The sequence below is a fragment of the Molothrus aeneus genome, chromosome 2 (assembly GCF_037042795.1).
Source record: "Molothrus aeneus isolate 106 chromosome 2, BPBGC_Maene_1.0, whole genome shotgun sequence".
In the NCBI taxonomy this organism is placed as follows: Eukaryota; Metazoa; Chordata; class Aves; order Passeriformes; family Icteridae; genus Molothrus; species Molothrus aeneus.
The window spans coordinates 10,669,120-10,807,500 of record NC_089647.1 but is presented as its reverse complement, the minus strand read 5'-3'; the positions used below and the strand labels follow the sequence as shown (position 1 = coordinate 10,807,500).

At 40.7% G+C, this 138,381-nt stretch overlaps 1 protein-coding gene across 3 annotated transcripts; it reads left to right on the top strand.

Annotated features, from left to right (window-relative positions):
- The first annotated feature begins 18,624 nt into the window (after positions 1-18,624).
- On the top strand, positions 18,625-91,915 carry NRIP1 (nuclear receptor interacting protein 1). Of its 3 annotated transcripts, XM_066571928.1 has the most exons (4): positions 18,625-18,740; positions 25,502-25,586; positions 68,846-68,894; positions 83,116-91,915. In XM_066571928.1, exon 4 carries the CDS (start codon positions 83,477-83,479, stop codon positions 86,963-86,965), a length of 3,489 nt encoding a protein of 1,162 aa, XP_066428025.1. In that variant the 5' UTR covers positions 18,625-18,740; positions 25,502-25,586; positions 68,846-68,894; positions 83,116-83,476; the 3' UTR covers positions 86,966-91,915. The 3 variants fall into 3 exon arrangements, with proteins under 3 accessions (XP_066428025.1, XP_066428026.1, XP_066428027.1); XM_066571929.1 differs by lacking the exon at positions 68,846-68,894; XM_066571930.1 differs by lacking the exons at positions 18,625-18,740; positions 25,502-25,586 and having other exon boundaries at positions 68,731-68,894.
- Positions 91,916-138,381: the final 46,466 nt, after the last annotated feature.

The following is a 138,381-nucleotide window of genomic DNA, read 5'->3' as shown; positions in this document are numbered from 1 at the left end:
GCCCTGCTGCTGGCTGGTGTGCTCCTCCAAAGAGGGGCAAGTGTGCTCCTCACAGACCTCAAGGTGTGTGTGCCTGCACATGTCGCCCATTTTCCATAATGCTGCTGGAATGTTCACTAATTAGCTTTTGCTTGTTTACGTTAATTGAACTTATACACATAGGCTGTTTTGATATATTTATTTTTATTTCAAAACTCCGTGCTGTTTTTTATGCTGGATATATAGCATCACCACACATTTATTTTCTGTGCTGACAAGCAGACTTGTTTCCTTGTGAGGATATGAATTGTTTACTTTTCAGACAAAATATGAACATACTCGTTGGAATTATATTATAGCATGAACTGGTCTATTTGAGAGACCGGTAGGTACAAAACCAACCGGTGCTCAAATTTATTGCTACAGCTAAAATAGCATTTGCTGAAATATACATTAAGAACTCAGAGAATGCAAGAAGGACTTGAAAATGTGTCCACTTTTTTTATTCACATCCCATTTCAACAGCTCATTTTTAAGTAACAGTGAAATTATTTGGGCTTATTTGGTTTCAGAAGAAGTGGAGACAAGATAAAATAATTGGTTATCTTCAGTTAGGTGTTAAGATGTACTTTTTTCTTTGTCCAGGAAAGATCCTTAAATTAAAAATAAGCCGGTTGATTTTCTATGGATTTCATCTGAGCCACGAGCTTTAGGTCAATTGATTTGATTTCTTTTTCAAAATACCAAATCAATTTATGTGAGGGACAGAGCTTAAGTTTTTATTTCAGTCTCAAGTTTTCTATTTTTCTGAATGTGTTTTCTGGATGGGCTCCTGTAGTCTGGAGTATTGGTGATGCAGGGCTTGCTTACCTTGATTAGGACCAGTAGTCAGTCACTGCTTGGGCACAAAGTGAAATGAAGCCATTGAAGAGAGGGAAAAAAAACTTGGAACAACAGCTTATGAAATTGGCCACCCAGCTTCCTTTTAATATAATGGTGATGGCAAAAAGACTCTTAAATCTTACAATGCTTCACATCTCTGTGGAATTCAGCAGGTGCCTCTGGATGCAGTCATTACACCCAGCTTCTTTACAGTGGTGTTGATGTTTTCACAAAACTAAGCAGATATCAACCCCTGGAATACTAACTGCTTGGAAAGGGATAGATGGATTTAGTTGCTTTCCTTCCCTTTGAATGTCATAAATGTAGATTTCACACAAGGAGGATAAAACAGCGTTGCAATTTAAGCAGCTTGTCTCTAATAGTTGGATTTTACTTTTGTGTGTTTATGCCCCCTTTTTTTCCCCCTCTTTGCCATTGACTTTTTCAGTAAGGAGCTAATGTAAAGATGGTTTTGATAAACAAATCCTGTATATCTTAAGCAGCAGGTCAGTGAATCTTCCTTTGAGCAGCAAATCCATTCCAATACTCAGGATTTTAGCCAGGGCCACAGGGCAAAACTCTTACGTTGCACAAAAAAAAAAAAAAAAACCAAAAAAAAGCCAAGGGACTTTTAATGATCCAGCAGAGATGATAGGACCTTGGCATGTGAAAAACCCTGATGTAGTAAATCAAAGCAGGCTGTCTTGAGCATAGTAATATTTCTATGCTAATAAATTAGTGTCATAAGTGATTTGTCAATGAGATGTAGAATATGCTATGAGGGAAGTCAGACAATATTTTTCTTTCCCACAGAAAAATAGGGTGAGGTCATAGCAAAATCCTCAACATGATTTTTTTCTAAGAAATATGTGGGTGCTCTGACCCACTGCACGATATTTGCATATTTAAATTCTTAAGGTGCCTAAGATATCCTTGCATACCTAGGCAAGGTAGAGGAAGATGGGCTGAGAGAATTGGGGCCTCTGGAGAAGAGAGGAATCTGGGGAGACCTTTTAGGGGCCTTTTAGCATGGAAAGGTGACTTATAAGGAAGATGGGGACAGACCTTTTAGCAGGGCTTGTTGCGATAGGACAAGATGTAATGGTTTTAAACTGAAAGAGGGTAGATTGAAACTAGAGATAAGAGAGAAATTCTGTATGATGAGGGTGGTGAAACACTGATACAGATTGCCCAGAGAGGTGGTAGATGCCCCACTCCTGGAAGGTGATCAAGGTCAGATTGGTTGGAGCTCTGAGCAACCTGGTCTAGCTGAAGATGCACTGCAGGGGTGTGGACCAGATGATCTCCAACCCAAACCATTTTACTTTTCTTTTGATCTGATTTGTCACACCAAGCCCTGTTGTACACAACCTTCCTCCACTGCTGCTTCATGCATCCACAATTACAGGTAGAAATCTATTCTGACCACTTGTTACCCCTCTCTCCAGTGATAGTACAAAACCCCTTAGGTATAGCACAGGATTATCAGAACTCTAAGGAGCCATACGTTGTATCTTTGTTTTAATTCATTCCTGCTTTTAACAGATTTGGAAGTTGCATCTTAGAAAAAAATATAGAAATGTTAGGTGGATGTAATTCCTCTGGAACTTGCTGGATTGGCTGCAGCAGAGCTGTAAGCCTTCTATGGATCTACCTAAACAAGTGTGATACTGAGAAAATAATTTCTGCCTTTCTCAACATCCAGAGAGTTTAGGAGGGTAGAAGGCTGGTTTATTTGCCATGTTTTTCAGGTAAAATTTGCTGATCTGTGAGAAGATCTTCTTCTGGAGTAGTAAATCAGGGTCTCTGCAGTTTGGATCCATCAGCCAGAGCACATCAGCCAAGGCTCAGGAGCGGGTCCAAGGTGGAGCCTGGTGCATCCTCTCACACATCACAGTGTATATTTCAGAACCACCTCTGCACTGTGCCCTGTGGTTGCAGTTTCTCCTTGTGGGTTTCTGATTTCAGGTCGTGATTCCTGGGCAGATTCTTATTCCTATCTCTGGCTGCTGACCCTTGGTTTGACTTTCTGGTTCCTGGTTTTTGGCCATGAGTGTTTGCCTTGTTTCCAGTTCTGGACACAGGCCCTAACCTTTGGGCTGGATAGCCCCTGCTCCAGTCTGTAATCCTAGACAGCCACCAGGTCATCTGTAGTAGAGAGTACTATAATTTACTCAATAACAAATGAAATCTAGCAGATAAATTTGGGTGTTTTGTTGGGGTTTTTTTAAATTATGACAACTGTAGCTATTTATTTGTCAACTTGTACTAGTCTTTTGCTAGTCTTCTACTAGTATTTTGCTAGATTGTGAAATGTGAGCTTCTACTTTCCATGAGTTATCGTATTGTGCCTAATGGCCATCCTTTCTTAGGGAGAATATTGCCATGTCTGAGCCAGTGGAGGGGGTGAACAGAACTGTTAGCATGTATAAACATTTCAAATTGGTGGCCACAAGTTCAATAAATTACACTAGAAAAGGCAATAGTGTCAGAGCTTCCATTTCATTTCTATGGGGCATGTTATAAACATTATTGATGTACTGAATGCCTGTTCTGCTTTTTTTTGGTGGGAGTTCATAATGTCATTCTAGCACACATGACATAAGAGTGTAAACACACTCAAAATGTGGTCACTCAGACCCATAAGAATGTCGTGACTGAAACTTGATGAAAATATGAATTACAGAGTTCACAAAGTATGAAGATAAATTTCCAGGAAGAGGAATAATTGAAACTTATAATGTGTGTTAATGTTCGGGTGGAAGAAAGGTCAGGTTGCTTTGGCAGGAGAATAAATGGATAAGGAGTACAAAGCTGAGTGGTAAAATGAACTGAAGTTGATACTTAACCAGTTGCAAGTCATATGGTATAGACAATAATGTGAATCTGAGTGAAAAGAAAACTTTTATATATGCTAGACATGTTACATTGTTTATACACAAAATGGTGTAGCATAGGAATTTACATATATATATGTTTGTGTTCATCAGAAAAAAGAAGTCACAAGATCTGAGCAAATCTTATTTTATTTTGCCCATCAAAAATTCAGGGGTAAAACATTCCATGCTGATGCAATTGATTTGCTTTGTAATATTTTGATGGAATTAGGTATCTGAAATCAAAGTAATGAGTAATCCATCTGTCCTGTTTCTATGTCAAAATGTGTGACAGTTGCCAGTCTAGGAAAAATGGGCTATTTTGCTCTAGCTTAAAGGTAAGTTATATCATGTTCTGCTGTTCATGTCTGCTTCATAGAAATGTGAACCTTCCTTAATTTTAGAGTTTAAATCAAGACACATCAATATGGAAACACTTGGATTAATTTTTTTATTAAATTATAAAAACTGCCTTGCTAAACCCATCTCCTTCTGCCCTTTGACAAGAGGAACTGTCCTTTACTAAAGCAGTTTTCCTGTAGATGGATTTTTTTTACCCTGAAGCAGGCTAACTCAAATAAGGGGGGTAGCAAGATGTTCATGGGATTTAGCTAACAGTGAATTGAGACTTTTTTGCTTAGTAGAAGTGGATGGTAGAAGCAGCAAGTTTACGGCATTGTTTTGGTGTGTTTCTTCCAAATTGGCCCTGTGCCAATTTTGGGAGATCCTTTTGTTAAAGTATCAGCTCAGAAAATGAAATAAAAGAAGTACCTCCTTCAATTTGTTTTTCAGTTAAAATTTGTTAATATAAAAAGCTACAGCAGAGCAGCAGGGCATAGTATTTATCTAAACTAACTAAACTTTTTACTTGGTTAAAAGCTCTTTAATGGAACTGCTGGTGAACTTGTATGATATTCACCATGTATAATGATATAATTTTTTTTTTCCTTCAAATGAATTAAAAATGGCAAGTACTTCCAGTACTTCTTGGTAAGTACCAAGAAGTCACATCCCTTGGTACCACAGAAGTCCTTTCTTCATTAAAGGCAGGTAGTTTCCATTATTCATATTTGGTATCATTCAATTTAAAGTCCCACCATTACTTTAAAAGCAAGATATTAATGAGAGATGTTACTGGAGTGCTGTCTTTTAATTTGATATTGTTCGATCCAGCTGTTTTACAATTTCTAAGAATAAAGCTTCCATTACATATTAGAGAAGATTTTTATAGGTAAGAACATTTAATTCTTGTCTGGTTTCCCTTGATAGTCAATGGCTTTTCTTAAATCTTCACCATTTACTTCTAGGGTAATCCTTTTGCTTTGCTTGAAATAATTTCTCTGATTCCTTGATATCCATGCATTGCAATTAGTTATATATAGGTATTTTTCATACCCCTCCATCCACTTAGCTGATGAGTAGACAAGTAAAACATTCTTAGCACTTCTAATTTTACTTCATAAATCAATCATTGTAGCTCCAAAATCAGTTAAATTTTTTCTTAAACCATCATTCAATACAAAGAGTCCATTATGCGTGCCTGTGAATAATACAATCATTGTGTGGTTTAAATTCATAAACAATGTTACACAATTAACTTCATAAAATTGTTCACTTTGAAAATTGTGTAGCTACTATTTCTATAATAGTAGCTAAAAGACAACAGCACTAAGCCAGGCATTGTCACTTTGAATTGCCACTGGTAAAGCAGAGGCCTCTTAAATGTGCAATTATGACAGAAGGAAAGTGTATTCCTTGTTACAGATTCATTCCTTTAAGTTCTTTCTCAAAGGTTTTCACCTTGTTTAGTGCTGCTGTGCACTTATGGTGTAAGAGATGATTACTTCAGGCAATGGCTTTACTGATATAAAGAAATATTACTCAAGGATTTTTTAAACTGGATTTTTTACAAAGTATATTTTTCATTGTGTTTTATTCTCTATCAAGTTGTTAAAAAAATATTTTGCTCTTTTGCTTTTGGCAAACACTTTTTTTCTTGTGATGGCGTGAATAGCAGGATCTACAAGAAAAAGAGAACACAATCCAAAACCATAAGAAAACATATTTATATGTTGATAATTGTTTGTTCCAAGTTTGAAGATTAAACTGAGACCCAGATTCCATAGGCTAGACAGCAGTGAATGTATTTCTGTTGAATTACAGCAACTAGATAAGGTAGAGAAAGAGTTGAAATAGGCCTTTCACATCTGGGAAACTGAGGTGGGAAACGTGGTGAAGGAATCTGTGCAGCATTATAGAATTTGGCAGGAGAATCAGGAGTGTGAGCTCCTGCCTTCCCATTGAACCGATCCACAAGACTGTATTTATTCAATAATCTGCTTTTATGCTCTTATCTATTTAATCTTCCCCTCACACCAATTTTTACAAGTATGTCTCCACAGAGAGCTCCAGTGTAAGGGATGTTACTGCAGATGAGCCCTGAGGTTTTATAGTAACGCTGTACAATCATTACAGGGAGGTACCCGGTGTTAAAATGGTGCAAATCTCCATTGGAAGTGACTCATTCCAGCACGGGGAAGAGGCTTTGCCTTCTCTTCTTGCCGCCTGCCACGGCTCCCAGTCGGCAGCAGCCGCTCCTTACATAATGTCACATATGTCACATATGCCCCGCCAGATTGCCCGCTCCTGCCGGGGGCAGGGGAGGCTCTGCTGCTCTCACGGGGAGGAAAATCCTGCCTGAGTCCCGCTTGGGATTTTCCTGTGCGGTCCCGTTTGGGATTTTCCCATCGGGCTGCTGGGGATGGGAGCCTGGGGACCAGGCTCTGCGGCTCCGTGCTGCCAAGCACAGGGATGGGGATGCTGGCAGCATCGCCCAGCTCCCGGGCACTGCTGGGGGCTGCTGGCTCTGCTCCCCTTCTCCACACTGTTCTTCACCTCCCCCAGCTTGCCCCGTGCCTCTCCTGTCCATTTTTCCCTGTCGTTCCTCTCTGACTAACGGGAGAGTTATCGGGATATTCGCACACAAGGGCTGCATGGTCAAAATCAGTGTGTCTCACAGCCGTCCTTATCCTCTGCTGCATAAAAACAAACCTGGGGGAAGTTATCCCGTGGCCTAGAGCTGTGGTACAGAAATGCACTCAAGTGAAAGCCCAGGCATGGAATGAAAGGATTTGGTACCCTGCTCAAAGTAAAACATAGCCAGCAGCTCTTTGGCATGGGGTACCAGTCACTGCACATGTTATTTGTTTAAATTGAAGACTCCACCGCTGCTGAACTGCACTGTGTGTGAAACTCCAAATCTGCTATAGTTCCAGATTTGTAAAACATCATTATAGGGAATATAGCCCTATTAATTTTACAGTCTAATTTCTGATTAGATTTTACAGCACCTCTGACGAACTGCATAGATTTTACCCATTAAAAATGATGGCAATCCAGTTCTGTCATTTTAAGTAGAATTAAAGCCAGTATTGCCAAGTATGATAATATCTTATTAAAAAAAAATGAACCAACACACACACACACATATATATAAATCAAAATAACCCAGCAGAATGTTATTTCTCTATAGGAAAAGGGCCCTTGCCAAGAGAGTGGGACTGTTACCTGTTAGTGCAGTCAAGAGCCTGTGGGTCTGACAGCTGACATCAACAGAAATTCTCCATTCAGGCTGAGCAGGTTAAGTAATGTTCCTAGCACAGCTGTGTAATGTGTCTGTTGGTAATTAAAAGAGTCTGCTAGAGCTGGTTAAGGAAAAGCATAAAGTGAAGCATTTTCTATCAGAGAATAGTTTTGTAAAGAATTAAAATCCGTACAATGTGTATGCCTTGTATTAGGGGAAACTGTTTTTTTAAAGAGGAAAAAGAAAACCAACACTGAAACAGTCTGTTCTTGGCTTATTTTAGATGTAAACTTAAACAAACCCCCCTAAAACCAAAAATGGAAGTGTTGCAATATGAAAACGAAACTTCCCTTTTCTATAATGTCAGTTTGAAATTTGGGGAAGGGACTTTGATTTGACACATTGCCAGATTCTGAAACCAGACATAAAATGACATTCTCACTCGGGACCTGGCTCTCCATTTGCATTTGTAGATGCAAGGTACATTTTTTTAGCCCTGATTTGCTACACTAATCCTGTTGACTTCGCTTGAAAAGAATGGCACGTTTCCCACTAACTTTATTAGTGGCAGGATTGGGCCTTGATGCAATACCTCATGTCACAGCAGCAAAACTTGTTGCCAATAGTCTGTCTCAAGGGAGGAGATTTCCAGTAACTGCTCCCTGAGAACTATTCTAAAAATGCAGCTTTTTTTTCTGTCCAGCCATCGGGATAATGATATACTCCATCCCTGAAGAGAGGGGCATTGATGGCACCAGAGGTCCCTGCTGGCTTGTTCACTAAACAGAACTGGCAACTGACTCTGAAGATAAAAGTTCTTGACGTTTTTCCAAGCTGGTGGAATGGAGCTGAGTGACACTTAGAAATAAATAGAGGAGGGAATAGTATGATCTTGAATGACAGAGGAGCTTTAATGAAGGGTTTTCATGGGGGAAACGTGGGATGTACTGTTCCAGGCTTGAGTCTAGGGGATTTGTTGACAGTTGGATAATGTGCATGTTTGCTACCACTTGTATGAAATGTAGAGGGAAACAAGGGGAAAAGTTCCAAATGAATCTTTTATTCCCACTTAAACAGTTAAACCCAAATACAGTATATATCTCTTCCTTCCCAATAATTGACTTTACAAATTGCCAATTTCTTTGGAAATCTCTTAGAAGAACATTCTCTCTCCCGACAAGGAAAAGTACTTCATGCAAAACATTTGTCACTTGTCTGTTATCATAATTCATGATCTTATCCTTCATTCTCTTGCTTGTTTAAGCACACAGAAATAGTACTTTTAACCTGAGACTTCAAAGGTAAGAATATTGTGAAGAGGTCTCCATTCTTTTTCTTCTCATCTCTGATCTCAGCCTTTGAACATCAAAGTGGCTCAAAGTTTGGGGTAAGTTCTTAAGGATCCAGTTACTAGAAAGAAATCAATTGGTTTCCCGTGTTCACATTCACGATAGACCAGAACAAATATTAATATACAGGAATAGTTTAATTTAACAATTTACAGCAATTAAAACAAGTTGCTGCTTAATCTTTTGCTCAGTACAATGAAGCTCACTCATTCCATTGTATTGATATGAAAAATCCTCGACTTCTGTCAGTCAGAAGTTGCCAGAAAAAAAAATCATAACCTAGGAACTACAAAACAATTAAGAACGTAAAATAAATTCCCCAAACAAAGAATGCTGCCATTTTAATTACAGTATCACACTGTCATGTAAAAGGTTAACACTTAAAAAATGAGTCTTGTATCCTCCGTCTATTACCCCTAAGCAATTCTCATTTTCACATTAATTTTTGTAGGCTGCCATCTAAATTAAATACTTTTCAGCTCTGTCAGTTTATACATATTCTCATTACAGCAGACACTAGAGCCAAAATATTTTAATCTTCAGTGCAATCTGGGTAGGCCCATATTCTTAGCTATAAATTTAGGGGTTCTGCAACTGCTCTTTTCCTTTTAAATGGTGGCAGAAATTTTTGTGCAGAAATTCTTGCTCTTGTAAGGACTTCCTATAAGCAAGTAAGTTCTGCAGTCTGTTGTGAATTTACCTTTGTTGTCAGTGCTAGAGAGTTAAAAATCTTCTTACTCCCCACCACTGACTCTTGAAGTTCTGTGTTCTCAAGAAAGGTTATAATGACAGTATTCTGCTAAGTTTAACTTCTGGTCATTTAAAAGCCAAGTCCTGGGAACAAAACCCTTAGCATTTTCTTTTTCACAGGAAAGATCAAAATAAAATTAAACAGCTTAGACATTAAACACTTATTAAGCACTTCATGGCTACTGTCAGACATTTTTTTTTTTTTTGGTCTGAAGTCAGTGATAAAGCTTCTTTTACCTTAACCTGGTAGAATCAGCCCCCTGACAAATATCTCTTCTAATAAGTCAAAGTTCATGAAAACACTTGGTAGTATAAGAGCAGTAATAGCATAAATAGATTTTGTGGTGTATTAGTGACCACTGTGAGGGAACAGCAGGTATGAAACCTGCATTAGTTGGTACAATACTTGCTCTGGAAACAGCACTTGCTACACAAGATGAAATTTGATAATCGGCCTCCTTGGCGGATCAACAAGCTGAGCATTAAAATAATCTAGCCCAGGGAACATAAAAGCATGAGTGAGCAATAAGCAAAGCACATTTAGTTCAACTAATAATAAGAAGCCTTCATCTTTTGACTGCAACACTGAAAGAAGAGCTTGCAATCATAAAACCTACAGGGTTTTTAGCCAATGAACCTACATTGAATTTTAGAGCTGGGTTAGAAGTTCAAGTGGCTGTAGGTTGATGGCAAGAGCCAGCCATGAACAGCTCAGGGTTTTTCTCTGATTTTAACTGAAGAAAATTGATGCTTGTAGAGGCTTTTATGCTTACCAGCTCGTCAGTATGGTAATAGCATCATCTGAAATTACTGGTTTGGTTGACAATATCTGTGTCTTGTCAGCATAGAAATGAAATCCAGAATGATGCCAATGACCAACACTGCTCACAGGCAGCTTCAGATTGCTGAGTAAGAACAGAGCCAGAGTGGAACCCTACAGAGCACAATAAAAAATAAAATGCTCTGGGAGAAGGACACAAATTACCCTTGAAAATATAATATAGGTAAATGTTGGATAAATATGATTTAAGCCAATTTAGAACTGTGCCAAATAGGAAGATAAAGCTCCTCAGGCATTCAAGAAGAACATTAAGATCTAGCAAAATGAGAGTAGCTGGTGTATGAGAGCCTGCCTTTAGGAGAGGGTTACATCTCTGCTGTCCTGCTGAAAATTTTAAGTAGTGGAAACCCCACCCAAAATACAGAATCTGTTTCCATACTCAATGAAGTCAAAAGCAATTCCTTTATGTCCTTTGGTGATGCTGGTCTCTGGGGGTGTAAAATAACACAGAAATTCTTGGAGGGATTTTATGTTTCATGTTTTGTATCAACTTATAACAAACAGAATTATTGCATTATTAAAACACTTCTTGTTTTCTTTTGGATTTGAGCAACTGAATAATGCTGTTGCTGTTCTTTTTTCATTTAAGCTTAGAAGGGACAATAAAAAGACAATTAAACCTAATTATAGGATGACAGGTTCTGCAAATCATGAGGGTTTTTTTACGAATTTTTGAGAATTTAGGAAAAAAATCAGTAGGTTACTTTTTATTTTTTGGTATAGATTTTCTTTCTACCAGAAGCATCCTAGCAGGATCAGAAAATATCAGTGAAGATGGTCACTGATATTTCAACTTTCAGAGAAGAGATAGGGGAAAGAAAGAATGAAAATTCAGAAGAGAACAGCTGTGCAACCAAAGGAAAAGTATTCTTCTTTGGAGTGTCTGGGCCATACAATTTATTCCAAATTTTAATTTTTTTTTTTTAAAGGTGAGGGTTTTGGATATCAAGGTGGGAACTGGAAAAAAAGCTGATGAGTCATAGAAAACAAAATTACATGTCTTCATGTCATGATTGACACTGTGTTTTGCTCACAAATCCAAGTACAGCTTATTACTGGAATTGCAGTATATCTCTGATAATGGGAAGGAGAATTTCAGTAGAGAATAGTAAGAATCATGACACAGTAAATTGTTTATACCTTTTCTTTTCCTTTATATAAAGGAAAAAAATCCATTTGCCATTGAAGTAATAACTCTGGAAAGAACATGAAACTATTTGTTTCAAAAATCCAAGAATTTATCTGATTTGTTGTGTCATTTATTAACTTTCTTTAAGCATCCATATGAGCAACATTAATCAGACAACGTGAGTGGAAAATTACAAATAACTGGCACATAAACTGGCTTGGGAGAGGTGAATTAATGTTTATGGATTTAACCTGGCCAATTTAACTGCTTAATAATTATTTGTTAAATAATTGGGACTAGTGATCACCTTTTCAAGAGTTTAAATCTGCTTTAGACAAGCCACACAGACAACTCTTTTTTTTTTCAAACACGTTTTTTCAAGCAACTGTTTTTGTATGTTTCTGCTGGTGGAAAATGGGCCAGACCACTGAAATATTTAAGAGTTATTAGGGATGTGGAACATAACATATTTTAGGAGCTTCCTGTAAGAAGCAATGTGAGTCCTTACCCTTATATTAAGAAAATTAACAATAGTATGATGTGCTAAGATTTTCAGTATGGTTTACATTAAAGAAGGGATTTTAGGGGATGCAATAATTTTGAAAGGAGTTTTTCAGAAAAACATGGATCCATTTTCATTTTATATAAGATGACAGTATTCTGCTTAAATAAAATAACAAAACAAAAAGTGGGCACAGCAGGTTAGACAAAATTCAGCAGGTTAAATTTAAGGGTTTGTTTCCAAACCAAATAAACACGAAACAAAATTTTCAAACTATTAACAAAATGTAATTATTTTCTCTACTCAGGCTTTTATTTTTAAGTGGTTGTTTTGGCCACTGTAGTGCAGCAAAATGGATATTGTTCAAATTAAGAATGTAACCCAGATATTCTCTGTGCTAAGTCATCAAAACCCAAAATGAATTTTCTTCTCCACAGAAAATACTTCCACCTTGGTTTTTTTTTTTTAAATCATATATCAAGCAAGAAAAAAGAGATGCAATTATTCCAAAATTAGAATTACATCTATAGAAAGAGGGCATAGTATCTGCTGTTTATATATGGCAGTATCCTCATGTTCCCACTCCTTTTAAAGCAAGGGCAGTCTTGGCTAGGCAGCTCTCAAAAATATATGCAAAAAGTGGCAGGGTAAATTCCCCAGCTCTGCAAGGGGATGTAACTTATGTGAACAGAGCTGTTGCTTTGTGGTTTATGCTGACTTGAGTCACTCCTATGCCTCTGACAGTTTTATGTCAGATGTAAACTGCTGGTGTAATGATCAACAGCATGAAAGCTGGATTTGTTATATACCTAACATTTAGTGGAGCTAATGTCTCCTAATAAAACCTAGATATTTGTATGCTAATAAAAATATGCAAAGATATATAGTTGGATCAGTTGTAAAAGCACAGCTAATATGATTCTGATAAACTCTTCACGTAAAATACAGTCAAGCAGAAACTTATCTAACTTTATATGGCCCAGTGATTTAAGTTTTTTGATACACAATTTAAATGGATTTTCTCATTAGGCATCTGTATGTAAACAGAAACACTAATTAATCACTTGTGACTAAATTTGTGATGTTAGGTGGGTAAGCAACAATATTTTGAGAATATTTCATCCTCAGAACTGGAACCATGTTTTCAAAACAGTCTCCTTTAGGTACCTAGACAAAGAAGCCAGATTTTCTTCAAAATTTCTTAGTTGTACATAAACTAATATATGGGGAGGGAAATAGATTTAATAAAAATACATGAGATGTACAGTTTAGCTTAACACAGCAGTTTCCTGTACTTGAGTCAGAGCACCTAGTATCATTTGTACTAAAGAATATTATTGCAATTTTAATACGTAAATAAAGCGCTCATTTATCTTAAAATGTTTGTCCAGCACCTGTGTTATTTTGAAGGGCAAACACAGGACACTTAAGCTTTGCTTTTTTAGGTGCTTCCTAATGGTCCTCTCCAGAACTTTATTCATTTGCATTGTGGTATTGGCTGCCAGATCGTGTGTGTATAATCTGTACACACTGTTCATTTCATTTTAGAACATCCTGTTTCAACAACATGCCTTGTGTCATCATGAGATCCAGACAAAGGGTTACCCAGAGCTCATCTTAGCCAGCCAGAAAAATGGGGCTGTGAAACAAAATTGTTACTGAGAGTGACTTCTGGAAGCAGAGTGTGAGTGAGGGCATGATTCTTCAGTCCTCTCTCAATCTGTTACTGCTGACATGAGGAACTCATTTGTCAGAGAAAGGAGGCAAATACAAATTCTGGAGGGGAAATGAACGTTCTGAACAGTTCCAGCTACATGCCCATAACCTTCTGGAACATTATCTTTGCATAGGCATCGACCCACAGGTAGGAGCAGTGCTTATGCTCTCTCATACCTGCTCTACTGGTACTTTCTCAGGCCAGTTTTGGAACAGGGACTCCAGCATGGTTATTTTCTGGACTTGTTTTCACACTACCAGGAACTTGACTCATCAGAACAATGTTCTCAGAAATACAATCTTCATGTTTGTGCAAGTGGGATGAAACTGAAGGAAATTCAAGAGTACAGGATGCTCTCTTCTGGATAAAAAATCTTGGTATTTTATTCTGGTAAAATAATTAATGTAAGGTAGTCATATCAATTTAGCACCAGCCCCTTTGACTCTTCTGTAACAGGTGTAAAGCAGTGTTTATTTCCTACCACTAAATGCAAGACCTGAATTGTTAGTCCTTGTTTAGGGTCAAAAACCAGCACACCCCTACCCCAAAAACACATATGGGGAAGTAAACCTCACCCTAGCTCGTGCTTCAGAACAGATACAGTGTGCTGGGGGCATGGCCAAAACTCACCAGATGCTGCAAGCATATGATTCCTCCATGAGAGTTTATATGGTACAGCTGTCTTTAAATGTTTCTCTAATTGAAAAGACTCTAGCATCTGGTCCTTTGCTTATTACTCTTAGGATAAATAGTCACGGTCTGAAGTCTACTTTTAAATAATGCAGGGGAAAAAAAATTAATTTGAGCTGCTAAGGGTACATTCCTCTTAGATGACCTGCTTGGAAGTACTTGTAAAAATGGAAGTAGACTCTGTAATTAAAAAAAAAAAAATGAAAAAGGAAGTGGAAAACGGCTCCAGTCGGGAATGATAGATGTATGCATACAAATACTTTTATAATTTTAAATGCAGGTAGATGAAAAAGCAGTGGTGTGTAGTTTTTATAACTTTCAGCTGTAGAGCGTGTTACTCTTCCTTTTACACGTTATTGTGTAATTCAACCCCACCACCGACAGTTGCAGACCTGCTGCTGCCATGAGGAAAACAGGAGATGCCCTCTGGTACCCCCTGGACCAGTTCCTCCTCCGAGAACCCTTGTAGGGCTCCCACTGCTTTCAGGCACTCCCAGACAGTACTCCTGAAGAACAGCAGACTTTGCACCTCGCTACTTCAGATTTATGGATGAGCACCATTACATGATGATCATTAATTAAAGCAAACCTCCTTTGAAGTCCTTTATTGCATAAACAGGATTCGTAATGATTCCTTTTTTCTTTTTATTTTCTATTTTTTGGTGTATGTGTGTGCGTGCCTCCCTAAATTCTGTAACAAGTAGGTGATTTAATCCTCTGTGAAGGCACCTTTGAAATGGCGGCTAATCTGACATATTATGTGAATTGAACTAGGCTGAGTCAAGGACAGAATTTCATTATTTGTCTATGTAAGGCTGACAAACTATTTTAGAGGAAGATTTAGTCTGGAAATGCATTTCTGTAAAGCTAGCTAGCTTCTCAACCACATCCTAAGCCTCTCATATCATGATTGGATGCCATAAAGCAAGGCCTTAATTATTGTGATTGAAAAAGGTAGTTTCAGAGTGGTTAGCTTTTTGAGAGGCTGAGATAACCTCAAATAAAAATCAAAATTAAAGCAACTGTAGTTCTCCCAAGCTCTTCAAAGCACCTTATGTGATTTAAAAATAAGCTAGCATTAGCTTAAAAATGTTTGGGAATAATAAAATAGCGTTTGCATTTACTTTTTGATAATAATATGTGGTTTTTTACCATGTGGCACAGACCAATGTGTTTTGCTTCAGCAAATTAAAGACAAAGTTTGCTACTGAAGATGCATCTTGGCTTATCTTTTTTAAATGCAGTATTCTAATCGTCAAAATTATAAAAGAGAAGTTTTAGGTATATCAACTATTTATTTTTTAAATGGTCAGACAGATTAATTTTGTTCTTCAAGAATGTCAGAATCACAGTTATATTTTGGTTTTGATAGAAGTTTTCCTAGGTCAAAAATATACCTCTCTGTCTTATAAAGGAGGGGGTGCATTATGATATACTTTTATAAATATAAAAAAGAAATGGTTTGCTGATCTTACCAAAGTATGACACCAATAAGTGCTCTCCAGTAAGTGCTTGCAGTTCTGGGAGTGAGTTCTAATGTAAGCTCTATAAATACTTGGAAGCTTTTCCCTTCCAAGACTGATGCAAAGGTAGTTTATGCTTCCCTGTCACTATTGGCCTTCCATTTAACAGCATCTTATAGTGATGAATTCCCTTAAAAAAAAAAAATCAAACTAAGTGTCCTGTTTTGTGATGTCAATAGGAAAGTGAAGGTAGAGACACCACCCACAGATGGTAGATGGGTACAGCCAGGGATGCTCACCTTCTATGTTTGTGTTTAGGTTTGGTTGAAGAACGTTCAGGAAGGACCAAAAAATACACATCAGCACTTTCAAACTTCTTGAGAGGTGGATTTTACTGTGTGATAGATTTTTTCCTTTACTTGCACAGGATATTTATTTGAGTTTGAGTTCTCATAGTTAAGTAAACATGGACTAGTGGCACCATTCATTGTGATACAACTATTAAGTAGTGGAAATAACCTACTAAATCTTTATGTTTTATTATTTAATACAGTCTCAGTTGATTGTATCTTCCTGAAACTTGTGTCCTCAAGCAACTATATGTTACCTGACAACAATAATTTTAACAAATACTCCACACACACATTTTTTTTCTGTTGCTTGTCCAAGATTCCTCATTTTGTAGGTCTCTCATCTACGCAATACATTCCCTAAGGTTAAGAATGAAAGACGTCTCTACTACAGACACTCTTGATTGAAATAGCAGATAAATTGCTGCAGTAATGAGAAAATTTCCTTTTCCCTAGATAACTCAGCTGCTTAGCATTAAAAAAAATTTGAGATGAAGATTCTTTGTGAAATAAAAAAATTAAGGATAATTTCTTTACGATCAAAATTTGCTAATGAGCCTTATAATGGAAATGAAGAGCGAACCCATTCTTTTAATGGAAGTAGGATCAGGCTGTATTATGAGACTTATGCTCTCAAAAAAGAGACTTGTATAAACACTGTGACATGCAATGGCTTTAGAAAACGCTGCTGCACGTCTGGAAGAAAGTGGTTAAAAACACATGATGAAGTTAACCTAAATCTTTCATTGGCTTAAAAAAATAGGTCAAGTAATACATTACTAGCTCCACTCTAAGCCTGTACACAATCTGTACATTCCAAAGTGAAAGAGGTTTTGCTTAACATTCCTACATCTACTTTCATTCATGTTATCTCTCAGTTAAAATATTGAGCTTTTTATAAATGTAACTCCCTTTTGCTTTCTTTAAAGTCGACATTCCTTTAGTATTAGTCTCTTACTAAAAAGACGCTTGAACAGATCATTTATTTTACCTGAGTTTTAAAACTAAAAGGTTGGCATGTGTTAATGCAGTAATTACCATGCAGTTTATATGTGACTTGCAAACAAATTTGTTTCTCTTTCGTCAGTCTTTGACTTGTAGAAGTGAAGTATCATGGAGCACTCTGTAAAGGTTTGGCAGACAGTGTGCGACACGTCGAGACGTTTGTTAAACACGGGCACTCAGGAGGTGTGATGAAGGTCGCATGCACTTTTTAGCTTCGTTTATACAGGCAAGTTCAGCCTGTATCTCAGCGTACTCTCTTTGGTGGCAGCAAAGTCTAAAGAACAACTTGACATTCAGTGCAATTTCTGACAGCAGAGGTTTGGGGACGTCGCCTACCAAAACGTAGGGCTGACTCTTCTTGGGAAGCACTGCCCAACCCCGGGTTGTTTTTTTATTTATTTTATTTTTCCCCTCCCGAACTGTATTTATTTGCCACGTGGGCAGACAGCATGGCTTTGATCAGTCTGCCCCCGATCCTGGGAGCGCTTCCCCCGCCTGTCCTCCTTCCCCCGCGGCACAGGGAGCGCCGGGCGCCCTGGCAGAGCGGGCAGGGATGCTCCTCGCTCCCGGTGCCCTGGGAGGCTGGGGCAGGGGATGAGGAGCCGTGCCGGGAGCCGGCAGGGATGCTCCTCGCTCCCGGTGCCCTGGGAGGCTGGGGCAGGGGATGAGGAGCCGTGCCGGGAGCCGGCAGGGATGCTCCTCGCTCCCGGTGCCCTGGTAGGCTGGGGCAGGGGATGAGGAGCCGTGCCGGGAGCCGGCAGGGATGCTCCTCGCCCCCGGTGCCCTGGGAGGCTGGGGCCGGGGATAGGGAGCCGGCAGGGATGCTCCTCGCTCCCGGTGCCCTGGGAGGCTGGGGCAGCGGATGAGGAGCCGTGCCGGGAGCCGGCAGGGCCGCGGCCGGGAGCAGCCGCAGGTGCCGGGGCCGCTGCCCTCCCGTGCCGGGAGCATCCCGGCTTTTCCTCCAAAACAGCGGTACTAACGATAACAATAACAATAACAACAACAATAACAACAATAATAATAGCACTGAAGTTTCTAGCGCGTGTTTTTTTTCGGAGGAAAGGCTGAAAACATAAGCTCTAAACCGATAAGTACTAGTAACACTAGCAACGCCCACCCCCCTATTATTCCAAAGCAGCCAAAGGGGGAAAGAAAAAAGAAAATAAAAAACAACAACAAGAAAAAAAAAAGGTTATTTTTAAGCCGCTGCCGCTTTCATTAGATACGGGTCCTCCGGTGCTGTCGCTTGTAAGTTTGTTTCCCGGGGGCTCTGCGACTTCAGTGAGATTAATTGGAGAGGGCAGGAGGGGATGGGACGCGCGTACGTGCGGCGCGGCCGCCCTGCCCTGCCCTGCTCTCGCCGCGCCGGGCGGGGCGGGGGGCGCATCCCTGCTTCCCGCATCCCGCCCTGCCTCCTGCCGGGAGGGTACCAAAGGGTTAAGAAACTTGGCTGGAGAGATGAATGGCGCGGCGCGGGGAGGGGCCGGGCTGCGCCGCGGCGGGCGAGGTGGAAGGCGGAGAGGGAGGATCGCGGCTGCGGGTTAGGCTTTGAAAGTCAGCCTCGCAGGCATTGCAGCAGAGCCCCGAGCCGCGGAGAGCAGCGCAGCGGAGCTCGGCTCGCCCTGTATGTGCGCGGGGATGCGCGGGGCGGGGGGGACGCGCGGGCTCGGGGGTGGCGGGAGGGAGGCGGCGCGTCGTGCCCTGTCCAGCCCTGTCCTGTCCTCCAGCCGCGGGGATCCGTCCGTCCGTCCGTCCGCCCGCCTCGGCTCCGCCAGCCGCCGCTGCCCCGGAGCTCAGCGCCGGGACCGGCCGCGGCAGCGGGGCGGCGTGCGCGGCGGCTGCGGCCGGAGCGGCTCCGGGGGGCTCGGCCAGCCCGCCCGGGAGGAGCCGCGGCGGCTGCGGGGTGAGTGAGGCGCTGTTCCGCCGGGGAAATGGCCGAGCGGGGCGGGCCGGGCCGGGGCCGCGCTGCCGGGCGGCGGCACCGGGGAACAATGCCGGGGTGAGCCCGGCGGCCGCCCCGCGGCACCCCCGGCGCGGGCGGAAAGTTTGCCCGGTCGCGGTGGGTTTGGGGGAGCCGGCGGAACGGAAAAGTTACTACTCCATCCCCCCGGGACCCGCCAGTGCTTCGCCAAGCGCACGGCCGGGCCCCCCTTTGGCGGGGACCCCGCGCCGCCCCTCCCGGTGCGAGCGATGCCCGGGGCCGGGCGCTCCCCGGGTGCGCAGCGGCTGCGGCGGCGCGGCCTCGCTCCCGGGGCTGCGGGCAAGGCCACGCCGCCCCCGCCGCCTCCTGCCGGCCTGGCGCTGCCCGCCCGCCGCCACCTGCGGGCCCGCAGCCAGCCCGGGGCTGCCGCCGCCGGCCCCGCTCGGCCGCGGCTCAGGCTCGGCTCCCTGCGCCCCCCAAAGATGCCTTCTCATCGCTCCGGGCTCCTTAGGGACGTCGCTGTTTCCCTTCTAGACTAAAGGTTACTTTTCCAGACGTGGTGTGGGTTTTTTTTTTTGGTGGTTTTTTTTTTTTTTTTGTGTGTCCCTGAAGCCCTCTAAAGGTGAATTTTAAAATTTTTTCTTTCTCCCACTTCCACCCTTCGTTTTTCCCTACAGAACGTGTTGTTTGAGGCTCTTTCGAAGTGTCAGTGGGTGATTAAGTTGGGAGGTAGTGAAACATAAGGAAACGTAGTATAGGCAAAACGGGGGCAGCGTTGTAGCGAGCAGACAGCCTTGTGTCTGTGCTGCACCTTTGTGTATCCTGGTGATTTACTTCTTCTGTCTTGTGTATCCTGGCGATTTACTGGGCTTTTAATTTAAAGAAGGATTCCGATAAAATGCTTGACACATGTTGAAGGTGTTGGAAAAAACAGGGATTCCTGGCTTCGGGATTATGTTGTTGTTAAGAAGGCTGAAGTGGAAGTTGTCCTCTTTTGCCTCAGCTCTCTGGAATCTGGAGACTATATTATTCCTCGTTTTATTTTGAGGGGACCTGCTGCAGTGTCAGACAGCTCACAGGCTGATTAGAATTTAACTGAGTCATGGCACTATAAATGTTCAGAGATACCGTAAAGCTTTATTTAACAAAGAGTGCGAATCCAATCTGCGAAGAGCTGTGGGGAGGAAGCAGTCACTTGTGGAAAGGGGGATGTGTATTCCTGAGCGAGCAGGGAACATTTTCTTTAATACACAAATGCGATTTACTGCTTCCAGGGCTGACTGAACACATGAGAGAGTGACACATTTAGATGCCAGATGACAAAAGCTCTCTGAGCTGAGGATATCTTGTGGTTGGGATCAGATTTAATGGCATCTGAGTAATTCTGCTCTATGGGCATGAGTAGCTAACATCTTGGAAGGCAGAAGTTCTCATCGAGAACAGTGTTCAGGCAGCTTTGGGGTTTTTGCTGTCTGAAGCAGCTGTGTTCCCAAACTTGTGGTGGGGAAGTTTTGACTTGTTGTTCTGTCAGTGGTCTCCTGAGATGGAGTTGACATGAACTCCAAAGCAAGACAGCGAGTTAGTCATGAGTGAAATGCGTATGTAAGGGTGTTTGTGTTCTGTGAGTGCCATGGAGGAGGTAGGGAGTAGTGACTGCTTGTTTTGGGCAGGGGTGAAATCTGACCTGCTGCTAGACTGGCCTGTGCTTCTGGGTTATCTACTGAGCAGGAGCTATCAATGGCTTCCAGGTTTTGTAGGCCATGCGTGCACAGAACACAGCATGCAGTCAAATGCCAAACCATGCTGGATTGAGGTTTTTGGGGTTTTTTCCCTTTTAGTCTTTTGGCAGAAAATTGCTGATGAAAACATGCTCTTCTTCTCTGCTTCCCATGCTTGTTTCTTTTTCTGAAGTGAAAGATGTGCTAACCAAAATTTATTATAGTCATAAAAACTATGTTGATAAAGAAGCAAAAGTAAATAATGTTTTTATATTGTAAACTTAAAAGGGTGATCTAATCACTGGCTGTATCACCTGCAGTGTTTGGGGTAAATTTGTCCTGTAAAAGGCATCAAGAAAAACTTCAAGTGATTCAGTTAATTCAAACATGAATTAACTTTATGATGCTCCTATTTGCCTGTGGTTTTGCTTATTGCAGGATTTGCTTAAAAGAATTGACAGAGTCTTGGTTGCTTAAAGCTTATTTTGTCCCTTCAGAGTGAACTTTATTTTTCAGGCTTTGAGCATTGGCAAAAAGTTTAGTGCCAGCTTTATTATCATAAGCAGTGAAAGCACTGTTAACTTTACCAGGGACAGTGCAGGCCATGGCTACAATAAAAGATAAACCCTGTTTTGCACTGTGCCAAGCACATGTATAAACTTGCCCAAGGCAAAGCCAGGGAGTTGCATTTCCCCCAGTCAGCTGTCCTGCTCCAGAGCTGTGCTTGACACCTCCTTGCAGAGCTGTCAGAGAAGACATGAAGACCATAAGATCTTTGAATTATTATTTTAGAATAGCTCTTCAGAGCTTGCCTGTACCTTGAACCCCAAAAGTCTTGTTGGTTGTGTTTCTTTTTCCTGTATGTCAATGTACAGGGAGTGGAGGGGATCCAGAAGAGAGCCTGGGGAAGTGAGGGGATCCCAGCTGGGTGCCTGGTTTGGGGGCACAAGCCCCTTTTCCATGGGGGGCTTTGGTGGCCACCCTCCCATGCATGGTGCCTGCAGGCAGGGCAGGGCTCATCTCCCACCTGCTGAGTGATGGGTTGGGTGAGGAGTAGGAGGCAAGGTTAATAGGATAGCTATCCAATGGATTAAAAAGCTTAAATACCCTTTTGGGACAAGAAGTGCAAAGTTTGAAGTATAAATCATTGCTGCTCAGGAGGGCAGGCAATGACAAACAAGCAGAAAGGTAGGTAGGTAGGTAGGGAGTGAAGCCTGAGCAAGAGGAGAAGGTGTGAAAGAATATGCATAAATGTAGAAAAAAGATACAAAGCATAAATTTGACAGTCTGTCTAAACAGCCTTGAACTAAAGACAAAAAGGTTAATGGTAACAGCATTTGTGGTTTTCCCTTTCTTCCTGCCAACAGGCCAAAACGATAAGAACAGTAACTCTGAGCTGTGCTGGCCTGCCTGCAGCAAACAGGGGGAGAGCTGGGGGGAAGTGTTTAGCAGGGTTGTGGCATTGCTTTTCTACATTTTGGTGTTAGGGATTCACTAGTTGCATTGGAAAAGACTGAATTAGAGAGCAGCATACAAGGGTTGGCACTCAGTAACTCTGGGTGAACATCTGGGATCATGTGAAAACTCATGTGTTTCCCAGTGGGAAGACATTCCTTGGGAAAAGTGGGCAGAGAGACTCTTTTGGTAAAGAGAAATGCTTGCTCTTTAGGGTTTCTGGATTATTTATTTCAAATACTTGGAAATGCTCACAGACCTATTTAGCACTTGAAAGAATTAATTTGGTAATTTATTTGGCTGTCTGTTGCAGGTCACTTGGCTTGATGGTTGAAGAAGGAGAATAGAAACTAAAACTCATGTAAATAAATATTCATGTGTAGAAAGGGGAAGAAGCAGTTGCTAGACGCCTTAGCTTGGGTCAAACCCCTCCTGGCATAGTCTTCTCATACTTAAATTGTTATTGGAGCTCATTGCTCTTGTTTAATTGCCTGTCTTGAGTGAAATTTTGTTTTCATACCACTTATTTCCAAATTGCCTTCAGCAGAGGAAAACCAATGTTGCTTGTAGACAAAATCAGATTAAAAGCAGAAGCTACAGATCTTCTGTTTTAGTCACTGGTTTCTAAGACTGTGAGTTTAATGTAGGAGAGAAACTGAGTGTTGGGAAAGACTTCTGAGAGGATGATCCTCCTCCTCTCAAGAAAGGAAGTTGTGAGGGAGTCCTTGCAGAGAGATCAGGTGCTAGATGTAAAATGTGTTCCAGTCTTGGATGAAACTCTTTGAAAACAAATGAGGGAGTATTTAATTTGCCCCAAAAAATAGTCCATGAAGTTCTGTGTTGAAATGTATTCAAGCAAGTAAATCTTGCTTACAGATCTTACATCTTGCTCACAGATGAGCCATATTTTTGTTCTCATTGGTCCTAGAGCTGGTATTGTTGTTCTGAAGTTTTTCCATAGCAGGCTTTTAAGATTCATATCTACCTGCTTTCTGCTTCTTCTCTGTGCCCCATCCCACTGTTAAAAGAGAGAGAGGGAAGCTGAACTGGAAAGGCCTTTTCAGTGATGTGAAAAGCAGGGCTTGCCTCAAATGTAAAAAGAAATGATGGTTCTTGCCCCAGGAGATGGCCTTGGTGGTAGTGTTTGTGTTATCATCTATCCTGCATTTGGTAGTCCATGAAACAACACAAATCAACATTCCAAAAACTATAAGGTGTGTCAAGTGAGTGGTTCACATGCGGAGAGTTTGGGAATAAAATGTTACTCTAGAAAAGTTCTGTTTTTCCTCCTCGATTTTTAAAACATACTGAATGAATATGGAAATTTTCCCAGAAATAACAAATTCTGTTGTTGTCTTTTCACTGAACTCTCATAAACCCTTTGTAGTCACTTGGAATAATATAGAAAAGACTGCCGAATGCTGACCTAAAGGAAATCCCATCTATACACTGAACCTTGATGGCAATACTGTGTGGAGTGCATTTTTGTGTCTTATTCTGTGTTTTTCCCTACTACATAGCAATCTCTTTTCTCTGGAAGTAAGAATGACTAAGTTCAAAGCATTTTGTCTACATCTATAGTATAGTGCAGTAATACTGCAGTTTTCTATTAACTATTTTAATCTATTTTTCTCAAATTCAGGTGGCTTTTTTTTTTAATAGCACTTTCTTCTGCTCTTTGGCACCTCTTATCCTGTTTTTCATTGTCTACAAAAGATTCCACATCCAGCTTATTCACCCTTTCAGTAAAATAGAGTTGAGAAGGCTTTGAACTGTGTTTGTTAGCACCTTTGTCACTGTACCTGTCATTTCTCTGTTAATTTCTACTGTGACGGTAGATCTTTTTCCCTCGCTTACTAACTACAAATTTTGAGCAATGTGCCCCTTCTGTGGTGCAACTTACCTTTTCATTTTGTTATGTATGTGGAAGAAGGATTTAAAATAGTGTCTGCATGTAGTATTCCAGGCTATTTATTTTTCAGCCTAATTGGCTCTATTGTTGGGCATCTTTTGTTGGGTCTTGGTGCTGGCAGTAGTCCAGCATGCTGCTGTTATTTCATGTCCCTGCAAGCTTTGAATAGGTGTTTTTTTGGATGATGACCCATTGATCAACACCTGTATCTCTTTTTCTAGTTAGCAAGCACATTGCAGTGGTCAGAGTTAGATGTTTTCTCTAATCTGGCTCGGACTCAAGTGGTTTTGTGGAGGGGGAAATGCTCAGATGTGCCCCCAGCACACACACTTCCCACTCTTCCCCTCTATCCTACCCACCTGGACCCACCTGCAGGGTCCTCCATGCTAGAAAAATTCTGTGTTTAAAAAGCTTTTGTATGCATTTTTTTTTTGTGGGAACAGAGGCTAAAGATGTTGAAATAAGGAAAGGAACTCTCCCATTGCCAAGCAGAAGGAGGGAGGGGAAAGTTCAGCTTAGTGGTGGAGAAAGTGTCTTCTTAATTCTTTAAAATGTATTTTATTGTATCTAAAGTTGACTCTATGCACAATAAGCTTAATAAGCTTGCTGCTTTGATGGTAAACAAAAAAAAGACCTTTAATAGTGAGGCTTGTCACAACAACAAGGCTGAAATAGTAGAAATAAGAATGATCTGGGCTAGCTCTAAGTTTGCAACCTTTAGCAAAATTTCACTTAAGAATAATGGACAAGTGCTGAGAAGAACTTTTAAGGTTGGGATTGTAATGGATAACATTCTCTAACTAAAACAAAATAGGGTTATATACTGTTCTTAAATTTCTCAAAGCAAATATTACAATTTCTGCTGTTTTGTTTCTTTGAACTAATTTTGTTGTATTTAGCTCCCCTGTTATACTATACTCTTGTCTTTTCCTTATGTATATGTAAATTAAAAGAGGCTCTTTAAAACCTGATTTTGATGTTCATGGGTGCAAGTTTGAAGTGTTAAGCAGTAACCACTTACATAGGAAGGAGGGCTTTCATGTCACAGCTGTTTTTTGAATGAAAGGAAGGAAAAGAGGATTCTGGCTTAGAGTTGAATGTGGATTTTGTTCTTGCAGAATAATGTCCCTTAGTACAAGTCTAGACACCATGAGTTGTTTCTCCTAGTTTTACTCATGGTTCTGTCTGGAAGATTTTGATTTCTGAAATTTGGAACTACGTTTTTCTTCTGATATGAAAATGTTATTTGCTGTTTGTACTGAACAAAATTAAAGCATTGCTCTCTGTTAGACCAACAGTAAGAAAGTAAATCAAGGCATATTAGGTAGGAAAGAATGATTTGCAGAATTTCATAGGGGTATTTCTGCTGTTCTTTTCAGATCAAGCATGAAATTTTTGAGGAAGGCAATTGCTGCATCCTTGGACTCCTGAAGGAAGAGCTTTCCTAATGGAACCACATTCAAGGTAAATGATTTGTTTGGGTTGTTTACCTTGTCTCTTTGGTTTGGGGTTTGTTCTTTGTCTTGCCAAAGCTGTCAGACAGCTGTGTGCCTTGTATAAGCCTTTTAGGATTATAATATGTTTTGAAGTGATAAATGTTCAAGTTAATCCCTTTCTTGTACTGTAAGAGTTGGGTTTCTTTTTAATATTTGTGCTGATTATGGAAAAATAAGTATTTTTGTAACATCTGAACTTTTTGTGTGGAATTTGCTGTAAAATTCTGAAGATTGAGCCCACCTGTTTGGGAGGTAGCTAAATAGTGAAGAACTTGATTTACATGTAATTTCAGAGTGAAAGAGAAGATTAAATAACACTTACTGTGTTACCATCTCTCTTATTTTTTAAATAAAACAGATCCAAATTGAGCTTGTGTGGCAAGGGACCGTCAAAGTAAAATCATTATTAGATATTACATTACAATGGCTTGTAGACATTTAGCATCGCTGTCATTTTGTTCAGATCTGCTCCCTTGGTTCCCATTTCCTAAATCCTATTTTTCTTTGATACCAGGGAATAATTCCCCAAGTGTTGTCCAGTGATTGCTTATGTATATGCACTTTGGTTTGTGAGTCATTTTATTCACTTGAGTAGCCCCACTGTCCTCGGTGGGCCTACATGCGTGCCTAAGAACTTGAGAATGCTGATGAGCATAAAGAATACAATTTGGGCATGTAATGGTTGACAAGCAGTTGTTGTTTTGTTTCTTGTCTCTCTTAGGACTCATTTGCATTGCCTCCAGTGGCAACTTTTGTGAGCATTAGTAGGGAAGGTCTAGAAGCTGGAGGCAGTCACACCAAATCCCAGCCTGCAGAGCTTTCTCATATCCATTGTAATGACACAGATTGCAGATGCAAGGATGTATTTTTCTCTTATTTTAAATAAATCCATGCATTGCTTGACTTTACTCAAATACAACATTGGTCTGTGTAGTGCTGTTTGAGCATCTCCAACACTATAGAATATAGCCAAGTGAAATAACTAGAAAATAGATGCACTTCTTAAATTGTAGGGATTTGGATTTAACCAGAATCAGTGCTTTGGGAATAACCAAGAATTGCAATTAGAAATCCATTTTTTTCCCCGCAATGTTTTTTCTATTTGACTTTTCAAAAAAAGAAGTTGAATGTTGCTGTAGTGCATCTTATAGTTGTCTGAGCAATTGTATTTACAGAAAAGTTAATGGTATTACTTGCTGGTCTCAGAATTAGTAAGACAGGCACTTTGGAATTAAAACATAATTAATTAATTAGCAATTTAAAACTGGAGAATTGTTGTGATCAGCAGCAGATGGTCTCTTATACAGCTTTAATAGAACTTAGTAGACAGTGGCTTTTGTGGCAACAAGCCTTTTGAAATCTTTCACATTTTCAAAGTAATTCAGAGCTTTGGTTCAAGATTGTTTCCTCTTTGTAAAAGGAGTTCTATTTAGTCAGAGTTGCAGAAGCATAAACTCTAAAGAAGGATGTTGCACCGAGTGTTCAACTTGTCAGTAAGGTGGTTAAACTAAAGATTTGAGAACATGTTTGTCAGTGTACACATGGCTGGTAATCTCCACACAGTTTGCATTCTGTTTTCTGTTTCTAACCTATATTATAAAGCAGTTAGGGGCAGTCATTGTTGTTTTTTTTGGAGTGGGGAATAGGTTTATTAGTTATGAGCATTAATTGTGGAAGACCTCTGTTGGTATACCAAGCTTGCTTGCATACATAAATAGCTTTGTTGTGGAGTCCAGTAGTGCCTTGATCAGAGGTTTGTTATTGTCACTGGGATTAGAGTTCTTGTTTAAGTCAGACTTCTGGACCCTTAGGGTAGACTTTCTCCAAAAGAGTACTGCTTTAAAAGCATATCTGCTGGTCTTGTTGATGCTGTGTAACCTTTGTGAATTAAGAGATAGTGGAGCAGAAGGCGCTCCATGCTTTAGTTGAGCTTGCATAAAAGGAAACCTGTGGAGCTAGAATGAATAAATTGTCTTTGTTTAAGTCTGTGCCAGTCTGAGAAACTTCAAAGGCTGCAACTCACCTGGAGATGCATATGAGAATTACATACTAATAGTAAGTGTAAGTATCTTGTCAAAGGAACAAGATGGTGACTCAGTGTGAGGAGGGTTGGCAGAGGCAGCCTTTAATTGAGGAGAATTTGGTCACTGTAAACCAATTATGTCTTATTTTTAATAATGGGTTTCAGAGAATAGCAAATGAGTGCAGTATGATCTTGGCTGATAGCATGTGCTTTTCTTGTTGGATAAAAACCCAAAAGCCTGAGGATATGAAGTTGCTTGCAGAAGTTTCACTTTTTTTTTCTCTCACCCTCCTCTGAAGAGGAAAAAGTAGGCTGTTCCAGTGGAAGAAACTCCACTTTTTTTGTTGTGAAACTGATCAGCGTTTGAACATATTTTGTCTTTGGGGACTAATACAGGGGTTGGTAACTTGCAAGGTAGAGAAGCATCCCTCACTCTTTCTGTAGCTTGGCATTTAATATTAAAAGCAAACTTTTAGGTTTAACATATTTGAACTTGTACTAGATAGGGTTAATAGGCTAGAACAAAAGGTCAAAGCATGAGGCATTAGGCTTAATTAAGGGAGAGCAAGAGTGGCGGGAGTCTGTGACAGTTAAATGGGTTTCCCACAGACTAATGTCTGTTACAGTGCAACCATGCCTCAACTTAAGTGGGTTATTTTGTGCAAAGGGCAGCCTCGATTAGCAGTTTGACATGCCAGACGTTTCTGGCCAATCCCATCTGTTTTGGAGGTTAAAAAGCATACCTTTATGAGCTGATAGATTGATTTGTGTGCCCGTCTGGTAAAGATTAGGAGTCCAAGGCCGATGCTGTAAATGCCAGTTATAGAATATTGTACTTTCTTAGCCGCTCTTTGTTTGAACTGTGGTGCAATGGGGCCAGCAGCTCCAGAAGTGACCGCATGCACAGCAGGGTGAGAGCTGGGAACCAGAAACACTCAGGGAGCAGCGTTTCCTCCTTGCTCAGGATTGTTTTGAATGGGAGCCTGTAGGCTTTGGGCGTTCTGCAGTGCTTTCCTTGGAAGGGGAATCTGGCTTAGCACATTCACACGGAAGGCTCACACCTTTTCCTTGCTGCTGTCCAGAGCTCACCTGTCTCAGCACGAGCACTTCTGCAGTTCCAAGCACAGTTGGCTGCAGGACAGTTTTGGTACTTGAAAGGTTCCAGCATTTGTCTGAACTCATTATGCTGCCTGTGTCCTTCCTGCTCTACTGTTGAACTGGGACGATACATGCGTATTCTGTTGTTTTTCCTTTGTAGCTCTTACTTTCAGGATAGTTTTTCTGATTGTGTCATGAGGTTGCCTTAGAAGTCTAAAATAAAATAGGTAGCACAATAAGTCTTGCCTGTGTTTCTCGTCATCTTTATGACTTTGTAAAGTCAAAGCTACATTACTATTAATATAAGACTATTAATAAATCGTTGATGCAATAAAACTGTTTTTGATAATGTTCAAGGTTCATACACAGTTGAAGGTGATTATCCTATTTTAAAATCAAGTAGAGGTCAGACTGTATTGTAAGATAACTGACTGTGGCCCAAATGGTATGTGATGGCTTCAAGTCAAATGACAGTCCTCCTCACTTTAAATATATACGTGGTTTAGAAATAAATTGTTAACTTATATTGCATTTTATGTAAGGTGCTGATTAACTTCAGTTGCATTTTGTGAAAAGCAGGGAGATACATGCATTGACCTAAAAGTCATGCTTAAAGCTCTCATTTTTAAGGCACTGTTTAAGGATTCCCTGTTCTGTCTCTTTTCCATTCAAGCAGTGACACTTGTAGCTAAATATAACTGAGACGTATTAGAGACAAATTAGCATTTGGCACCCTGCATTTAGCATTTCTATGTTAATTTTTAGAAGTAGTCACCTGTCTGAAGTTTCTTGGTTTTCTCCTTGCAAATGTGATTATCTTTCCCTTCTTCATTTAAAGGAAAATTAAATTGGATGATAGCAATGATATGCTATTCATACTGTAAAGATTCCGTGTACCTGAGCTATATTTTTTCTGTGGCAGCTGTGACCTGTTCCTAAAGAGATTTCCTAATTTGCCAGTAACTTGTCTTCACTTTAGGAAGCTCTGTAAGAGCCACCCTAGTTTTTCTTTTTTTCTTGTGAATGTCTCTTCTTTTTACTTCTGTTTGAAATGCCTAGAAATATTTACAGTGTCCTTTAGGATGAACAAGGCAACATCATTATCTTGCAGTTTATTTAGTAACATGGAGCTGAAATGGGCATATGCAGCATCATGTTCTCTATGGAATAATATCTATTTAAATGATTTGGATCTAATACATATTTACATGAAAAAACGTCTTGCCCTTCTCTGTGGGGAGAGAAGGTGAACAAGCATAAATTTTATAATACTCATTGCTTCTCTTGCACTAAATCATACTTAAATTGCAGAAGGTTGCTGGCTTGAGAGTTGTATAAAAAGTGCTTTGCTAGTAAAGTAGGGTGCAGGGAGATTTATCTAATTTAACACTAAGAAAATGTTGTCGGCTGCAGTGTATCAATATTGGACTGCCTAAATCCAAAAGCTGTACTTTAGATTTTTGTATATGTATATTTGTAATAATTTCATGGTTATAATAGACAAAATGTAATCCTGAAATGATCCTTCAGTGCAGTGTGCATGTGTGCTCCACTCTGGCTAATTTGAGTGCTATTGATCATATCTGAGCCCTTGTCTAATATCTTAGGAATGGATGGACTGTGTCTACTTTTCTGCTGTTTCTACTTTATGAAGTTTCTTGTAGCAGTCATTGTTAAAAAAGTTTTTTCTAATTGCTGTTTGAGTATTATTGCCATTTCTCACTCTAAGTGTACCATGGATGAAGCAATGAAAGTGTTCGTGTAGCATTCTAAAAGTTGCAAACTTGTCAGTTTAGCATTCCCAAGTATAAAGGCACTATACCAAATATTCAGTAGTTCTCAGTGATATGGATCTATTTTTTAAAAGTATATTTTATATTGTGGCTTTCATTTAGAATATTATAAAACATTTGCATAAGGTGTTCCTACAGCTGGATTGGCCATTAGGCATTAAAAACAATTCTGAAGTGTCCATTGCTTTCAATTTTGAATAGTCTTCAAAAAAAAAAAAGGAGGGATGGACTTTGTCTTTGGTGTTTTAGAGGATTTGCTTTTTTGATCTAATTGATGAAAAGTGAGTACTTGGTTGGTATCCCTGACCCTTTGCAAACTGGGTTAGAAAGATGCTGCATAATCCTTGTGAACTGGCCGACTATGGATTTCTCCTTATTTTAGATTTCCATACTCTTTGACCTTGCAGTTGTTGACTTTGGTCTGGAACAATTTCAAAGTCATGTAAATGAATGTAATTAAGGTATTGCTTATCATCCCGGAGAGTTCACAATGATGCTTATTGGCTAGAAAGGTTTGTTTACTTAATATGGAAGGTTAATAGAAGGTTAAATTTTACTGTGTAAAATGGCTTCATAATGTTTTTATTTAGCAGCTGAAGAAAATAGTGTTTGAAAAGGCAAATAATAGTTTTATTTGACCTCCATGTGTTTCCTGGAGCTTGCATTATTGGGAAGATTTATCTTCATTGCATAGTCTTATTACAGTTTTCCTTTCTCCTTGTTTTACAAAGGGAACCTCTCAGAACTATTTGGAGGTCTTTGTGTACAAAAGGAGCCATTAAGGAAGGAAGTGCAAAAATGTTTGACAATAATTGCTATAAGTAGTCCATCCACTTCCACTCTGTCTTTTGTTCCCCCTCCCTGTTTTTACCAGAATGAGTTTCAGGCTTTGTTCTTTGGTGCTTCTTTTGTCTTTATTCCCACTGCTGCAGAAATACAGTGAGAAAGCAGCATGAAACAGCAGGGAGGAACATCAAGATGCTGGTTTCTGCCTTAATTTCTCAGGCAATAGAAAGAACTGGGCCTAGGCCTCTATTTTCTTGCCAGTAGCCTTCAACTTTGTTTGACTGTAGTTGTTTTGCTTATCATTTATGGAAAAAATTGCTTGCCTGAGTGGGTTTTTTTTTTGTTTTTTTTTTTTCTCCTCCACTCAGGAGTTTTTGTAGTTGGCAAAGAGATGAGTATGTGACAAGTGTCATATAAAGAGGACAAAAAGATCCCCAAAAAACTTTTCCCCACACTTTTTTGTCTCATGATGTTTTCCTAGCATTGTAGCTTCTGGGGAAGCAGACATCCCTGCTGGGTTGGGGGATCCAAGCAAGGGTGTTCTGCCAGTCCTACCCTGGACTGAGTTTGGTGGGGAAGAAGAAAACTATGTGAAACATGGACAAAACTGTCTGATCAGATTTCTGGATCCATTTGGGCAATAAGGACCACTGGCTGTGTTTACCTTATTTTGCAGAGTACTTGGTTTTTGTAATTTCTTTCATCTAACAGGAGAAGCATGTGGGCTCCTCACTGTTGAGGTAACGAACTTTCTTCTGGTTACTTGAATTTTATGTGCTAAAGTAATTTTGCAAATGAGAATATCCTTCAGATGCTCATTAATTCAATAGGTAGTCTTATTTGACTATTTCTAGATTGTGGAGATACTCTGTAACTCAAACCCAAGTGCACCCCTTGCCCTCCCATTTTTGCAAAATCTGAAGGTTTCAGGTTCTATTCTCTTCTTCCTAAGTGTAAAGATAGGACAGTAGCTTGTTTTCTCTTGAATTAATATTAACAACAATAAATTGAAATTATCTAAAGGTGCTTTCAGAAGGTGGATAGCAAAATTTCTTTGGATGAGATGTGAGAAAGATAAGAAGCTGAAGTTCAAAACCAGAATATAATGATCCAAAAGGCATGGGGGCGTTTGGGAGGTGGAACACCAGAGATAAGTGTGAAATCCTTCAGTTTCGAAATTGAGAGTGGTGCTGTTGAGTGCTCCAGGTCCAAAATGTCACCAAATTTCAAGATCATATATTAAAGTCCTAGAACTCCCAGAATAATAGATCTCTAGAGGTGCATGGCTATGGGGAGGAAAGGCAAAACCAGCAGAAAAATCCCCGTAATCCGTTACTTTGGATCCTGTTCATGAAAAATAAGGGAAGAATCCATGCGTCTTTGCTATTCACTTGAGCTTAGCTAACATACTAAAAGCAAAGCTCTCCAATCTGGTAAACAGTGGCTATGTAAGAGTGCAGAATTTCTTGAAGAAAAATTTCCTCTTGCCTCTGGAACCCCAAAGGATTTTTTCAGCAATCCACCCTGGTCCTCTGACTTACAGATGTTTAAGTCTCTGCTGCTTTAAATTTTATCCTGCTGCAAAATAAATGCAAAAAGACCATTTAATAAACTGTGCTGATAGTATTTTGTAACCTCTTTGCACTCCCTCACATGGGTTTAACTGTTGAGATGAAAAGATAACAAGGTTGTGCAGAATCACATTTGCTGTTTACTGAACTCTGGCTCGTCTGTAGATTACAATATCAAACGTCAAAGTTTGAGCGTGTCTCATGGATACAGCTCTTGAGCACAGCTGTCTGGAGTGCTTGCTCACAAACCTTTTTTTTTAAAGCTTGTTTGTCATATGCCCAAGGCTATCCGAGCGTGCATATGACCCAACTGGTTTTTGAGCTGAAATGCATAAAAGGTCACTTTGCTGAACTTTATCTTCTGGACCTCAAGTTTTTTTACCATTATTGATACTCTACTGTGAATTTCCTAAATGGAAAAAAGGATCTGTTCAGTGTGCCCTTCAGGCTTTCCAGGCAATTTCACTTTTGCCTTACCCTGCTCTGCTTTTGTTTTCAGAGTATTCTAACACTTGATAGAGGAAGGGAACAGTATTTGGACACTATTTTTGGGGTAATGCTGAGTATTTTGGGGTGCAATGCTGTATTCCTGTAGCTCTGTCCTGTCCAGGCAAATAAATGTCAGCTGTATTCTGTCTCTGAAAAACTGAACTTGAGCATTAAGGCAAGTCTTAAAATATCCTCTTTGTGCTGATGATCACACTACTTCTGTGTCTTCTACCTTATGACTTTGTTGTTACTTTTTGAGGAAAAATTGTGCATGCTTCACAAGATACCAGGAGCACAAAAACAATCAAATTTCCTCTGTTCTGGCCTTCTGGGGATATCATAGGCCACTGCTGCTCTGCTTCTTAAGTAGCTTTGGAGCCTCTGATACCAGTTACTCTTTTGGATAATGGATTGTGTGAATTTAACATATAAGCATGCTCGCCTCCTTTTCCTGTCCTCTGTAAAGGTCACTGTACAGGAGGGAAAGTTGAGTCATGGGCTATAAACACTTGGAGGTCTGCTATCTGATCTAATTTTTGTTGGCTTATTGCTTGGTGCTGTGGCAGGTGGACTTTGTCAGGTTTATCCATGGTGGTGCTGCTGACCCTGGTGACCTGCTCCATTCCTGTGCAGGAGGTCCCTTCCCTGCAGGGAAATGGCACAAATCAGGGTGTGTCATCTCCTCACTCACTTCTGGACCTTGCTGAGCAAGGAGAGTTGCTTGGAGGTGCAGCTGTCCCATGTGTGGTTTTTCTTAATTTTATTTTTTAATCTAAAAACTTGCCCACATCATCAAACTTGCCTATCATCTTCAGGGTTCAGAAAACTCTTAACAGGATGTTCTGCATTGTAGAAATAGCAGTGGTTGTTTAAATAATTCAGGAAAATAACTTAAGATACTGCAATATTTCTGAATATTGCAGATGTCATGTAGATAGGAGAAAGACTGTGAAAGGGCATATAAAACAGGTATAGTAGAGCTGGTGATATTTGGAACAGCCAATACTTCTTAAGAGTGAGTGAGAGGGAAGTAATGGATGGGAACCAGTTTTAGAGTTCCTGAACCACTCCATTTGTCTGGGATGAAGCACCTACTATGATCAGCTTTTTAGGTGTTTTCAATTTAGGGGTTGTGTTTTGTTGGTTGGTTTTCAATCCCAGTTTAGATGCTGAAGTTAAGATATCACTCAAATGACCTCATACATTCTTGTTTGGAAGAATTAGGGCAAAAAGCCACTTAATGGCATAATTGAACTTGTAGTGATGCAATTTACTTTTAGAAATTTTAAGGGGAAGCACGTATTGATAGAAGTTTGGGAAGGGCTTTGTGTTTATTTTGTATGCTTTTGAGTCTTTCTGGTAAGTGAGAGCCCTTTTCTTTCTGGGTAAAATAGGCCTTGCTTGGATGGATTAAATGTGAAATTTTTAAGTATCATTTGTGGAAAAATTGTTTGGAAGCTACTTACGATTTTGAGAGTTCAAATAATGCAACACTCTTCAGTTGTAATACATAAAAATGAGATGGAGAAACAAACACATGCTTACCTTTCAGCCTGCATAAACAGTCTTGCTAATTAAGATAAGGGCAAATACCCTTCCTAGTTTCCCTTTTGATTTAATCATTAGACTATATTAAAAATGTGTAAACATAATTCATAAACTCACTTTCCTGAGTTCTGACTCCCTGTACATGTACTGGTGTGTTCCTATATTTGTTGTTTACAAGTGAGTCTCTTAAGATACGTAGAAATAGCTGGTAATTACCAAAGTGAGATCACAGAAGAGAAGAAGGTGCAATATCTGTGCTTTTATTAACTCTCCTTGGCTACCTCGTGTGTGCTCTTTAGTCTTTGCAGATTGCTCGTGTGTAATGTGGAGAACGCGCTTTTGTCTGGAAATGCAGAAGTTTATTTGGGGAGTTCAGAGGCCGTGCTGTGGCTGGGAGACTTGTCTGGATTTGACCTGCACTGGGTATTTTGATATGCTGTGGTCTGTGGGCACAGCTTCCTCTCAGTTTACAAGTGCTGTTTACCACTCCTTGGGACTACACACGTGAATAACAGAAGTCTGAACTAATGTCAGATTAAATGTTAGTCCAAAGAAATTCCTCATTGAGCATCTTATGAAAAGTAGCTGGTTAAATCCCTCTCCCCCTACCCACTCCTTTTAATCACCATTACATTGTTGTTTTTTTTTTTCCTCTGGCTGTTTTTAAGTGGAATGGGAAGAGCTGGCTTAGTCTAAAGCAACTCCCTACTCCTTAAATAGTTCACGCTGACATCAGTGGTTGTCTGAAATCTGTTTCCTTTCAAAAGATTTGTGATGTATACAGACTTTCAGGTACAAGACCCTTCTAAATAAAAGCATATAAACAGGCTTGGGTTAAAATTGTCACACTGGTGAGCTAACATAGCTAAAGCTGTAGAATTCTATCTGGTGAAGAAAAGTGCCAGAAGGTTTAGTTATGTATTTATCCTGTGAAGTCTATGGTGGGTTTATTTTCTTAGAGAGATACTGTGAAGCCTAGGTCTGGGCTGGTTACTTTATGGATGAAGGCAGGTATGCTTATTTATGCTCTTTTCCTTGAAAGTTGGGGAACAGCTGTTTTTTCCCTTCTTTTTAAGCCTTGCAGCATTTAATGAGATGGCTTTAAGTCATCATCTACTGTGACAGAAAGTGCATGTAATAGCATGCCTGCTGTAGGAAGTTATGGCTCTTGCCCTGTAAGTGCTGTGCCCTGTTCCTCTCTACAGGCTCTCTATCCTTGTGTTGTTTTTTTCTGCTTTTAGTGGGAAAGGGTGGGATGAAAACCTGTGGCAGGCTGACTTCCATGTCCTTGCAGTCTTCAGTAGTGGAACAGACTCAACAGGGATATCTGGGCAGAGAGAGGGTGAGAAGTGTCCAGACTCAAGTTTAAAAATTAATCTAGGAAGGACATTCTAAAAATAGGTTAGAGCATGTGAACATATAGCTGTGAGAGAGGGAATGTAAAATATTTTGGTCCTAAAAGAGGCTTTTTAAAGGGATATAGCTGTTTGCATCTCTTTCAACATGCCAAATTTCATGTTTCTGGTACTTAAAAATATTTATTTTGTTTTTAAGGGAAACCTGTCCTGGTTTGCTTTCAGTGCTCTCTGCTCTCTCTCTTTGACACTGAGTGTGAGAGAACATCAGGCCTGAATGGAACACACCTAAATTTAGGGGAAATAGCCCTACTGCCTGCACAAAGTGAGCTCTTTTTTAGAGGTAAAGGTTGAGCTTGTGACCAGTTCACAGTTTCTAACACTTGTTTTAATTGTTCCATTTAATAGCTACATTGCAGTAAATGTGCCTTTTCCAAGGAGGAGTCACTCCCTTAACCCCATACCAGGTACTGATTTCAGGGGGAGCTTACATGAAAATTGGTGAAACTGTAGGGTCTTCTGTGAGTTGGTGGTTTGGTTCTTGTTCTTTCCTTTTGCTGGGAGGACCTAGGGAACAAGTGATTCCACCCCCAATTCTGGCTGTGGTTTTCATTTCCTGTGCTAATGAGTGTTTTGTAACACAGGAGCGCAGAAATGCTGGCTGGAAACAGCACTCAGTTGTGTTTTGGAGCAGAAAACCATATGCACCCACTAAAACAGGGTAAGAATGGGACTGTTAAAATTTGACAGGCTAAAATGTGTGGGGTATTAAGTTGGCCAGAGCATCCAGAAGGGAAGTCTGTAGCAAGAGAGCCATCCCAGGGTCCCACAGGCTTATGCCAGCATTACTTCAGTTTAGCACTGACAAACACCTGGTGTTCGTTGCATGGAGACATTGTTTAACAATAGAATACTTTACATTACTTAATATAACTTAATATTATAACTTAATAATAACTTAGTATTCTATTTAACAGTAGAATATTTAACAATATTTAACAATAAAACTGGAGCAAGATGCTTGCATAGGACTAGCAGGAAGGGCAACATCTTTGTGGCAGTGCATTGTATGAGATTAGCCTGTGGAGCAAACAGGACAAAACTAAGGCCAGGTATGACAACAGGTAACCTTCTCACCAGACAGTCTTATTTAGAAAAAAATAGAGCAAATAGCCCTTATTTTGGTTTTTATGTGTATGTCTCTTCTTGCTAGGCTTGGAGATTAGAAGGCACCTGTGCTTTAGTCTGAGAAATTAAAGTACCTCTCTTACTTGAGCTCATCATGTGGAGGCAGAAGCTCTGCTACCTGTGTGAATGAATGGTGCAGTCAGAATTCAGTGTTACCAGTAGCACTGGTCTAGCACTCAATAAAGAATTTTCATTTTATACCACTGTCAAATAATAAGAGATTTTGCTGGCATTGCACATGTGAGGAAAGCTTGGGCATATTCACTTAATTCAAGAGAATAGCAAGAGTGACTCCTTACAGATAAAAACAAAGTACTCAGATTGATACTAATCTCAGTTTCAGTCCTGCCACTTGACTGGTACAGGCAGGGCTGTGGTATTGCCCTCATGGGAGCAGTTTTAGAGACAAGCAGTTATTTGTCATATTAAAAGCATAAATGTTTGTGCCATCTTCATTTCCTGAGCCCACTGCAGGATGAGAAAATAGAGTGGTGTTACTGATCAGAGTTGGAGAGCTGGAGGATGTCTAAGGAAAGCTTTACATGAGAGCACAAATGGAAGTAAAGGAAAGGAGGAGACTGGAAGTGATGATTTTTTTTACACATTTTATTGCTGCCTCCTTGCAGGTAATCAAGAACAGCAGCAAGAGTTGGGTTAAGTAAAAGTTAATAAATTAAATGAGTAACATATGTTAGGTGATTCTCTGAACCAAAAGGTGACTGTTGCTTCTGAGAGATTGTGTCAGAGTTTGAAGCTTTTTGAGCCCTCTTTATTTGTCTTCATTTTCCAGTTTCTTTACTTTTTCAAGTTTCTTTACTTCTCCAAAGTAAAGAAAACACAAGTAGAGAATGTTTCTGAATCAGGTTTATGAGATACTCTGCTCCAGTTTTGCTAAAGGAAATTTTATGAAAACACAAGCCCTGACTCATCAGTTTTACATTCTTTCATTGTAAAATAGAACTCTGCCATGGCTAATAAGTGACTATTCTAGCCTAGTATTGCATGAAAAGGCAGATATTGCTATAGTAACTTCTGAATGCGTCTGGTAATAGAAACTAATTCAAACAAACAAAACCAACTCACAAAAACATACAAAAAAGAATTTATGAAGACCACTCATTTCCATCTTTAATCTGTGCAGCTGATTAGCTGTCAGCATTAGGAATTTCTGTAGGCAACCCCTGGTGTTCAAGAGCTTTGCTCTGAAGACTGCAGGGGACCTATCACAAAGTATTGACGCCCTTCTGTGAATGAAGGAGTAGAAAAACCATGCTTGGATATTTCCAAATCAGAAAAACCTTTTGCAAAGTCTTAATAGGCTATCAACATTTTGATGAGTAAAAGTATGAGTACAAAGTCACGGAATGTCTTGGTTCGGAAGGGATCCATAGAGCTCGTTGAGAGCGAGTCCCTGTGCTTGCAGGACTACCTAACAGTAAACCACATGATGAAGAGTGTTATCCAGAGGCTCCTTGAACTCTGGCAGCCTTGGTGCTGTGACCCCTTCCTTCCCTGGGGAGCCTGTTCCAGTGACTGACTGTCCTCTCAGTGAACAACCTTTTCCTCATGTCCAAATGGGCATGGGAAAGATCTCTCTAGTCCATAATTGCTGGGAAGGTCACCAGACTTTCTCCCAGTAACACAAGCAGACTGTGGTGCTTCCTGTTGGCATACATGGAGGAATGCTATGCACTTCTTCCTTCCTACAAGTGCTTTTAGGGTTAATTTTGATGGTCGTAATATTTGACCATTTTATGCCCTACCTGCATCTGTTCTGTAAAGTAGAAAAACCACCCCAACTTGTTAAGTAAATGTGTTTTAGATTGTATGCTTTATGTTTGGGTTGTGTTGTTGTTATTGATTTGATTTTGATTATTTATTTTTAAGTCGCAGTGGCTAGGTTTTTAGAAAATTATCCTTGACATAGCTTTGTACTTGGCCCCAGACTGTTATTTGTAAAATTTTGGACAAAGTGCTAGTTATTTTTACTGGCTAAAGAGCTTGTATGTGGGGGAAAGAAAGCCTTTTTATGTTGTCATTGGACTAAATAAGCTGTCAGTGGTCCATGGTACTGCACCTGCTGTAACTGTTGAATAGTTCCATTGACTGATAAGTTCCTTTTCTCAAATATTGTTCCTGCTTTGAGGAGCTATTTTGACACCTGTATTTTTAAACTTTTGAATAAAATAATACAAATACTGTTGAACTTGCTGTAGACTTTAGGTTTTCCAGCTGTGTTTGGGTCTATATGAGGTTATCAGGTCGTGTGCTAAATATTAGCTCAGAGTCTGCTGCCTGAGTATTGTATTACAGTACTGTAAAGAAGTTTTATAACAAGACAAATGGGCACTTAACCCATATTGGCTTTGCAGAGAACTTCAAAAACTACAGTCAGACTCTAATCACATACAGTTATCTATAATAAAATTATTATTTCTGGCACTTGGACATCTAAAATGCATTAAGATTCAGCAGTTCTTAAATGCAAAAGAAAATATTGATTACAATTTGGAAGCCTGCTATGAGTTATGGAGCACAGCTATATATTTTCATCTTTTGCTCTTTAAAAATTAATTTGCTCCTTTTATGCCCATTGTATAAAAGGCTGTGTGTTCAAGGTGTGTGGATAAGTAAGATGAGCCCATAGTTGTTCTCTGTTTCAGCTATATTAATTGTAAGGGTTCATGGAGTTGTTTCTTCTTGTCATGAACTCATTATGTACATGAAAATGGTCTTCATCTACTGTAAGACATTTTCAGAAATACTTGGAAGAATATGTGGAAGGATATACCCTTCACATGGTAGCAGTTGCTCCAGGATCTGACCTCCTTGGCACTGGATTTTCTGGGTAACTGAGTCACCTGGTCCTGTGTTCTGGTCAAGCAAAAGATGGCTTGCTTTTCCAGGTAATCTTTCTTTTCCAGCTGAACATGGCACATGCTTTACCTTCAGAGTGTGTAGAGATAAAAGAAGCAGCAAACAGAGATAAAGCAGTAAAGGCAGGTGCTACTATAGTTTACCAGCCTCTGGAGCATTTCACCTGTCCTTTTATCTAAGTGTTTTGTAACTTGCTGGTTTTCTGAGGTAGGCACAGCCAGCAGGCCCCCATGAGGACACAGAGGATGCACTCAGAGGTGGCGTGTCCCAGGGGGCTGTCTGTGACAATGTGACCCCTGTGTGAGGCAGGGAATCCCCGCTCCTTGGTCAGCGCTCCCCTGCTCCGGCCAGGGAGGAGCAGCAAGAACACGTTCAGGCAGTTCTTCAACAGCTGCCTGCCTTCCTTTTGGCTTCTGGGTACAATTCAAGGCTTTGGCCTCGGGTACTTTTAAGCCTGATGTGACTTGAGCTCCAGCTGAGAGGCTGCCTGCTTTTTTTTTTTTTTTTTTTTTTTTTTTTTTTTTTTTTTTTTTTTTTTTTTGATCCAACATAGCAATTAATGTCAACTGGGATGCTTGACCTAGATCATCCTGGTTTTTAATGTCAAGTACCATTGGCAGGAAGTTCTTCGAGAAGCACTGCTGCCTGTGGAATGTGCTCCCAACCTGGGCTGGTGGGGTTGGCTCGCCGGGCGGGCTCTGTGCCAGGCCTATCTTGTTTCTTTGCCTATGGAGATGAGGAATGGCTCAGGGCTTCTCCTATCTCCTTTGCCCCTGAAGAAAAGCAGGTTAATGGGAGTTTATAATCACTGCACCAAGGTTTTTCCATTTTGAGCCATGTGGGAAGATAAGTGAAATATATGTGAAAGAAAAAATAGCATACATGTCTTAGTATGGAAGGGTTTTTTCCCTGAGAAAATTTAATTGAATGTTTTGCATGAAGTGAAAGCAAAAGACGTTTCCTCACACAGACCAGTTTAAAAGTATGGCAAGTTAAATTTAGATAAGTGCTATTTTCTTTCAGCTTTGTGAAAGACTCTACAGCCAGGCATGGAAAAGTTTTCTTTCTGCTGGGAGAGATTTGTCAAACCACTAAAGCCATCACTGAGTGCTTTAAGCTTAAAGCACCATCTCCAGGCTTCAAAGCTGAGAAGGCTGTAATAGGGCCCACTTTGCCCCAAGGGAAGGTGTTTGGTGCATTTTTCTTAGCTGTGCCATTCGTTGATCAGTTGTTGAAGCAAAATGTTCAGGATGAAAAGCAGTTTTGAGGAGGAGGGATTTTGTCTGGAGTGCTACATGGCAGCTGCATGCCAAAGCTGGAGCTTTGGAATAACTGTTGGAATATAAATACAGTCACAACTTTGGCCTGGAAAAGCTCTGTTCTACAACTGCTGGGAGATGTCTGAGGGTTTGTTGGCAAATGCCCAACAGCCAACAGAGATGACTGGTTATAGAAGGATACGAGGAAGGAAGAGGGGAGATAAATTTCATCTCAAGCAACTAAGACTTGTTAGTTCAGTGTGGAACCAATTTCTAGCAGTACATCAAATATCATGTCTCTTTTTGTTCAGGTGAGACACTGCCTGGCCATACAGGACGAGAGAGTTCAGCTTGCCATGTCTGCTTTGGACAGGATAGAAAAAAAATTACCTACTTCCCTTTCCTGAACACATTTTAACCCTTTTCCTGTCAGTCTGGATTCTGGAGAGCTTTGGGAATATGGCTTAGGAGGAGAAAGAAGTAAGGAAAAAAAAGTTAGATGTTTCTGGGAAAGGTGAGGAAATAAAACGGAAGTAGAATTAGGGAACTTGAGAATATTCACTGCTTTATTTCTTGTCTGTTTGGTAAAAATGAGGACTCTACAACCAAAAGTAAGAGATAATGGAGGTGACAAACCTGAGCAGGTTGTTTCTAAGTCAAATGAAGATTCACAGGTTTCAGCAGATACTGGGTAATATTTTTAAGTGTAGGATAAAAGGAAAAAGCTTTAGGAAATTGACAGCTTAAGGAAATAAGGTTGAAGAAAATATATAGGTCACACCCAAAGAGAGATCTTTCGGTGAGTCTTTTTTGAAGACTGGCAACAAAAAAGAGTGTCTGTGCTAATGAGAAGAATTGCTACCCAGAGTCAGGCAATTCTTGTGACATCTGAGAGGAGAAGTAGTGAAGGAATAAGTGCAAGCTGACAAATAATGTAGAAATAAACACACTAATTGAAGTCATGTAGCTGAAAGCAGTTATGTGAAGGACTGGTGTTAGCTGGGATCAGGCACCCGCTTTATTGAATGGGAAATGCTGGGAAGTTACACAAACAGTGCTTTGTTTCTCATTTTTACTGGGAGGAATAAGCTGATGTTAGGACAGTGTGGGTTTTGTCTCTCCTGTGTTATTAAGGTCTAACTGTTGAGTGGAAGTCGAGGGAAAACCCTGAATGTACCCAGCAAAGAGAAACAGGAGTCCTGGAGAACTCCTGTCAGGTGAGGAGCAGGAGCAGGCTCTTGTAGGATGTGATTCATTTGACCTCCTTTTGACATGTTCTGTAGGAGGAGTTCAGTCCAAGAGCATAGTTCTTCCCATGGGCTGTAAAGGGAGGCCAACATGACCTGTTCAGATACAGACACCTACACTGTAAACATCTTTATTTGGTCAAGTGAATCCTGGCTTGGCATCCACATCTAAGAATGGGGAGAGAAGGTTGCTCTGTTATTATGGCTTGTGGTTAGGTGTCAGATGCCCTCCATCCTACTTGAGTAAAGACTCAACACCTCTCCACAATGGAAGTTGGCATTCCAGGGCCTCCAGAGGTCTGCCCAGGTAGGGCCAGCAATTCATGGTGAGGCATTGCGAGGGCACGGCCCTTGTGCCACCTCTGCACGGGCAGCCCATGGTGACTCCTTGCTCCTGTGGGGTTGGTGCCCATGGACACCAGGGATGGATCCCAGCTCTGGAGGCACAGTCCTGGTGAGATGTGAGTGAACCTGGGCAGTTCTTCCAGCTCTGGAGCAGGGGGAAACTTCCAAGAGCTGGGAGCAGTGGCTGAAGAGGTGTCCCCCATAGCAGTGACTGATTTACAGGTGAGCTCCATGGGGACACTGTCACTGAGAGCAGGGGTCTGTGCTGGTGACAGCCCTGGTGCCTGCCTGTAAATCACCCCCGGCGTGCTTGGTGGGCCATGGGCAGCACATGATTTATTGAACCTGGCTCCTGGGTGAAAGCAGTGTTGCCCTGTTTTGTTCAAAAGGGTCACATAAAACATGAGAACTCAAGTTTTGTTGTTACTAAGTCGGTAGTTTTGGACTATAAGGAATATGCAGATGTTACCATTGTGTTGTTTCTATTATATCCATACAAATGTGTTTTCATAGCTTCATGGCTTTCTGATTTTTGTTTATGCTGCAGAACTCCCAAATAAATATACACATGTATCTGAAAAAAAACTCGGGGTTTTTTTTTTCTCTTGAATTTTTTGGTGGTTTATTTGGAATACTAGCATTTTATATGGTGGCTGCAGTATTCTTTCCTTGGGTATGCAGTATACTTTATGTCTCTGGAAGAGATTTTATTTTTTATTTTTTTTAATTTTTAAAAGAACAAAACAGAAAAATTTTACTATTCCATCATTGTGAAATGTGTTCAAGTTAAATTTTTGTGAAAGGTTTTGATAGAGAAATTAATAAAACCCCTATTTTAATTTGATTTTAAGTTGTATTAAAATTTAAGACACGGGACTAATCCTTTTTGAAGAAAAGGAGGAGTGTCACATTTAATATTATGACTATTATGAATTATTTTAGTCAAGTATATTTTAAGAAGTAGCCTAGTTGAGAATGTCTTCATTTTTATTGCAGAAAAATGTAAACATATCATTCTCATTATTACACCTATTTTCATAAAGTGCTCATTGTCTCTGTGCAGGCTCATTTTATAATGTATGCATCTGGTAATGAAAATAATAATTAAATTCTTTCACAATGAAACAGTGATTGGGGGGAGGGCAGGGGGTGGAGAAAGCTCAGGCAATAGTAGCAGCTGAATTCATACCCAGCAAAGCTATAGCTAATTGACTAGTAAAGCTGATTCTTCACTTTTAATGTATTTTAAAGCCTAAAGTTATATTTTTAAAGAGATGGTTCTCACTTTTTTCCCTCTAATTGGCACTTCATATTTGGAAATACCACTCTCTTTTTCCCCCCTGCTTTTATTCTTCCAGTATTTTTTTTCCCTGTTTTGTGCTCCCCAGCCCTCCACAAGTCTTCCCCCTGTCCTCATGTGCGTTTTCTGACCTTCAGCCATTGAGGAATTGTTCTTGTACTGGGGCTGTGAGCGACCCAGGCACTGACTTTGAAGGGCTTGAAGAAGATGCTGCTGGGGAGCTTGGCAAGGTCTGAGAGAAGGTGTTTCTGTTGATTTTAAAAGTGCACAGGGTGATGAGGCAGGCTGTATAACCAAACCCTAGCAAAGTCTCTTAGTTCTGGGATGGACAAGGATGTCATCTGGAGCTGAGTAGCAAAACCAAGCTGATGTGGATTAAGATACAACTATTTGGGTGAGTGTGTGCATGCTGATTGAAATGTAGGAAATAATGTGACATGGCTGACCAAAAGTATCTGTCTTAAATCTGATACACTTTTTTTGTTCTTAATCTCTTTGCTTTTCATTGTATTATTGCTTATTTTGTTTGTTTGGGATGATGTGCTCTCTTTAAGTTTTTTGTCTGGGTTGGTTTTTTGGGGTTTTATTTCTGAATCCTTGCCTTTTTTCCTTTTAAATCTGGGTTGGGTACTTTTTGATGTGTTTCTTGTTTCTTTTTAAATTTTTTTTTCTTTATTTATGCCTTATCCCTAAGCAGTGTTTACTTTGCCGTATATCTTCCGTGTCTCTTTCATGGCGTATTCAAAGAGATTTACTCTTCAGTCAGGTCTTGAAAATGATGGAAGCAACATCAAATGTTTTGAGAGTTTAGGACAAACTTCTGACAGTGCCCAGGCTCAGCATAGCCCTGGATGTCTGTGCTCATGTTGTCTTGCAGGCACAGATTAATGCTGAAATAGTTGCACAGCCTTGGACTGTGTAATGATTCCTCTTGTGTAACACAGGGAGGGAAAATGAGGTGGGAAGGACGTCAGCCTTGGCTGGTATGTGGGATTCAGCTTGGGGGAGCTGTAATACCAGGGCTCATCCTTTTCAGAATGTCTTTCACTCATATCTGAGCTCTGGGGTGGCCTGAATCCATGTAAAATCCGATTTTTGGGAATGCCAGTCTGATCCATGGATGAGTGCTGCATGTTTGGTATGGTGTCAGTGTTTCCTACTTGAGATTAATCACTGTTAGATCTTAATGAAATGGATGTACAACCTACTTTATTAAAAAAGGTAAATGGTGCACAATATTAAAGACCTAGAAGGTGCACTAAAATGATGGCATGTAATAATAAGATTTACCTTGTGTGAACAAAAAGCAAAGTGACTGTATTTGAAGCTGCTGCTCCATTATTAACTTAGAAACTAATTTTGGTTTTCCTTGAACTTCTGTAAGTGTACTGTTTCAGCCACCACCTGCAGAAATTCATTCTGCCACCCTTAGCATTTGGTACTTCTGCAGGACTGATCTATTTCATGTGTTTTCAGTCAGTGCTTTGAAAATCTGTTTTTTCAGATTGTCTTCTTTTTTGATGAGAAATCAGTCTGGATCCTTTACCCTCTTCATTACAAACAGTTGTGGTTACTATCACCTTTTTTGTGTTTTGTTGACATTTCATCCTTCTTTAGACCTAAAAGGAGAACCAATAATTTTTCCTGTTTGCCCTCAACAGCTGTATCCATTCACTTTTTTAAAAATTTAGTGTGGATTATTTAAAATATATTCTTCTGATTACCTTTTCTAGAGTAAGTTTTTTTCCATAAACTTGTGGAAGAAAAAAGTAGTGAAAATTTGGTGATGAAAAGCCAAGTTTTGGCATGACAAGGTTTCTTTGGGGGTTTTGCAACTGTGTGTGCCTATTGCAAAAGTTTTGTTATGTGTGACAAAACTTAATGGAGAACTGTCACTCTGCAGTTTGGTTTCTGCTGTTCTCTTTGACTGTGATGAGTGAAAGGAGTAGCCCAGGTGCTCAGCTGCACCAGTGGCTGCTCTGGAGGGGGGACCAGCAGATCCCAGGGCTCACCTCTTACCTGCCAGCCTCCATGGAAGCAGCTTCACCATCTGGCATAGCTTCTCTCTCAAGGGAACAACTGCCAAGAACATTTTCTTTCTTAAATGAATCCTGTTTTCAGGGTAGAAGACTGTCTGCTCAGTGTTTTTGTTTACATCCACAGAACTAGAGTTAAGATGTCTTACATCTGACTAAAGGGGTAAAATCTTTTACAGGGGACATTATTGAGTTCAGCAAGTTTTAATCACTGCCTGTTAAACCTCTAAATTTTTTTTAAAGGGATTGTGAGGATGTTTCGTGCTATACATTTTTTAGCCACAAACTGGGCATGGAGTGAGCAGGAACAGAGAAGGCTCTTTATCACAATGAAAAACTAGCAAATTCTGTGTTTATGTGGATTGGTAAATTTTTATGAATAATTGTTCAAGTTAATTCAAGTATGCCTTTCAGCTCTGGTGGTTTTACTTGTTTTCTTCTTCTTCCATACCACTAATTCTCAGGTTTCTAGGACAAGTCGTGTTTGTGCAGGACATTTCATACAATTTATCTTCAAAATAAAACCATATGGGCAAAGGGTTTCACTACTTTAAAATAATGCATTCTAGTCCAGTAACTTTGTTCCAATGAGCACATACCACTGGGCTTGCATTTTGAAATGATGCTGTTTCTCAGTTGCATTCCTTGATCTCACTGTGTACCTGAGGAATGGGAAGGGATTCATATTTCTGAGGATAGTTGGTTGGTGTCTCTGATATCTACTTATTTTTCTGTCGGTCATGGTCATTGATCTGCCTTTTGAATTTGTGGACTCAAATTTGCAAGTTTTGTGTTTGTCCCATCGCCCATCTGTCATCCCCGCTGCCCATGACTGACTACTGTTGAGGCTGGTAGGTTGATTCATGTGATTAACTTGCTCTTTCTGTATTTTTAGTGTTTAAACTTTCTGCTGACAAATGGAAAAACTGTGGCTAGAGGCTTACCTGATCGTTGTTTAGGAATTCCACCCCTTGCAATCCAGAAAAGTTTGTTAATACGGCAAAAATAACTTGGTGCTCCTACTTGTATGTGGTGACAAAGAAACATCTGCTTGAAGAGCTTGCAGTGACCCAGTTAAAATGGTCTGAACAGCACTAAAACCAGTTCTACAGAATCAGGATTCTTTTTTTCTTTCTCATTTTGAAAGAATCAAAGATAAATGTCTTGCACGTTCAGGAGATGAGCTGTAATAAAGCATATATGGATGATATGGCAGCAGTCCAAGAGCATTAGTATGCATGCCCTGATGGAGTTGTGGCAGCTAGCAGTCACTCTCAACTTAGAGCTAAATGTTACTCAGGGAGCATGGAGAGCCTTCCTCCGTGAGCTGGGCCTGTTTTGGAAGAAACTCACTCCAGTTCAAGACATTTCTTGCCTGGATTGGTGTAAAACCTGTTGGTTTGGAGAACTGGTGTCCAGCTTTCCCAGGGAGCTCTATTGGTGGCAGAGGGTCAGGAGTGCAGGTGATGGTGTGTGTAGAGGTGTGGATAACTGGGGTAGGGCGTGTGCACGCTGTGTTGTAACAGAAACACGTGGGCAACACACAATTGTGCTGACACAGGGCTGGTAGTGCTAGCAGACATGGAGCAAAATTCATATTTATTATCAGGCATGTGGAGTTACAGGAGCACCATCACTACATGTGGTAATTTCTGCCCTGTTTCTTGATAGAGCAGGGGCTGCAGGCCCTTATGAAACATAGCAGTGGAAATCAGATGTGAGGGTAATTCCCCAAGCCCTTGCCTGCTTCCTTCCTATATCTAATTAGCCTTTGGGGAGGACAGTTAGGAGTGGGCAGCTGGCCAGATGAGTTGTTGCAGTGGATTGGATCTGGCCAGCAGGCTGCAGCTTGGGCATTCTGGTTTGAATTGCAGAAAAAAAAGGTTTATATGAATTTATATGACTCCAGCTTGCCTTCAAAGACATGCATTAGATTTTGATGGTTGTTATGCTGAAAAACCAGGCTCTTCCTGTGTTCTTAAGTAGCAGGCTTTTGAAAGATCTTAGTAGTTTCTTTTCCACAATTATCTATTTATTCCCTTTGCTTAGGGCAGGAGTAATCTTTACTGCTTCTCTGCATTATTACATGCTTCTTGCAAGTGTTCAGGCTTTTACTTTATTATCCTTTGGAGACTCTTTCACAGAGAAATGAACCTTGATGTCAGGTGGTAGTGAGCATGAATATTCCACAGCCAAAATGTTCCTGCTGTGGACTTCATACAGAAGAGAATGAAGGGAAGGACATTTTCCATGAGGTTCTTCCCATATACATTTATTTTCTGTTCTTTGGATGCCAATTGTCAGTGTGGCAGATGAGAGGAGAAGGCTGCCTCGTGAGCATGGGAGATCCTTGTGAGCATGGGAGATCCACAACATAGAGCCATGTGTGTAGGTGAACTGTATGTACAGTTGTTTTTGTTGGTCATCTCATGCTTTTGGAGAGTACTATAATGTTTATTTTGCTTCTGTGAGCAAATGAGCTGGGTCCTTTTATTTTTTCTGTGGGGAGTAATTTGTTGTTGATGCTTTGTTTGATGTTTTTTAGTACCAACACATAAACATAGCAAGGACGAAAGGTTTAGAGTTTTGTCAATTTTCTCCGTATTATGGCTGATCCATTAACCACAGAAAGTTAAAACAACCTCTAGGAGGACATTTGATATTTATCTATACAACTATTTTATAAATTCTGTGAGTTATATTTAGAGTAGTAACATTCCATCTTCATCTTTTCCAAATTAGTACTCAGTTTGCCTTCTCCCAATGCTGCATTTCTGCTTATCCGTGATTTCTCAACAGTGCTTCACTTGTACATCAGGAAAGACGAAATAATGGAATAATCCTGTTTTTTATAATTATATACATTATGTACATTGCTAATATTAAGCTGTTTTGCTTAATTTGCTAATGCGAAGCCATTTTTGTGATGTTCATGGAAGTTTGGAAAGCTGACAAATTAATTTTAAGTTGCTTTTTGTTTTTGTTTGAGGTAAATAGTTGTTCTCCCAGTATTTTAATTTGGCAAATCTGTGTTTTTATGTAGATTCATGTCTCTTGAAGAATGCTTTTTATGTCTGTGTTTGGCACAGACATCCTGTTAGTCATCCGTAAATGAAAATAATTGAAAAGTGACAAGGGTTTTGTAAATGTTTTGTAATCTTTGGGTGCATTTAAAAAAGTTGTGAAAGCTTCATATTTCTGATTCTTTAAATCAGCCAGCCTGCAGGTGGTGGTGGTAACAACTGTACTATTGGCAAAATACTAAAAATTAGACAAACTTGAATGAACCATTGCACACCTTGAGAAACTGGACTTAATTTTTGTGGTATGCACTAAATAGAAACCTAATGCGTCTTCTGAAAAAGCAGAACAATTTTAGTGTGCTCTCTGCTTTCCCAAGCCAGTAGTTTGGCAAGACCTGCTGTAGTTGGAAAAATTGCTGAGAGCATGGAGCTGTTGTGTATTTGTTTTATAGAGGCATTGTGTTTGGGCCGAGGGGTTATGTTTGCTACAAGACAGATCAGACAGAGGCTTTGTTTCTAAAAGAAAGGATCCATCTAGTGCTTCTGAGAAAGGGAGGAGAGCAGTTCAGGATAACTGCCTAGAAACTTTCTTGTTATTTCTATTGGAACATATTTTAAAACTTGGTTCTTAAGTAAATGGAGAAGTGCTCCTTAGTTAAGCTTATGGCTTGACTAGGAACAGGATAAATCTCACTTTCCTCTACTAAAGTTTCTATTAACTTTAATGTGAGATTTGATGCCACTTTCATGTTCTATGTTAAGAATAGTCAAGAGGTCTGAATCTTACAAAGGTATTAGAGATTCATAACCATTTGGATTTCTAAGGCTAAAAAAAAAAGAGATCCTAATACGTTGCAAATTTAGATGTATGCAGTAAAGTGGGAATCTCGGGCTTGAGTATGATACAAAACACCTGTAATTCTAAATGAGAGTGTTGTAAAGTGAAATAACAAAACAGCCAGAGAACACTTGTGGTGGGTGGGTTTCTGACACCCTTGCTGGCTGGGGAGCCAGGCAGTCTGAGCCACTGCACGCCCTAGGAATTAATGAAGCCTGCTTTGGAGAAGGAAGTGCTGTTGGCAGCTGAGCACATAAATACACTTAACCAGGAATCGCTGCTGACCGCTGTTGGCCTCAGCTATTTTGCTGGACACATGGAAACTGTACTACAGTTTGGTCATTGCTGGAACCCTGCAAGTGGAATTCACTCTCCTGTTGGGCTTCTGTGGTTGTCAGCTTCTCTTCTCAGTGGCCTGGAGTACCAGCATGAAGTGTGCATGCCTAACCTAGATGCACACATGTGGAAGGACAGTGTATACAAAACATGCCTGCCTGCCAGACATTTCCATATTTTCAATTTTCATGGCTAGCTGTATTTTCTGTAATCAGTATGCCGCTTCTTGCTTTGTACCGAGATTTGCACAGACAAAACAAGTATTTAACAAGAGTATTTGAAGGTGAACTTGGGCAATATAGTGTTTCAGTGATGATGCAGAGACTGATATATATGTTAAAAAAACCCAACACAAAAACCCCTAAAACATACTGTTGTCTTCATTTCCTAGGCTTGTGATGTTTCTTTATCAGTCAGGTGCTGATAAAATACTAATAATATTTAATACAGCACAATCAGAAGTGTAAATAAAATAAGTGCTTCCTTATATTACCCCCTTCAATCCCACATCCTTAATTATAAGCAGGAGGAAGTGATACAGAAGCTTAAGGAGGTTAGTTGGGGTGATGAAAGAAGATGACTGAGGAATAAGGAATTATGTTTAACTTTATAAAACATAATATAAACAAACTTCTGGATTTTTTTTTAAATATTGCAAATTATTGTTGAATGTAGGTAGCTCCCCACCCTCGCCCCCCTTTTAAGTGCAAATTTAGAAAATGTTGTGTCTGGCAGAACAGGGGAAGGAGCTCAAGGACCTGACTCTGTACTGGATGCCTTCAAAGGCTAAGAGTGGGAGGTGTAGCTTAGACGTTGAGATTGCAGGAGTTGAAACTGATTTTATATCATGTTTATACCTTCCAGATATGGGTGGGTGCAGAGATGGAGACAAAATTAGAGCCTATGGTATTAAAGGTAGCCAAGTAGAATTATTAACAGGCAACTGATTAAGGCAACTTTAAAGGGTGTTTTTTCACTATTTAAAGATGTTTCCAGACATCACTTTGCTCTCAAATCCACTTTAAAAAAAATTCTGTGCTCTGCAGACAGCCAAAAAGCTGTGCTTGTGAATGTTAAAAATGACCTTGAGCAGAAGAACTCAAAGGTTGTTGGTGGCTTTGTACTGAATAAAATAAACTGGCACAGCAATGAGGAAAACCTGCATTAAAGTTCAGGGTCCTGATTCAGCAAAATACAGTATTAAACAGTGATACAGTCCTTATTCTTCTGCAAATGCTCACGTAATTCACAATCAGGACAGAAGTTAAATATTAGAATCAAATGTATTTGTGAGTGTAGTAGTATGAAGTGTTGATAATGTCCCTAAGTTAGTATCTGAGATGATTGAAGCAGGAAATGAACCCCCCAAAAGTGCATGGTGCTATCTGGGTAGGCCATCAGCCTTATTTTTTTGAGATCCACTTTTTGAAAAGGTTTGGGAGTTACTGGTTTTGACAAAACCTCTGCAGAAGGTTGCTGCAGTGAGAATTTGAGAATCAGTGGGAGACCTAAATTAAACACTGGCCTTTACTAGCAAGTTGTGGAAGATGCCTGGGTGTCAGTTGAGATCTCAGCAGAAAAAGATTATTTCATTTGTACCATAGGATCATGGAATGGCCTGGGCTGGAAGGGACCCCAAAGATCATCTGGTTCTAACGCCTTGCCATGAGCCAGGGACACCTTCCACTAGACCAGGTTGCTCAGAGCCCCATCCAACCTGACCTTGAACAATCTAGGGATGGGACATCCAGAACTTCTCAGGGAAATCTGTTCCAGTGCCTCACCATCCTCAACAGTAGAGAATTTCTTCCTAATATTTTGTCTAAATGTCTTTTCTGTCAGTTTGAAGCTGTTCCCCCTTGCCCTGTCACTCCAGGCCCTTGTAAATAGTCTCTCTCCATCTTTCCTGTGGGCTCCCTTCAGGCACTGTAAGGCCACAGTTAGGTCACCCCAAGGCCTTCTCTTTTCCATGCTGAACAATCCCAGTTCTCTCAGCCTTTCCTCCCAGCAGAGCTGCTCCATCCCTGTGATCCCCTTGGTGCCTGCTCTGGCCTGCTCCAACAGGTCCCTGTCCTTGCTGTGCTGGGAGCCCAGAGCTGATGCAGCTTTGGATGCTGAGAGTGTTGTCCAAAAGCTTCTTGAGCTCTGTCAGGTTTGGTGCTGTGATCACTTCCCTGGGGAGCCTGTTCCAGTGCCCAGCCACTTTCTGGGTGAAAAACCTTTTCCTAACATCCAACCTAAACCTCCCCTGACACAGTCACAATTTCAGGCCATTTCCTCAGGTCCTGTCACTGGTCACCAGAGGGACAAGATCAGTGTCTGCCTCTCCACTTCCCCTTGTGAGAATGCTGAGAACCAAAATGAGGTCTCCCCTCAGTCTCTTCTCCTCCAGGCTGAACAAGTGCACTCAGCCAGTCCCCATGTGGCTTCCCCTCCAGACCCTTCACCATGCTTGAGGCCCTCCTGTAGATTCTCTCCAAATGGAGAATATGGAAAGGATCACAGTATTTGATCACTTTAATATACATTATTCAGTATTTCTTGGCCTTACCTGTTACTGTCAGATAGTAATTACAATATTAATTTATTTTATACTAGTGCAAGTCAGTTATTGCATACTAGTGTATAAGAAGGCCAACTATATTGAGCATACTTAAAACTAATACACTACTGATAAAGCTTCTTACAAAGTAGATATACCTAATGTTTTGTTGTAGTATTAATTTTCATTTTTCTGGTAGACTAAGAGCTTCTTTGGGTGCTGGTAGGAAGTTAGGTCAGAAATGTTGGGCGATGTGGTCAGTCACAAAATGATTTTTCAGCTGTTTCTGCAAATGGTTCCAAGAGAATGGTTTTATCAGTTGCATCCTTAGCAGATATTTTTTATTTAATAATGGTGTCCAACTGGAAAGAGATACATTATATTAACTTCTGCCACCTTTATCCCTTCTTTTTTTCTGCTGCACTGAGTTACACTGTGTACAAAAGAAGTCTTAGGTTTAAAGAGTATTAATGTTGTGTATTCAGAATCAACAGCTAGAAAATGGCAGAATTAAGATTGAGTGGGCAACCTGTGTTTGGGTGGTCTGTAAAATGCTCGTCCTGTCCTGTAAAGACAGAGCTTGTGTGTACTCCTGTGAGTATCCTTGTGGTAGGAGCAGGCAGGGAGCAGCCTTATCCTCTGCAGCTTGCCATGCATGAGAAATTGTACCCACAAAGACCACTTTGATGGGAAGGGTAGAAGTGAGTGACTGTCCAGCCTCACAGATGTGACATTGTCACGATGGCTGTGGTTTGGGTGGGTGGGTGTGCTGTGTAACTGCACTCACTGCTTCTGTCTGAACCTCCTAGGGACAGCCTGATTTGGAAGTTTTTACTGAACTGTTGTGGCCCTGGAAGAAAGCTGCTAATTTGTATTTTTGGCTTTTGGCTTCTAGTTTTGGCAGGGCCACACAACGTGTCCCATACTTGGCAGCAGCGACTGTGTGGCTTGAAAGCTTTTGTTCCATCTTTGAGTCACCCTGCTCAGCTGGAACACTGCAATAGGAGTTCTTTGTTTTTGTTTTGGGCATTTTCACAACACTTGGTGCTTGGAAAAACCATGATATATTTTTGTCTTGTTACACCTTGGAGAAGCTTAAGAAATCACGGAAGTTGCATGGTCATACCATGAAAATTCATTTTAGTGTTTTGTACTAGGCTAACATGTAACATGGGAGCTACTTCAGTCTCTCTTCCTGGTAATTGGGGTGAACTGGGAAGTTTTCTAGGAAGAACAGCAGAGAATGCAGTCTGCAATAATTGTGTTATAGGCTAAGTGGCTAAACTTTATTTTCTTTTTCTTGAATTTTTTTTAACCCCCCGCAGTTGTATGGCATCCCATCACTGGAAAGCTGCAAAAAGAACACCTTAGTGCAGGAAGATCAATGAATCCCCATGTGTGGGTCTGGTCAGTCTCCATTTCCAGGGTGTGTGATAGGATGGAGAAGGCACATGAGATGTGTGCCACCCCCAGGCTCCTGCTTCCCTGGGGCTGCAGAACAGAGATGGGAGGGTCTCTGAGTAATCCAGGTGCTGTGGGAACACCCTAGCCTTCTGTCCAGGTGTAACAAATGCCTTGGAAACCTTAGGCCTGTGGAAAAGCATGTGTATGATGCAAGTTCCTCCTCTTCTGATGCAGAGGGCACCGTCACTGATAGTACTGAGAACTCATGCTTAAAATGGTTAAAGCCTTCTAACGAGGAGGGTGTTTTTTGAGGAGAGCTGTGGTTCTTGGGAGTGAGGGAGTGAATCTATTTCAGTGGTAGGTGAAGGGTGGTGTTATAGCAGTTGTGACATAACTGCCAAAGCTGTGTCCTTCTTCAGTAAACTTAGATGCGTTTTGTTACCGTGTAACAGACTGTAGTGCCTGGAAAATGACTGTACAAAACCAGACTAAACGAAGCCTTCCGTGCTCAAGCAGAGAAGAATCACAACACCCTCTGCTGGTGCGAGTGACTCCTTCCTTTTCTCCTCAAGGACTTGCCTGGTGGATATCCTAGAAACAGTAAGAGATAGTTCTGAAGTGTGATGCGAGCTCACACTGAGGTTATTTTAACCCATTTGTATTTATTTTGTTTTCCCTTGAAGACATTGACAGTGTAATCGGACCACTAACATACCACCACTCAAACAGATGGGGGGAACATGGTGATGCCTTTCTCTCCTCATTCAGATTTGGGGATCCATGTTGCTTTCTAACTACTCATTCTCCTACTTGGCAGAATTTTACTGGAGGTGGAGTTGGCGATTCTGTGTGCAAATACAGTTCTGAGGGAAGCCCCCATCCCTTCACTGTGCCCATAGCTGTATTTGAATAAAGCTGCTAAATCCACTGGGTAAACTTGTGGTTTCATGGAGTAACCATGTGTTCCTAGAGGTTATCTCTGCCTCTGTGTCACTCTGTGGGACGATGAGCAGTCACAGGCAGGCTGGCCAGTTGGTTTATTTGTTTTTGTTCCCCCTGTGTGTACAGTCATGCTCTCCAACCCTTGGTAGGCCCATGGTATGTTAATGCCCTCTGCTCTGCTTCCTGCTTGGCTCGGGATGAGGGAGAAGGAAATCACAGGTTAGCACGAGAAGTGGTCACTTTTTAATTCCGTCTCATAAAACATGTCTGATGCCTGCCACAGCATGTTCCTGACCCTCCTCCTCCTCCTTACCTGGCTTTAGCATGCACAGCATGCCGCGATAGGTGCTACCACTGGGAAAAGCATCTTTTTCCCGGGATGTTTGCGGAGGGAGCGCGGGCACCGAGCTCCCCTGTGCAGCCGGCGGGTTGTGTCTGTCTGTCCCCGCAGAGCTGAGGAAATGGCATTCCCAGCGGCGGGGGAGGGGGAGCCGTCTGGGTGCTGGTGGGGAGCAGGAGCCCCGCTCCCAGTAAATGGTGCCTTATATAATTTGGTTATGAAAGAATTGCTGCGGGTTGAGCCTCCCTCGGTGCCTTGCAGAGCGTCCCTCAGCGCGGCCGCGGTGCTGCCGCCTGCGCGGGAAGGGTTAAGAGGAGACAACATCCTGTCAAAGACCTTGTTTTTAATTTTGCCTCTCACACTGGCACAGATCCGGCTAAGAGCAGCCCAGATTAGTTCGGGAAAACCTTTGAAGAGATTTAAGATGTCCTTCAGCCAGTTTGAAGGTTTTTGTCTTGCAAATCCAGTACAAGGGCGCCTGCAGGCATCTCGACCCTTGCTGTGCTGCTGATGCAGCTCAAGGTCACACTAACCCGCCCTGTGACATTCAACAACACACACACACACACACACAGAAATTATGCGGTGAAACTGCTTCAGCATTCAGCCAACCAACAACTTCCTCAGTTCCTCACTAAAGGAAGAAGTATATATTTTTTTCTCTTTTTGTCTTTTTTTTTTTTTGGCTTCGTAGATTTTTGCTGCAGGAAATAATCCAGGATTTCTGGTGTGTGTGATGACAAGGTCATTTCTTAATTAGAACACATGTAAAGAACAAAGCTAAATGGCTTCAAAACAGCTTTGTAGTTGATGGAGAGGATTTAAATTATTTAAAGAGATAGTCACCCAAGTATGATGGAAACTGAATTCTAAACACATTAACTCTTTCAGTACTCTTTGGTTTCCATATGCTACTCAAAAGGAAATGTCAAACTTGATGAGCATTATTGCAACTGCTGTTAAATGAGCATTTTTTACATTATTTATAGTTAGTGTTTTATTGTCCTGTCTCTTATCAGAGTTATGACAAGAAGATTTTTTTTCTTATTAAACAGTGGAATACTCACTGGCTAGAGATCAAGAGGTAGCTATAGGAAATTGCTTGTTTGAGATCAGTGACTTAATTTCTGCTCTGTCTCATATTTTGATGAATGTATTAGCATTAATATATGTATGCATGTGTGAGTACATGTATGAAATATAGTGCAAGTATACAGGTATTATTCAGAGCTGCCTCTGGGAGGAATCTGACTCCTGTCCTCAGTGCTCAGCATGGTTGCAAGGCATAAGAACATATTAAAGGTGGATTTTGGGATTAGGGAATGAGAAATGAAAAGAGAGAATTGACAAGAAATGGCAATTTCACTTTGTTTGAAATGACTGTGAGCTGGCTTGGAAGAGGAGATGCATTTGAATTTTGTTCTTTGAATTTGCTTGTCACTTTGAGTCAAAGCACCTAAATACAAAGGTGTTGGTACCACTGTCTCAACCATGGTTTCACGTGGCTGTATGTTAATTATTCATACTTTTAATCCTATCCTCCTATTTTTCTTTTCCTTATTATGTTTTCTAAACTTCTTATTCTGTAAATGCCAGGGGCTGGTAAGGTGACCACCCTTCTGTGGTTGCCTTGGGCATGCAGAGCCCCAGGTATCCACGGGTAGCACTCTCCTGTTAAAAGGAGTGACCTGATGCACCAGAGGAGAAGCTGGATTTACTGTAGGACCTGCCTTTTGGTGCCAGCACACAGTAACTTTCCAGCTTGTATGCTTAATAAAACAGTGAGGGCAAAAAACCACTTGTGAGTTGTTCACTAAGGGGGAAAAGGCAAAAAAAAAAAAATCATGGAGTAGAAACTTTGCTTGCAGAGTTTGGGCTCTCTATATGCTCAGAGATGTATGTCACTGCATGATTTATCTGAGAACTGAAATGGGCAGAAATTAGTCTTCTCCTGTCATTAAAGTCCAGCAGTTAACTCAGATTTAAGTGTTTCAAGAGTAATTGACATAAAATTTACCAGGGGATATATTTGTTCTGGTTGTTTTTATTCCTGTTGTTTTGTGGTTTTTCTTTTTTTTTTTTTTCCGGGGTAAACCTTGTTCAGCTTGAACTTGCAGTGCAGTAAATGTCAGACGGAGTGTGCTTACTAGAAAGAGATTGTGCTGGCTCTGAGGACCTCCTGAGAAAGGAGGAAACTGCATTTGCCAGGATAAAGAGGGAAGATAGGGTGCTACAACTTCTTTTTTCCTTTCCCTGCACCATCTGGCTCAGGCGAGGCTTGTGAGAAGAAAAGGACAGAGGGAAACAGGCTCCACACAAGGAAGGCACGGATAAGACAAAACTGATGTGCTCTGTGAAATCTGTATATTCCTGCCCTTGCCTGGGGTGTGCTGTGCCCTTAATATTATGGGAGACCTAAGCTCACCTGCTAGTAATTTCTAATTTACTGTCCTAATTCATCGATTTGTTATCACTAATTGTACTTCATTTACTTCTGTGTAGTTTCCAGTACCTAAAGGGTTGAAAGGTTGCTGTAATTGGCACCCGCAGCTGCTCTTTCTTTTGACAGGGGATAATTTTGCAGCCTATGCTTTGTGTGACAGCTGCCTAATTGGGCATTCTCCCCTTGTAGCGAGCCTGCCTCCTCCAGCCTCCCTGCTGACAAATGGTGGTGGATTATAGATGAGGACACGCTGACCCGTTCGACCTTGCTGAGGCAGCGGGGAGGGGCCTCCTGCTACTTGAGGGAAGCTTTGGGTCATTTAAAGGACAAGGTCATGAGCCAGGTGGGGAAATGACATGATATCACATGACAATAGCCCGATGACACGGTCACTGTGTCAAGGACAAACTCATCAGTATTGATTAACGCCGCTTTCTTTTGCCAGTGTCTCTGCAAAGCCACTGATATTTCAAAAATATTTTGCTAATTTGTCCTAGGTAAAGTGCCAGGCATTATTTTTGGGGAGCGTTTGTGCAGTGTTTTCTTATCAGTTCAGATCGTGTGCAAAAGCAGTGTTGTTAAAACCCTGCCGATGATAATTTGTAGGGTTCATCGATGTTTTTGGTAAAATGTACATCTGGTTGTACTGGGAGGAAAATGCCAGGAAGGATGCATGACAGGGCAGAACTTGAGGGAGAAAAAAAAAATCCCATGCTTTGAAATTTCAGTGTTTCACTTTTTACTCCTTGAAAGGCACATATATGAACCTCTGTGAAAACACATGTATCCACATATGTACAGCTGACTGGAAAGTGGGAAAAGTCTTTATTTAAAGAGAACCAAAGAGAAAAGTTAAATATAAATTGGATGTTTAAAGGAAAAGTCTTATTTACATCAGCTCAAGGGCGATAGAGTTAAGATAATGCCCTTCCTATTTTAAGAACTAGAACAGTATCCAACTATGCCAGGCAATAAAAACCTGCTAAGTGGGTTTTCGAAAATGTTGTGAATACAAGTGACAATGTTTTGAGAGCATCTTCATGTTGCATTTCTGTGCTAATAAACTTCAAGGTAAATGAACGGCTTGTTTGACATTTGCTATGTTAGACAATAATAAAATGCTGTCTTCTTGAGTAATTAGACTTGATAGATTGATTATGTTAAGAGGTAAAGATAAATATAATCAGAAAGAGAACTCTCTCGAAGGGAGTTAGTGCCTGTTTTTTGAACTTTGCCGCTGTGGTTGTGGTTTAGCCAATGCCTGGTGGTGTGTGCCACACTCGTGTGTGCATTCACCTGCACACACACAGGGACATAGGCACAAATACTCGGCATGGAGTTTGTGAGAAGCTGGGAGAGGAGCGTTCACCTCTGAGCCCCGTTCCCTTCTCCGAGAGATCTGATTTGTTGTGGGAATCTGTTGTGTCTGAGCCTCGTCAGTTCACCAGGATGTAATTTTACTCCCCTGAGGTAAAAAGCCGTCAGTGGTAAAGTGTGATAAATTAGTTCACTCAAGTAGACGCGCGTGCGTGCGTGTGTGTGTGTGTGTGTGTGTGTTTAATTCTGACCTTGCTGTGCATGTGTTGAGCTGCTCTCGGTGCCCGAGTCAAGCCCGGTGGAGGTTTAATCCTGTGCCCTTGTACACGTATACTTGATTAGTAGTTGTGGTTATCTCAGCAGAAGACATTCTGCCCTCCTCCTTGTATTGGTCGGGACCCAGGCATTGGGGAGTCAAGTCGAAGGAGAAAGAAAAGAGATTTTTGCATTAGTATTCTATGAAAGCCTTACTGTCTGCAGAACAAATTGATTGCTACAGTGTACCTGTGCTTGGCACCACTGCTGTGAAAGAAAGGTATGGTTGTAATCTGTTTTATTGTATTACATATTGTGACACTCCAGGAATGTTTAACATTCGGCTCTTCTATGGCACATGCTAGAAGTCTGAGGAAAGAAAAATACGTGAATGAATGAAAAGTGTGCGAGGCTGTCGTATCGGCAGCTTTGTTTACTACAGCGAACTAAGTAGCCCCTGCTAATGAGACAAATTTATGTGCCAATGGCAACGTAAGGAGATGATTAACTGAATTCTCTGTCTTCAGTTCCTCACATCAGTGTCAGTAGTTGCTACGTACCTACACAGATAAAATTCTAATTAATGTTTTAAGGGGGTTTGGGTTTAGCTTTTTGCCAGATGATTAATGTGAAATACACTTGAGCATGGATGTGTTTGCCTCTTTAAATGAAAATGTGTTGTTTTTTCCTAGTTATTAATCTACTGTGATGGTCCTACATGGTGGTGGAGGGGGGGGTATGTGAGGGGGTTAGGGGAGGTACAAAAACCTGCAAATCTTAGATGTGCTGCTATGATAAACAGCACAAGAACAAAGCTGAGGAAAAGTCTTAGAGGATTTGAGTCTTCGTATCTCTCTCACACACACACACCACCCCCTTTTAGTGATGTGTAAATATACACCCCTATTTTAATGTGAAATCTAGGGCTCTTTGTTTCCTTAACCCAGCTGTAGACTTCACATAGTTGATTCTTTGGTTTTACAGATGCTCAGCTGATGTCAGTTGTGTGGGAAGTATGAAGTACTCCATTAATAAAATTCAGGCTGTTTCACAGAGGGCTGTGCTTAGTGGTTCGTTCTTGGCATCACTGAAATTTTGTTGCTGATTATTTGGATGTTTGCTTGTGGTCAGTCCAAAACATCTGAAGTATCTGCTCTTGTCATGCAGACATTCCTGACTAATTAAGTTTAGGACAGGTGGCAGACTCCTCCTGGGCATTTAAATCTGTGTGTAAACCTAATCTAATAACTTGATGAGAAAATGAAAATCTATCTTTCCTGGTGTGTTATCACCATGCACAAGCCACAGAGGTATTTGTGAAATCCTCTCTCCACTCTTTGTCCTGGCAGGTGACAAGTAAATGAGTCGCTTTAAGGAAATGAGGGACTTGGAAAACGCTCTGTGTCCCGAGCAGCAGTCATGCACTGTAATAGTTACTTCTGTCATACAGCCTTGCTGACTTAAGATTAACACTTCATGGATGTGGGGTGTATTTATATGAGTGTACCCTTGAGCTTCCATTTTACACCTTGCAGACAGTGTCAATACAGCCTTATACATGCAAGTTGGTTGATCTTTGAGATCTCTTGACAGCTGAGAAAATTTCTGAAGAACCCCAGTTTGGGAGGGTCTGTGATGTGACTGTTTGGACTCAAAATATGATGACTTTAGTTGCAACTAATCAGTCAAAACTTATTAATTCAAACCAAATATTTTGTGAATAAGCTATTCTTCCCCCGAATTACTTTTTTTTTTAACACAAACTTACGTTGTAAGAAAAAGAAAAGTTGGTAAGAACAGTTGCACAATTTACACAGCATATGGGAGGATCCAGGGACTTTGTCATATTTAACCATATTTAAAAGAATTTCAGTAATGCTATAGAAATGGTTAATTCTTATCTCAAATTCTGTATTCATTTTTTGTAGATTTTAACCAGTTGATGACAGGAGGTTGAGTTGTGAAAAAGGTGTTAGATAAATACTGGCCAATACTGCATTTCAATGCAATTAACTTTTGTTCATAAATAATTCAACCTATGACTTTAAATAAATGATCAGAGGAAAAGAAAATGACATGTGATTAAATCTAAGTCCTTGAAAACATTTTACAGTCAAGATTGCTGTGACTGCTTTGGGACTTCTTATAATTCCTCTGTTGAGGAGAGCCAGTTCTTAGAGTTGTGGGGATTTTGTTTCATTTTGTTTATTGTCAGTTCTCAGTGTACCATTGGAGATATGAGGTAGACTTTTCAGATCATAGTTCAAAGAGGACTGATGATGTGCTGTTTTTCATTTTGTCTTGATTTTCTTAGTGACATTGAATATATCAGCTTGAGTAGCCCATGGTTTTCCTAGGTTTTTGGTGGGGATTTTTTTGTTTGCTTGTTTGGGTTTTTTTAATGGAAAGTAGAAGGACGTTTGCTGAATTGAAACTTTTGCTGCCAGCTTTACTGACTGAGCATGACTGATGACATTAGAGTCTTGATGAGAATTTTGGAATACTATTTGGCCTGGGGTAGACTGCTCTATTGTGGGTGGGGCAATAGAGAAGATACCAAAGGAGGAAGAAAACCCAAAACCAGACGCAACCCCAACCAAATAAATCCGATTTTAAAATTCTTGCGTATAATGGAAGTATGCAGTTGATTCCATCATCAGTTACCTGCATGAGACAGCTTTTCCTCTGGAAATCCTTAATCTAAGTTTTAAGTAAGAGTTGGTGCTTGAGTGTTATTATCAGTTTAGGCAGATTTTAGAGGTGAATTCCAGATTAGATCTGTTTTTGAAAGGTGGCTGTGCCCTGCTTGAGATTGCAAAATGCTTGATCCCCATCTCCACCCCTTTTCTTTCTGTTACCATGGTGTACCATAATAAAGAAGAGAGGAAGTGGAGGTGTTGCATAACTTGAAGTAAATAGATTTTTGGTGCAGATACTGAAGGCAGCCTTAACTCAACCAGTGCTGTCACTACCAGAATCCTGCTAATGCTAAAGGCAGTTGTGTAATGAATGGCCTTGTGTGCTGAACTGAGACTGCTGCGAAACCTCTGGAGGGAATTGTTGTGTCTATTGTGTTGGTTAACTTTCCCAGAAAATACAGTCTGTTGCTGGTAGTTTGTTGGGGTGATGGGGGAGGATTTTGTAAGGCATGATGAAATATTCCCTGGCATCTTTTTCCTGACCACTGGACAAAGCATCTGCAGCAACAGAGCCCAGTTCAAATGGAGCTGTTAATAAAAACAAGATGAGTTTTACTTGAGGAGACAAGTGTGGTAAGATAAGAAAATAGAAAGCTGCCATTTGAACTTTCAGTGTGTTTTTAAGATATTTTTGTTGTAAAATCATATGAAGAATTTGGACCTGGTTTTGATACTAGCACCTTCCCTAGTGCAACAGTGGTAAATGATCTAGAATAGATGAAAATTATTTGTCGTTTTTTGTGTTATCTGTTCTTCTGAAGCCATTTATAAAACTTTGTTAAAAGTTCCAAAAACCTTTTTTTTTTCTTTCTTTGGATCTTTGTTTCTGCAACCTCAACCATAGGTGGCACTGACTATTAGCACTTAGTAGGTTGGGGATGCTTCCCCTCCTCCCAGACTTAGATGTTTGAGCCACTGGCACCTGCTTGATCCGTTTTCTCTCACTCTGGCAAAGAGAAGAATGTGGCAGGTAACTGAGAGTTCTGCAAATGAGTAGGTATAGGAGCCAAGGTACTGGCTGAGTTGGGTCAATTTGGAAACGTCCAACATTTGAAGTTAGAACTTGAGTTTCTACAAACTCATCAGGAAAAATGCTAATATTGATTGCTGAGGGGGAGCAAACTTGTATTTTCAGGCTTAGTTCAAGTTATTCAGGAGACTTGCAGAGGAAGCTCAGTCAGGCTTGGAGTAATTCAGCATTCCAGAGGCTGGGCACCACTGAGCAGTTCAGCACATGCAAAAAAATCTGTCTGTCTGGATTCACTTGCTGCTGCAGCATCAGTTCCTTCACTGCTGCTGGCACAGGCTGCTGCAGTTCTGCCTCTTCACTGGTGGAACCAGGGATGAATGCACCCCCTGTGTTCTGGTCCATCTGAGCTGTGAGTGTATTGCAGCTGAATTAGACTGGTAAAAGCCAGGTTTTAACAGCTTTCTAAAGCAAGGAAGTAAAAATGGACCTGTTTGGGCAGGAAGTGCTTAGATATGTGTTACAGACATACTTGGCTATGAGAGACCCTTGCTTCAGGTAGAAAGGACTTTATTGCACTTGGTTAGGAAAGAGACTGAAAGTGGTCAGTGGATCAGAAGAGCTGCTGGGCAGTGGGTTTTGCAGCTCCATCCTTGTAATAGTTCTTGCTCAGTTTATTACGACTGCTTCCTTATGTTAGATCCCTGAGAAATAGGGAAAGCTGGTGGAATTATAGTTTTGATCATCATGCCACTATTCATATTTGCTTCAGGACCGATAATTTAGTTCAGTACTGATGTGGTGTTTTGTTGGAGAGAATGTTGTTTCAGTGTGTATAGTGGAACACCCATACTACTGCATTTGACTGACATACATCTTTACCTGAGGGTGATGGGAATGCCAGTAATTTGTCTCATTTTGGAAGAGAAAGGCATTTACTGTCGTGTGCAATTCCTACTCCTTTAGTAGTAAGCACTGTTGTTTCCTCAAGTTTAAGGTACCCGATTATTGTTTGGTTTCACTAATAGGGGAAAAAAACCCCAGAAACCAAAACACCCACAAAATATGGAGAGAATTATCTTGTAATTCAGCTAAAATTCAGAAAATCTATCTTTATTTGCTATGGATATGGAGTTAATGTGCTACTGTTCAAGCTGCTTAATCTTCTCCCGCTCTTGCTGTTCCTCTTGCGTAGAGTAGCAATATTCCAAAGCACTGCTGTGATATGTTCATGGATGTTCCTGAAATGTTCTGTCTTGTTCCAAGATGGAATCTCTCTTTTCTTGCAATTTTGACAGTTCCCAGTAGCCTCCAACATGGTTTAGACCCACACAGTGCATGTAATGAGAGGTCCTGGTGGACAACGGAGGAGTGAAATTACTATGATCAGTCCGTAAATAGCAGCAACCATCTAACATCAGATATTTAGATGTCAGATTGAAACAGGTCTTTGGTAACTGAAATGCCTCTTGTTAGTTTGCTTGTGAGTGGGGTTTTTTAATGACCTCAGTTTATGTATAAGCAATATGTAATTTAATTCTGTAGTTCATGCAAATCCAAAATAGTTTGGGATTTTAATTCCAGATTCATGTAGTGAATGGATAAGTCTGTGGAAGTCCTTTCTGTACTTAGGATGTTGCTTATACTCCGCAGCTTGGTGGTGGAGTACATTAAGATTTTTTTTTTATTGGTATTATTATTAAGTTTTTAAATTGTGGTTGTATATTTCATCAAAAAAGCCCCTGATGCTTGGTCAACTTCAAACATTTTCTTCTTCTCAGCTTTTCTACCTGTGACTGTCATTTTACCAGAGAAAATAATTTCATGGAAGGGTAGTTCAGATGCATGTTTTTTGTAATTTGCAACTGTGGACACTTGCACATAGTTACAGCTGACCGAGTACAGTCAGCGGTGGAAGAAGTATCTTACCAACAGTTTCCCACTCCTACAAAAATTTCTTCTGTTCTCCAAGATTTATGAGGTTGTGGTGTCAAAGGTTTTTGTAGCATTCAGCTAGTCATGATGGAGTGCAAGCCAGTTTAAAATTAAAACTGGCTGGATGAGCTTTACTATGCAAAAATTAAGGTCATAATCAAATTTGCCAATTATACAAAAAGAAATGTTAAACAAGGGAGATTTTAGTACCTGAAGTGGCAAAGATTGTGCATACAAATCCCTATCAAGTAATTGGATTTTCTAGAGGTGCATTAGAAAGACTTCATAAATACTGTTATCTTTCTTTTGATTATTATTTGTGAGGAACATGGATCATGCTTGCTCCTGAAAAATATACACTTGCTTCAAGTAAAGAAACTGAAGTGAAATACAAGAATTCGTGGGAAACACAAGAAAGATGTTTTCAGATATATTAGCAAAAAGGAGCTTGTTGTTACTCTGTGTTCTTGAATCATTCATGTCTTACTGAGCAGCTGGCAAAAAGAAGTTGCATTCAGTGCATGCTTTATCTCTTACATGTGGAAATGAATTGCAAGAAAGATTAACAGACTTTAAACCTTTCTTTTGGAATCTTACACTCCATGCCCCCGTATAAGTGGAGGTTTTTGGTCTTGAGTGGTGATGGATATGCAGTAATTTACTGTTTTTTCTCCTTTTTCCCCTCCCACCTATTTTTCAGCAACAGATTAGAGTCAAGATGTTTTAGAGCTTCCAGTCCTTCCTCTTGTTCCTTTGGTCAAAATCACTGTAAAAATAGTGTAAACCCCTGAAAATTTTGGACTTTCCATTCATATGCATTGTGACAAAGTTTGCTGCAGTTCAGTGGAAATGCTTCCTACAACATGGTAGAGAAATACAGCTGGTGTTGTAGACTACCTAGAATTTCACCTCTGGCTTTATATTTTAGTGAGGCAAATTGATTATAGTGTTTTACAGTGTGCAGTATCCTACCTTAACATGTTTCTGCTTATCATTTTTTATAGTTTAGGACTCCATGCTGGTCAGGCAGGTTGAACAGTCTCACAATCTTTCCTGGCATTGATGCTTTCTTCCTCTTTATACCTAGTTTTCCCCTACATCTTTCCTTTCTGTTTCATTATCTCTTCATCTCATCTCAGTTTGTAAGCACTTTGGGGTCGTAGTCTGAATTTACAGGAATATAAAACATTTTACAGTAGTAATTATGCCAAATGTCAAGCACAGACAGACTTGCTCTCATAAACCTGGCAGCATATAAAGAAGGCAAGTGGATTTTGCATCCTGGTAGGTTATTCTTGGTCAGTCAAACTGTTCACCTTCCAAAGTGCTACGAGCAAGCTCTGGTGTGCATGATTTACTAGAGAGATACCGAGGTGACTTTGGAAGCAAGGGTTACGTTTTATTTGCAGTAAAACAGAATTCAGACGTAGACCCAGTAAATCAAACCACTCTGGTTTGAGGTGGGGAAATTATGTTCCAAGAAATGGAAACTTGCAGTATTAAGTCTGCTGTTTGGGCTGGGGAGGTTATTTGATGAAGGCAGCTGGGACACACAAAGCTCCCTTGGTTTTACTGGAGGAGGTCTGGGTTTATGCTGAGCCAGTCCCTGGGACAGGTGCTCCCTCAGCCTTCACCTTGCTCCTCAGAAGTTTCCTCATCCATGTCATTGTTTGTTGTCATGATTAAAAGTAAGTTAGTAGTTTTGGTCTCTGTGAAAAGAAGTATCTCCTTTCTCTCCTAGGAGCAGTATTTTTTCACTCTCTGCTCTTTCTTGCCTCTGTGCCCTCTGAAGAGAGAGCAGATTGCATCAGGGTAGGGATATTGTCATTGTACCAGCTGGAGAAGTGAAAGAGCTTTCACTAGACTTTTAAAAGTAGCAGCTCAAGAGAAGGGGAACCCTTTGATGCTATATTTTAGCCCTTCTACATTATATTTTAGGCCTTTTGTACCCTTTTCTTCCTATCATTAGTCTTTGTGTTCTGTTGATCTTTTAGGGTATATCATTCTTTACTTCCCTTCCAATCATAGGTAGTAAAAGAAAGGTATTGGGTGAAACCTGTTATTACAGCAGCACGTATTGTTGTACTGCAAAACCAATAAATGCATTTTTTCTTCTGTAAGAGGAAGAGAAAACACTTATTTTGGAGGCCAGTGTTGCTCTAGGGCTTCATTTAATTGCTGTCCAGCTGAACTTGTCAGCATCTCACAGGTGCAGATGTATTTATTTTAAACTTCATATAGACTATGATGAGGAAAAGGAAACAAACAAGTCTGTGAGGAAGGGCAAGCAACATATATCATTTGTGTTTTGGCTTGTGGTCTTGCAGGAGGTATTTTGGTGGATTTGGATTAATTTTTTCTCTGGTAATTTACTGCTGGAGGAGAGGAATAAAGAGCCTCCAGAGTGTAGATGATCTTCGCCTGGGGAGCAGTGCAGAAGCGTAATGGAATTTCCTGTGTGAGAGGTGCCTGAGTATTACAGTAGAAATGAGTGGGGAAACAAAAGGGTGAGGAAAAAGGACACAATAAGTGGTTAGGTTATGTGGATAGAAATGCAAGTTATTAATGTTCGTAGAATTCAGATGAGAAATTCTAAACTTAATCTAGAGCAAGAGAAAAACAATTGAAAAGTTAAAATAAAGGGTTATATGAACAGAGTGTCTTCAGGGGAAAGATTACAATAACAGCTGTGTTTTGTGCAGTGTGGAATGGTCTTTGGATGTCATTAATGCTACACAAGTGTGGGTTGTGGAAGTGGGAGCTGAGGGAAGATTGAATGAGGGTAATGATGAGAGCAGGAGACAATGAGCAAGATTCTAGAGAAGAAGAATGCAGTGGATGTGTTGTGTGTTCCTGGTTTCATTTTGGTTGTTTGTTCAGGGCTTTTTTTTGTCATGGTGGGTAAATGGATAGTGGGAATAAATGGATAGTGTTAGAATAATCTCCTGATGACAGCTTTTTTTTACAAAGTGGGTGGTATTAACCAGACAAGGAGAGCTATCCCCTCTCTCCTGGCAGGTTACCTTTACCAGCTTGCTCAGCTCAGTTTCATTTGTCAAGTTGTGATACTCTCACAAATCAACCACAAGTATAACCAGCTTTTGGGGAAAACTTTATATTAATCTGTTTATACCCTGTTAAGAAGTAAGACAGGCTCCCTTTTGTGAACTGATACTGAATTAACAAAGGTACTTTCCTGTTACTGTAGAAATAGAATTATTTTCCACCATAAGTTTCTACATCCTGATTATAATGTATTTATTTTTGGCAGGGAGGAGTGAAAACCAGATTCACAAAGATCCTGCATTGACATTTGAAAGGTATGAGTTTCTGCCCTGAACTTGAAAAGTTTATTAACCTGTATTTTTTTCTCACCCTGGACATGGCATGGTAACTTTATCTCATTCACACTTGTTATAGTCCTTATCCCTCTCAGGAATTCCCAGTCAGAAGATGGTTCATTTCACATCCCTGTATAGTCCTGATCTCATTCTCCTGACATTGCTAACTAGGGTGCCAAGTTAACAATCTGCTAAGTTTCCTGAGAGGCTGAAGACATGTTCAACTGCCCACCAGAAGTTCTGGCTTTTTCTCAAAAAATGGATTTTTAATTTTATGCTTTTAAGAGCAATAAGTCCCTTTGAGAAAATGTTTTGGGTTCTGGGTTTTTTAAGTTTTTTTCCCCCTCTGATATTCCTTTGTTGCCCTCTTTGGCTTGTACTTCCCTTTCCAATATGATTTGCTTCAGTATTTATTTGGTATTTGGGAGTGTTTGTGGTTCTGTGAGATTCTGCAGGTACTCACAAGTCTTAACTGCTACTGAATGAAATCACATTAATGTGTTCATTTCAGTTCTTTTGGTCTCACTCACTGATGAAATTGAGCAACAGAATTTGAACAAAACTATCCTTCTTTTGCAAGATTATGTATAGACTAAAAAAGAAAAGAAATCAAAAAAATGTGCTTTTGTAATAATGCAGGCAGTCAGTGAAACTTGCCTTCAGGTTATTGACAAGGCCTTACTATATATTGATTTAGAAAACACTGGCATTATTGATGTTACCTTGAGCTGGGAAATGACTCTTCCAGTTACGTCAAGGAAAGATGGCTTTATATAACACAGAGAACATGGGTTGGGACCTGTCAGCCATGTCCAAATCTCTGTTCTGGCAGGGTAAACTGGAAATAATACATAGCTGATCAGCTGAATCCATACTTTTGGCTTATAGATAATAGCTATCAGCTAATGCCTTTATACTACATCATACATGGCTTCAGCTACTTTGGTGCAGTTTCACCTGTTTATTTGCTAGATTCTTGACTTTTAGGTCTTTTGTTATGACAACTTCCCCCACTCTCACCACATTCTTTCAGTACTCATCAAGTGAATAAATTAAAACAGTAATTTTGAGCTATTTCCCCCAAGGCTGAGACAAGATTTGCAGAGAGAAATTCACCACGTACCTCCCACTGCCTTTCATTGTTACAAATTTTATTTGAGGATGGATTGATACAGGACTTCCAGCATGTGGGAAACCAAATCACCTGCAATAGTTGCTGTGTGTTGAACAACTTGAAGGAATAGGAACTCTGGAATAACTGATGTTGCACATCTCGGAAATCCCATGCTGTGTCCTGAATAATAGAAGAACAGTGAAACTTCAAATGTTAACTAGTTTGCTTTTAGTAGTCATGATGCTTGAACTGGTGATGTATTCCTGGGTTTTAGTGTGGTCCTATGCATATGTCTGTAACTTTAATATTTTTTGAATCATTTAGGTGCCTCTCTCATGCACAAATCTGCATAACTTTGTCATTATTTTATTGTCCCTTTAAAATTGATAGGTGTACTTAGGTGAGGGAAAATAAGTAAAAAGGAAGTACAAAGTTCAAGAACTACTACACTGTTCATCAATAGGGTGTTTTAAGATTTTTAGAAATTTATTTGACATTTCACACTTGTAAATGTAACTATGGACAATAATTTTTCTAAAAAATAAGTAAAAATTTTACCTTTACAGAATTGAGGATTGATAGCCATCCAGTCTTTCAACATAATCCATTGTTGTGGACTCTTGTCCGCTGAATTGACCAGAAGTACTTTTTGCTAGCTGTGATATTTATTGTTGTTGCTGTATTGGCTGGTTGTTTGCTCCTGTTTGTCATTACCCCCTTTAAAAGACAGCACCCTTGAAGTGCTTTACATTTGGATCACTGTGTGGAAAGATGCCTGTTCCAGCTCTCCAAAGAGCAATGGATAAGAACTGGCTTGCAGATATTTTCTACATGGCGTCACAGCCAAAACCACTGCTGGCTACTGACAGCAGCCTGCACATCCCTGCTGCTCAATAAATGGGGGATTTTATCCAGTGTTCAGAACAAGCGGAAAACTCTTGCTTCTGCAGGTTTTGTGTGTAAAGAGTGTAAGCTTGTATTTAAAAGGAAAAAACCCAAACCCACAATGGCTGCTGACTTGTTTTATCAAAGGTTTGGTTGTGAAGATTAAAGAGGGTTTTTATAGTATAAGCTTGAGAGGAGACTTGCCATGACACTGAATGAACAGTTATTCACTGTAATGCAGCTCAGTTAAAGCAAAGGCTTTTTCATGTGTTTGTAAACTTAAAAAAAAGCTATGTGACTCCACATAAACTTGCTGTAGGGTTTCACATGTTGGGCAGTTGTACTGCTAATAATGATGTGTTTCCTAAAATGTTTTTAGTTGTGAAGTGTCCTATATACACATTTTCATGTGTGCTTGGTTCTCAGAGTAAGCTGCTGATTTGTGGATGTGGAAAGATCTTCTGCTGGTTTGTTGTAGTCATTGTCTGATTTACTTTCTTTTATTTTTCCCTTTCTAACTCTTCAATGCAGTGAGAAGCTTTATCAGCTTTTCACAAAGTAGGAAGGATAGAAATTCCATTTGGGGAAAAGAAAATTAACCAACCTTCCCTTTTCTCCCATTTTGCTGAAAGCGCTTACAAAAGGGGGACTAAGGAAGAGCAGAGTTGTACTGCCCTGAGGTCTACAACTTAAATCAATTTGATCTTAAACCAGTGACTGTTTTAAGGTCTGATGAATCACTAACAGAGTTAAAAGCACCTATACCACAGTGCTGAGAAGCTGGCATCCCAGGCTCCAGGAGTGATTTGTATCTGGCCCTAGTAGCTCAGGCAGTGCTATACCTTAAAAGGGTGACAACCTAATTCTTGTGAAGGATATTTTCAAAAAGGAGACAAGTTTTTAAACCTTTTTTTTCCATCTTTTTTTTCATTTGAGGCCTTTTCATTAGTAGCTGAGACAACCAAGTCATACAGGTAGAGAGCTGCAAATGTACTACCTCTACAAAAATGGAGGAAAATCAGTAAACAGAAGTTAAATAGCTGAAACAAGGTGCAGGAGAATATGTGATGGCATGAAGGTTTTACTGGCAATGTCCAAGATGCCCACATACTAGTGAGCTAGGTCACCCCAAATGGGTTCCTGTAAAAGCTTTAGTATTAACACAGGCAGTCCTAGTTATAGATATATCTCTCTGTCTAAAGATAAATTGCTCCCACTCGTGTCTAGACTAACATCAGAGCAGTGCTGGTGTGGAAAGTGGGGGTTAAGAATTAAGAGTACAAGCCCCACACTATTCTTTAGTGCCTATTACAATGAGCATCTAAACTTTGTGGCAGCAGTGCAGCTTCGAATGCCATGGTGTCACCCCAGACACCTCTTCCTCGTGTTCAGGCATCGGAAGGGTGCATGTGGTAGACGTGACCTGTAAGCTGAATCTCTGCTGCATGTGTTTAAAGCTTGGAGAATGTATCAGTGCGTGGATGGATGGATGGATAGATCAGTGAATGACTTGCATTGCTGACTATTTTCAGCAGCTGAGTTTTAATGAGGCTTTCAACTGTTGCTACTGTGTTTAATCTGCTCACTTACTCAGCCTTCAGCATTAGAGAGGCTTTCTAGGAGGTAAATGTTGTCCTGATTACAGAAGAGGTTAGTTTGATTGTGTTCTGCACAGACCTTGAGGTTTTTTTTGTTAATTGAGAAATATAAGCTGTGCACACAGATAATTAGGATAAATAATCAAGTGTTGTGCTTGGAAGTGCACATCCAAATATACAATTGTTATATATGATAAGTGTCTTGAACTGCTGCAAGTTAAAACATGAGGTCCTGATTCTTTATCCTGGTCTTGCTATGCATTTGAGTGGGTTTTCCTTTTAGATTTGTAATTTAATGTGTATAAGCAATGGCTGAATAGAGTGAAAAGGATGGCAAAAAGTGTCTTTCGCTTCCTTTTCATTTAACATAAGAGCTTTTCCTTAGTTTATTTGCTGTGCTGCCTAATAGCTCTTATCAAAATAAATAAGGACAGAGCAGCTGCTCTTAAATGCAGGGAATGCTTAAAATATGCAGTGTACCAATGTGAAGAAAACGAAGTGTAGTGGTATTTCTGGTAAGTCTACTAAAAAAAAAGATACATCCAGGAGCTTTGATCAAATGCCAGCTCTTACATCAGTCCTCTTTGTAATCTTTCGTGCTGATCTGTGACCTTGACCTTGTGTTTGTGTTTGTATGTCAAATCTATTTTAGGGATGGACAAACTAAGTTCAGTTTAATAGGATTTATACTCCAGCTTCACAGGATACCTTAGTAAAATATAAAAATTAAAATATTTGGGTCAGTTAAATTTTCAGTCATCTTTTAAAATTTCAGTGGGTTTGAAGACGTTGACTTTGTTGTTCTTGGGAATGGTTCTTACAAAGACATCTTTAGCTCACCAATAAACTCTTCTAAATTCAGCATGGGCCTTCTGCCTGGAGGTGGGGTTTTCTCTCCAACCATCTCACCAGTGACTGTGCTTTAGTTTGGCATTGAGTGAGGCTCAGCACTGAAAGTAGTTCCTGCTCTTTGTCCTGCCTCATGCCACTTGTAATCCGTGTTCCCACGGGAGAAGTGCAGAACAGACCCTTGGCAGGATCTTTGGGGTTTCTTTGGACTGTGACAAGGTCCTCAGTCTGGCTTGCCTTGCAGGAGCTTTGTGCCACGTGCACTCAGCCGATTCTTGAGCACAGCCCTTATTTTAAACACCAGCAAACAGGGTAGCAGAGTTGGTTGGTGTAACACTGGCACTTTGGGCATATGGGTTCATAAAGCCTTAGTGAGGTTGTTGGTTTCAGGGGCATTGTGAAATAGGGTCCCAAATTAGCTAATACTTCTGTGCAAATATGGAGTAATAGTTTTATTTTTAACAAGTCTTTTATTTTTGGGATAATGTTATTTTATGGAGAAAATCACATGCTTTCTTCTAAAATCAGTCACATCTCTATGTTACTTTGTTTTATACTTTTTTATTTGGCATAAGCATGTGTTTTGACTCTCTTGACAGTAATGGGACAAGCAATAATAATAAGTAGCTTTATTTTTTTGCTATTGCAGTTGTTATCTCCATGAAGAACTCATTAAAAACAGATATAAATGTTTCCTTTCCACAAATTTGTGATGGCATATTGTCTTCTCGAAATGCATGGCACCATTAGCAGCATAAACTTTGGGAAATTATTTCCAAGTGTATGTCCTTACAGTGAAGGATAGTTAAACACTTCCCCTTACCAGCTATCCATTGGTTTTGCTATGCCTTTGTGGCAGTAAATGTTATTTTCACTGGTTTTGAGTTAAGTTGGTATTGTAATTGTTCTCACTTGATTCATGGCTAGAGGTGAGGTCCTGTTTTTTATGTGTGAGGGTCAGATGATTGCCTGTATACATCTATATGACTTCAAGTCCTTTTAACATTTTATTTAGGGATTTATGCTGTGAATGTTTTTAGATTAACTCTGGTATCATGATAAGGACTCTTTGTCCTTTTGTCTTTACAGGATGTTATGAGCCTCTTCTCCCAAGGTTTCACTAAAGCTGGTTCTTACATTTTATCTTGAATTTGGCTTGGTGTTATTGCTGTTTTGGAGAGGAAAAAAAATAAATTATTTGAACTTAGCTAGTAGAGACCATCTTGCTAATGCAGATTTTTCCTTTCACACTTAAATGTAGGTATATGAGCCATTTTCTATGTCCACAACAACCTTTGTAAACATCATCCACAATAAGCTGAAGTCTCCTATTACAACAGAAGCTGTAGTGTCCCCTCCACTCACTTTAAAAAAAAACAAACCCAAACACAAATCATCTGGGTCTCTAACATGGATTTATGGGGGTTTACATATAGTTGAATGCTATGTGACTGTGATCCTGTATTTCACCTTGCCTGGAATTCTTGTGTATTTGTGTTCAGTTAGCTGAAACCTATTCTGTTGAGAAGTCTACAAAATGACTTTCATTCATAACCATGAACTGGTTGGTCCCAAGTGAAACACAGCTATTACTGTCAATAAAATACTGTGCATTACTTTTTAGTCCTTTGTTACACTCTGACATCTGAAACCCATTCTTGGTTAAAATAACATAAAGTGACTTAAAATATGCCAAACCACCTAACATAGTTATTCCAAGAAATACAGCATTTTAGGTCACTGCTATCAGTAAATGCCTGTATCTTTAGATCCCTCCAACAAGCAGGAGGTCAGAGTTGTGTGCAAATGCATTATCTGCATGCATTGATCATAACTCAGAAGCATTACCCAGGAGAGAACATTGATTTCTTCAGTGTATATTAATCACACTTCATTCCTGGGGAGTTGATGTAGAGTTAAATGCATAATCAGTGATTTGGTTTTGTAGGTGTCAGAGGGAATGGAAATCTGTTTGAGTTTCCTTTTAATTGCTTATTTATAGGCAAGTGGTTTACCAAACACTGGAAGGGGCATATATATTGTTGTATATGTTGTATATTGTCCTCCTCTGTCCTGAAAACAAGTCTTTGTATAGATTTTTGTATGTTTTTTGTTCTTGGTCTCTTGAATGAGAAGACTCAATTAACCAAAAGCCTTTTTGCTCACTATTTCTGAGCTCAGATCAACACCCTTTCCCATGTTAGTTGAGATTCAGTGATACATGCTATTTCTGGATCCCTGTCCTTAATGGATGTGTGCTGGGGGTGTAACTTCTCTGCATTATCTTTTAATTTCTGCCCTTTTTGTTTTCAGCAGCAGCAGACCATTGAGCAGTGAATAATGGGACAGGTTTAGGTGTCACATACTTGCTTCCTTCACAGGTGGTGTCCCTAAGTTGAATGTCTGTTCTTCCTCATTCCTTATGATTAGCCAAGACTTGGCAGAGAGTGTTTCTAAGTTCATGCCTAGAGTGTTAGCAGACCATAATCAACAAGTGAACTCGAAGATGTCCTTTACAGTGCCATTAGAGAACAAAATAGAAATATTCCTCCAGTAGTATTTGTAAGAACAAATATACATACCTGAGTCTGAGTAAGGAATTGACTGAAATGTCTGTGAAACACCAGGTGAATAGCAAATTATATGAACAGCATGGGGTATTCTGTATCTAGGAGTGATTATTTCTGTGATGCTCTGTTCTTGTACTTGTTAGAATAAGAAATACTTACTTAAGGTAGGCTGAGCTATTGTTTGAAGAGTGTCACAGCATGAAAAATGGCCATACGTGTTTTGTCTCTGAACTTTGCAGCAGGAGGTTTTGAGGAGCAGGCCACATTTGGATTAAGCTGTGTATGGTGCTTAAGTGTACTTGTAAACCTTGGAGAGCTGCTACTGAGGCTTTCACAAACTCAGCTTTCAAGGCAGTTTGTCTGCTCCCCATTTCCTCTTTCCCATATACTTCATCTCTTTTGGGGATTTGATTGGGTTTGGGATTATGTTGGATGAGGGATTTTTTTTTTTTTTTTATTTCTCAGGTAGAGTGTTGGTTGGTTTGGCTTTTTGTTAGGGCTTTTTATTTTCATTTTCAGTTTCTTTCCCACTCCTTACTGGTAGCTTTATTAAGTAAGATATAAAAGCCACATGTAATTTAGGGAGAAATTTCTGCCTGTGGCCCTCTGCATGCTGTGCACCCCAATCTAGAAGATGGGCTGAGAGCCAGCATTGGATGAGTCTCAGTGTAGCCAGCAGTGCTCAGAATTTGTGTTTTCCACAGGGCAAAGCTTTTTCACAGCATTTGAGGTGTTCCTCCTTGCATGTCTGTCCTGGCAGGGTGCACAGCCTCGTCTCGCCGCCTCCCCAGGCAGCCCCTTCTGTGTGGGTATGGAAATCTCCCTGACATTTCCACACCTCCTTCCAGCACAGGCTGGAAATGGCGTGTTCCCCCTTGATATATATATTACATACTACCCCAAAGCTCCTCGTTGTTGTCATGGGGTGGTGTTCCATGGTCTGAGTGAGTCACAGATTCCCGCACTGGAGAAGCCCATGTGAAATCTGAGGAGTGGAGGGACACTTGAGATGAAGTGGCTGAATCCCCTTTTCCACACCCCAAATGGAATGTGTAGGAACAGTCTCCCTTTCCTTATGTGCCTCTGGCGCTGCTATTAACAGCAAGAGTAACCAGCATTTACGTTTTAGTGGCCTCTTAAAGGCTGGAGTAAATCTAAATAGTCTCTACCATGAGAACAGTTGGGGTAGGTATTTTCTTCCCAACTCAGTTCCTGCTTCACTAACATTTCAGTCTAGTGGTCTGTCAGGTCTTAGAAGAAAAACTGTGTCTTGTGCCTGCTGTGCTCTTGGTGTTCTGTGTTTCTGTTGATTTTGTGTGACTTAAATATTCAGTTATTTAAGATTTGTGGGTAAACTGCCATTCAGTTACTTAGGATTTTCGTAGAAGGGTAGATACTGCATCCTTTTGAACTCTTTCATCATCTGTTATGGAATTGGTTTGCTCTAGTATTTTTCAAGATGCTGTTACTGAAACTGCTAAAATAATCAGAAGGTTTTGATCAGGCTTGTTTAGCTCTGATCCCTTCTACATGTAACCCCCTCCCACTGCTGCCCCATCCCCACCGTGAAGAAAACACCTCTTGCTGTTGTCTAAACCTTAAAGTCAGGTCGGGGCTGGGCTTGGCAGCACTCAGCTTAACAAAACACAGGGGAAAGGCTTTTCCATCCCCGTGCTCGTGCAGAATTTGGCTGGGAAGCCGTGGCTGCTGCTAATCCTGCATTATCCAAGGGGTGTTTCACAGAGGGAGCGGTGCTGCCGTGTGCTCCATGCCAGCCTGGAGGGAACAGCCCCAGCTGGGGATGGGGAATGCCAGCTCTGGTGGGGTCACAGTCTCGGGAGCCTCTTCAGAATTCCTGGCAGCAGCAGGAGCTCCTGCCAGCAACACGATTCCTCATGTGCCCTCTCCTGCCTGAGCTGTCTGAAAGGGATAGGCTATCCTTCCCATGTTTAAAATGTCTTTTGGAGTCAGTCAGCAGGCCCAGGAGCAGTGAATAATGTGCCAAGCTCCTGGGAAGAAGCTTATTTTTGCTTTCTCAAACTGATACCCTACAGTTGTAGGAGAGCAGCCTGATTCATTCCATTTAAGTGAATTAGTTGTAAAAAAAAAAAGCTTCTGGATTCCCAAGTTCTTTAGAGTGCAGCTGTGGGAGAATTCACCACTTACTGCTGAGTTTTGCTCCCCCATCTGATCTTTTCTGCCTTTCTTTTTTTTTTTTTTTCTTTTTTTTTTTTTGTCTTTTTCTAAATTACATTTGCAAAGGGAACCTTCAAAATGTCTTGGCTGCCTGAATCAAAACTGTGAAGAGGTCTCAGCTGCTCCATTCATCTGAACAGATTTCTGACACAAATAAAGCGTGGATTTTGGAAAGCAAAGCACTTAAACACTTGATTCTCTTAAAGCACGTGCTCAAGTGCCATTGAAGTACCTGCTCTTGTGCAGCTCTGTGCATTTGGTGCTGGGGTTGTTGATCAGGGCTGCTTCCCTGCTCAGAACCTTTGCAAAAAGAGCCAACTGAAGACTGAAGTGCTTTTACCAGCACTCTGAAAGCATCCTTCCTGCTGAAATCAAAGGTGTGCAAATTGAGCTTAATAACAAAATAATTCTGGGACAGCAAGTCTCATAACCCCACTCATTCTTAGGTCACTGGAAGATTCTACTGCAATTCCCAGTGCAGCTAGGAGATATATATATATATATATATTTATTTTTTTCATTGTCCTCTTCAACATTTCACCGCAGGCAGCCATAAGGATGGGGAATCACTTAAAATCCTGTGTTTTAGATACTTACTCAGTGCTGGTACTGTGGCTGCTGAGTAACTCACAGCCTTTAATATATTTATCCTCAATTGTCTTTCTGAAGTTCCCATCTATTATTACTCCCATCTGGAAAAACAGGGTACAGAGAAGTAAAACCAGAAGTCAGACAGCCTGTCTGCAGCACAGTGAGTAATTGGACCCCTGGATCCCAAGCTGCCACTGTAATCACTGTACTGCATTCCTCAAATCTGTAATAATTAAAATGACAGTCTGGGCCATTGGCTGATGTGGTGGGCTGGAGCCTTTACACTTGGGAATATGAGAATAGGAAGTCAGTGAAGCTGGTAAGAGGCTTTTTCTGGCTCTTCCAGTAGTAGCTAAGCATTAGAACACCAAATTTATTTAATAACTGAAGATTTTTATTTCTCAGACCAGTTTGATTTTAGCTTTAAAAATGCATGTTTTTATTCATCCCAACTTAAAAACGGAACATAAAATTGCTACAGGAGTTTAATAGTCATGAAAGAACTCTGAAATGTAGTTAATAAAAATGTTTTATCTGTGTGAACATACAGTAATCTCCACCTCTATTAATCATTCTAACAATGTGCGTGAGTTTGGGTAATGTGTCTTCTAATAAATGTTCATGTGGGCAATCTGCTAGCCATTGCCAGTTTCCTAAATGAATACCTTAATGGTTTCTGTAAGATTTTTTCCTATGATCTTGAATTGAAACTGCAGAAGAAGACACCTTGATAATACCAAGTTTTTTGGATTACCTAGTAGATTATGTAACCCTCATACTCAAATAATGTTAGTCTAGTGTTGTTAATTTACTGTGGCTCTCTGTTCCATTTAGCAAAAGGATTTAACTGCAAATGCTAGTTTGAGATATTGGAAAAATGTCTCACAAATGTGGTTTTGCTAGTTAAATTGTGAGCTGTCCAGAATTTCTTAAATAGCAGGAAATATCTGTTGGATGAACTAAAAGTCTGCTGTTTGTTTAGAGTATCAGGTTTGCAGTTGAGGTTTTCATTCATTCAAAAAATCTGTTAAAAATCAAACATAAATATTCAGGAGCAAAAAGCAATTGGTTTTGTTGTACTTTAACATATTAGAAGCTGTGTTCTCAGATTTCATTATCTTTTGCAGCAGTAATATATGGTAAGCAAAGGATCTTCAAGTTTGTTTTTATTCCTTAAAAATCTTTGTGGTGGATAAATATATTTGTAGTTTGCAAATAAACAAAGAAAAACTTCCACAACTGCAAAAGTGGAATTAATTTTCTGGACATAGGCAGTTCAGTGAACATTTTAATATTCCCTTATTTTCCCTATACTACCTACAGCTTCTCCTTAGGCACATTTTGAAAGGCTGAAGAAGAGCTTATTTCTCATGGTGTGCTTCACTTGAGGAGTGTCTGACCAGGTGACACCATTTGTGCTCTGGATTCTGCTGCTGATTTAGTTTTGTCTGGGTAAACTTGGCTTAATGAGCCAGGTTGGTGCTCCTGGAGGTTCTGCACAACAATCTGGTTTATTTCTCATGGTACAGAAGTCTGGGAGAAAATAGTAGAAGTGACAAAAAAAGAGTGCATTTAGAGTAGTTGTGGTCAGGAAAGCACATGAACTTAACAATTTATTTTGTCATAGTAATTAAATATAATATTTAGGTCTAGGGAGTAGTAGATCTTAGCAGTTGCTTCAGCCCTTGCTGGGAAATAAGAAAGTTGCTGGATGACTTCTCCTTTCTCTCTCTTCTGCCTTTTCTTTTAACTTTCTTTTCTTTTTCCTTAGCACTGCTCTGGTAATTTCTTAAATATTTAATTTAAAGAAAAAATATCAACATTTCACTGGGTCCTGGGAAGTTCTTTTGTACACTTTGTATGTATTTAGAAGGTAGCTGAATGGTTGCCTTAGTGTGCTGCTGAGCAATAATTTCCAAAGCTGGTTTGGATTTGTCATGACTGCACCTCAGATGGACATTGTCATGTGAGATTTTTACACTGTAATATCTGTTACAGCACTAAATCAAAAGAGGCTTTTTGAAAGGATTTCTGATGTCCTGTTCTAATGTGTTAAGTGCTTTCCAGATTTCATTATCTTTAAAGAAGCCTCTTTGCAGCAACCCGATTTCATTAAATTTATCAGTATTTCCCTAGCACTGGGTAATTAAAATAAAATAAAAAATGAAAAGGTGGAAGAACACTTCTTAGAATAGTTATTGTATATAAACTGTACTGGCTACAAGTGTCATCTCCTGCAAGGGGCTTTTGGAGTACCTGAGGGATTTGCATAAATGTGTTGTGTTTTTTGAACTACCCAAAGGTGCAGTGAGTAAAGTTGTACTGAATATTGGCTTAGTGATGCATTTGTTTGGGACTGTACCTTAAAGGTGTCCTGTAAGCCTTGCTTTTACCAGATTGTCAGAAATCCTGACAGAATTTCAATTTTATTGTCTTCAATGCAATACTTTTGGAAGCTGGAAAAATATATTCCCCAGTTAAAGTGTGTTCCCAAATGTTTGAGGAAATTAGTTTAATTGTATTGCTGTTACTGTTGCTGAATATTTAATAGTAGCATTGGAAATCTTGTTTTGTTGGGTTTTTTGAGTTTTTTTAGGGATTTGTTATTTGTAATTTTTATTCTTTTTTGGGTTGAAACTCTGTAAAAGCCCACTCAGAGGTACAGAGGTTTTTGAAGGAACAGTAAGATGATCAGTCATTTGCAGTTAGCTGAATCCACATTCAAGTTGTTTCATGTTTGAAGGAGCACTGTGTCTTCCACAGGTAATTCTGTAAATGCTGGTTAATGTATTTCTGAGACAAGTACTGAGACCTCAATAATAGCTAACAGCTTTGCATTTGATATTTAAATGCATGGATATACACGTCTACTCTACAATGCATTGCTGGTTAGACTTTTTGTTTGGGTTTGGTTTTGGCTTCTTTTTTTAAGATAGCTCAATTTTTAGAGTTTTTCTAGATGACTTAAAACCAAGTAAGGGAATATTTGCCCAGGGAGATTAAGGACAGTTAATATTATAGCTACTTAGTAGTTCTTATTCTTTACATTTTTAGGATCTGATTATTTTCTGACTTCTAGTTGCCTGTAGGTTTTGAATTAAAAACTTGCCTCTGGGAAGTCAATCATAAAATATTCATTCACTTTGAGGAGGCAAGGATTTCATCTGTGTACATCCCTTTTAAACTTGTAAATACAAATTTTCAATGGAGTTTTAGCCCATGAAAGCAAATTACAGAGTTCAGTATGCAGAAGGACACTTACCTTTGCTCATGTTGAATATTTATTTAGCCAGTTTGGTACTGAGTGACTGAAGGAGGATGCATGTGTGCTGTAATGATCTCATTATTGAGGTGTGGTGACTGAAATGTTCCTGCTGCCATTGACCAGCCCTGTAAGTGAAGCTGCAGAGATGCATCCAGCACAAGTGCCATTGCTGTGCGTTTTAAAACAGCTTTTTATTCCACACTGCCCCATCCAAGAAGTTATTTAGTAGAGATATTGCACACTCTTGAAGAATAACAAGGCTTGAGGGAAGAACTGGTTTGGTTTGGTTTTGCCATTGTATGTGTCGTGTGCAGAAAGAATGCAAAGGTGAAAATCCTCCAGGGAAGGGAGGATTTTGATGCCAGGATTTCTGTTGCATCAGGAGCATAATCGACCTCTTCCCCACTCTTATCACAGGATTGTTCTAATAACTGGTGGCGTTTGGGTGTTGTAACAGCAGATTTCACCCCTGTTGTGTCACCATACTGGATTTTGCATTGGTGCATAGTCTTGGGCAGCACTAACAGCTTTGTTTCTACTTTCAGCAATATCATCCACCTGCCAAACAGAAATGTACTCATATATGTGATGCTGTCTATTCTGTTATTTCAGAACATATGCAACCTGAAACTAAACATTGACTTTAGTCCTGTCTTTTCCTATTAGTTCAGTTTAAGAGTGATAGGCTGCATGTCCTGTGTATTTACATTTACAGAAGAAAATTTCATGCAACTGTGAAGTAAAATTCAATGGATTTTTTTTAAAAGTGTGTTTAGAGTGATTTCAGATTTTCCTGTCAGGTTTACTATTCCTTATTTTTAGCTGCAGAATAGTGAAATTCAGTGAAGGCTTGTAGTAGCTGTGCTTATGATAAGTAAGCTTAATTTTTGTGTAAAACTTCATCTCAGAATTGTTTTCATAATGTACTTTGAATTGGATACCAAGTATTTTGTCCTTTATTCGATTTTTAGTTTCTTCTGGAATGTGTGTTGTTTATGTATCCTGAATCTCTGCCTAAGACAATGCATGGGGGGGGTTGGGTTTGGATTTATTTTTTTTTAAGGAAAAAGTGTTTTATACAATTATATCTTAATCCTAAATATTTTCTTTCTGTTTTGTGTTTCTGACTTAGGAATTTTATGTGCTTGGTGGAGATGGAAAAGGAAGAAAAGCAAGCTGGCCTCCAGAAGAAAGAAGGCAGCAAATATTTGATGGAACTTTTTTTCTGTGAAACCATGTTTTGAGTGTTCCTCCTAGACGTCGTCCATAAATATCCTAGATCTCAGCTGAGGATTGCTATGATTGGAAACCTGGCTCATCAAACAGTGTACACTGGGAGAAGCCTGCCTAGGATAATACATTTTCTGTTCTTTCTGAAAGTCTCTAAGAAAACACTGTAGACATCTACCTGTTATTAACTCTGCATCTTGATTGAGCAAAACTAGCCTTTGAAGTGAACAGAAACAGAGCCTTTTTGGAAACTTTTATTGAACATGACTCATGGAGAAGAGCTTGGCTCTGAGATGCACCAGGATTCTGTTGTTCTAACTTACCTAGAGGGATTACTAATGCATCAAGCAGCAGGAGGCTCAGGTACTGCAGTTGACAAAAAGTCCACTGGGCATAGTGGGGAGGATCAAAACTTTAAGATTTCAGGAAATATATTTCCCAGCTGTCAGAGTAATGGTCCAGTTCTTAACACGAGTACGTATCGGGGATCTGGCATGCTGCACCTCAAAAAAGCAAGACTGTTGCAGTCTTCAGAAGACTGGAATGCAGCAAAGAGAAGGCGGTTGTCTGATTCCATTGTGGATTTAGATGGAAAAAAGGAAGCTTTGTTGGCTGGCATGGTTGAAAATGTGCCTAAAGGCAAACAGGATAGCACATTACTTGCCTCTTTGCTTCAGTCATTCAGCTCTAGGCTGCAGAGTGTTGCTCTGTCACAGCAGATAAGACAGAGTCTAAAGGAGCAGGGCTATTCTCTTAGCCATGATTCTTTACAAGTGGAGAAAGATTTAAGGTGCTATGGTGTTGCATCCAGCCACCTGAAGACTCTGCTGAAGAAGAGCAAAGCAAAAGATCAGAAGCTGGACAACAGCCTGCCTGACATCACCAAGAACCTGCCCAAAGAGAGGTTTATAGAATCTCCTCATGCGGTGCAGAGCAGCCCCAAGGTGATGAACGAGCCCCTGTCGTGTGCTGCAAGGTTACAAGCTGTTGCAAGCATGGTAGAGAAACGATCCAGCCCCGCTGCCTCGCCCAAGCCCAGCGTGGCGTGCAGCCAGCTGGCCCTGCTCCTCTCCAGTGAAGCCCACTTGCAGCAGTACTCCAGGGAGCACGCTTTAAAAGCACAAAATGCCAGTCAGATTGCAAGCGAGAGGCTTGCAGCCATGGCCAGGCTGCAGGAAAGCGCTCAGAAGGACATGGGCCAGTTTGGTTTGGCCAAAGGAATGACAAGCCATCTCAATGGTCAGGCAGGATCATCCCCCAAAACAGTCGCTAGCAAAGGCAACGTGGCACCGTTTCAGAGTTCGGTGGGAATCATGCACTCGCCTCCCAAAACTGTGGGATACAAAAGTACTGTGGAAAGGAGTAACCTGAAAACCTCTCCCAGCAACAGCTTGCTCTTACATCTGCTGAAAAGCCAGAATACCACCAAGCACGTGAAAGGGCGTGAGCAGAGTGAGAGAGCCAGCATTTTTGAAGACAGCAGCACACCAACAACTGTTGATGAGTATTCAGACAACAATCCCAGTTTTACAGAAGACAGCAGTGATGATGAAAGCTCCCATTCTAACTGTCTTCCTATAGACCTATCCTTTAAACAGAGGACAGATAAGCCAGATGCAGGTCCACCTGCATCACTGGATAACCTGACTCAGTCCTTGCTTCGTAACTGGGATCCAAAAGTTTCCTGTCCAGAGAGCAAGGAAGAGAAAGACACTCCGAAAGCTTCTAAGCTGAATCCCCACCAGAAAGTAACACTACTTCAGCTGTTACTTGGGCATAAGAGTGAAGAACAGGTAGACAAGAGTAATGATCCTCAGGGACCACACAGTACAGCTGATGTGGCAAAATTCACTGTGCAGACTGGGAAAAGGACTCCTGTTGGTGACAGTCCTAGTGCCAACCGCATGACTCCGTTAAGCACTCCACCCTTGCTGGCTTCCACAAAAGCAGATTCTCCTATAAACCTCTCACACCAGTCGCTGGCTGTCAAGCGGAGCTCACCACCCTATGCCTGCAGCATCCAGCCAGACAGACTGATGAATTCTGCATCTAAGCACTTGATAGACCTGTCCAAAAGCAAGGAAATTCAAGGAGCTAAGCTGAGCAGGACTGATAGTCCCCAGAACTCCTCGGCGTTCAGTGCCAGCAAGCTGCTGCAGAACCTGGCTCAGTGCGGCATGCAGAGTTCCATGTCGAGTGAGGAACAAAGAGCTAGCAAACAGCTGCTGGCAGGGAACATGGATAAACCTGTGGGCTTGATTGATAGATTGAACAGCCCTTTGCTTACGAATAAATTGAGTATGCATGAAGAAAATAACAAAATATTCAGTTGTCAGCCCGCACCCGCTGAACAAGGACTTCCAGGTTCGGAAATAGAAAATCTCCTTGAAAGGCGCACTGTCCTTCAGCTGCTTCTGGGAACTCCCAATAAAGGTAAAATTGAAAAGAAAGAGAGGATGCTTTTAAGAGATGAAAGTTCTCAAGAACAGGCAGACAAGGCTTTGAATGAGCAAATATTGACGGTGAAAATAAAAACTGAACCATCTGACGAATCAAATGTTCCTTATAATTCAAATGCACAACAAGTAAGAGAATGCAAGGGTAACAAATACCAAGGGTTTGTTCATTCACTGCAGAGAAACACAGCTGCTTCTCCAGCATCTGAGGAGGTGAAATCTGAGCCTCTTTCACCTCAAGATTTCTCCTTTTCCAAAAATGGTCTGCTAAGTAGGTTGCTGAGACAGAATCAAGACAATTACCCTGCAGATGAGCCTGACAGGAGTCACCGAAACAACGAGCTGACACACCTCGAATCCAAGAGTCTTTGCACAGTACCGAAGAAGAGGAAGCTTCATGCTGAGCCTTTGGAAAGCCCATTAAAAAAGATGAAAAGTAATGTGTCTGATGCTGGAAACAATCACGCTTCTCCTACTGAGGCGCTGTACGGGCCTTTGCTTAACCAGCAAGAACTGAAATTCAGCAGAAGTGATGCTGAATTTAAATATGCTGTAAGTCATGGTTCAAATAGTGAAACTGAAAATAGGAGTTGGTCTAGAGATAGTAAAGGCTTTAATGTGTTGAAACAGCTGCTTCTCTCAGAAAACTGTGAGAGAGATCTGTCACAACATAGGAATAACATACTAACAGAGGGCAAGAAAAAAGGAAGCAAAACCAGTGCAACAGTCAATAAACCTGAATTCACCATTTCTTCAGTAAGATCATTGGTGGGAAGCCCTGTGCAGCAGAACAATTGTGTAGATCACAGAACATTTCAGTATCCCGTAGCAGTCAAAAGTCCGGCCGGCTCCCCCTTCCCTGAACACCTGGGGAGCGCGGTGTCCAGACTGGAGCCTGACCAGCTGAGCATGTGCTCCATGCCCAGTGAGAAGGGCCCCATCAGATGGGTGATCACGGGCATGGACAAGAATGATTATGAGAAAGACTCTCCGAGACTGACCAAAACCAACCCAATATTGTACTACATGTTACAGAAAGGTGGCAGCTCCATCGGCAGCCAAGAAGCACATGACAAAGAAATTTGGAATGAGCCTTCATTTACCGAGAGCTCGACTCGTGTTACAATCAAAGAGGAGTTGACATCTGAGCCAGAGCTCAAAACTCCTTTTAGTAACTTAAGAAGCCCTTACAACAGCCATATGGGGAGTAACACCTCTCATCAGCACGGTGGTGTGAATGGAGAAGTGCATGGACTTCTGGAAAAAGTGCGAACAATCAAAAAAGAGCCAGAATAAACTGCAGCCTCCTCAGTGAGTTTACAATCAGCGGTTTTGAATCTTTGTTTAGAAAAAAAAAAAAAAAAAAAAAAAAAGAAAAAAGAAAAATTAGTATGAACTTCACTACTGTATAAATTGAGCATGATTTTAAAAAAAAAAGCATGGTCTAATTGAAATGTTTTCATTTGATAAACTTTTTATTTTTCTGGTGATGTTATTTAAAATACATGTAGATAAAATTTGCTTTACAGTAGATTGTCACAAGGAAACTAGAAGGGTTGTAATTTGTACAAGATGTTTCTGTATGTATCAGATTAAGTTATGAGTACTCTTTGATCAGAGTCTTATTTGAATCTGCAAGCTTTTGGTATAACATAAAGTGTAAGCGTACAGCCTAGGTGGTGGTAATGCTGCGTTTCCTCCCTCCCTGTAAAATAATCCTTATTTTTTTGAAGCCTGAGCATAGAGACAGTGTACTTTTTTTTTTTTTGAATGTTTTAATATGTTTTGTGAAATTTTAAGAATAACTTTTAAGAAGTGGAGCAGTCCGTCCAAGGTATTAGCTCGTCATATTGGAAAACCTGCGTCAGTGTTAATAATTGAAGCGCACTGAAATGTATTTTTTAGTGCTTCCAAAATTTGTATTGTTATTTTTAAATCTTGTTTGTGGTCCTGCCAGAATAGTGGTGTACAATCTATTTTTCTTCCTTGCCCTGCTCTCAACAAATGCCTTCCTCAGAATTCTTAGCCATAGTTATGAGTTACTAGTTAGAATTAAGGGGTTTTTCTAGGTTTTTTTAAAAAAAGGCAGATTTTCATAGGCCGTGCAAGTACTGCATGAGTCCTTTTGTCGGCACATTCCTGTCACTTTCCTGCCTAAAAGGGGAAAACCAAAATGCCTCTTGGAGTAGTGTGATTGAGAAGGCTTAGTGCATGTATTCAGTGAGGAAAATGCTGGAAAGCTTGTGAAGGGGATGAACAGAATTGTGTGTTCAGCACCATCCTGCTTCCCTGTGGAAGAATACCAGCTGCACTAAAGCAGCACATCAGACTTCCACTCTAAGATGGAATAGGATTTTAATGAAAAATGTGTTGGCCTCTTCCTACAACCAGGGAAAAGAATCTATAATCTGCCAATATTTATTACTCTCTGAACAGCTGATACATGGTTTAATGCACTACCCTTTCACTGCAGAAAATCTGGCTTTAGAATAATTTCCCAGGTAGCACTGAGGATAAAACTGTGGTTTTGTCATGTTCTGTAATGGATAGTGGGATATATCTGAGAAATCCTTCCCTGCCCTTTTCCTCCATCCCCACCTGTGCTGTGATTTGTAACATCTGGCAGTATCAGCCTGAGCTGGGAGGAACTGAAAATTGCAGTCAGAGCTGAGACATCTTGAAAGAATTGCTGGCTGGGGAAGAGTCGTGTGGCTCTGCTTTCCCCTTAGCACTGTCAGTGTTAACTCCATTTGCAGCCCTTATTTCTCTGGGGGCAGGAAGAGGACAAAATCCAGTTCCTCTGAATTATATGAATTATTGGCAAGCAGAAGTTTTGCTGAACTTTTTACTCCCCTAAAAAAAAGAAGTTCTCTGTGGCTTCCTGATTTCACAGATAATCCTCTCTGCCATCAGCAAGCAGCTAAGCAGTTGGCTTGCACAAATAATGAAAGCTGCACTCTGGTTTAGTTTTGTCTGTTTTCACCCTTGCAAGCCAGTGACATGACAAAACTGCTGTTTCTGTCCATCCCATGTCTGCATAGCAGACATGAGTGAGGGGGCATTTTGCTCTTTGCCGTCTGTTTTGGTTTCAGAGATCCTTTTCCCAGACTCCTGGCTTGCTGAGACAGAGCAGGCTGTTGTCCCCCTCTCGTCCCTGTCCCCAGCCTGAGACCAGTTCCTCCTCTTTCCAGTGCAGTTCCTACTGAAAGGGACTTCTTCTGTCTGACAGCTGGAAAATGCACCACTATTCTGTTTTGCCTCCCTCCGGGGGATACCTTCTTTTAGGGAACACAAATATTTGGCAGTATCTGGTATAAAACATTCCCCCTGGTTTTTATGAGAAATAACAGAGCAATTTAAAGATATATTTTTATGTTACTTTGGTGAAGCATAATATATTAATGGGCTGTACAAAGAAAATTTATATTTTAAAACCTTCACACAAATCTAATATCATTTTAAATGTCATTGTCTGAAGTATAATATAAAAATAAAATTTTGTTTGTCTTTAATATTGCATTTATAAGTAGCCCAATGACAATTCAGATGTCTCATAGAATAATCATTAATGAGATAAAGTATATTTTGGATTGACAGTGGAACTGAATTCTTTTTATATGAGTCAACCCAGCAGAAATATTAAAAAGATGGTATTTGTTCCATCCATTAAATGTCTTTTAAAGTCTTAATTGATTATTTTTCTTGAAACAATGTGTATATAGGTAGGAAATATATACAATATAGAATAATAGATGGTCCCCAGACTAAATACAGGGCTATAATTTGCTTGAAGAGCTCCACGGAAAAATGCAGCATGAGAGGACGTGGCATTAACTGGTTGAAAAAACTTCTCCAAAGCTAAGTTGAGATGAAGAGTGGGGAAGAGATTCTGACCCTAACAAAAAATAATACTGGAATCGAGCAATGTGCTGACCTTTGTATTTATTCTAGGGTAGTCTATTGTTATAATATATACTTTTGAACATTTAGTTTTGAAAGTTTTGTAAAACAGTTAAGTTAAAATGTTAACAGTTTGACCAGTTAAGGATTTAGCTTTCTTTTTAGTTGATGTTAACAAAAGGGTATTGCCATTCTCACAGACGTCAGTAAACTCTAATATACAAGAATTTAAGTTTGGGACATGGTGTTCATGGAAGAATCTTCTCTCCTGTAGGCATTGCACTCTCAAACAGCAGGTAACAAGAATGGGGCCCTAGAGAGGGGGCAGGACATGCCAGGGGAATGCTCAGTCAGCTGCTAAGAGGGCAACAACTGTCTCCTCCTATATGGAATTCTCCAGTATCTCTGGTGTTACCCCCTCCCTAGGGAAGAGAGGTCTCTTTTGGATCTACCCCATCCACACTTAGAGCATTGACACCTTAGGACCAAAGGCTCTTTGATTGTTTCTTGTCTTGTAGCGTGGGTGAGTAGAAAGGAGTTGCTATTTTTTTCCTTGGGGACTTTTCCATCAGAGAAGAGGGGTGTGGGAGCTGGGTTTGTTGTCCCAGGAGGGACTGCTAGGGCTGGCCACGTTTTCCCAAGCAGCTCTAAGATCCCTGATTTCCACCAGTCCCTGCAGATGAATCGCAAACCAAGGTCATCTCTTGAGTAGCCCTCAGTACTCTCAGCAGCTCCTGTTTCCTATAGGCCTTTAGAGTACAGATTTGGAGCAAAATGGGGTCTTGGCAGCAGCAGCTGTGCAGGCAGAGCAGTGCAGGATCAGGGGGTGCTGGTGTGGGATATCCCCATCAAAGGAGCAGGGAGGGAAGGGAGGGCACATCCCAGGTACAGCCAGCGAGACTGCTGGGGACAGCTGGAAGTGAGTTGGGGAATTCTCTCTGTACCATGCTGAGAGTGCAATTGCAGCCCCTTGGAGCTTTAGCCTGGAATAACTCTGGCCCCACTTAGCTGGGGAGGGCTGGGGCTGCAGCTGGAGTGGTGGAGACCCCGGTGCCTTGCTGGAGGGGGCGTCAGCAGCGCCTGGATTTGGGGATTGACTCGGAGCTGCCACGCAGATTTGCCTTTTCTTTCCAGAGGGAAGTGTCTGGGGCTCACATATCCAGGTTTCTGGTGTCTCCTCTGCCAAAGCTTGAGGAAAAGGTGGTGGGTAAGGCTTGACCACAGAATCAAAAGTGGAGGGCTGGAGGGTTTCTCAACTGATACCATAGAGCTGGGCAGCTCAGTTTGAGAAGTTTATATGAGATCAAAAGGGAATTCAGCCATAACTTTTACTTTTCGTAGCCATTTACTCTTAGTGAAGTTTTTAAATTTTTAATTTACGAATGTTTTTAAAAGAAAGAAATGAGTGGTTTAAATTTTCCCTGTTAAATGTTGGTGAAAGTATTACAGCTCTCATTGACGTCAGTGACATGATATTACCAGTTTGTTCTCTGCCACATCTTACAGAGGAGTAAACTGGTAAGTATATATTATATATATATTTATATATAATGTAAATATGTTGACTTGTTACGCCTATAATATGTTGAAATTGGTTTTTAAAAGGTGATGTAAATAGTGGTTTCCTTAATGAAAAATACATATTTTGTATTGTTCTAATGCAAAGGAAAAAAACCTTTTAATCTTTTTTGTTATGTATATTCCATGTATAAGTGTAAATATGATCACATAGGTTTAAAAACTTTTTGCATGTATGTATACAGTTGCAAGTCTGGAAGAATGTATAGAAAAATTCTTTTATTTAAAGTTGTGATTAACTGCTGCATGAAAAGTGCATGGGGGACCCTGTGCATCTGTGCGTTGGCAAAAAAAAAAAAGTCTTAACAAGTCAGGTCAGTTCAAAACACAACAGTATTCCACTTCTGGACATGACTTCTGCTGTGGTATTTTAGCTTTGTGAAAGAATGTGCTTCAATTCAAAAGGGTCTGGAAAAAAAACAAATGCAAACCTACTTTTAAAACATGAAGTGCTCATACAACTATGATAAGTCATGTAAGTTCAGGACTCCATTTTGCATAACTGAAATATTGTACCTGGACTATTCCATCCCTGTAAAACAAAGGAGTATTGATTTTCATTGCCATACATAAGAATTTGGGATTTTACCACAACCAGTTTTATTGTGATGTGTCTTCAGTAATTTAACTGGTCTCATTTTTTTTATTAGAAATTAATTTCCTCATGTGATGTCACAAAACTGTACATACTGCAGTGTGAAGTTTTTTTAAATCTTTCAGTGTTTACTTCCTGCAGAAGATTTGAATAAATGAGAAAAATGCATTGTCTTGATGGTTTTTAAATCTGCTTTATTTCATGTGTACTTTGCCTTATTGGCCTTAGTGGGCTCTTTGCATCAGTGCTGTTGATGCAGATTTCTGACAACAAAAGTACCTCAAGGAACTTAGGCACACACAGCCTTCAGCAAGGCTACTGACTGGAAGCTGAGTGTTGTGGAGCTGGAAATGAAGCAATCTAAATCAGATTAGCAGCTTTACTTCACAAAGCTCTGTATTATGTTTTATTTAAATACCCTTCTGCTTATTAACTTGAAATCAGTGACCATAAACTGAAAACCTCTAAGTGGGAATTCTCACGTGAAAATAATTTTGAATGTTAAAACGTTGTTCAGGTGCCTTGTGCAGGGTGGAAAGATGTGTTTTCCCACTAAAATCTACTTTGGTTCATATCACAAAGAAGACTTCTCAGTTTCTCTATGTTTGCTTAAGAACATTAATAGAATAATAAGTGAACACAGTTTGCCCACACAAAGGTTTAGCAGTGCACTTCCATCATATTTTGGAGTTAAGTCAGCTTATTAGTGCAAATGATGGATTGCAGCATTAGTGCAAGTGCTGTTTCTCCAGAAAAGTTTTGCTCCAGGGTGTCCAGACAGTGTCTGGAGCTGTACAGTTGCAAGCAAGGATAGGATAGGTCATGACTGTCTTGGGTAACAGTAACACCTATTTTCATGAATCATCCTCTGCTTCCTGATCTCAGCAATAAATTGTGTGCCTGAGGTTTTTGGGAAGCATTCTGGAAAGCAGAAAATACAATACATGAAGGTAATTTTAAAACAGTAATTCCTAGTCCATAGATCTCAGCTAAGGCTTCCTGAACTGTGTGTAGCTGAGCATTTTAATTGTTCAGTATCCAAAATGGAGCAGCATGGGGATGCTGTCTCACTCTGGGTACATCACCTTGCAGTATGGATGTGGTGCCACCAGTCTTGCTCAGCTGTGCTTCAGAGGAAAAGGACCCTGACCCAGCTTCTGCCCAGACTCTCCTCTCTGTAAGTAGGCCTGATGTGAGGGATCAATGGCTGAGCCAAAAGGCAGCAACCTGAAAAAATAATGTCACTAAGGAGCCAGTCTCATCTTCTAATGGCAGTGCAGCGTAGAAATAATTTCTTGAAATACGTGGTTTCATCACTGCTGTGTTTTCTTCAGTGTTGGTGCCCTGGGACAGTTCCATGGAGCACCTGAGTATCTCTGACTTTTCTGTTACTACTTGATGGGGATTTCAGGCACTTGTAAACTCCTGCATTTATTCAGTTGTGCTGTAACACCAAGTAAAACTTGCACAGTGTCTACCAGAACAAGCAGGGCTGTGGAGCTGAGTGTGCTGGACATCCTGTGGGATGATGAGGATGTGGAATGGGTGTGATATCCCAAGAACCATTCCCCTCTGAGGGAATGTGAACAGCATTTGCTTGGTGATTCAGGATGAACTCACTCAGAACTGCTTCACACTGCCAGTGAACTCTTCACAGACAGATCTGTGGTCACATGGAATAGTCTTGGTCCCCAGCTTGTTCCTCACAGAATGAAAATTGCACCTGGTGGTGATGGGTCTTTTTCAAAACAGCTGCTGCATGAAGGAATTTTCATTTCTGCTTCAGAGATTTCCAAATTGGGGAGGGCAGGGGACAGCAGTAGTGTTCATGGCACTTGGCACCCCAGTCTTCTCTGCTCCTGAGTGAAATGAGCTGCAGCATTGTGGGTGTCAAGGACAGCTGTGGGCTCTGATACATCATTTGCAGGGATGTCCACTGTGGAAGCCTTTGTGAGAGTAGAGAAACTTACTGCAGTAGTACAGACATGTCTTTAAAAAAGAAAAGTAAAGCAAATAATAGCAAATAATTCTTCACTGACTGTAAACTTGCCAAGAAAAAATGTGGGTTTGAAACTAAGGAATACAATGAGAATGTTTAGCTGTGTGGCACAGCTTGGCACATTAGGGCTCTGGAATACACCCCTGGGAATGTCTGTAGGGACTTGATATGAGCCTAGAGCAGAGGCTAGGATGTGCAGGCAGTAATTGCTGATAATATTTTTATTTCCTTTTGATTGTCAGAGTGACTCAAAGGGAGCATGGCACAAACTTGAGGCATAAAAATCCTCTCTGCTGGTAGCTATCAATGCTGCTAATGAAGGAGCATATGCTGATCCAAGCTCACAGCAGCCCACTTTAATTTGGCTTTCTAAGGAATGCTTGCTCTTAATGAATAAAGAGATTTGTCACTATTTCCAGATTACTTTTCTGGTTAAATTACTCAGAACTTAGCTGAGTGCAAAACAAACATAATTGCCTTGTGAATATGCCAGTTAGATAAACCTGATGCCTGCTTCCACAATTAAAGTCAGTCTGTGCCTTCAGTGCATTGTGATGTGTTGGGGGAAGATGGAGAGACAACTGTCCTCATCCTCAGTACAGATGATCTGGATTCTCTTCATCCAGGCTAGTTTGGGAAGGTGATGAAAATTTCTCACTAAACAGGAGGTAAAGTGGGCTACTCTCTAATTTAGTGGGGGCTCTCTGGCCCCAGGCTTCACTGAAGCTGCTGCTGACTTTGAGAGTCATACCCTTTTGTGTGCTCAAAGTCCTTCAAAAACTTCAGCTCCAACGTTACTTCTGCAGATGAGTCGTGGGTAGGCACTGAGAGGGATACATGGAGTCTGTGGTTACCTGTCTACATTTGCCTGTCTGCACCTCTGGAACTCCAGCAAAGTGTTACAGCTTTTCAAGTTCTGCCTGACTTGATTCCATGCCCAAATCTCAGAGAGAGAGTAAGTGATGAAATTCAAGGATGATTTGGAGCTAGATGCCCTGGTGCTCAGTCTCTTGTATGCTGTGCCTTGGGAAATGCTTTGCAAGAATTTCTGTGGAAGAGGAAAGTTCCCCTACTAACTGATAAAATTGCACATTTCTTTTTTTCCCTGAATTCACATTTTGCTCTGAGAGAATCCTTTGGTTTGGTGTTGGGTTTTTTTCAAGAAGCCTCACTGACTTTCACATGCCTCACAAATGGCTCAGAGGTTCACCTTTGGACAGCCAAGGGTTCCTGTGTCCCTTCAAGGGATGTGTGCTGTCCCCACACAAGTGCATCTGTGTCCTGTCCTCTGTGTGTGCAGTAGGGGACCAGTGACTTGGGGCTCTTAGCTTTTGTGCCACACTTATTTAAAGTGGAGAAGGAAGAATGAGAGTTAATTTTCTGCTATTTAACATGGCCATAGTGAAAAAATCCTCATTAGCACTTGGAGCAAGAATGAGATTGATCCAGGAAACAAAGATCTTGTGTAGCTCTTCATGTCATTGGTTGTAGACTCATAGAGTTGCTTGGTTTGGGAAGGAGCTTGAAGATGATAATTTCATTCCAACCCCCCTGCCATGGGCCTGGATACCTTCCACTGGACCAGGTTGTTCAGGGCACCGTCCAACCTGGCCTTGAAACTTCAAAGGATGGGGCTGCCACAACTTCCCTGGGCAACCTGTGCCAGTGCCTCACCACCCTCACAGCAAAACAATTCCTCCAAATTTCAAATCTGAATCTACCTTCCTTCAGCCTAAAGCCATTCCCTCTGTCCTATCACTACATGTCCATGTAAAAAGTCCCTCTCCAGTGCTCTTGAAGCCCCCTTTAGGCACTGGAAGGTGCTCTAAGGTCTTCCCATAGCCTTCTCTGGAGTGAACAACCCCAGCTTCCTCATGTTCCATCCCTCTGATCCCCTTGGTGCCTGCTCTGGCCTGGCTCCAGCAGGTCCCTGTCCTTGCTGTGCTGGAGCCCAGAGCTGATGCAGCCCTGCAGGTGGGGTCTCAGCAGAGGGGGCAGAGGGGCAGAATCCCCTCCCTGCCCTGCTGCCCACGGGGCTCTGGATGAGCCCAGCACACGTTTGGCTGAGTGAACAGAGATCAGTATCACCACTTAAATCATGCAGTATTACTGATGCAGGTTTGCTTACTTCCTAGTCCAAAATCTAAAGAAGCTTTACATTTCATTATGAACAAGTACCAGGAGCTGGTTGGTCAGCATGTAAATATGTTTAAAATCAGAAAAGAAATGGTTTAGGTAATCCTTGCATACGGTGATGTCTGTCTCTTGTGTAAGGAACTGTTAACTCTCTTGCTATTTTCCCCCTTCCTCTTACTTATTATTTTGAATCCTTTCATCTCATCTTTAAACTACACAGGAGCCCAGTCATCACCCATGAAGGGCAGAGGAGACAAAAGAAGTCTATATTTTTAGACAACTCCTTTGAAATAAGTGTTTGCCTAAGGTACTGTGTGTTATGCATTTTCTGCATTGAATGCTGTGCCTTGGTCTCTCCTCTGAAAGTATTCACCCAAGGCATTGCATAGTGCCTGCACACTGAGCAGAGAGGTGATGACATCTAACAGCAGCTACCCCCAGCACCCCCTTTATTTTGGAATGCTGCTTACTGTGGCAGAAAGAAGCAAAGTGTATGACACAAAGCTTTTTTCCCCCCAAATATTGCGCTTTTGAAAATGGCACAGAATGAAAACTGCAGGTTCAAGGTCAGAAAAGGAAAAGGAGAGGGGAATTTTTTTTTATTTTTTAAAGTGTTCTCCTCAGCATGGTCTAGCTGGCAGCCTGTTGCCTGCTCCCATCACCTGTTTCCCAGAGGGAAGGCACTATGGTGGTGCAGGTTGTTTCCCAGGGGGGCCAAATTTTGCCATTTGCATGAGATCTGACTCGGAGAGCTGGTGGCAGCTGCTCCCACCACAGATAAAACTGTGGCAGCTCCTGATGGAAGAAGAAAAGGCACTGAAATTCCCTGCTGAAAATGTTCCCAGCCCAAAGAACCATCCTGTATTTTTGCATGGCATAAATTTGCAGTTGTTAATTTCGAAGTGGAAGGAATAATTGTCTAGAAACTGACAGTAGCTATCCTATTGAATACACCTCATTCTTTAAAACTTAAAAGGTCGGGGGATAAAGCTAGTTGCATAAGAAAAAAGCCAAATTTTATGTATTCAGTATTTTCAACAGATTTTTTCATTGTCTTACAACATCTGCCCAGCACTTGAAAGCTTAGTTCTCTTTAGTCAGAAAGGTACTATTCCAGTTTTCCTGCCATCTTTATCTCTTTTTTTTCCACCATTTTTGCTGTTCTTCTAGTAGAACAATATGGCTTGCTATCACTTGTTTGATTTCAAATTATGCCTGTAACACTGTACAATGCTGCTGCAAAATGTCTCCTGACAGTCCCAGGGAGCTCCTGCATGGAACAGAAGTCTCCTCTGACCCAGGCTAACTGCTGTGCCTTGCTCCTAGGGTGCCTGGAGCAGTAAATGGTAATGTTGGTCATGTGTGATTCTGAGCACTGTATAAATTTCTGCCACGTTCAGTTTTTCTATCTCCCAGTTGGGATCAAGGGGATATGGAGATTTTTGGCAGTACATTATGGGCTGCAGAAGCAGCAGCTGGTTTCCAGTCATCTTCTGTGTTCCTGTTAGCCTGCATTAATGGTGCAGCTGTGCCAGTGTCACCCTTTGAGCCTGTGCCCAGTTGGCCTAAAGCAAACTCGATTCCACAGGAGCCGGGACGGTGCTGTCCCCTTTGATGTGGAACGTGGCTGCCTGTGGCATGGAATGCTGTGCCTTGCAGGGAAAGTAGAGAGTTCAGCAGAGGAGATCAAGATCTTGACAACTGTGGAAATATCTGTAGGGCAGGGCACAGCTTCTTGGTTTTTTGCAGTTTCACTCCAGATGCTCAGGGTTCACTCTTCTGCTCAATCCAAGTGTTATTCTGGAGTGGGAACCAGGAGGGGAAGGGGCAGATGGATGAGAACAGCATTTGTGGGGCAAAATTCTGTGCTTCATCACCCTCAGGATCAAATCTGAGGGTGATGAAGCACAGAAACCTCTGTTCAGAAATGCCTTAAGGCCAGGGCACAGCTGCAGCACTATACTGCTCAATGGAGTGCTTAGAGAGATACTCTTTCTGATCTGATATTCAAATTCCTGACACCTGACAGGGATTAAAAGAGGTGCTGCTATAAAAGGGGCAGTGTAAGGGAGCCCTGCTGGCCACAGGGGCTGCTGCTGCTGCTGCTCAGTGGGGCTGGGGGATGCTCAGTTGCCAGCTGGGCAGAGGGTCCATCCCCAGTCTGGAGGGAAGGATGGCTGGGTGGAGTTCACTGAGAGTCCAGCACGAGGGGGAGATGCAGAAAAGCACCTCAGGAGGAGTGTTGTGGTACCAGGATGCCTTGCTTCAGCATCTGAGCAAACAAAGTCAGGTCATAAAGCCAAAATGGTAAAACTCCTGTGACAGCAGGAATTCTGTTTACTGTATTTTCCTTTTTCACAGCAGAAGTTCCAGTTGCAATCTCATTTCTGCTTACCTGGGCTCTGCAGCAATTGCTGCAGTTTTCCTGCCATGAGCAAGGGTGGCTCTTTCCACAGCATTTATGTGAAACAAATACGTGTTGCTCTCAGGGGTTGTCTGTAACCTGTTGTGACTGGTTGTATTCTATTATACCACGATCCTCACAGAGAAGAGAATAGGGAGGATGGTCTACAAATTATTACTGAGGAACCCCAGATTGCTCTGCAGGTGACTCTGGAGTTTGATGAAATTTCAGGTGGGGCTTATGGTCATACAATATGTCAGCATTTCTCTGCTAAATAGGTGAAAAAAGTGTTCTTGTTTTAGAGAGACTTCAATGCTATTGGAATATAAGCTGCACATATATGTGACATAGACAAGAGAGTATAATTTGCAGTATTTCAAGTTAGGGTGTGGTAAAATGCATAGAATGTGGGTTGGCCTTTGAATTTAGAGCACCTGAATGTGAGGATTCCTATCAGATGGCAACATCCCTGGCAGTGATGGGACTGCTATGATGTGGTCAAAAACATCTGGGCAAGTGACACCTCACAGAGCAGACAGTGAACTCCACTACTCTGCTACAGCTTCCTGCCTGCATTGGTTATTTAAATCACACTCTCTAACCCTGCCCCTGCTTGGGCTATCTCACCTGAGACCTTTGAGTAAAACTAGGTTAAAATGTACTTGCAAGAGAAACATTTTGGAAATGCAACTCACTTGCAGCGCATTAAATGAGCAAATTTAAAAGCCAGCGTGAGTGAAGAAAATGAAAGAAAGGTTTCTGAAGCCAGTGAGTAACCAAAGCAGAAACAGGACACTGGCTGTAATTTGCACCTGAAACCTGTGAAAGCTGACCCCAGGCTTGCAATTGTAGAGCAGGTCTAACCCCTAATAGGCTTGGACAAGTAAATAAGACCTTGCAGCAGTGAAAGTGCCTTATTGTGACTGGGCTTGTGGGAGCCAGTGTTTTTCTCAGCCAGGCTCCAGCTTGCTGTGTGCTCCTCAGGATAAAGCTCTTTCACTTAGGCTTAGTTCCAGTAGTCAAGATTTCTGTGTATTTTTAGCATGTTGTTTGTTTATCATCTGCCATATATTTCTTATAGCAACAGCAGGGCAAGTTAAACATGGGGTCTCGTGTCTAAAATAGCTTTTCTTGGAGAACACAGTGCTTTTATACTCTCTGGTTAGACTTTTTTTGAGGGAGGGAAGTGGAACTTTTATAAAAAATAAGTGTAGAATAAAATAAAATAATAAAAAAGTAGAAAATCTTTGAAGCTGACACTCTCCAGCTAAATCAAACTGTTTAGATTTATGTATAAAGTAAGGAATTTTGGTGCAGAGGGTTACTTTAGCATTTCTTTCTGTGGAGAGAAATGTCAATGAGCATGAATGTATACGCACACACACAGAGAAGATGGGTACAATGACTCATGCAGACAAAAGAAAAATTAAGAAAGCTGACAATGCAAGGGCTGGTATTTAAAGCAGGAGGGGTGTGTAGTGAGCATTCTTGTAGAGTAGCCATTATTTATTAAGTAGAGGCAGAGTGAGTTGAGCTATACAAAAATATAATGAGACATGCTTCAAGGAATTTGCAGCCTATTACAAACTCAGAAGAAACCACTGCGGGCACATAAAGTACATTAAGTGCTGGTACAAGTTAGCAGTAGTGAAGGAATCTGGCTGAGGTCATTGTTGAAAAGCATTGTGAAAGGAATGAGTCTGGAGGAGGAGAGGGGAAAGTCATCTGAGGTGAAATTCTTTGCAAGACTTAAGTGGACCTGACACCAGCTCCTCTGCGTGGGGTGAATTTTATCCTTGATGCTGGGGGAAGGTGACTTCCCACTTGGAGAGGCAGCTGGGGGAAGGAGCAGGAAAGTGAGGCAGGTTGGACTGGAAGGAAAGGCTTTATGGTGGGAAATGCAGGAGCTTTTGAAGATCAAGAGGGAAAGATAAGAAGGGAAGGGGAAATAATTTGGATGTATGGAACTACAAAATGACAACTGAGCTTGATTTGGAGCTAGTCAAGGAACAGTGGTTACAGATGGTACTGAGATGGTTTTTGGGAGCTGAGTGATCCAGAGCATTCAATACCATAGGAAATGTAGAAAAATTGTAAACAAAACAAGAGCAGAGGAGGGGAAAGCTTCATTTAATTAATTCCTTGCCTGGGCACTGCCTATCCTTATTTCAGGTCTGTGTTGTTTCTTAATTTAAAACAAGAATGATTATCTATGGCCTGTGTCATGGAGGTGATCAGAAAACAGAAGGGGACCTATTGCTGTGGGATTGTCCAGTGATACCTTAAAAAATAAACCTATGAACCCAGTAAGTATGAAGGAAGAAGAAGGAAGATCAAAGGTGAGATGAAAAAGAAGTGGCTTATTAAATTGCCTAGAGGAAAAAAAAGTGTCATCTGGATTTGAAAAATGAGCAGGAGTGAGGTAAAAGCAGGAAAAGCCATGTGGAGGGAGCTGACTCTGAATGGCCAGGTGCCTCCCTTTGTTTATACTTAGTTGGTTTTAACTAACAGAGAAGTATTTCCTGGTGTGGGGGTGGTCCCCACACAGAACCCAAGGCTAGGCTTTGCTTGGTTAAAGGTTAGTGCTGACAGTACCATCTTATCACAGCAAGCTGAAAAAGAATGCAATGGCACTTCCTAGCAGTGAATTTTAGGGAATCTTCCTGGTTTCTGGTTGCAAGGGACAAGAAAATAACAAATTGTGGCTGGTATAGCATGGCTCTTGGGCAGGTTTCAAACCAGCCATGGTTTTAAACAGTCTGATGAAGTAGAAGACCTTACCTGTAGGGGGATACAGTATGGGTAAATGAAGGTGGTGTAGAATGTAATCTTATCCCCTAAAGAGTTGCAGCTGAGCCAATTACTAAAGATTAGGAGCAGGCCTGATGTTAACAGGCCACAGCTGTAGGCAATAAGAAGAGTGTTATAAAAGAGTGGATTGGGGGGGAATTGGAGTCAGTTGGCTGCTGTGAGGACAAGGAAGAGTCAGTGCCATGAGGAGCTGCCTATGAGAAACATCGAGCAGGTATGAGACTCTGGCAATATGGAATCCTTGCACTATAATGATAATAAACTCTTGATGTATAAGACAACACTTACCCACTCTATAAGTTGTGAAAGAACCTCCTTGCAGCTTCTCATTTCCCCTGTGATTACTGTGCACTCACTGGGGCTGCACACTCACAGAGGAGCCAAGCTCCAGGTAGCAGATGATCCTGGCTGCTCTCTAAGCAAAGTGGGGAGAGAAGGGGCAGACACTCTTTCTTCCAAGATCATAAATTTCAGGGAGGAATTCTTTATATCCTCTTCAGAAATTATGCAAGAACATCTTCTGCCCCTGGACCTGTTAAGCTGTGGGTGCCCAGCCTTACCTTTGGCACTGTGAAAACAGAGCAGCCCTGTTGCTTTTGGGTGTGACCTTTGGCTCTCCTGTGGTGTAACTTAATGAGTGTGGAAACACCTGGCCTCGGCAGCCTGACCCTGCTCGCCTTCTGTGTGGGGGACACTGAGGCTTGGACTGAAGAACAGGGCATTTAGTTACAAATCCAGGTAAACCACATGCTGTTTCCCAGCTATCTGAATGTGCACTTTGGAGCAGGGAGGGAGAGTTTGCCACTGTCTTCAGTTTCTGCATTCCCCAACTCCTCAGTTCAGGGCAAGGCTTCTGGAATTTATAGCCTCCTACATTTATTTCATAACAGTGCAGATGCTTCTAAGTCAGTGAATTCAACCATCCTGACAACATACTTGCTTTTTCCAGCTGTCTCTTCCAGGGATGCTCAGAGACCCTGTGGCCTTACTCAAAAAATATCTGTTGTTGAGAAAGAATCTCTAAAGATTATTTGTGTACCATGAGCAAATACTTGATGAAAGAAATATTTTTTGAAATATTTACTTGCATACCAGCTGACCTTTCACCTGTCTAGCATGGTAGTTAGTGTTAATACACCTTCTGTGTGTCTCCTCAGCAAAATGTGGTTTAGAACATTCCACACAGATCTGGAAAGAGACACCTGCAGTTTGGGGAAAAAGATGTATCTGTGGACTGCTGCCCCTGCCAGTTTTCAGGAGTTTATTACTCTTAGGGGAAAGCTTAATAGTCTGTTAATTGAGAAGACAGAAGATCTTTTACACTTGGCTGCACACTATTATTAGGAGCATAGCAATAAAGGGAACAAACCTTAGCCCACATATTCAAGCAAAAATTTGCAAAATAAGTTTAACAAGATAGTGATGAATTATCCACGCTACAATGTGTAGCAGAGCACAAAAGGGATAATAGCAATAAAAGCATTGATTACTGCCAGGGATTCTGCTAATTTTTATTTTTTCCTTGTTTTTGGGGCTTCTGACTTAATCCACAGGTTGTAGAATTGCAACTCCATAATGTCATGGCAAGGTGGAGTCCAGCCTAGCTTGGAAAAAATGTCTTATTTTTCCAAAATCTCACCACTTTTTAAACTTTGGATCCAAACAACTAGATCAGAGTGAACACTGAGTTCCTGGGAGGTACAGAACAGTTTGTTCTGAGGTTTTGCTTGCTTTGTATGCAGGAGAAACTGCTGCTTTTCAGAGGGTGGTCTGATGGTGCTGTGATTCACACATAGTAGCAGTGGTACCATGACAACTTCAAACCCAGCCGTGCCTGTGAATTTCATCTCCAGTGCCAGCCCCATCTTTTATAATTCCCATGGTGGCTTTCTTGGTGGTTTGTTTGGGCTTTTTTTACAATGGTACAGTGTCACTCTGAACTGTTCCTAAGATTTTAATGCAAGAAGTTGTTATTGTTCCAACTTAAACAAAGAAAAGAACACAACATTAAATTTGTGAACACTTCTGGGGCTTATGTTTTTATATCAAAGTAAATTATGGCTCTGTGAACAAGAAATTATTTGATAAACTCTGTTGTGATTGATCCTTATCTACTTAAAAGAAGTCCAGCATATGGCCATGCAGCTGGTATGGAATCTATGAAATTTTGACCTCAGGCATTCTCGTGATTCTTGGTTCTTGCATGTGGCTGTGCCAGGGCAGGGCCTGAGCCTGTGTCTCTTCCAGGAAAACCAGAGGTCTTTTGCAAAAACAGCTGTGGGCTTTTGAATCTGAATCCAGTGTATTCCAAATGAATCTGCATCATTTACCACTTGAGAGAAGATCTTTTTTAAAGCCAAGTTAGGAGCACCTGCACTGGGGTATGTAGAGAGCATGCAAGTTTTGCAAAGGAGGAGTAATGTATCTTTTCATGCTTTGTTTTAATCAGGCCATCCTCTGCTTTTGTGGACAAACAATGAGCTCCAGGACAGCAGACAATGATCCAGTGGAAGGCACAGCACCATGGTCTGTCTCTAGAGCCTGTAGCTGTCCAGCCCCATGCCTCATGTAGCCCTTTTGGGAAACCAGGTGTCTGCAGGAGCAGTGGGCAAGCATTCATAGCAAGGATATTTTCAAACCTTCATGGTTTGCTGAAGAAGCTTCTGTTTATGCTCCTATTAAAAAAAAAAAAAAGAGGAAAAGAGGACTTCTGTGCAGCAAGGGTTTGCACCTGGCATGGCATGCATTGTAGGGAGCAAGGATTTTACCAGGAGGGGGATTTTAAGTGAACTCATTAACTCCTGCTGCAAGCACACAGGTGGAGCTTGGAGCAGAGGAGCAGGCTCTGTTGCTGGACCACATTTGTGTTGACCATCAGGTTGTGGGTCAGGATGAGTCCTTGCTGGTGCTAAACTTCCAGTATTTTCTTCTGTGAGGTTGTTTGTTTAGGAATACATATACCCAGGGCTGTTGGTGTGTGTGTCAGGGCCCTGGCACCACGACAGGCTGGCACTACCCCTTGCTTCCCTCATGGCAGAGCTGGTGCTGATCCAGAGCCTCCTCTGCTCCCTGAGGAGATGCTGGGACAGGACTGGCCATGAGGCCCTGCCATGCCCTGCTGTAGTGGCCCTGTGCCGTGATGGGAGTAGGGAAAATAATGTCTGCTGTGCACTCAGATGAGACAATTCTCCTTGTTCAGGAGGAGCACAGGCAGGCCATTTGATGGTGGCTTCTGAGAGCCATATATATTCCAAACACCTGGAAAATATATGGAATTTGCGTGCAAGGTGTGCACTATCCACTGACATACATCTGTAAATCCAAAAATGGAGGGGAGTGAGGGGAACAGCCCCAAGCTGAAGAAGAGGAACTTTCCAAACATTTCAAATGCATTTTTTAAAAGCAGATCTACTGCGTCTCCCAGTGAGTTCTGACTAGCCTGAAGTCTCCCCACACAAATTGTGTCAGCTCTGCCAAGAGCTGAGGTTATTTTGGGCCTGCCTGGATCATGTCAAAGCCTTTTGCACCCTCTTGCCCTGGTGCCACCGATGTGCTGCTCTGGCTGGGGCGTGCACTGCCCTGACCCGGTCAGGTATGATGCACTCTCTAAAACCAAACAGGGGCTGGGTGTGGGCACCTCCTCCTGTCCTGGGAGAGCAGAAGGGCTGTGCCATGTCACAGGAGAGGCCTCTGAGAGCCAGGACTCTCAGGGGCACTTGGGCTTTGCTCAGAATGGAGGAGATGGGGCGTGAGGAGAGCGCTTCTGCTGATGGCAGCTCTCCTCCGCCAATGACTCAATAAAATCTGGCAGCCAGCTGGATCCCCACCAACACAGTGTCTTGAGGTGTTGCTAGGACAAAGTAAAAATACTGTGAGCTGGTGTGGCATCTACACTGTGCCACATCTACGAGCTGCTCAGAGTCAAGGTAGTCTAAGGAAATGTGAACCTGCTGGAGCTGTCACGGAGAAATTTGGAGTAAGATGCTTGCACAATACAGGAGGCAGTGCATAAGCTGATGCTGGCTTCCAGCTAAGGGTTCCACAGCCCTTTCAGCGGGATATGCCATATGTGGATGTTGGGTTTTGTGCTGCTGAAATGGCACCCGAGGTGTTAAAAAGTCTCTTTTTCCCAGCCCCTTGCTCAAAGAAGTCAGGATTCCTTGGCTCTAGTTCTCAAGGTTGTTTATTTTCCTTTATCTAAATCATTCTTTCTCTGACCTGCTGAGGTCTGCCCAGCAGGTCAGTTTGAGGCACATTGGCTGCCTTCACAGAGGTGTTATCTTTTTATACTAAAAACTACATGTACTTTATTTACAATAATTTTCCAATACCTATCACCTATGTTAGTCAGTCTGTCTCTGTTCTAAACCAATACAAAAGTGCCACCATCACAGCAGAAGATGTAGGTCAAGAAAAAGAAGGAGAAAGACAGGACAAGCTCAGATTCCTCCATCTTGCCTCCTGAACCCCCTTTTTTTTTTTTTTTTTAAATCCCAGAATTCTACTTTTTCACCTGTGAGAAATTCACTATCATTCTATTCCAACTCTTGTGGCTTGTAACTCTTCACATCTTGGGACTTTAGCTGGTCAGAGCGACCCCAAGATGTGTTAGAAAGTCTCTTTTCCCAGCCTGGCGGTCAAAGAAGGAGTCAGAGCTCTTCAGTTCTCATTGTCAAGGTTGTTTATTGTTCCTTATCTATAAAATTTTTTCTCCTGTCCAGCTGAGGTCCGCTCAGACAATCCAAGGCACTCTGCCTGCCCCCAGGGTGGTGTTATCTTTTTATACTTAAAACTACGTGCACGTTATTTACAATTACTTTCCAATACCTATCAGCTATGTTAGACAGTGAGCTTCTACTCTAAACCAATCTAAAAGTGCCAACATCACAGCAGAGGAGGGAGGCCAAGAAGAAGAAGAAGGGGAAAGGCCAGATTCCTCCATCTTGCCTCTTGAACCTCCATTCCAAAAACCCCAAAAATCTACTTTTTCACACAGTGATAAATTCACTATCATTCTATTCAAACTCTTGTGGCTTGTAACTCTTTGCACAAAGTTGGTAATTGTTTCCATGGGCTAAAATCGAAGGCACAGGTGTTTTTGACTCCATGACAAGGTCTCTGAGCCCCCTGCCAGGGTCTCAAGTCCTCCAGGGCAGTCAGAGGAATGTCCTGGGTTCTCACACATGGAGAAATGGCAGCACAGCCATCAGTGTCACCCTCAGAGGGGGCATCTCAGCCGCTCCACAAACCAAGCACGCGACAGAGACTGAAACGCACCCAGCGAGGGCAGAGGAGCTTTCTGAATGTCTGAAAGTGCTGCTCTTGTTTTTTCACACTGGTGAAACTTCAGTCTGCACCACTGTGTCTGCAGAGAAGCATGAACATTCCTAACAAGGAAAATTCGTGGTAACAGTTGGCGTGTGCCGCAGAGCAGGGATGCCCACAGACAGTTTCTGGGAAGGGGATGGGAGCACACACGGCAGCAGCAGCATCTGCCCGCCAGGAACCAGGAGCTGGGGCTGTGTTTTCCAACAAATGACACAACAAAGGTCTGGGCAGCTGCCTCTGCGAATGGGGAGCCTTCAAAGATGCTCATCTCGCTCCTGCAGTTTGACAGCCCAATCGTGTGTGACTCCTGGTGGCTGATCTTTCCTCAAACACTTGGTTTTTCCATCCCTGCAAAAGGACTGGGTGCTCTGATGGCCTGCCAGCTGTTTGGTTTTAAGGCAACAAGCACGTTGCAAGAATTAATTTTTTTTACATGTGCTCATTTCAATATGTTCAGATGTGAAAGTACTTAACTGTATAATGCCCCAGATGTCTGAAGGCCTCTTGGGGATGAGAGCACACACTGGTGGTGTTGTAGCCTGGAACAGTGGTTTTTGTGTGCATTAGGAATGACTACAATTAGCAATGGAAATTTAGGGCAGCAAGCCACCTACCCAGAGAAGAGATCGACTGCAGACAGAGCCATGCACAATAATTCTGAAAACTGAGCAATATTTGACACCCAGATAAACTGAAGATAAGTCTGAAACTCAGCCATTCAAAAACCAAGTTAAAGTAGGTCAGTGAGTTTAGACCCAGCACTGCAGTTTGAACAACTCACAGAAAGTATCTGCATATTTTTCAAAACAGAGGCACTGCCTAAAGCCATTGCTTTGCAGAAGATCCAGAAGTCGACTGAACATCCAAAAGACTAATCCAAGACCTTCCAATGCTGCAATAACATTGAAAATGAGACTAAATCATCATCCTTTTTTAAGAAGTGTTCAGTCAGGGGAAAAAATTTAAAAGGGTTAAGCTTCAGCTGACACATGGCCTACTTCTCATGTGAGCTTACTAGGAGCAGCAGCAGGAATACATCTCTGTGAGAGCAAGCCAAGCATGAAGCTTGGTTTTGGCCATACTGTCATGGCCCATCTTGGGGGTTTTGTGGGGCCATAATATTACTCCCATCTCAGTCCTGCCCACCAGCTGCTTCCTTCCAGGGCAGAGCTTGTCCACAGCCAGGGCTATCACAAACCTGCCCTTTGACAGGGCTGATTCACTGTTGGAGTGTGGAGAAGAGAGGGCAGCAAGTGTTGAGCATCCCCTGGGCAGTGTAGCTTAGCTCCAGGGTGAAAATGGCTCTCTCAGCAGGGCACCCAGAAATGCAGCAGGCTGGGACAATCCCATCAGAAACAACAGCTGTGTTGTCACCTTTAGGAAAATGTGCAGCAGGATTCCTGCCTCCTCACCTGGGTCCAATGCTAGTAATTAAAATAGTTAATGTTCATTTGTTACTGGGGAAGAGCAGCAGCATCAGTCAGTTATTGGGGCTGGCTGTTTTCTCTCCTGAAAACACAGAAGCTTCTGGTTCTGGCATGCCATTGCTCTGCAGGTTTTCAACACGTGAGAGTTCATTTTAAAAAACAAACAAGCAAACAAAAATACAAATAAATAAAAAAGACAGAAAAATCACCCAAGCCAGAATAAAGTGACACCAAGTAACTGGCTAGAATCCTTAATCTCTCTTGATAGCACCGGAAAGCTTGTAGAGACTTTCACAGTGAATGACTCAGGTTGGTATTTAAATTTATTTGAGAAGAAATCACCCTAAAAATATAAGTGAAGACTGATGCAGTTTTCTAGGTTAGGTCTGCCTTATTTAGTGAGCCTCATTACATGTTCAATGACATAAAACCAGGTGGCAGTTGACACACTAAACCAGTCTAAACAGGTCACAGTCTGCTCCAATGTCAATCATTTGCCTGGGGTCAGGAAGTAAAAGTAGGCCATGACTTCATTTCTAAAAGCATCAGATTTGGTTTTGTTCCTTGTTAGTTTTGCTCAGCTCCTGTGCTGAAGTGCAGTGGTCACATCCATCCTGGGGAAGCGGCTGAACCTGAGGCTGTGTCTTCCCAGGAATCCACTGCACAGGTTTGCAGTGTCCACCCTTGCCTTTTCTGGCTGCTGAGGGGGTGGCTCTTTGTTATCCCTCTTGCCTTGAGCAGAAATCATTATGAATTTCACAGGGCAGCTCTCTCAAACAGCTCATTCTGTGTGCCAAGGGTGCACAGAGCATGAAACATTCACTGGGATGGAAGTCTTGGCTAATGGGCTGGCACCAGGGTCTTTCCTTGGCTTCACATCAGCTGATTGATACCTCTGGTGTCCCTCTTTTCAGTTAGCAGAGTAATTACAATAACATGCATTTCTGCTAAAATAGAGTTTCTGAAAATACATTGTGTACAGCAGCAAGGAAAAGCTGGTGCTGTGGAAAACAACAGCTTTTGTAAAACTGCATTTTCTGTGGAAAAAGGGCACAGACTTATTCCAGTGGGCAATAGCTCATAGTGCAATCCTACCAGGTCATTCCTTGCTTTCCTATCTCCAAGTAGTAGCTCCATAGGAAAATAAAATAATAATATTCTTTGAAGTAAGAAAAACCAAAATGCAACATTTTACTTTCTTTTCGCCTCCAATTCAGCTGTAAGGCCAGGAATTAGAGGGCAGGGTCTTCAGTGCCATGCTGAAGTGCAGAGAGAATAGTGGCAGTCAGCAGAGGTTCTGCACTGGGGACATGCCCCAGTCTGAGTTTCCCTTAGTGTGCAGCACCACTCACACTGAAATATTTCATCATGGCAGTGCTGCTTTTGCCAGGTGTTTGGAGGCTTTAGTAATAAAAACAGAGGCAACTGCTGAATCAAGTGAAAATTCATCACAATCCTTTTAGATAAGATGCTGTAGGACCCTTGACACAAGCCTTTCAGTGATAAATTTCTATTGTGTGTTAAATAAAATTACTTAGAATCATATTCCAATTTTTAATTTCAGGCAGCTGTGTGGATCATCAACATTCCTAAAGGATCTGAGGTAAATTCAATTACTGAGAAATGTTTCACCTGATATAGAAAATTGAGTGGTGTGCATTACATTATTAGATGTTTGTTTATTGATTTCTGAGGGGCTATCCTATTATAGTTTTTTAATCCTTCTAAAGACTGCCTCAGGTTTTTGAGAAGCACTTTGGGTCTGCACAGCTACGCTGAAGGAATTATTTATTTGGTCTTAGTACAAGAAAAAAAATCAGCATTTTAAAATTTGTCACCAGTTGGAAGCTGAGATTTAAATTTGAGAAGGGTCAAATCTGGATTAAGTATTTTAGATGTACTTCTCAATAGAAAAGTGTGAACAAGCACAAAAATTCTGAGACAGGTCATGGATGGAAAAGAAAATATTGCTGTGCAAATATTAAGAGAGAAATGTGCTGGAAACTGAGATGGAAACTTTCTGAACTCTGATACTTACTGAAGCATAAACTGGACTTCAGTGGTATCTCCCATTAATTGCTGCCTGTATGATAATTCTGTGTGGACCAGTAATTTTGGTATAATTTAATACCACTTGTCTTTACCATTCATATGGTCTCTTTTCTTGTGGCTGGTTCAAAGTACAACTTTGCATACCAGACAAAAAGTAATTCTCCAATTCCATATGTCTGAATACAAACTTGAGACTGAGTCAGAAGCAGTTAAAAGTAAAATTCAAGTCCTGAGATCTCAGAGAGAAACTTGTGCTTCACAGATTCATAAATGCATTCTAGTTTTGCCAAGTAATATAGTACTAGTGCTTGTCATTAGGTGGTAAAATAAATATGTGATCTGTTTTGTTTGGTTTTGGTTTGGTTATGGTTTATTTATTTGTTTGGGTTTTTTAAGAGTACTTTTTATACTTGTTTGTGAACCTCCAAAGCAGGCTAAAGTTGGTTGTGGGAATATTTGGCAGAGACCACAGACTAAAGTGAGATTGTTTTCCCAGTGGAAATGTTGATTACTCATTTTTCTTGTTTTCCTTCCTAGGAACTCTCTCCAAGGTTATGTATTTTAGGATCAGAAGTGTAATTGTATCCTCAGAGCATATCAGTTCAGTTTGTGTAGGGAGCATCATGGCATGTGTCATATGAATTCACTGGTCAAATGCTGTCTCATGCTGGTCTGCTTTAGTTCAGATTATCAGTGGTTTGCAAGCACAACACCATGATCTTTGTTGTCATTCAGTAGACATTTAAACCAGAGATCACCAAACCTTTTTCTTAGTTATCCTGCTGTGGGCCACATAGTGGCAAAACCAAAAAGTACTTAGAATTGTTGAGTTTGTTGTTTTGCAGAAATTAGTGGCGCAGTGTTTTAACTTACAGAACAACTGGAAAATAACTACTCATATTCTATTTACAGAAGCACATTTTCTAAGATAAAACTGAGAACTAGCCACAGCTTAGCATCTAATATTGAGAAATCAGGATAAGTTTTAATAAGGTCTTTAATAAACTTGAAGGTGTCACAGCTTCTGGAAGTATCACAGCTGTACATATTTTCAATGTAAAATATTATTGGCTTAGAATAATATAATTAAAGTATAAAGAGAAAAGATGTTCTACTGAGAAATCTATTTTTAGCTTCAAAGAAACTTAAATTGAAAGGTAGAAAACATTAGGTCACTGATGGCATTCTCCAGAGCCCTTAGAATTCAATGGGAAGTTCTGGATTGAATGGAATCAACCACAGCAAATGTGAAAGCTTGGTGTGAAAATGCCCCCATAAGCAAAGAGGTATGATGTCTGATGGTTGTGCATGCCATAAAATGAACTTCTCTGGGGATCTTTAAAAACATCACTTTTTCTAAAAATAGATGTAAAAAATAATTGCATGCTATATTTTATACCTGTTTTACAGGGTCCAGGCTTTTAATTGCAGCCCAGTGATTCAAGGAAGAGTGAGGAATTCTAACGTGTTCACACATTTCTCTAAAATCTTCACATAACTGAAAAAACACTTAAGTTGAAATTACCTTTATGTATTCAGGCAGTCTCCTGAAATGCATTGCCATTGTGGGCAAGTTCCTGTAGCTGTTATTGAACCAGGTTACTCTTTATTTCAGTTCCTGTTGTGTTAGTGTTTCCTTTCCTGAACTGGTTCAAACCTACACATTTTGATGTATCTAGTACTGAAATCTCCAATTAAACAGAGGGGCTGAAATAACCAATATTTACATTGGACAGAGGAATGCAGGAAAGTTTCCTTCTTGTAATATTGGCTGTAGTGAGTTTTATTAACCTTTTATTTCCCTTTTGTAGCCAGGTGACACTGCTTATTCACTGCACAATCTAAATTAAACAGCAGCTGGTTGGCTCCCACATTCTTCTGTATAAGGATTTCAAAGCTCATCCTGGTGTATCACTTTCCATATGTTTCACACTGAATTTTAAGCAGAGGAATGTCTGTCTCAGCCCAGATACTTCCAGTCACACCTTCCTGGTATAGAAAGTCCTGGTTAATAATTTAATCACAAATATGCTTTTTCTAGATCTCGACGAGCATTGGCATTTGCTGTGGTTCTTCCCAATTCCTTAGACAAAAAAAAAAAACAACCAAACAAAACCAAATCAGAACCAAACCAAGCAAAAAACAAAACAAAAACAAAACAAAACAAAAAAAACCCAAAAACCCAAAACCAAAACAACAACAAAAAAACCAAACCAAAAAAAAAAACAACCAAAAAAAAAACCCAAAAAAAACCCCCAAAACCAAAAAACAAGAGGGTGGTTTGGGGGAAAAAAAAAAAAAAAAAAAAACCCAAACAAAATTGCCCTTATTTAAAATATTCTGTCAGAAACAAGACCATAGCAGCAACATAAAATACCTGGGTGTATACTAGGGGAAAATGCATTCTCTTTTATTTTTTTTTCCTTAAAAAAATGACATTTTTAGTGTTTACAGGTTACTCTTGCTCCGATTAGCCATGTATCTTAGTGAGCTCATTGAACATACACAGTAAGATCTCATTTATCAAGATTACAGGTGAAAGCTTAGGAAATGGAGGATTTTAATAGAGTCAGCTGCAAAAGGCCAGTGGGATAATGAGAGGGGCAAATACTCAAATTCCTCTTCCCTGTTTGCTGTGCAATGTGAACGCTCTCCAATCTGCTCCTAAACCCACAGCTTCAGGTTTTTCTATTTCAGCAGAATGTGTAGTTTAGCTGTGGCTGATATTTTCTCATGCTGCCTCATGGTTTTTGTGGGCTTTCAAGGCTATTCAGCATGAGACAAAGTAAATTATGAAGCTTTTCCTGGAAGGGTGTTCCTTTTTTCCCAGGGTTACCTGTGTCAAGGAGCAGATTAATTTGAAGAGGCAGTGGAGCCATAGTGGGTAATTTGCACAATCATGAGTGAACACTTTGTTCATTGTTTCTTGTTCTTCTGATGAATCATGAAATTATTTAGGTTGGAAAGGCCTTGAAGGATCACCTGGTTCCAAGCCCTTGCCAAGGGCAGGGACACCTTCCACTATCCCAAGTTGCTCAGAGCCCCATCCAGCCTGGCCTTGGACACTGCCAGGGATGGGGCAGTCACAGCTTCTCTGGACAACCTGTGCCAGGGCCTCACCACCCTCACAGGGAAGAATTTCTTCATAATATCAAATCTAAATCCATCCTCCTTCTGTGACAGTGTTCACAGAGGTCTCAGGATGAGGGAAGAGATGAGGATCTGACTCCATGTTTCAGAAGGCTTGATTTATTATTTTATGATATATATTACATTAAAACTATACTAAAAGAATAGAAGAAAGGATTTCCTCAGAAGGCTGGCTAAGAATAGAATAGGAAAGAATGATAACAAAAGCTTGTGTCTCAGACAGGGAGTCCAAGCCAGCTGACTGTGATTGGCCATGAATTACAAACAACCACATGAGACCAATCACAGATGCACCTGTTGCATTCCACAGCAGCAGATAACCATTGTTTACATTTTGTTCCTGAGGCCTCTCAGCTTCTCAGGGGGAAAAATCCTAAGGAAAGGATTTTTCATAAAAGATGTCTGTGACACTCCTTCAGTTTGAAGCCATTGCCCCCTGTCCTGTCACAAGTTTTGTAAAAAGCCCCTCTCCATCTCTCCCTTCAGGCCCTGGGTCTCCAGGGTCTTTTAGGTCTCCCCTAAGGTCTTTAAGGTCTCCCCACAGCCTTGTCTTTATGAGGCTGAACAGCCTGGACTGTCTCAGCCTTTCCTCACAGGAGAGAGGCTCCAGATGCTGGCAGGGCTGTGAGAAGGTTCAGGGGGATGCTGTCAGTGTATTTAAATATTTGGAACAAGGTACAAGGACAGCAGCATCAGGCTCTTTTCAGTGATGCCCAGTACCAGGCAGAGTGCACAGACTGAAGCACAGGGGGTTCAACAGAGTAGAAGCTTTTTTACTGTCAGGGTGACATAGCCATGGTACAAGTTGCCCATTGAAGTTGTGGAATCCCCATTCTTGGAGATATTAACAATTCCTCTGGGCACAGTGCTGGGGAGTCTGCTCTAGACAGACTTACTGTTTACAGCCCTTTTATTGTTAAATTTTGGAAATTTGGCGTTGTTTTCCCACAGCAGGTCCCATACAATAAAATAAGATAAATCTAGCTTTTCCTTTTTTTTTTTTTTTGCATTTCTAGAATGGGCCTTCCTGATTTTAATTTTTCTCGGTTATTAAAATAAAAGTATTATAGTTGGTTTATCTCTCAGTCTGTGACATTTCAGAAATGAAGATCATTCAGCTGCAGGTCTGTTACATCAGCAGAGACAATGGCAGTACAATAGGATCTCCTCTCAGGCTGAAACATGATTCCTGAGCTTGATCTGCAGCTCACTGAAGATAAATGGAAAATGCCTACTGAGTTTACTCAGACCTGAATGGGAGTCTGAATTGAATTCAATGCACAGAGAAAGATAACTTTTTCTTTTTTTAATCTACAGGACTTGAAATTCATCTAACAGCTTTGCCCACTGGGTAAAAGTCACTTTTCATTCACCAGCTTTTAGCTGCATAGCTTTAAGAAGAACATGATTTATTTTATCATCACTGGTTAAATTACTTAGCTTATGATGCTTCTGAATGTGAATGTAGAGAGTCTAGTTGTTAACTTTCTCACAGTATTTAACAAAAATTTAGCATGTATTCCATGTGCCAGAGACACCTAGACTGAATGTTTGTGGTTTTTTTTTTTTTACCTGAATAACTTTTGAGTAATTTGTAAGAAGTGATAAACACTGAAGTTAGGATCTGTAAAATACCGTGGCATAAAACAGCCAAGCTCCTCATTACAAAGAAGTTCAGCCTTATATTTTTGATACATGTCTAAGTTCTATAATGATTTCAGTCTCCATTTGAAAATGCCTAGAAGACTTTATCAGCACCTTCTCTCTCTCAGTGCATCCTAGGTTTTGCTTAAATATGTCTGCCTCAGTTGATACTCTGCCTGAAGGCCAATAGAGTAGTTTTTCATTTGGAACAAGTTCTAAAACTTAAATCAGGAAAAGACCTCTTCTGCATTTTCTGTCAACTTTAGAAAAAGTCTGCAGAAGAAATTACATAACCTAGATTCACAGTTACAAAAGGATTAATAGTAATATTTTGTATTCAAGGGGACAAGGGAGATTGGTGTTATATAATATTTCAAAGCTGCTGAACAAAGCAACTTGATAATGGAGGTAATATGAAGTGAAATATCCAAGATTTAAAGAAACTGATGGAATGGTGCTGTTAAAGTCACCAGGAAGGCTGCATCTCTGGAGATGCCCTTAGAAAGGAACTAGGCCATCAAACTGAAGCTCTCAGCTTCATCTTTAATAGATAAGAAGCTCCTTCTGCAAAAATCAGTGTAGCACAGTTAAGTTTGGTCTCAGGTAATTATAGTGGCTGAAGTTCCCTCTGTTAGGGATTTCTTCTGTGCTTTCTTCTATTTATGCTCGTGTTGCCCTGCTCTCCTGCCCTTCTGCCTTTATCTTTCCACCCTCCAAAACAACACCTGAGTGGACTGATTAGATATGGTGCCCAAGAAAGCCCAGAAAAGAGAATTATGGTCATATTAATATCTAGAACAATAACAGCTAAGGTGTATGGAGGAACTATCAAGAGCAGCCTCAGTTTTTGCAAAGGTTTTTTAAAACTGTTTTTTCAAACAGCTTTTGTTAATAGATTTATTTACATATAGCTTCTGGGATCTGGGTTTTTGAGCCTAGTGTGGTCAGGAAGCACTGATGAGGTTTTGGGACCCACCTGCAGTACTAAAAACTCTGCAGGTCCTTAAAAAAGAGCAACTGGGTGTAATAACAATTACTGAGCCCCAAAGAACATAAAGCAGAGAATGAAGAAGAAGTACAAGGGAAGATCAGTGCAAAAATGAAATACTGAAAATCAAAGATAGAAAATATGTGGAAAAAAATCCCCAGAGAAGGAACAGGCATACTGGTTCTGTTGCTGCCTTTTCCAATAAAAAAGAGTAATAACCATTTTTTACTTGATTTCCACCTGACAAGATGACAAAAGAGCACTTGGAATGACTGTGACAAGAGCCTATGTGCCCCAAACCCTTACTAATTCATGTATTGATTTTTTTTGGGAAAAAAATGTCTAGCCTTTCCTATGTCTGGTAAATGTAAATCAGTGATTTGAATTAGCAGCTGCTTACTCTTATATGAATACAGAGATGTGATAGTCTTAACTAGAGGGATTTGCAGCCTTATGACTTTTTATCTCTTTTGGAAAAGTTTAAATTGGGTGTTGAAACCGCAGTGAACCTTATTAAATACCTTCCCTATCCCCATTGGTTGCCTTAAGTGCACAGTAGTTCTTTTGTGCTGCTGCAAGAGGGATGAAAGATTTAGAAGCTCAAACCTGTCCAAAAGGCAGCAGGCACATGCAGATCTGGAGAGGGTGCTTTCTCATTTGTAACAAAGCCAACGCTTTGTTGTGATGCCTTGGAAGCATCTCGAGGTATTGATTCTGAAAAAGGTTGGCACAGGTTCAGCCCCAGTGAAAGCAACAGAGTCAGCTTATCCAGCTTGCTTTTGAGGACTTCAGCCATCTATCAAGTGAGCAGGTTTTGCATATCTGGATGAATAATTCCTGTACAGCAAACTGTACAGCAATGCTTAGCTTAATCCCATAGCTGCTAATCTAATATATATTTCACACAACATTTTTTTTCCCCTCCTTCAAAATGAATGTTCAGTGACTTCTTGCTTTGGGATTCAGGTTCTAACTTTAAACAGCTGCTTTTTATTGCCAGAGAGGCTGTCAGCCCGTTCATCATCAGCCACATGCCCCCTCCCTTTGTGCATCTTTTCCCTTCTCTGGCTCTCCTGTGTAACCTCCTTTCCCTCCCACGTCACAGGCACCGCAATCCTTTTCCTTTTCTGTTCCTGCCCTGCCATAATCTCCTGCTAACACACCAGCTCTCACTAAGATAATAAGCCTTGCCACCCCCAAGCTCAAGCAGCTTCCTCAATAATGCCACATGATGGGGGATTATTTGCTTAAAATATAGTTCGGTCGCAGCGCTTTCTTGCTCCTTGTAATTCAAGCCCTTCCTTGTGAGTTGTGACAAGTCCCAGATCCCTCCCTCAGGCCTATAACCCCTTGGCCTGTTTTTTAGGATGATCTGAGTCCTCACTGGACTTCCCACAAGTCTCCAGGTTGCTGGGAGGCACCTGAATGTGCCCTCAGCTGCCATGGATGGCACATTACCACATCCCACATCAAGGATACAGCCTTCAAAATAAGGCTGTGCCTCTTTTTTGCCCCCCAAAATTGCAAGACAATAAGCAAAACAAGTTGCATTTTGCAGTCCTCCAGCCCTAAAATGCAGCTGGTTATTCACCTTCTTGTTTTCCTCAGAAAACTTGTGCATGTGCATCTATGCGTCCATGTTTGTCTAGCTGGGAAACCCACAGCATTTTCAGTAAGTATGGAAAGCACACATCTTTGGATAATGTTTCTGGAAATACAACAAGCAGGTTGATATATATGATTGTCTTAGTATACACTGAGAATGGGGTCCCTGAACAGCTGTGTCACATAAACTCTAAGTTGATGTGCACATACTGGAGTGGAGAGGTGCTGTTTTATAAATTCTTTTAGTACTGAAACTATTTTAGAAATTTGACAAAATGCACCTTTTCATCTCTTAATTTTTATTGTTACTTTTCCTTGGACTCTGATGCCTGGCAAGCAGATACTTCAGGTTGCAGAATTGTGTAGTGAGGCTTTGATTCATCGTGCAGTCAGAGATCCATCCATAAAACACTATTTTTTTCTTCTGCAAAGAATCTCATATGGTTTTGTTTGTGTTTTGTTTTGGTTTTGTTTGGGTTTGTTTGTTTGTTCAGTTGGTTTTTTGAAGGGGTTTTGTTTTGATTGGTTGGTTGGTTGTTTTTGGGTTTTTTTTTTAAACTGAAATAGTGTTATATAATAAAAGCAAAGTTATGCAGGATGCCTGAATCCACTGTGTGCTCTCCTACACAACTTTGAGAGGGATATTTTGCTCTATGATATGCTAGCTGTAAAATGAGAGTATTAGTTCTTGCCTTCTTTAGTAAGTCTATTTGAGGCAAGATAAATGTGAAGGGATAATTATACCTTATTACTATGATAACACTGTTCTTTTTAATGTATGTTTTCATGCAAGACTTCCTAAAAATCTTATTGTTATTCCACTGAATCATTCATTAGCCTTTTCTCTGTTAAAATATGGGTGTTTTCATTTTTTTTACAAGACAGTATGATTTTACTCACATAACTGTCTTTATGGTGGGGACTTTCCACCACTGCTGAACTGGAGAGAATAGATTTCTTTCTGAGGATGCTTTTCTTGGCAGGCTCAGGTGGACATGATCTGGAATAACAGAGAAGAGTCTTAGGGTGGAATTAATTTTCTTTTTATTTGGCTATCTAAAAATTTGCTGTCCAGTCAAAGTTAATTGTGCAGCTGAATGTTTTCCAGTGAGTATTGAAGTCAGCTGTCAGTCTTCCTCATAGTCTGGTTGTGCTTTTTGAGTCTGGTATAGAAGCACTTTCAGTGATCTAGCATAATTTGTGTTTGTCACATATGAAAAGAATGAGTTTTCTTTCTATGGCAAGGTTGTGATTTTAATATTTTTTAACCTGTGCATACAAGTTTCTGTATTTAAAAAGCATAAGTGGTTTTAGAGGTAGTAGAAATAATTCATCACGAGTAGTATTGTAATGGAGGGCTAGAGCATAGAATTCTTTCTTCTTGTGATTTCATTTTGTTGGATCCAAGAGTATGGCTAGCCAAGAGACAATTATTCCTGCCCCACTTCATAGCTACAAACAACTGAAAATTCACTGGCATTTATTCACAGACCTGGAGAGAATACTAGGGTAGTTTTGTTTGGATGGATTTTCTGAGATGTAAAAGCTTTTAGCTGGGTTTTGCTCTAAGTTTGAGCTGTGGTGAGTTAATTTTAAGGGCATCAGGCAGCAAAAGGTCAAAAGGTGAGCTGTGTTCTGTTTGTTGGTGTCTCTAGACCAACATGGTACATTTTAGACATAGACATGGTACAATTTAGGACCAGGGTTAAGTTCTAATGTCATAAGGCAAAAGCTGGATGTGATCTGTATGAAGTGCTGGGTTTTACTACCCTGAGTGGGACTATATCTGAAATACCATAGCTTGTTTAAGCCTGGCTGACTCCTCTGAAGCATTAGTAGAACACTGACTCTGCTTCTTTCAGGGTGCCACATGAGCTTGCAGTTGAATTTTATGGACTGTTGGGTGCAGAAGCTTGATCATCCACTCTGACAGCTGTATGGAAAATCCACAGGTTTTTCCACATAATTTTTTCTTCATTTTAGATGGCAAAATATGTGGCACAGGAAAGGGCTGCATGGTTGAATGACTCATGACCATAAGAAGTCTCTAACTGAGATCTGTTTTTCCTGACTCCTACTCCATGGCCATGTCTTCCCTTACTCCACTGTCATGCTGTCATAATGGGCCATGTAGGCTTTCTTATTGAGACAATGCTATTATGAAAGAAATCCAATTAGAAAATGGAAATCCTCCCCTTTAAACCTGTTAGAAATTCATATGAAAGGTAGTGAGTAACACCTATACCATAAATTTTTTAAAATACTTTTTATTCCTGAGTTTACTGAGATAGACTATGAAGTAGATTTGAGATGAAGAGAAAAGGTAAGAAATTATCAATATCATTTTAGGCCACTCAGTTCTTAAGACCTTGATTTGCTGAAAGACATCTGTAATGTTACTTGAAGTCTCAGTTTTTAAACCAGATATTTAAGATTTTAGATTTAAAATGAGCCTGAGGCTGAGCTTAGCCAGAGGCTGCAAACACCACCATGCATGTTCAAGGTGCTGCTGCCCACCCAAGCTGAATGAGAGAGCAGAGCTACCTCAGAAGGGGTATGAATTCTCCTAAATGGCCTGGGTATAAAGCTAGCTGGATTGGCTTAAACTGCTGTTAAAAGCAGCTAAGGCATTAGATAATTGTGCTTATGTTACTGTGATGCAAGTCATGGGAGACAGTTTAATGTTTATGAGACAGCTGAAACACATTTTAAGCAAATCAATAAAGGCAATAACAATCGTCATTAAACTTCTTACCAAGTATGCAGAGTGTACCAAAGTCTTCAAAAATTCTCAGAATTATTTTTGTGCTGTAGTGCTGAAATATTCAATCAGGATTGGCAGGAACAGCAAACTACTGCTGGATTGCAATGGAATTTCTACAAACATGTATATGGCATCTAGATTAATACCAAATGAGTCCTTCATTATTAATGCTACCATGATGAACATCAAAGTTGTTAATAAAGTTTAGACCAACTCTGAGATAGTGCCAGCAAAAGGATGACAGTTCAGTACAAAAAGATGATTGTCAATATGAAAAAAATCTGTGTCAGATTAAAATTCGTATTAGAAAGAATAGAAGGCTATGACTAAAACTGAAAAGCCCAGACTGTTTTTTTCAAGATGCTGCAGCCTGCTCCTTTCTGGTGAGGGTGACACACATGTTTGTGCTCTTCAAAGGGCAGTCTGCATGGACAGAGGTGGGAGCTGTACTCTGCATTCAGCAGGACCAAATTTGGATCCACCCAGGGACCACTGGCAGCATCGTTATGTACAAGGAATGTATTTCTAAATTCTGCCAAATATGGTTTTCTTATAACTCAAATAACAGAAAAAAACACCCCAGCCCAGACCTTGAATCAATAACGGTGCAGATGGCACGTGTGGGCAGTACATGAGAAAGTTTTTCTGATGAGTTTCTTTGTGTATCATCCCCCCATAGACTTTCTTTACCTCAGTAGCCTTCTCACCTTTGCCTCTAATTTGCTGCAGTTTATTTAGAGGATTAAATTTAATTGGAATAGGAGATTATCTGAGGATTTGTTTTAAACTATAACCTAGGAAAGTCTGTGTGAAAATGAGGTGTGTTTTGAAAATACCATCACATATTTAAATTCCTGACAGATGTTGTTAGGATTTGGTGGAGTCATGTGGCAGATAATTGATCAGCTGATCGATGATGACAATGAACTGGTGGAGCTACCACAAACCAGGCATATCCACTGGGCATCATGTGGTGCTGTAAGAGGAAAGACAACGCTTGGATGTTTGGTATTTGCAAGCAGAGAAGTAGAAGGATACAAGAGGGTTTGATCCAGCACGGTGAGGGGATTGTCACAGGTACAGAGATATGGAAGAGGCCACAGAATGTGAGTCACTTTTCCTGCCCAGCATCTGCAAACACATCCTCTGCAGTGGCACCCAGCACGAGGGGGCGGGGAGGCTGGCTCCGAGTCAAGGCTTGGCTCAGCATGTGCTATCTCATCCCAGTTCAGAGCGAACATCCTGCCCCTGCTGATCCTCAGGTCACCCTGACCCCAGCCTCTGTTTATCGCCACGCTGCTCTGTTTGCTCTGCAGCCACGTGGGCAAGATGTATGGGATCTGCTGCTGAAGGGAAAGATTCCATGGCATCTGCTGCTGAAGGGAAAGATTCCATGGGTTGAGCCCCCTTATGTCTTGACTGGGCCCTGACCCAATCCTCCATTTTTTCCCTGCCATCCTCTGCATGGGTATTTGGGCTCCTCAAAGTGATCAGAGCATGGATCTGTGATCAATAAACTAATAGCTATACTTTTTAGTTCCATATTTTACATGACAGTGTGGAACTGCAACGTTTTTTCTGGGAATCTCTTCACCTGCACCAAACCTTCTCAGAATTTTTCCCATTTTTCCCATTTTTCTAATCACCAGTGAAAACTTAGCAGCCTCTGTTGCGATGAGTGTTGGGAGCTAAGCCTCTCCCCAAAGGGAGCTGCCAGGCTGGGAAAGCAGAAGGGGCAACTGGATGAACTGCAGTAAAATAAACACCATGATCCAATTATAGTCCTATTCTAGGAATATGCACTTAAACATTTTTAACTATGTTACTGGAAAACGAAGGTGAATGTCCAGAGACAGCAGAACTTAACATGCAATGAGTACTTTATTTAATGGATGTAAATCTTCTCTGTCCATGGAATAGCTCAGTGAAATCTGTGATGTCATTTAAAGCATTCTTTGCTCCGAATTATTTGACAAAGCATAACTTCAATGTTTCTCATTTAAATTAAGCTTTCAATGAGATTTTTCAACACTTTTTTCTGAAGTCATGTTGCTTAAATGTGAAAGGTAAATTATGTTATATTGAATTATCCTCTGATCAGACAGCTGTTGCAGGCAAGGCACTCCCTCGTGATTGTAATTTTTTTTTTTTTTTTTTAATTTGTAAGACTACTTTTCAGGCTATTTAAATGAAATTTCATATGTATCTGTGCAGTTTACACTGCACTGAAATTGAATTGGAATAAATTTTAAAAAAATTTTAAACCTAGTTTTAGGTTTAACCCCTGTCCAACAAATCTCCTAAACTTCACTCTGTATAATAGGAAATACAATCTGGGGCCTAGAGGAGACGCATGAGACAGATGATTATGAGCTCCCATAAACAGCTCACAAGATAACTTCTTTGACCCATTGCTGCTGTTCAGCCAGATGGAAATGTTAGTGCAGTGGAGCTATTTCTGAACCAGCAAACAACTTTTCAGCAAAATCCAAATTTTCTCTACACGTGATTTTGTTTTGTTCAAGGAGTTTCCTTTCTTTTGAGAAATTGGAAACCTGGCTTTCATCTGCATTTTTATCAAAGGTGATGTCTTTCCATGGAAGGAAATTGGTGTCATGGTGACCTTCAGGGTCGTGGTGACAGTCTTCCTTCTGTAGACTACAGGAAAAAAAAGAAGTGTTAACTGGATTTTCAAAGCTGCTCTATAAAATCCTTCTTCATTTCAAACTGGTGTTGAACCCAAATGGCCTAATTGTCTCAGCAAATTTGCAGCTGAAAGTGGTCTGCTGATGGTGTAAAGACCTAAAAAGCTTGGCTTTGCCACTTGAGCCAGTTCTGACTCCCTGGATGAAATCTACCAACAAAATCAAATCTTTAAGGTAAAAGAATAATTTATGTTATTCGCACCAGAGGTTCTACTGCAAAATATTCAGGTAATGAAATTTCTTCTCCAAGTTACAATATTGTAACAATGTCAGATTTTTCTTTTTAGACTACAGTCTTTGAAAATCAGCAATGAAGTTTTATTAAATTGAAGGGTGAAGCCTTTTAAAAGGAAGTTTCAGTCCAGAACGGAGCTTTCAAAGAGCTTGCTTTGTGTTGGGACAGCTGAGTAACAGGGTACCAAGCCCAGGACAGCAAACCCTGCTGTGAGGGGAGATGTACCAGATCAGGGTTGGGGTTATGCTACTGTGGTTTGTGCCCCTCCTAATTCACCTGAATCATGGGCAGAGCAAATTCACCTTTGCCTGAAGAGTGGTATGTGGACATAGAGTGAGCTGCAGCTGCAGCAATGTACTTTTGTTTAAGTAACAGTAGTAGCAGTAGAAATGTTCCCAGAGAAATACTGGAGTAGAAGGTATGACTGCAAACAATGGCAGATGGGATGACAACCCAGCCACTTTGAATTCCTATAAAGTTTAGTGGTCTACAATGAAGTAATTTGACTTCAAAAAAACCAGATGTCAGTGGAGTTTTTGCAAGTCACCACATTCACCGACCTTTGCAGTGGGTGTTCTCTGTGAGCCTCTGAGATGGGGCACATGCAGCATGTGGAGTCCTGTGTCATTTTGGTCATCATTCTCTGCTTGACATTTCTTATGTTCCTAAGTCAGTATGCCCCAAATTAATGAGGCATTTGTTCTCAATCAAGAAGCTATTTAAGAATACGTTTTTAATTACAATGAGTTCTGAATGATTAATTATTTCTACATGGCTTACTCATATTTTTGGATAATTCAAAGCAGAATTTTTTTACCACTGGGCACTACCAAATCTTATCAGAATTCATATTAGTTATCACCCTTTATTTATGGAAGTGAATTGTCTTCATGAGGTGCTGTGAACTTTGAGAAATTTGCCTGGGGCTCTTTGCTATAATGACCTTCAATGTTCTTTGTAAAAGGAAAGAGAGGGGCTAACACACAAACTGGTTTCAAAAGAAGTGTGTTTAAGTTAATTTTTGAGGGGGTTTGAAAGACCCCATTGTTTTAGGACTGCTCATCCCACAGTTGTTTCTGATGAGAGTCTGTAGCCATTTTTATATTGCTCTGTCCTCATCCTTCCCTTGCTCTGTGCTGATTCTTCTCTTTTAGGTCAGATGTGTCTTTAGGAGAAGCTGTATTTCAATGGCCAGTACATTCCAAGCTGGACCAAGTTGTTCCCTCCATGTGTGCTCCCTGCATGAGGGATGAGAGTCCTGCCATGTGTTTTCATTTGCAGAGCTTGCTCCAGACTTTTTTCACACACTGGAGAATTTCCGTTTGTTGCTGTTCTCGAAAGAACAAAAGGCTCAGTACTTCAGGGGCCTGGGTCTTGAGGGATTACTCGAAAACTCTGAGTTTTATGGCCTTTCATTTCTCTTGGTGTCATAGGACATAATTTTGGCACGTAACTGTGAGCCTAATGGTGGTCAGCACACCAGATTCTGAGCTCAAGCGATTCTGTCCTCATAAGGGGAGAAGGGATTTTCTCTCCTCTGAATTAGTAAATCACCAAATTAAAATGAGTCCTACCATCCACATAAGATTTGTTGTTGGTGGCTGCAGGGATTGCAAATGAATCACCTGCAGAAAGATTTGGGTGCAGAAGGGGAGGCCCTTTCCCTTTTCACATCACCTTTGTCTGCAGCTATCAGAGAGATAATCTGATCATCTCCTTACAAGACACATCATCCTTTTATTAAGTGGATCCATTCCAGTAAAATAATAGACATGAAAATGCTACTATAAAAGAATAGTAAGAGCCCAAAGTGCTTGTTAGAGCTGTCTGTAGATGGTTTGCTCTTCACTGTGACTGAGTTTTTTCACAAGTTTTGTGTGAAATGTACTGTGGGCAGCTGGCATCCAGCTATTTTTCTTGGCTCTTTCCATTTTAGATGAGCAGGAGCTGCATTATGAGGCAAGATCCGTTTGTTCAAAAGGACCCATTAGGTCTAAACTTAGGGGCTATAGCATCAGATTATGTGCTATCTGTGGGTGGCTTTCTTGTAGCATATGGTGATGGAATCTATGTTCTCTCCTTCTCTTCTCATACTGAATATGTCATGAGGAGCAGCAAATCCAGAAGAGCTTTCTCTGTTGGAAAGATGTTCAAATTACTTTGATTTTTCCTGGTATCTGTCATGGCAGTATGTTCCTGCAGGGCAAGGGACAGAGCTTTGTCACTTGGGCTTACAGTAATAGGGCACAAGTGGTGCAGAATGACTTAGCAGAGAATGGAAAGGAGGAAAAGCAAATGAACCAAGCCATAGTAGAGTCATGACCAAACGGAGGGATGATGAAAACATCCAGTACCTGCCCCTTGCCCCACCCTCAGTACAGTGTGTCATTCAGGGCTCTTCTCACCAATGCCAGTGAGTCATTTTGGAGACATTTCAAAAGTTAGCACCTTTCCCTGTTCCTCAGTGGGGAGGTCACCACCCTGTTACAAAGGCAACAGATCTGCATGTGTGACTGCATACAAGCTACCACAGATTGTGGCTGGTTTGTTTTAATTTAAACTTCTGCACACACAGAGCAGGAGAATGAGGCAGCAGGAGGGTGGAAACACTTGGCTGGATTGCCAGCCAGGAGGGCAGGTGGGAAGTGTAATCCTCTAATCTTCCCAGTGCAACTTGGTGGTACTCTCAGGTCAGAGCTTTTGTTCTAGAAAGCACTTCTCCTACCCTGGTTGTCAGAGGGTGGATTTTGCATTCAGAAGTGCTTTTGTATAGATGCATGACTGTGAAGGGGGTGACATGATGGCAGGAATGAGTAAAGAAATACTCTGAAGTACTGGTTTTGGACTCTGTGGCTACGAATGCACTATCAAAAAAAACCCCCAACAACCCAGTTTCAAAAGAGTACAGTATGTGTTAGCAGTTTTGCATGGGAAGTTTCTTTTGCTGCAAAGAAAAACAAGGTTTTAGCCTGAAGGTTAAGACACAGCAAAAGCCTGTTTTAAGTTAGTCCATAGAAACATGGATTAGCCATAGTTAAAACAAAAGGGCATATGTGGAGACTGATAGAGAAGCAAAAGTGAACTAGAATAGTTCATATCTCACTGACTCTGAAAGTGTATGCTCCATTTAAAATGATAATTTATGAGTGTCTGATTGCCAGGTCTTCAATTTGGTCCTGGAATCACTTGAACTCAGATTATATTTGTGAGACAGTCATGCTTTGCACAAATATTGTCAGTGCCAGCTGTATTGAACAGTCTGTGCTTTTTTTATTTTTGTATTAAGCATAATTATAATTAGTTGAGTAAAATGGCAATTATGTCCAAAAGGGACCTCTTCCAATAAAAATTTATGCAATGCTACCTATTGCAAGTCTCATAAGTGGCTCCATAATCAGATTCAGTCATCCTTTCCTCTATCTGGATGGCCTGTAACCTACAGAATCTGTTGTTAATTTGTGAGTTTGTGGTCTGAGTGGAGCTTGCTGAGAGGGTCATGCAGGGTTAATGCCAAGCTCCCTCTTCAGAGAGCCTGGTGAAAACACAGCAGGGCTGGCCCGACTAGACCCTTGCCTAAGGTCAGCATCTTTAGCTGAACTTTGGAACCTTTGGACCTAGTAAAGTAGTTCTGCCAGAATAGCAAATATTTCCTGCTGAACTGAACTTGAGAGAGCTCAAGAGTTGGTCACGTAAAGGAGAGAGAAAATGTTTATCAGAATAATCAAGAAAAGCTTATCTTTGCTCTGGTCTTCATCTGACAGTGTAAACAAGGGACCAAAATGATAAAGAAGAGATGCTTGTATTAGTGCTTGATGAATGATAGGTTAAATGGAATATCATGTCATGCAAAGTCTGTAGAAAATTAAAAACTGAAAGAGTAATTCAGAAACCTGCAGGCTCATTGCAAAGTGCATTTTATAGACACAGTGGTGAATACTGGTCTCTGAGAAAGGTCTGGAAATGCAAAGTGTGGGGTACGTCCCAGTTAGAGAAATTTTAGAGTGGACCTAAATTTAAAACCTAATTTTTCAAAACTGAGTAGTCCTCCCAAGCATGGGTCAGGTGATCAACAGATCTTGAGTTCTGTTGTGAGAGTCAGATGGGCAGACCTAAAGCTCCCAAAGTGAGAACTTGTATTGATTTTGGTGAGGTTTGTATCAAAGAACAGAGTCACAGGTATTGGTCAGAGCAACACTTTCAGGTACACAGCAAGGGCTTTTTGCTTGTGGGTACAGCAAGCCTGAAATACTGAGCTTCAACTTCTTCATAAATGAAGCAGGACTGGGAAATGAGCTGTTCTGGGAATATTTGAACTTTAATAAGCTAATCTTTAATAAAAAGGCCACTCGCAGCATTGCAATCCAAAACTCACATTATAAGAGATTCCCTAAGAAAGGCCCAAATTAGAATTTGTTGTTTTTCAAGGTTCTCAAATCCATGCATAGCAATCTATTATCTTCCAAGCCAAGGGCATTTCCTATTTCAATTGCATAAATGCTTATCCTGGCCATTAGACATGGGATAAATACTAAAAACAAAAGTAACCTTTTTGTTGGCTTTTCCTCTTTTTGGAAACTTTTGACCCATACCAATTAATATCAGATGCTTTGCACCTATTGAATACCCCCCCAGGGAACTCCCATAGCTGAAATCTCAACTGTGTTATATAAAACCAGATATATTTCAGATTAGCTGTTTTTTAGATTTTCTAGCAGCATAGTTTCCAAAGGGTCAGCAGGGGGATCTTTGTCTTTAGAGAGTGAAGATAGTGAGAACACCTATACTTGACACATTCCCCATTGTCAGAACTGCGAACCTGAGCTTGTGTGAAATAAACTGTGCAAAAAGTCCTGCTGGAGAAACATCTGCCACAAATGTTTCGGCAGGGAGAAGATCCTGCCTGGCTGAAAAATGTAGCACAAATTCACAAATGCAGCATGTTGCTATTTAACAGATATACGTGGCCTTAGGGACCCATGTGGCTCCATTACTCGTCCAAAGTTCAAAATAAAGAGGAAAATAAGTTTTGACAGTCACTTCTGAGGGAAGTGATAACAGATCAAAGGACTTGCTTTTATTGCGATATTTTCATCATCATGGAAAAGAATCACTTTGGACTTTAGCTGCCGTTTGAAATCTTTACCTTTTAATAAGTGAACTCTGTAAATGTAGCTCAGAGAACAAAGGTTCCTCTTTTACAGTTAAACTTTTAACCCTTGAGGTTGAATTGGTGGAGACCAGAGGGAAAATCCACTGTGTTTTCACTGAACTTTTTACCCTTTGAAAAAAGCTGAACAAGTTTAAAGTTCATACACTGAGCAAGAGGTCTCTACTGGGGATTTCTGGTATTATTAACTTCCTGACCTCAGATAATTAAAAGGGAAGAGTGGAGGCAGTGCAGACTTTGACTCAACTTTGAACTTTTAACCTCTTGAGGAGCGTTTTTAGTGTTCAAGTGGTACACACAGCAAACTCTCTTATTAACTTTCTTTAACCCAGGGACATGAAAACTGTCAGCAGGCCAAAATTATCCTTTGTCCTTTATGTCATATTTCTATTTGTGCAGCAGTTAAAACTCTAGGGGGATGTTGTTTGGATACAAAAAGTGACAGAGACAACTCTTTTCCAGGAACTGGCAAGTACAGTAGACAAGCAGAGGGAGAAGCAGCCATGAATCTTTTGGGCACTGCAGCAGGGTTTGTAATTCAGACTCTGCTGGGTTTTACCTTTAGGACATACACTGGTGTTTTAGTGTTGCCCCTCAGCAAAATTTTCCTTACACTCTGTAAGATGTTTCATCTCTCTCTCTCCAACTGGGCTTTGCTTCCTCAAGCATTAAAAACAGTGATACTCAGCAGCCCAGAAGATTATGGATTTATTGACTAGGAAATAATCAAATAAGTAGCATTGTGAATTTTGTATTTAAGAACATAAATTTTACTTCCTTGTGGCTGAAAGATAAATTAAAAAAAAAAACCATTGCTTCTTGTCTTAGCAGGATGGAGATTATCTGTGATCAGTTTTTTTGTCATAGATAATATTTACTATGAACTAGTCTGGGGAAAAATGTGGCAAGTTGTAAAATTTTCACTTAAAATTCCTAGCATTAGTGTTATTGGGGTGTAAAATAGAGTTATTGTGAATCCATGTAGTCAGAGGTAAAAGAACTTAGCTGAAAGAAACTACAAAGAATGTTGGAAGAAAATATTTCCTGAAAGAGAAAGCTGTAAGTTTCTGGGACAAAATGTCAATATCCTCTCAATTTTTAACCATGAGAAAGGAAGAACACAAGTGAGTTTATGTCTTATGGTTCCCTAAATGTTTATTGCATATTATGGTGTGTCCAATCATAACCATTTTTTGTCATCTCCACTAGGAACTCAACAGTGTTCAGTGTAAATTGTAGCATTCATTTCAGTTTTCTTTAGCTGCAAAAACACAATCAGAAAAATAATGCAAAATGTCTTTTGGAAGCAGATGTGCCAGAGCATGAAATTGCTTTATTAAGATTATTAGATTAGCAGAAAAATCTTGAGGCTGGCTAGATGTTGTGGCAAGTATTGATGCATGCACCTTGAAAGTGTTGAATTTGAAGATTTGTAAAACCTCTTGTTTAAAGTCAGCCAAACACTGAAAAAAACCCCACAAATCAGACTGTTCAGGGGATCATCCTGTATGTCCCAGAGAAAAATATCTCTTGAAAATTTTGGCAAAAATGTGCTTCTACTTGGAAAGGCACTAATTAGCCTGGTTTTTTATTCTTTTGCATTGCTTTTTTACTGTTTAAAAATTATGTCTATATTACCAGGTAGTGTGCCACAGTTCAAACAGGAATGTGAAGGGAAACAGTGAATGGGCTAGAACATGATGTTTTTTGCTGTATTAGTCAAAAACCATAGTGAAGGGAAGAATACATGAGTTACTTCATATAAGAAAATGAATTTCTTTTTCTCAAATGTAAATTTAAACATAAATTTTCTCGTGTCCTGGGTGGGGACATGGCCACCTCTTCAGGGCACAGTGGAAGGGAGATAGGGACCTGCTTATAAAATCCAGTTTTCTTCTGTTCCACTTGCAGAGTAGAGTGAGTCCTTTCTTTGTGCCTTGGCCTCAGAGGAGAGCATGAAAACCATGGCAAAGTCTCATGCTTGGCTGGGCTGGTCCATCCCCTGCTGCACCAGCACCATCAGCAATCCTCAGGCTGTGCAGGATTTCCCTGCTGCCTTTGCAACTTTTAGCTCTGAAGGTTTTCCAGATTTTCAGCTGCAAGGTAGGAGGCTTCAAAGTCTGGTCATCAAGCCAAAGTGGTAATTTTTTCATGTGGATTGCAAAAATCACTCTTAGAACAAAGTCTTAAGTCCTCAAGACAAGTTTAAATCCCTACTAAAAATTATGAGGTTAGTAAGAGTATGTATCCTAGCAGGTTACTCAGATTTTACTTGTTTTTCAGCACAGACACAACAGTGTGTTAGTAAGAGCATGTATTCTAGCAGGTTGCCCAGACTTTATTTGTTTCTCAGCACAGACACAACAGTGTGTTTTTCCCTGCTCCAGATCACTGAACTGCTTTAGTGCAGTTTTTCCCAAAAGCATTCAGCTTGCAGGATGTGGCTGGCACAGAAAATTTCAGCTGCAGCTAGAGAGGAGAAGTTTGGCAAAGTTACAGGCAATTGATAGCAGGGTGTTCATCATAACAAACGTTGGGAAACCTTGCTAGCAGCCCCTCCTGCAATCTCACAGCTCCCACATGGAGGCAGAACATGGAAAATCAGCGTGAGTGTGTTTGCATGTGAGTGTGGGGATGGATAGAAAGTGTCCGCGTGCACATGAGCTTGTGTGCACTGCACATAGAGAGCTCTTCAGGAGGTAATATATGATACAGGAAGATATCATTGGGACAAAATCACACTGGTTTCTTTTGGTTTTTGTCTCCCTGATTTTTTAAGATTTTCTAAGCCTTCTGATTTTTACATTCTTGTAACGAACTTTCTCACACACTTGCTGTACATAACTTATTGTTTTGCATTCTTTTATGGAGGAGGAGAAATTTGATGGACTGTTGGTTTGTCCAGTGCCATTGGAGAGGTGGCACTGTCACCCTCCAATTCACTGTCACTTTTGGAAATCTAGAAATGTTGGAGTCAGAAAATAAACCTCCCTTTTCTTCACCTTGAGAGCAGTGGTGTGGACGCTCATGTTGCTTCATGTCCTATAGCGACAGGTTTTAATTTTCCTGAATGAAAATACAGGTATTATGGAAAGAGATAAAATATAAGCCAAATAATTATTATCATCTTTATTTAAGTGGAGAGCAGAAGTTAGATGGTTTCAGTATGAAACCATGTCAAGATAAAGTTTTCAAAGTAGAAGTGTTGTTGTCAGTCCTGCACTCAACCCGTAGGTCAGTACCTTTATCCCATGCTGAATGTAGCTTTTCTTTTCACTGCTTTCTGCATGGGTGTGTGATGGACAGAGTTTATAAGAATTGGAAAGCAAAATTCTCACCTGGCCCTGCACATAGAAACAAGAATGAAAGAGGAATCCTGGCAAATGTCACATCCCACACACTCTGCCCTTGAGTCCTTCAAAGCCAAATGTCCAAGGCTCAAATGTATTGCGTGGAAGGAAGGAAGAGGAATTAAAAAACCTGCTTCACCTTGCAAAGGGATTCTTACAGCCTAATTCTGGTCAAGGTGAAGGACAGAAAGGAGATGTAACTGGATCACAAACCCTGGTTAGGCATTCAGGGGGGCATAGCACCCTACTTACTAGAGCCAAATGGCAAGGTCACGCCTGTCCCTAGGCATGTCAGTCAGGGTGAGAGAAACAGCAGTGATAACTGGCACTGCCACTCCTGTCCTTTGCTGGCACAGCTCTGCCCCACTGCAGCTGCCCTTGGCTGCTTCAAGTGATGCCTTAAGGAGCTGGAACAGAGGGTAGACAAAGGTAAGGGGAATAAGGAGGATATTTATTGAAGAGCCTTCAAAGGCCACACCCTGGCAGTACTGGAGCCACAGTCGTGGCTCTGCCCACATGGCTCCAAGATGTTAGCAAAAGAGGGCTTGGTCACAAGATCTCACATTTTTATAGGTTTTGGTCCATCAGCATATTGGAGCTAATTGTCCAATTACAGCTCCAGCGCATGAAGTCCCATCCTTCTTGTTTTTCTCTCTTCAGTCCACTTTGTTGATGCTCTTGGGCCTGAGATCTGGATCAGTTGTCCTTGGGTCCCCAGCTAGAGAAGGAATTATTTTGTCTCCCTACTCTGTGAAGAGAGCTTGCTATCCCCAATATGAAGCCCAGATCCACACACCAAAGCAGCACAGAATCTTAAAAAAAAAAAAAGCTAAAACCCATGGCATCACAAGAACAGCTCAGAGGGGTTGACTGATGAGTTGAGGGCCAAAAACCAAGTCTGTAATAGAACTTGATCCTATTAAAACTTTCTCCTGCAAGATTCTTTCACTGATGGCCTGTGGTACCTGCTTTACCCCTCACACCAAATGATCATGCAGCCTTGGGAAGACCCTGATTTACAGTGCCCAACAGGAGGAGTGATTTCTGGAAGGAGTGCAAAGGAGAAAGCTTTGGCAATAAAAAAGGAGCCATACAGGAAATTGAGGAAGTGATTCCTTGGAACCCAGAAATCACTCTGAAGGTGTGGGTTTCATCTTCTCATTGTGTTTCTGAAAGGAAAGCTTAGAAAATCTCACCTTGGCTCATTTTTATTCCTCAGCTGTTGCTGTCTTAGATTACATGTAAGTCCAATAACATGCAAAGATTTGTCTGTAGTGACTACTACTTATGCCAGGTTAGCTGATGGATGTGTGTGTCTGTTTTTATTAGCTAATGACTCTGCAGAGAAGACATCTCAATGTCCACAGGGATGAAGAAGACATGATCCCTGATGAAAACTGCTTGCAATCAAATTTGGGAATTGATCATGAAGGATGACAGGACACACTGGTGGTAGATGTAGGCTGAGTAGGAATTTTATTAGAAAAACAGACTGCATGCTTATTAAAGCCTTTTTTCTTTATGGTGGGTTGGGAAAAGTTTTCTGTTTGGTTGGGGTTTGTTCCCATGTAAGTAGGTCTGTGGGGTTGATCCATTGCTACAGGCATTAAAAATGATGTGCATTAAGTTTGTGAAGTAGCCAAGCAGATACTGGTGTACAAATCAAAGGAAAGTTTAAATTTAAGATTGAATGTCATCCTACAAAGATGAGCTTCTCATAAGCTAACACCACATTAAAAAAGTACTCTCCTGTTTCTCCTTCTCTTCTGTGCCATGGTTGTATCCCCAACAGTTTAACAGAAGAGCATTCTGGTCAGGTTACCAACTACATTTGAAACTTGTTGGCTAAGCTGCCTTCTGGCAGAGGAACCTTCCTCCCCTGAATGGTATTTTCTTGCCAGGAAAGGAGAGCATATTACACTCCACTGCATAAACTATAGAACCATACAGAGGAGGGACCCATTAATGGTCTTTTTTGTCTTCATGTCCAAATTTCTTATAATTTGCTTATTTTTTCTTCTCACAGCAGTGGGACTTCTTCCACAGAATAAAGATCAAAGCATGTTTTTGTGTCATGCCTTGTGCCTAACCAAAGCCAGATAATGAAATGTGTTACTTCTGTGTTCTTTGGTGAAGTTCCTTAGCTGGGGCCAAAAGACAGGTGGCTTTATTTTAGAAGACTATAGTATTTAAATCAGAGGTGCTAGTGAACAGAAAAACAAATAGTGAAAGAAATGTTCAGGCTTCAAAGGAAGATATTTTGAATAGAAAATGAACAAATCACAACTGATCAGATTTTTGTTCTTATATAAAATTGATTTGTTTCACAGTCTCATCAATTTTTATTTTTTTAAAGCATCTTAAGGCATAAGTGCATAGCCTAATTCATATGATAAAATGCTAAAATCTGAGCCTAAAATCCTTTCTTACTGGCCATAGGATCATCGGGACTGCTGGATGTTGTACTAAAAGAATAATTGTTTGTATGTGTGGGATTTCTGATGTTTATTCCTATTCCCAAGGCTTCATTTTTTTGCCCTGCCACAAAAGTCAAATCAAAGCACAGAACGATTGTCTGTGACCATGGTGAGGATACCACAAAATTAATGGTCACAGGTAGTACAGAAAAAATTATATCAATTCTATGCTACTGGAAAATTGCTGCTAGTAGCTCAGAAGTATTTATTTCCTTTATTTTTATATATTATAGTTAGATATATTTTATATTTCTATATAATATAATTTATATTATATTTTTATTTATATATTTTATGCATTTTATTTTAATATTTTAAAATATGTTATATATTTCCTGCTTTATTTCCTCTTGTAAAGGACTCTTATTATATTCTGGAAATACATAATTATAAGAAATTAATGTTTATCCAGCATCACATGTTGTCAAAGTCAGAGAAGAAGCAAATGAAATAATTGGTGTTTCATAAGTTCTCACTATTTAAGGAAATTAAGGTAAATGGTAGTAAAAGGGAAAGTTCAACAAAATCAAAAAGAGGAGGTGTGAGTCTGAGCCAGTGAAAGAATATCAGGAGTCATCATTTGGCTGGAATTCTGGCTGTATCCCAGCTTTCCCTCTCAAGAAATGCAGATTCACTCTCCTTTTAAAGCACATTACCACCTAAGCAAAAAAATCCTCTCATCTCTGCTAGTCACAGTGGTAAATTTGACGTGCTTGCTTTGCTGGTGGATACACACCACATTTAGCATTTAACAAAGTGCATTCCTGTTGGGCCATAAGGTGTTTTTGTAAACAAGCACCCTGTCCACTGAATAATGCTAATTTCAGTGTTATAAGGGACTTCATGTTTTGTTTCTAAGCACAGATCCACCTAATGTAAACAGCCTTCCCCAAGGAAGAAAGGGGAAAAGGAAGAATACAGAAAGCACTGTGTGAAAACTGTGTTAGGATCACCCCAAGTATGCCTTTTCTCCCAGAGGTGATGGGCCCAGCCCTGCACCCTCCCTGAGTGTGCTGCCATCCTCTCCTTTTAGGGTAGCAAGCCCTGATCTGTAAAGTTCAGGGTGGCACAGGAGCTGCAGCCAGTTCCAGGAATCTGCTGCCACTCCCCGGGTCAGCTCAACGTTGCTTTCATCACCAGTGTCACTGCAATGGGGAGAACTTGTTATAACGAGTTTCAGGAGGCATTGACATAATCAGGTCAGCTGGAGGTGCATAAACAAGGGAGAAGGGAACAAAACCCGTTGAGAAATGTATATCTTTCTATCCTGTTCCTGGGAGACATAAAGTAAAAAGCCTTTGCTCTCACCTGCTGGTGTGGCATCCTTGCCTCTCCCTTTTCTCTTTCTGGCTGTAAGGCATTTTCATCACTGCAACCTGACAATCCAAGGACGTTTTCATCCGTTGCTTGGATCTTAGGCAAATCTTCCCTTTCTTCTTGTTGTTATCATGGCAGGCAGATTTTTTAGTAGTCTGCTTAATGGTGTTATGCCTCCCACTGTGGGGATATCCATCAGTGAGACAGAGAGAGGACAGGGTCTCTCCAGAGGCTGTGAGGCCGCTGGGGAGGGAAGAAGAGGGAATTTAAGGGAATATTGTATGTTACAGGAACATCCAGAAAGCTCGAGTCTCTGATGATGAAAATATTACTGGGCTTTTGTATTTTTCTCCTGTTGTGAGCCAGTTGACAGTTATTCATGACAACCACGATCTGAAGAGAGCCAGAAAAAATACCATGTTATGTAATGTGCAAATGGAGATGGCACATGCTAATGTGAACTTTGGGTGATTATGGAACACTCTGCTATTACAAATGAGGCTGAAAAGTACTTTTTCAGTTAAAAAAAATAGTCTAAAGGCATTGAAATTACTGGAGAATCTTTTTTTCTGTTGTGACACAACAGATGTCAGAAGCAGGGCCTGCAGTCCTGGCTGGAAGATGAAGCACTCTGTATTTATGGGGAATTTAGAGCACTACATGCAAACATGCATGGCAATGTCTAACACAGTCTCTTGCTATATTACTATAAGATAAGTGATGTAATGAAGAGGAAAGATGGCAGATTCTGCCCCTTATGCTGCCACTATTTCTGAGCAAATAATTTTTCCTGCAGAGGTAAAGAACTTGGAAAATATAAAAAAGAGTCTTCATCAGTCTCACCTCCTTAAAAAACCCAAATTAACCAACAAAGGGAGAGGCTTGTAAGAGGGAAATGGGTAACACATTTTGTTCATGAGAAATCTGGTCTTTTGTGTCCTGCTGCAGCACCTGTGAGAACTCCAGGTTTAAAGGCACCAGTTTTAGGCAGCCCTGTTGGGGAAAGCTGGAGATGCTCTGCAAAGAACATGCAGTTGGCAGGCTGGGTACTGTGACCTTCTGTTTACAGCTGGAGACTGCCTTTGACAGCAGTGGGCGAAGATCTGCAGGGGTTTTGGATAAGACTGATGTCCTTGTAAGTACAATCTCCTGCTTCTGGCAAGAGAGTGGCAGTGTATCACTCCCTGTATTTGGATTATTACCATGCTTTCTACCTACTTACACTTCACTTGCAATTTTGGATAAGTAGAGCCATCATGTTCATTCTATGCCCCAAGGTTTTGTCTGGTACAGCTGTATAGTATTAACAGCTGCTGGTTTTTGCTACAGAAGTGGCTGCATTTTAGGAATAGGCAGTGAGATTTCTGCTGTACTGTTTGTTCAGCCAGTTTGTGCAGCACTCTGTAGATTCAGGTGTGTAAAATAGTACTTAATAACATTTATTTTACAATTATAATAATAATAGTTTGCTAAAAAAAGGTCATGATATATGTTTTGCTGTGCAGTTTATTACTGATTTCTTACACAATATGAAGAAAATCTCAGGCTCATGTTACTGAGCCTCATTGAACAAAACTCCAGGTCTAGAAATTAGATTCCTATTCTGCAGCTTAGTCATTAAAATAAAAAAAATATACTCTATTACTTGTATTTACATTCTTGCTGCAAAACAGGTCACCCTGCCCTTTGAGTTGTTTTCCACAGAATGGGCCAAATCTGTTCCCAGGGTGACTCCTTTGACTCCAGCAGGGTTGCACAAGAGATGACTGTAGTTCATAATTCTGCAGAGTAACTCTATTTTGATTAGAGATAAAAAGTTAGTATCTGGGTGGAGTCTCAATCTTGCCTTCTTTTTTTCTTTTTCTTTTTCTTTTTTTTCCTTTTCTTTTTTTCTTTTTCTTTTTTCTTTTTCTTTTTTTCTTTTTCTTTTTTTCTTTTTCTTTTTCTTTTTTCTTTTTTTCCCCATTGACATTAACTGGAGCTGGAATAGACTGTGGGTTTTTTAGTTGAAAAAATGGAAAAAAAATCTATTTAATCTGCTTTCTAGCCATTGTACAGTAAACTTAAGACTGTAAATGACAGCAAAATCAGAAGATAAATATACTGTGCTAGGTATGCCTTCCTTTGTAATATCATTCCATGCTGAAAAGACAAATACAATTCTGCCATAAACACAGGAAAGGAATTGGATTCACTGGGAGCACTGGGTGAGGGTTGGCAATGGGGGGGGACATGCTCACCTGAGCACCCCACAGAGGAGGCACCAAGGGAGCCTGGTGTGGCTTTGAGCAGCCACAGGAGCCCCCTGGGAGAGGCTGAGGGCCCCAGAAAGCCTCTTCTGCCTTGCACAGTGGGACACAGACAGGGAACTGATGACTGCCAGTGAGGGAGGGTAGTAGAGAAAGGCACGAAGGAGAGGGATAGAGCTAACTGAGAATACAAATATGATGAATTAGAGACTTTCTAGAGATTATGGGATTGAGAGAAAGGTCTGAGGTGCCCGAGGATGAGGCAGTGGAACTGCTTTTGTACAAAGATTAGAAGAGATGACTGGAGCCACCCATCCAGTGCAGCAGGAACGCTTTCAGTGCACAACTGATTTAATCACTCTGCCTCTGCATGAGAGAAACTGGCCAAGATAGTCATCTTCCCATTGTCTTGGCTCCAATTACTTTGCCATAGACAGGGACCTGCAGTGCCCCAGACTGTGTCTGGTGGCAAATAAATAAATCTGATTGACTAGTGCTGTGCACATTAATTCTCTGGGAGTAGCAGCAGCGTGGCATTGCCCTTTGCACACGCAAGGACCACTAAAAAATATACTATAGCACTTTTCTTCCTGATGTTTAGCTGGAAGTAACATTAAAGACCTCAGCTCCTCCCAGCAGGTCATTAAGCCCCAGGAAATACCCTGTCCCTCTATCATTATTGCTTAATTATTTTCAGCTCTGCAATCTAATTTGCAGTTTGACTCTGTGTTGATTCTAGCTGCCATATCACAACCTTTGCAGCACAGGAAATGTGACGCAGGGCTGCCTCTGCTGACGTCTAAACCTTGTGGTGAAAAGTGCCTTTTTACA

What these genes read in the sequence shown, in the direction of transcription:
- NRIP1 (XM_066571929.1), top strand. Translation starts at nt 83,477, where the DNA reads ATGACTCATGGAGAAGAGCTTGGCTCTGAGATGCACCAGGATTCTGTT.